We start from the raw sequence: 142,545 nt of genomic DNA on the forward strand, positions 1-142,545 counted from the left end.
TCCTGGTTGATAAAGCAGAGACACCTGACACGGCTGAACCAACAAAACATCCATCTATCACAGTCACTGTCTCAAAGTGCAACCCATGCAAACAACATTAAATCTTAACAAGCCTCAGGGTTTCCAAGGATATAAAGGATGGAACCATTAAAAAAAGATGGAGAGAACATATAAACATGTTACTCTTAAAATGTGAGTGATATAACTTTAATTAATGTCTTAAAAAAACAGAGTACATGGGATTTTTTTCCCAGTAGATTGCATGCTAAGTTCTTTTAACTCCCTTATCATGTAAAAGTATTGTGGATCATGAAAAAAGCAACATTCTGGAAGAAACCCCCCCCCCCACACACACACACACACACACTTCAACCAGTATTACCATTTTCTCCCTTTGCATCAGAAAATGTGCCAGTGAGCTTCCACTCCACTCAACACATTCATCTGAAGTTTTTGGCACGACAAAACCAGAAGAATACACACTCACTGTCCTGTGTTACACGTGTGCTGACAAAAACACGCTCGTCTTAGAAGGCCAGTAGGAGCATTCGTAGACACACACGTCTCCCACGACCTCGCACGGACTGTTAATGCGACCTCACTAGTTAAGATGCCGCCTGCAGCTCAACCTCCTACGGACACTGGGGAGATCTAACCTGTCCCCGTGTCATCGACACTGACATCCCCTGGTGTGGTGAACCGGTCGCACCAGAGCAAACAAACAAGCCCCTCAGAGTCCTTAAATCCGCACAGACCACCGCCAGCACACCTTCGCTGTGGGATTTCATTGCCGACGTCACCTTTTCACTCTGCTGGCCTCTGGGAGGTCTGTTACAACCCACACACTGAGATATCTACGTTTTACCTTTCCGGCCAAACTTGGTGGCTGGGTGTAGCATGATAATTTGGGGTAGATCCCTTTAAGAGAGTGAAAAGGGGCACTTTTTTAACGTGGAGTCTGGCTCGGGTCACTCTGGCTCATGGTGTCTCGTTATGGCTTCTCTGCAAGGCTGCCTGCTGAAATTATTATCATTCTTCTCACATGTAAAGTCTTCACCAATCAAGCACCTTCATATCTGACAGAGCTCCTAGTCCCCTGTTATCCAGCTAGAGGCCTTCGCTCCCAGGATGCAGGGTTACTGGTGGTTCCCCCTCTCTGTCCTCTCTGTTCTCTCCCCCTCTCTGTCCTCTCTGTTCTCTCCTCTCTCTGTCCTCTCTGTTCTCTCCTCCTCTCTGTCCTCTCTGTTCTCTCCTCTCTCTGTCCTCTCTGTTCTCTCCCCCTCTCTGTCCTCTCTGTTCTCTCCTCTCTCTGTCCTCTCTGTTCTCTCCCCCTCTCTGTCCTCTCTGTTCTCTCCTCTCTCTGTCCTCTCTGTTCTCTCCTCCTCTCTGTCCTCCCTGTTCTCTCCTCTCTCTGTCCTCTCTGTTCTCTCCTCCTCTCTGTCCTCTCTGTTCTCTCCTCCTCTCTGTCCTCTCCTCCTCTCTGTCCTCTCTGTTCTCTCCTCCTCTCTGTCCTCTCTGTCCTCTCCTCCTCTCTGTCCTCTCCTCCTCTCTGTCCTCTCTGTTCTCTCCTCCTCTCTGTCCTCTCCTCCTCTCTGTCCTCTCTGTTCTCTCCTCCTCTCTGTCCTCTCTGTTCTCTCCTCCTCTCTGTCCTCGCCTCCTCTCTGTCCTCTCTGTCCTCTCCTCCTCTCTGTCCTCTCTGTTCTCTCCTCCTCTCTGTCCTCTCTGTTCTCTCCTCCTCTCTGTTCTCTCCTCCTCTCTGTCCTCTCTGTTCTCTCCTCCTCTCTGTCCTCTCCTCCTCTCTGTCCTCTCTGTTCTCTCCTCCTCTCTGTCCTCTCTGTCCTCTCCTCCTCTCTGTCCTTCTATGCTCATGTGTTACAAACTTGTCTTCTTCTTTGTGCTTCCTCTCTTCCCAGATCCTTGGCTGATGCTACTGGAGGAGGCTGAAGAGGCTAAACTGCCACCTTCAGGATCAGTATTAGTATTAGTACTAGTAGTATTCATACAGGTATTCTCAGTACTGTACTATCCTAACATTAACATCAGCATTGTGTTTGTATTAGCATCAGTACAGGCACTTTCATGCTCATTTGACACTGAAGTTGATTACTAAAGTATCTGGTAGATGTTCTTATTGGTAGCTAGTTTACTGTTGTTGTTATTGTTTGTTTGTTGTGTGTCTTAACTCTCCCTGTCCTCCGTCCCTCTGTCTTTCTCTCTGCTCCTCTTTCTCCTTCTGTCGCGATCACGTCCCCCGTCTCCCTGTCAGTTCCTCTCTCTCGTCTCTTTGACTTAAGTCACAAACACAAAATATCAGAGACAAAAAAATCATAAGGAGTATGCTGCGTTGTGTGTGTGTGTGTGTGTGTGCGTGTGTGTGTGTGTGTTTGTGCTCGTTGTACAGGCTGTTAATAATAATAATGATAACAATAACCTTCACCTTCCTCTGTCACTACACAGCTATTAAGGTGATGTGTTGTTTGTCTGTGTTGATGTTTTGTTCAAATGTAACAATTGTGCACCGTTTCCAAGGCAGAATTTGTGACCTGTCAGCGTTTCCAATAACATGAATTATTTCCAGTAATGTGGTGGATCCAGGTCTTTTATCTGTGATGACCATCGGCTGACACCTCTGCCCTCATGTGGACTTACAAGCAAACCACACATGCTGGCAATGGAGCAGGACTATTGTTGGCATTCCTGAAGCTCACACGTGCTTCACCTCAATCATGTTGTGACGTCTGCACTGCTGAGGCCCTGCCAGCATTCTGACACACACTTGCGCTTACTATGAATTCATGACTTGTGTGTGTGTGTGTGTGTGTGTGTGTGAGAGAGAGAGGGAGAGAGAGCCTTTTTTCTCAAGTGCTCTTCCCTTTCTTCTCACCGCTTCTACATTGTTGTCTCAAAAACGCGATTCCTCAGCTGCTGACCCGCCTTAGAATATTTGTGATAATTTCTTCTTCATTACATGATCATATACAACGCTTTTAATTCCTGTCTAAATAAAGGTCGAATCACTCTGATAAGATGCCTCATTCACCCATACGCACGCACGCACACACACACACACACACACACACACACACACACACATTCACTGCCACACAAGCACCAACCTGCTCATCAGGCGCAATTGGGGGTTCAATATCTTGCTCAATGGCGCTTGGACATGGTCACTGAGGATCAAACCAGCGGCCCTTTGGTTGCTTGATGGCCACAGCACCTCTGATTCCATCTCAAGTATGAGTCACATGGTTAATATTTTACTGTTGAGTGGACCATTATTTAAAGTTTGCACCACAATTTCAATATTGACACAAGGCATTTTCATTCAGGGGGAACGATTATTCTCATCATTACTGAGTCCATGCACATCCAGCTGTGCTTAAAACAAAATCGACTGTCTGGACAATGATTTTATCTTTCTGCTGCTCTAAGTTTAGGCTGATGCTGTACCTGACGACTGAGGCGAGAAACATTTGTCTCAGAAAAACTAAAAGAGAAAAACCTCTCCCTGAACCCACAGTTAAATGATCAGACCTGATCGATTTTAACATGACGTCTTGAAGGGAATGCTGGACTTAATTTTGCTTTAGTAGAACAGATATTCTCAATATCGAGGAAGGTAGGACTGTCAGGACATTGCAATTCCCCCATAAAACCGCCAGGGGGAGAGCTCGGGCAGATGCTGGTTGTAACGCTGCCTTCCTGTTCCAGATGTAGCCTGCCAAACGTGTCCGACAAACTCAGACAATCAACTCTTTGGATTCCGAAACCAAATTTTGACGGAAACGGAAAATTGAAAAAAAAAAAAGGGTTGTTTGCAAAGCTTTTCTTTTCAAATAGACTTGAATTATATAAGTGTAGGCATCTCATGTGTGTGTGTTGATTGTTGAGAAACTCAGTTCCGGTAACAAGTTGCCTTGTGGCCAAAATATTTTAATACCCTTTTGACCGATTCACAGCGTCTCAGTCCGCCTGGAACAAACACATGATTTTTATTTTATTTGTCATTTGTGTTTAATTTTGCGTCGATTTGCGTGTTTGAGTTCGGGTTTATCAGGACGCTTTCCCACAGCACCTGAAGGCAGCAGCTGAGCTCGTCTGTTGGGTCAAGATAAAGATGGGCGATGTGAACAACAAATACGCCCTCTTTGTTTTCGGGGGAAACGTTCATAAATAAACACGTGATCTGAATGTCTAGTTCACTCAGTCTGCCACTGCGTTAGTCTTTCCTGTTCTTACATTGACCTTTCTAACGAAGTGTGATGCACTTTAATAATGCTCTAAACTCACTATCCGGGTCGCTCAATGGATGAAATGAATCGTTATTTAGTGTTGACAGGCGTTGCGTGTTTGACCGGATCTTATTGACACGGAAGTATTGATTGACGACGTGTCTGGCGCTTCACGCGCAGTGTATCACTCTTCTGTTGACAACGTCACTAAAGGTGAAAAAGTTTAAGTCCTTCGAGTAACTCGCTTTATTTGAGTTATCGAAAACATTTGGAGAAACCAAGAAGAAAAAGTATCATCTTCACATTTTCAGAAAGACTCGCTGCTCTCGAAGCAACAGGTGCGGCTGGGATGGAAATGATACATTCAAGACCGAGTGGGAACGTGGAAAAAATGAATCCTTACGTAAAACTCGTTTCCAGCAGCTTCGATGTGGCTAATTTCGCTGTGAGTTTGCAGCACACGTAAAAACGGGACATTTTAAACCCCCATGAGAAGAGCTCTTTCATTAGAAAAAAAAACTTTTTACATGCATGTAGTCTGGTGAAGTTTGCGGTGACGTGTTTTCTGAACGCCTCACAGACCCCGCCTCTCTCGTTCTCTCCTCTCCTGAGTTTCCCAGCCTCCGCTAAGTTGAACTCCTGGTAATAAGCAGCAGGTCCGGCCCTGCGCGGAGGTCTCTCGGTCGCCCTCCTTGTGTTCAGCTTTCGGTGCTGGTGGACTCCCCGCTTCTGCACTGTCAGGATGTCTCCTTCCTCATCCCCCCGGTTCTTCACGGAGTGGGAGGTGGCCCGCCACTGCACCAAGGACTCCTGCTGGGTGCTGCTGGGGACCAGGGTTTATGATGTGACTGCTTTCTTGAGGATGCACCCCGGAGGTGAGGCACTGATACTTCGCCGGTCGGGTAAGGACGTAAGCCGGGAGATGGAGGGACCCCCGCACCGGCACTCTGAGAACGCCCGGCGGTGGATGGAACAGTACTACATTGGGGAGCTCGACCGAGACAGCGACATAGACGAGGCGCAGGTAAGGCTGACCCCCGCCTGGCTTACTCGGTCGACACCTTTGCCCTCGGTGAGAGTCAAACACAAGCTAAGACTTTAACAGGAAGGAAAAACTTCTACAAAGTCAAACGCTGGAAGTTAAGATTTCCTCTTTTTTTAATTCTTCTCCAATTTGAGGTTTCCTCAATATGTGCAGAGACAGAACTAAAATTTGGCCTTTATGAGATACAAGTTGCATTTTTTTAAATCAATAAAGGCCTTAACCAAATAACAATAAGACAAATAATTTCTGGAATTTTCTGGCATTTTTAACGGATGTTCGGTGCCACGCGCCTGCACGACGCCTCATTAGAAATAGGAAACACTTTGGCCTCGCGCGAATACCGTCAGATATGATACTTCTGGAGTGCTGAGTGTTGCTAAGTGCTCATTAGCTTCATACAAAGTCACCCAGAGCGAGTTTTAGGTGGCAGAAGGCCGATATGTTGGTCTCGGAGCTACAGGTGTACTGGTCTCTCCACCTTGACTCGACTGGGCGTTTCCCCGAGGAGGAGGAGGAAGGCGGGTGGCTTCCTCCTCTTCTTCTCCTCCAGTATTGATTGTAGGGGAGGGGTCTTTTGTAACCTCAGAGAGGAGGAGCAGGGGACATACAGGTGATAAGGTTGACCTGTGAGGTGGGGGGATGGGTGTGTGTGTGTGTGTGTGTGGGGGGGGGCTGTTAATGAATGATTCAGAGGAGTGTGTGAGAGTGTGTGTGGGTGGGGGGGGGGGGGTAGACAGGCAGCAGTGGAGAAAGAAGAACTGGTTAGTCTTGTCCAAGTGAGGAGAGAAAGACGCTGGGTGTCTTTAGTCAGGTGAACCCTGGTCTCTGGCTCTGCGTGTTTTCCTGTGTGTGTGTCGGGAGTGAGAAACAGAGTTTGCATAAATCTCTTGTGACATTTACATGGCTGCCCCACTCACACTCAGATGTGTGTTAACAGTGTGTGTCCTCCCTGTTGTCCAGCGTATGCATCCATGCCACAGGTGACACTAGTACGTTAGTTAACTTCTTTCACTCTCTTCTTTATTGATTGCACGGCTTCACACACATTACGCATACGTTTATCAATACAATGGGACTTTTGGACTGTTGAAGCTGTGTGTGTGTGTGTGTGTGTGTGTGTGTGTGTGTGTGTGTGGCAGGTATTTGAATCACTGAGCAACTCGCATTACTATCCAGATACTTTGCTCTCGATAACCATAGTATCAAGGGCTGGGAATTATCCATCCATTAAATTGCTATACCTCTTATCTGTTAAGGGTCATTGGGGGGGGGGGGGGGGGCTGGAGCCTATCCCAGCTGACATCAGGCGAGAGGCGGGGTTCACCCTGGACGGGTCACCAGTCTGTCGCAGGGCCATCAGGAGCAATTAAGGGCTCAGTATCTTGCTCAAGGATTGGTGGACATTGAAGTGAGGATCCAACCAGTGCTAACCACTGAACCAACTTGCTGCCCTATTATTATTATTATTATTATTATTATTATTATGAAACATTACTCATCAAAATTGAGACTAACAAAGGTACTCGTGATTGTTTTGGGCTGAACAACTGATCAAATTTTTATTTAAATCACAGTAAAGCTTTTGCTAAAAGCAGAATGTGTGTCACAATAAAGAATCATGGTGGTTTCCTCCACAAATCTCACCGTCGTCATCGCCACACAAGGATGACGGCTCTGCCCAAAATTAGGAATTTATTTATTTAAAGTTACAACGTCGCTGCTTGGGCGGGGGTCAGAGCCTCCCACCCACTCTTGTTCAAGTGTTGATTAAAACTTTCTCATTAATAGTTCAGCATATTGAATATACAGAGTTTGCCAGAGAACCATTAGGACAGTGTAGAAAAGTGTTTAATATCTTCATTTATTGCTTTAAATTGAGGTGAAAGTTGAAGTTATCACACTATGGCTCAGCCAGCCCAAGCTAGGATAGTCCCAGTATCTCTGTAACTTAAGAATAAATGCCCCTAAATTAACGGAAGTAATGTGTTTGTACTACGGCTGTGGGTTGATATAAAAAACAATATTATCATAATGAAAGATTTTATTTAAAATAATTAATTTCTGCGACAAGCTTTTACACTATTTAAATTAATAGAAATTTTAGTGGACTTTTGAGTACATAGATTTGTCTTAGTGGTTAAAGAACGTCATCTCTTATTTCTGGCAAAGTAGTATTTCTCCAAAGATGCCTTGTGGCTCTCAAAGCTAAATTCATGAAGGAGGTCATGGGTTAACGGTGTGATTAATTGTGTGATTTTTTTTAAATATTGTTTGTGTTTTTTTTGTGTTTAGCTTTGTTCTGAACGATTAAGATAATAGATAATTGAGATGAATCATCCATCCATCCATTTTCTTCTGCTTATCCTGTTAGGGGGGGGGGGGGGGGCTGGAGTCTATCCCAGCAGCCTTCAGTGAGAGGTGGGGTTCACCCTGGACAGGTCGCCAGTCCATCACAGGACCAACACATAGAGACAGACAACCATTCACACTCACAGTCACACCTACGGTCAATTTAGAGTATCAATCAGCCTCGTCCCCTCTTGATGTCTTTGGACTGTGGGAGGAAGCTGGAGTACCAGAGAGAACCCACACAGGAACAGGGAGAACATGCAGACTCTACACAGAAAGATCCTGTGATGGAGCCGGACCTTCTTGCTGTGAGGCAACAGTGCTGACCACTGCACCACCGTGCCGCCCTCAGATGAATCAGTTTCATAGAATTTACAACTTAGATGAAACTGTCCAAAGTGCGTAGTCTTAAAGTAGAGCCCCTTGATCTCTCTCTCTCTCTCTCACATGTACAACCACACACGGTGCAATACATCACATGTCTAAATGGGAAGCACCAGCACTGGTGATAAAAATATCTATATACTTCACACCGATATGTCAAAACTGTGTCACAAGAAGAAGTATTGTGATGTACTGCGGTATTTAATAGTATTTTGTCCCACCCTGAGCGTACAACAGTCATTTTTACAGAAATTCCACACATGCTCACTCATGCAGCTCCGAGTTTGAGAAGCTTTTAAATTGTTAGGTAGCCGTCGTGAGGAACTCAACGACGAGCAGCTGCTGGTTAAACGGGACAATGAAGGTCATGGGGTGGTTTTCAACCCTCGGTCTCCAGGACATTCCACTGGTTAATGAAATATTGTCCCTGCATTATTTACTCTCCAGGTTGGGCTGAATGTGTTCTTCTTCTCCCTCTCACACTGTGGTCTAATGGCTAAGTCAAAGCTACCCAGTCGTTTGTTCCTCATTGGCCTGAAGGCTTTAATGCCCATTTCACCTGAACAGATCCGCCAGGTCGATCAACAATCAGTCACACATTTCAAGGCCGCCTGATGGTGTTTGTATAACATTCAACATTAGGAGGCCAGTAAGTGAAGGTAGTATCAGAAACTTAAATCATGCCGACTTTTTCTTGTGCTATTTGGTTTGGGAATTAGAGAAATAAATTGCACACATAAAGCGGTCCGATAGTCGGATTTCCATCAAAACTTCTGCACTCAAGGCTTCGTCATCACAAGACTGAATATGAGATAAGTGACCCGGTCCATCTGTAGCATGAATGCACTTCCAAGAGGACTGGCCAACCACTGATCCACACATTAACTCAGAAGAACAAGCAGCAGAGGCTCTCTTTGTTCATCGGCTTTTGATGTAAAACGTTGCCGTCAGCGGACGCCAGTGAGATGGACGCCAGTGACTCCACAAGCCAGTTCACAGACATTTTTATATTAATCACATTGTCCTGCTGCTGGTTATTAATGCAGTACAATTGGTGGCAGCCAGATCCTGGAATGAGGCACAACGTTCTATTATGAGACTGCTCCATTTGATTAGATTAGAGATGAGATGGTAATCTCCCAGTGATCACGCTTGATCACTTACATGATTGGGCGCTTGGCAAGCGCGGCTGCACCCGAGCAGTATTTGGCCGAATATACGACCCACAATGCATCATATTTTTAAGTCACGCGATCGCCTTGAGTTTTATCCTCAAAAATATTAAATGAGATTGAGTTTCCATCCATCCATCCATCCAGGGGTTCAAACTAGTCACGACCTCTGAGCCATGCTGCCCCTTCGAACGAGACATTGTTTTTGCTTTTTTTTGGTAAAAAGGAACAAATGATTTCCATTTAGGCTCTGAAACGATGGAGACAATGAGTTAACAAGGCAACGCTATCAGCTGGGTTAGACTTAGAGCAAGTACGTCTGTTAAAATGTATCTTTGTAGGTTTTAGATGTTTGTAGAGATGGAAGATAGATAGTGTTGGGTAGTGTTGTGTTTTTTTAGTTGTATTGTCTTTTTACTTTTACACTCTTTTCAGTAACAGCCTCAGTGGCATCGGTTCTTTGCAGAACAGCTACTCCTGACCTTGTTGTTGTGCTAATAACAACAGTAGAGACCACAAACTCTTGTGTATTGATTCTTGATTAAAGCATATTTATTCTGATAAGCATGTGCGTGGGCTGATGTGCGATCCGTGCATGAAGAGAACTTAAGAGTGCTTATCTGACATAATAGACTCAATATCACAGTTATCGGAGTTTGTATTGGCCTCTATATGCTTGATCTTATGTGTCAACACTAACGTATCTTTCATCCACTACGGGATGAGGGCCGCTGAGCGCTGTATGGATTAAAAGTACAACTGTGTCATTTACATTGAAGTTAGGGTTGTACTGTGTCCAGCTACAGTTTTCGAATCACAGGAAGGCGTAGTATATGCTTAAGGCGTGTGTGTCGAAATACCAATTTGAATGTTTTATTTTTGTGCTGATAAGCGGTATAGAAAAATGGATGGATCATCAGTGACGGTGCTAACGTGTGCAGCATTAGCTCGCTTACTAAACTGCAGCCACAACCTTGACAGAGGAGTGGAAGCTTATGTGTGAGCATCTGTAAGTATGGAGTTGCACTAATAACACATACGTTTTCGGCCCTTACATGTAGATAAGTTCAGTTTTAGAACTCTGGTTTTGTGGCAGGCATGTTGAAGGTTTCCCCTGAATGTTCATAACACCAGGGCTGTTCAACTCTTTGACTCGGAGCTCATGTTTATGAGCTTTGTTCGTTAATAGAATGTACTTTAACTGGAGTCATGTACCTCAGTCCGGTTTAGAGGTCACATTGTTTTAATTTTCTGCTTTATTGTGTTTGAGGGAAAGATTGTGTATGTGAACACTTTGTTGTGCATTTTCATATGGAATTTAGGCAATTCAGTGTCACGTGTCAAAATAACTCCACCATGGTCAAGAATTAAACGCTGCTCACATGTCAAAAAAAATTGAATGTATATGAAAAACATACGCCTCTCAATTGGGCCACAGCAGGACTGGGACTTAGAGTAGAATTGAACATTTTCCTGGGGGCATTGTTCTACACAGTTTTATTGATTCAAATGTTTTGTTTTTTTTACACCAAATATCAGAATCTGCATTGGCCAATGAAAGTCCAAGGTAGTGTTATATTTGGAGACTTGAGGTGATATTATTTTGGATATGTCAGCTCTGCTCCATTCACCTCTCCTTTTCTGCTGTGTACTTCAGATCCCTGAGGGAAAGAGCAAAGTATTTCTAATTAATTTTCATTTGGAGGCAGCAGTTCAATACACGAGTTCACCTTTCTTAGATAAATTCACCAAGAACGTCTGAATCTGCAGGAGTTGGAATTGGGTAAATTAAAGGGGTGTTTAATTGATCCAGATTACTTCTGTTCATATCCTGAATTTTATAAGAGCTTTTCCATGATGAAGATTTAAGTCAAGTTGTCTTCAGAGTTTGTCATTTACGGCACACTTTTTAATCAAACTCACCAGAACTGTGAGGGTGTGGTCAAGTGAGTGTGTGAGACAGAAATCCTGAAACACCACAGCAATGCAAGGATGTACATTAGTACTGTTGGATAAATCCTGAAACCACTAAAGATGCAAGCCAAGTTCCAGTGGCCTTTTCTTCTTTCCAAATGTTGAATTTGAAGTATTTGTGTATTTTAGTAATTGTTAGAATCATGGTTATTCTGTGGTATTGTACCAAATCCATGGTCGCATGACATTCCTCCTAGTATGTTTTCACTGCGCACTAACAATGAAGTAAATAGTACTTCACTTTTATAAAGCTGAAGCAAGGTAACAAGAGACAGATAACAATCAAAGTGTAAATCCACAAAAGAGGAGAGAGATCTTAACTTGATAGTTGTTGTTTCATCATGAATATTATTACAGGTAAGAAATGCTGAATATTAAAGTATTTTAATATTTTTGACCGTTTTCCCATGCAGCCTCTGAGGAGATGTCACTTATGCAGCACAGTAAGCACAAGCACTAGTATATTGTGTGTGTGTGTGTGTGTGTGTGTGTGTGTGTGTGTGTGTGTGTGTATGTGGATTGGGGAGTTGAGTAAAGTCAGCACCGCTTGTCAAGCTAATCAGTGTGTCGATCATGACTGCACCTTTGTTTGCTCTGTAGTCCTGCAGCTTTGTCTTGAAGGGATCGAGCCGGCACGGCAATTGTACCTCTGGACAGGATGTAGGAATCCGCTGCACAACAGCCCGTCACATTCTTCTGTTGAGTTTCACTTGTTGGTCTGGCTCAATGTCTCTCTCTCCGCTCATGGACTTGGAATGCAAAGCAGAGGCAGTTTTATTCGGGGCCCCAATGTACAGAAGGATGTAACTGCATAGTCATGAAGTCAAGAAGATAGACCACATATTGTTAAATGAGTGGAGTCACAAGTGTGTGTTTGTGTGTGTGCGTATAAATGAACAAAGGACATAGTATGGAAGAGCTCAGCAGACATGAGAAAAATTAGAGAAGAGCAGACAGGAAGAAGAGCAAAGGAAGAGAATGAAATGGAATAGTTACCATCCAGAAATGTAATTAGAAGATGATAGTGACCTGAGTGTTAATGTGGTACTGTAAATGTTGGCAGCAAGCCGTCAGGGCCGGTAGAGTGCTGGAAAGGAGACTTTCATCTGATCTTTCTCTCTTTTCAATGATGTCATTGTCTCTCATCACTCTCTCTCTCACTGGAAGTAGAAGGGCGAGAGACTCAGAGGCAAGTCGAGAGAGGCAGGCCAGGTTTCTTAGAACGATGTTAATAACCAGTTCAATATTAACGCTAGGAGTGCATGATAATATTGGCATGTCCTTGACATGGGCCGATGATATTGGTGATTTTTAAGATATCCGTGTCAGTCTGATGGCCCAGTTCTGCTCTCGTTAGTCTAGTAATGGTTCATGAAGAAAATGTTTAACATCATATAAAAATGATTTTATACGGTTAATATCAACAAAATAAGTCGTAAAATAATAGTAACTTCATATCTGACATCTGCAAAATCTGATACCGTGCTTCCTTGATCGAAACCCACCAAATTCCACATATTGGTACTAGTGTGTGTGTGTGTGTGTGTATGTGTGTGTGTGTGTGTGTTTTTGTATTTCCATTTCCATCATGAAATGCAACAATTTATGTCAGACTTTGCTCCAGTGGGACATTCGCTTCGTGCTCACATCAAACCGTTTACCAGGTTAATGGCGCTCAGGATCCTGTGTCTCCAGCATTCATGTTTCCCAACAAGCTGTTCAAGTAAATGATCTCTTTTACAACTCGGAAGAGCAGCTCCAAGTTTATCACCCTGGTGATACATCACCTGACACATTGTTTATCTTTGCTACCATAGAGACTGCCGACACAGCAATTAGCGCTCAGGTGAAGGCCTCAGGTGGCTCAAGCCATCGCCACGGTAACACCTGATAGAGAGGTAGAGATGAAAGGAGACTGGGTGGGGGGGATGGAGATGAGCACATGCTTGAATGGTACAGCTGAATTGAACTAATGCCTCAGCAGGTCCCACAATGCCAAGGCCTGCTGCGACTCCTCCTCTCTGTCGAGCTCAGCAAATGAACAAATCCACTGGCTGACCTACGATGTGTGTCTGTAGCATCGCGTGCATGATCCTCATGAGTCACTTTCATTCAGATGGTAACAAAGGACTCCGGGAAATCTCTATCATTTTGTTACAACCTGCAATTTATGTCACAATTCCTGCATTAAAAAACAATGTTATTAACATTATTATATATAGTTATATATTATGGAAAACGCAGGTACTGTGTTTTCCTGTTGCTTTGCTTTTGAAAACAATTGGAACCAAAAACCTGCTTGGTTTATATGGCATTTATATGGCGCTCAGCACACGAGTGAATGTCTATTTTGTAACATGACACACTGTGTGCACAAATTGGCTAGCTACACAGGGCCTCTGATTCTTACACACACACGCGCACACACACACACACACACAGAGGAGGGAATCTTGAATCCTGGTCATTCAGGTTTGACTGGTTCTCTTAGTTATGTGGAGACGAGTTATCTTGTTATCATACACACAGACTCCTGACCGCTTGTCACCTGTTATGTTCACCCTGTTCAAGAACTTAGAACCTGAGCTGTGTGTGCTGCCCCTGTGAGGAGTTCTGGGTGTTCGGGAGATTCAAAGCGTGTCTGATACAATCAAGCAGCATGCTTGACTTCATGGATGCATTCATTTTACACCTGACCCTATTTACCTTCTCTCATTCACTAGACGTAAACCCATGACAGGAAGATTTATCCTGGGTTGTAGGATTTGTTTTGCTAGTGAAACTGACATGATAAAACAACTGTGTGGCCTTTTCTATAGACCAGAATCTCAGTTTGTTAAGTGCTTCTGGAAGAGGGAACTTGACTGCCCTTTCTTCCTGGTTTATCTCTGCTTTCTTGTCTAACAATCTCGTCCAGCAGCAGGCACGTTAAGGACACAAACACCAATCACTCCTCTTGAATAGTTGAATGTTTTATTCTACGCTGAAATCATTTCCTCTTGGATAAAAGCAATGCCAGCGGGAGTGCGACTCCCTACCAGAGAACTTGTAACAGTTAGCCAGGGAATGATCAGAATAAACACTGAAAGAATTAAATCTAGCTTTTCCCATCCCGCCTCCTGTCTGTAACCCTAACCTTGCAAACACGGAGAAGCTGGCACACCTGACCAGATGTTGGAGGGATTGGCCGTATTAATCCATATCCTACTTTATGGGCGGCTAATAAGGGAGGGATGCAATTTTTTATCAGAGGATAGATGCTGCTGTGTGCCAAGATGACATGATTCTGGTTGTCTCTTCCTCATCTCCGTGACGTTAACCTCAAGAACATTCAACCACAGTCATGGGACCTTCCTCCTGATGTCATCGTGATCAGTTTCTTAACAGCAGATCAACAAACTGATATGCAACTGACGTTCCTGTGTGGGTTCTCTCTGGTACTCCAGCTTCCTCCCACAGTCCAAAGACATCAAGAGAGGACGAGGCTGATTGATACTCTAAATTAACCGTAGGTGTGACTGTGAGTGTGAATGGTTGTCTGTCTCTATGCGTTGGTCCTGTGATGGACTGGAGACCTGTCCAGGGTGAACCCCGCCTCTCGCCCGAAAGCTGCGGGGATAGGCTCCAGCCCCCTCCCCCCGCGACCCTTAACAGGAATAAGCGGGAAGACAATGGATGGAAATTTAGAGATAAATATAAAATATTTGTGCACTCATTCCCGGAATCTGAGTTATGCTGCAGCACTATAGGTTCAGTGGAATAGATCATGGATGGAAGAACATTTAAGCAAAAAAAAAAAAAAATCAGAATCTTGTTACTTGACCCAAGCATTTCCCCAGGGCATCAAATCACACAAAAAACTAAATCCACATTAAAAATTAATTCAGAGGACATAAAAAAAGATGGAAACATTTTCATGCACTATTTAATTTTTTTTCTTTTAAAAATAGGAAATCATCATCCCTCCTGACTAGCAAAGCAAAGGGCTAAACAGAATAAATGGAAGGACACTAACTTGAGCTGCTACTAGCTGCCTGTTTGCAAAGCACATTGTCCTTTCTGTGGCTAGTCTTTGGTAGCGTAGTAGGTATGAAGAGGTTGCCCTTAGAGCCGCTCCTTTTGATGGTGTGTTGTTGTATTTTGAAATTATAATCCCAGAGGAATCTGCCAGTATGGTGCATCAATGTGTTAAAAGTATTGTTGATTTATTTTTCAATATTTAGCTACTAGGGTGGCTGGTGGTGCAGTGGTCAGCACTGTCGCCTCACAGCAAGAAGGTTCTGGGTTTGAGTCCCGGCTCCAGCACAGGATCTTTCTGTGTGAGTCTCCATGTTCTCCCTGTTCCTGTGTGGGTTCTCTCTGGTACTCCAGCTTCCTCCCACAGTCCAAAGATATCAAGAGGGGACGAGGCTGACTGATACTCTAAACTGACCGTAGGTGTGACTGTGAGTGTGAATGGTTGTCTGTCTGTCTGTGTTTGTCCTGTGATGGACTGGGGACCTGTCCAGGGTGAACCCTGCCTCTCACCCAAAGGCTGCTGGGATAGGCTCCAGCCCCCCGTGAACGTTAACAGGATAAGTGGAAGAAAATGGATGGATGGATGGATTTATTGACTAAAACCCACAAGGAATGCTGCATCAATTTATGTAGAGCAGTGATCATTTGATATTCAAGATTTAACAGTTGCTGGGATGGGTTCACGAGTAACAGAAACGAGAATGCATATTTTCATTTTAGACCATGCAATGACCACAATCTTCATCCTTTCAGTTATGAAGTCTTGACTTCACAACCATGGCCTAGTCTGCCTCGACCTACATACAGTTCTCCCACCTTTCACACCACTAATCTCTGTCACCAGTCATTAAAAGCACCATCATAAAATACGATCAAGGAGATAAACACACCCTGTGGAATAAAACTACTTCCAACAGCTGACCGGCCCGTATATCTACAGTATATGGCAGGGAGTTGACTGATTTACAGTGTGGGCTGTAATTAACTAGTCACATAAACGAGTTCACGGTACTGTCATTTAAAAAATAAAAAAAACAAACAACTTATCATGAACTACTTTTTGGACAATGTACATAAAAAAATTCAGTGTTTAACTTTTTCTTTCCCAATTTCATAAATGATTTTACTGGCTAATTAATTTTTCTTCTTTGGTCCAACCTTTGAGCTTATGTAAGCGCTCGGAATAGAAGTGACTGGCGCTAGCGAGTAAGACTGGGGCTAGCGAGTAAGACTGGGGCTAGCGAGTAAGACTGGCGCTAGCGAGTAAGAGTGGCGCCGAGCAGCAGCAGCAGCAGCAACGGCTAAAGTCACAACATCAGTGCCGAGCGCCTGTCACAAGCAGATACTGACAGTGGGATGACTACTTGCAGCTCTTGTGGCCCACTGTTTCTACCTAGTGAAGTTGTGTCTGTATAATTTTACGATGACATCTTTTAGGTTATTTAGGTGATGTTGTTTTTCTTTAAAGTGTTTTAAATTAATTTTATTGCTAGACAGACATTTAACCATCTTAGAATCCTATTTATTGGTTTGTCCGAGTGGAAATATCGTGCGTTGTAGTCCACAATGGCAGACCTGATGAGTCAGTACCAATAATGTTGGTTGGTACGTGGCTGGCTGTGTCATGAGCCACCTCTAACCTCCGATGACACATGATTCCATTGTACATGCCATGTTAGTGTTGTGCAAGCTTTGAGATTTCATTTTCCGTCCTGCCAATTTCAACTTACACAGACCGAGTGACATTCTTTGCAAACAAAACCCTCAAATCAGCACTCATGTAATTGAATTCATCCACCCACATTCTCGTCCCCCTCTTGCGCTCACAGATGCTCACTTTAGTTTCTGTCTTGTGACGGTACCAGGCCACATCGCCACCCTACTCTAAACATCTCCTTTGTTTTTTGTCTCATTCTTTCAAAATTCGACTCCTCCTCTTGTGGCACAGTAACCCAGTGTGATTTCTCCCTCCCTCCTTGTCCCTTTCTCTTTTATTCAGTCACCTCTGCCCTCTTTTTACCAAACAAGTGTCAATGAGATTTTCAATGTCATGCCTTTTTTTTAATTTCATCTGTGTTACATGTAGGCTTTAGCTGTAATATCTGAAAGTTGCCATAGATACGATCCTGGACTGTATTCATCATAAGGGTTCTGGTTTTACCGTAAAGTAAAATGATGGTGTTTGAGTTCATTTCTGTTGCTCAGGTTATCTTCATGGTGACATCAGGACAATCTGTCTGATGAAAATAATTGGCAGTGGATGTTAAACATGTGAAATCAGGTCTGCTGTTGGGGACCGCGATGTGCAGCATCTCCTCCTGGACAAACCAATTCTTCTCCAGTTAGATTTCTTAGTTTAGCAATAAAATCACAATCTCACTGGTTCTAAAATCACTGATTGGTTCTCATCGCATCGTGTGAGCCAGAACGATGCAATGACAATGTTCCTTTGGTATAACACCGTCCATGTTTGTCACCCTTGAGGTGACGATAGACCACCACGGGGTGAGAGGCTTGTCACGGCACAAACATACCACCCATTGTCACAGGTCACGGCTGAAGAATGTTCACAGGCACTCCTGCATCTATAGAAACTCATTCAAACCCAAACACTTAGTTCCTGAACACCCTTCGCCTGTTTGCCTGTTAATGACTAGCAGTTCCTTTTAATTGTTTTTTTTTTTCCGTTTGTTTAGCTTTCTGGTTTTACATTTATCTGTCATAGACGATCGTGGTGTGAAATATCGATTGATAGACTGGGGACAGTGAGATGGAGAGAGCTGTGAGTAGGCAAGTAGGTGGAGGTTTAGTTCTCCTCGCCTCGATTCTTGTGCAATATCTGCTTATCAAACCTCGAGAGTTCCTGCTCAGTGGTCAGTCCTTTTATCAACAAGAAGCAACTCCCATTCTACTTCTGCCCCTGGTTCTGCACCTTTCACGCCTAGAGTTAAAAAGACAAGTTTCAGTCGTGTCGATACATAAAGGATCAGTTTAGTTTCATCCGCGTCTGGTTGACTCATCATCTACAAAGCTGAGGTTGCGGCTCAGTTTGTTTTGTCTTGTTTTTCTAACAGTGCTGATGTCTTATTCATCAGAGAAATCTTTAACTCAGTGCGCTCAGTAGAGTGACATTCATATAAGTTGTGTAAACTGACCATTGTGCGGATCCAAGGCAGCATTCAGAATATACAGTATCAAAGGCTAGAAACTCAAGATGAACTAAGTTCAAATTTGACGCCCTCCGATGTACAACTATGTTGCACTGAACTGAAGCACAGCTGATGACTCACTGCAAAAGAACTACAAGCTGTTAGTTTCACTTGTCTTCAGTTTGACTGCTTGTACACTCAGACCATGAACACCTGAAACACCCTGGAGACCTGCCTGTGTGGTGCGAGGCAGCTACGCTGTCTCCGGTTGTTCTGTTCAGAGACATCCCTACATTTCAGCCATTTCTGTGGATACTCCATCATTTTAAGTATCTGGAAGACCAAGTCCATCACACAACAAATGGCCGTCACCGGACGACCAACGTGCTCAGTGTCAGCTGATTATGACTGTGATCGATTGCAGCGTCTGTCGCTACCCTCATGTTACGTGTCATGGAGGTTACTCTATGTGTTACGGGCCTTAGAATCCCCTCAAAACTCATGGCAGGTATTCTTTGTAGTAATCTTAGTTGAAATCCAACCGTAAACTTGCTTACTTTCATTCAGTAATCTTGCTTTTGATCTAAGAATAAGAGTCCTAAGAGTAATCCTGCCTAAAAAAACATTATGTTTTGTTTTTTTTTGGCGATTCATCATTTCCAAACTTGGTACGCATGTTACCTATTAAACCTATTGTTCACTTATTCCAAGGTGAACTCATACAACTGTTAATCATAGCTCACAGAAATATTTATGGCATTGCTTTGGTTATTCATTGCCAGTTTTGTTTTGGTGTCCCAGTAGATCAAAAATGCTGAGGAACACTCTGTACCCTCGGTGTGGTGGCTTTGACTTTCCATCTATAATGAGGTGTTTCTTTTCAGTCCTTTTTTTTTTTTTTTCCCCCATGCTCTGCTACACTACTAAAAACTAGTGAGAAGCAATCTTTGTCCAAACGTGTGTCATGCACACCTTAAATAAGATACTAAAAGCCTTGTTTTACTCTGGGAGGTTGTTTTTTTTTCACTTATAATAGAAGAAAGAATCTGAATCTGCTGGCCACATTTTACCTTGAATGCACAATCTGTTATGTTGTTGTTGTTGTTGTTTTGTTCTTTTTTTGACCAAATATGCTCATTGTGAAACCGAATTAAAAGAAAAGAAAAAGACTTAAACTCACTTTTAGTAAAAGCAGCAACAGAGTCTTGCCGATTCTTTCTGTGTGCTTTGCTTTCACACGTGGGTTCCTCTCAGTACCTTTGGGGGTAATGGGACACACAAATCCTGGTTTTGGTACCAGGTTTACATCTGTTATGAATATTTAAAACTGTTCCAAGTCTCACACTGTCACTGCCGCTCATGCAAGGTCTGCAAGGTCTGCTGTGCTGTTTGTGTTATCTCCTTTCCAACAGTGCATCTATGCACACATAGTTCCGTAGAGTTTATCTGTAAGATGATGACAAACGCAGAGCCCGTGTATGTTTTTGTTTGACAGATAGAACATTAGGAACACGGTTTGGAAATACTTTGCGTCTGAGGCAGGTGATTACAGTAATGCTAAGTACGTAAGCAAGACTGTTTGCAAACTACATATTCCATCCATCCATCCATCCATTTTCTTCTACTTATCCTGTTAAGGGTCATGGGGGGCTGGAGTCTATCCCAGCAGCCTTCAGGTGAGAGGCGGGGTTCACCCTGGACAGGTCACCAGTCCATCACAGGGCCAACACATAGAGACAGACAACCATTCACACTCACAGTCACACCTACAGTCAATTTAGAGTATCAATCAGCCTCGTCCTCTCTTGATGTCTTTGGACTGTGGGAGGAAGCTGGAGTACCAGAGAGAACCCACACAGGAACAGGGAGAACATGCAGACTCACACAGAAAGATCCTGTGATGGAGCCAGGACTCAGACCTGGAACCTTCTTGCTGTGAGGTGACAGTGCTGACCACTGCACCACTGTGCCACACCCAAACTACATATTGCATACTATAAATAAATGAAAATGAAAATTGACGGTACAAATGTAACTTTTCAAAGCACCTGGAAGCCGACCTGTGGGAATAATGCCAGCACCACTGCAGCAAAATGGCCCAGAGTTTGGCCCAGACTCTCAAAACTAGCTAATCCCCCTCACAACCTTCAGTGCAGAGGAAGCTACATTTACTGCAATTGCAAGTCACCTTCATCTTTCAGGACTGAATTTTCACAGGTTTGTAAATGATGAAATTATTAACATTGATAGGCTCCCAAGCTCCCAATGATGGGCAAAGATTGGATGAGAGCAAAATAACTTGATGCTGCTTTTTTGTTTTTTTCTGATTGGTTGACGTTGACAGCTTGATTGTATTAACTTGTTAGTTTCCATTACGAGACCCTTGAAGAGTGCTTTTCTACTGTGTATTAATTGGTCCATCACAACACTGCACCATGCATTTTGGGATGTATTTTGTTGATTGTCTTCACTAAAACATTTAGTGTGTGTGTGTGTGTGTGTGTGTGTGTGTGTGTGTGTGTGTGTGTGTGTGTGTGTAGCTTTGCACATATTTATTCAAGCAGAATTGTGAATGTTTCCCAGCACTTTGGCTGTGACTTGAGTCAAAATTTTGTGAGCAGATCTGAAAGCTTGACAGATAGTTTACACTTTTTGGCGAAATCCTGCTACTGTATGTTTGCTTGGTAATGAGTATTTTTGTGTCGTGTATTTTTTTCATTGACACATTTTCCAGACAGGGGGATCAAACCGGTGTTGTAAATTCCTCATGATACTGTGACGCTCACTGTAAGAATTTAAACAGGTTCCATCACTGTTTCGAAACTCTGAAAAAGTTTCCATTCTGATTTCATAGATAAAACAAGCTGTCTTAGCTCCACAGTTGCTTGGAATCATATAAGTGCTGATTCATAGTTGAAACACAGTAAGGCTCAAATAATATACATCCGTCTTGTGCTCACGCACATCTGGAACCAAACAGCTGATGAATTTTCATTGGATGAGAGGAACTGACAGACCCTGGTAACATAAATGACGATCAGAGGGAGATTTTCTTTAAACTCGTGGTTTTGATTGTTAAACGACAGTTGAGAGAGCAGTAAAGGAAGAAATATTCCACTTTTTCCTTGACAAAGAATGAGAAATGTACCTCACCATTGTTTTTGTATGCACGTTATTCATTGCAGAAGGAAGAAGGTAATGAAAGAAACGAAGGAGCGATTCTGTCAGCAACTTGACCCAAACTCTGTCAGAAATATTGATGGTGACATTCTTCTGCGTATCAGTTCAAGCACCAGGCACCCAGCAGCCACATTCACCACTTCCTGTAGTCGCCACAAGCCACGAACATTCAATTCAAATACGCCCGTAAAACCCCTTCAGTTGAGTGAGTCAGGTCAAACCAGGGGAGATGAATGCAATTTAGAGACGCTCCTTTCATACTCAGTTTAATGCATTAACATGGCGATGGTGCTGCGACATGGCACACCACAGTGGAGGGCAAAGTGCAGTTCGTCTGGATGTAATGGACTGTGTGACTCGCACCACAAACAAACAGATCAGTATTTGTCCATCTTGATCATATACCATGACTGGAATGAAAGCAGAAATGGACATGTGCAGTATTTCTACCCAGTCAGTAAAAATATGGTAGCTAAAGACAAAATTAGAACAGCAAGCGGCAGTCTTTCTGTTGTTAATGTGATCTGTTTTTGTCCTTTTTTTCTCTTCAGACTCTGAGAGAGAGAAGGAACCCCAGTGAAGAGACAGAAGGAAAGATGGTAGAAAACACAACAGATGACAAAGAGGAGGGCAGGAACCTCTGCAGCCCTGTGGATCTGGACAAGGTATACTTATTAATTTCTATATATAGTCTGTGTGTGTGTGTGTGTGGTGGGGGGGGGGGTCAGTTCTTTGTCTCTGAGGCAGCAGCTTGAGGGTTGGAACTTGGTTTTAAGGTCAAGGTCAGAGCTGGGCTTGTGTTGTTGAGTGTATATTTTCAGTGGTTGTCGTCTGTCACTCACATTGGTGCACTAGTGTTTGTGTGTGTATTAGCTGCTGTGTGACGACAGGAATTGAATGAATCTTTGCATACACTGTCTCTTTGTGTCTGCATGTTTGTTGAAATTGAACTTGGTTACGTGCTCTGAAGAGGACTGACAGACAGTGACTAGGCAACAGAGGTGTGTGTGTGTGTGTGTGTGTGTGTGTGTGTGTGTGTGTGTGTGTGTGTGTGTTTGGTGGGGGTGAACATACATCAGGTTATTCACCCAGCGTTGTTCCAAAACTCTCCCTGTTTGTTTTGTACGCTTTAACATTCTTACACTGCCAGACCTTCTATTGACAATTTCATCACAACTACCCATTACCCTCAGCTTTATGTTTCCTTGATATTAAACCAAATCTTTCCTCCTCCCAGTGAGCAGAGCTTCTTTATTGACATGGACATTGTTGATATTTAAAAAAAACGCATATAAAAAAGGAGTAGCAGTGTAGCCCATTATCTTTTATGAACCCTCATCGTTTGATTTGCATTTCATAAGGGAACACAACATTATTTTTATGTTTTGAAAACTGTTTCTTCATCAATAATCTGAGATTGAATATTATCAATGTGAAGTTAATCCTTTTGATTAAAAGCAAAATACTCCATTCAGATGCAGTTTTACAGTGAAGTAAACACTGTGGTGTGAGTTACCCGGTCGGTCAAACCAACATGCATGTTGGCATCCATCAAGTCTCGAAAATAGACCACCTTCTCAAAACATGGTTATTGTTTGAAAATCAACCACGTTTTATGGACTTATATCTCCACAGCTATGAGTAATATCAAATCACAGCTGCAGCAAATTTGCAATGAAGGTAACATGTGCCGCAGCGTGACTGTACATGTCACACAAAATCAGGTGCCATGTTCATGGGCACATCAGCAGTAAAGGGCTGATGGCGTTCAAAACTCATTTATAAAAAAGATCAAATTCAAGAGATCCATTTATAAAAAAAAATTCAACAGCTTATCCACAGTTTATGAAAGCTTCTCTTATGATAGCTGGAGTTAAAAGTTCTGGCTGAACCAGAACCGCGACACAATCACAACACGACTGGCTGGCAGCTTAGGTGAGAGCAGCCTCAGCAAGTGTCAGTTATACTGTTTACATAAGACTCTTAGCTGCAGGTTTGACAGGTCGGGTGGCGCCAAGGAGGACGTTGGTTATTCTGAATTGCTTCAACAGTAAAACTCCCTCTCTGAATCCCATTCTCAGTGGCTTGAACCCATTTATTGATTCAATCACTCCGTTGGCAGAACTGTAAATCGTTTCAATCTTGCTACACAAAATTTGCAGATAACTTAACCCTTTTGGCTAAACTCCAAGCCCATTCTCACATATTACAGCACATTTTGCACCGATGTTGTCAAGCAATTTGTTTGATTTTACAAGAACACACAGAGGTTTTGTGAATTGAGTTTGACACTTGGCTTTGTGCTTGCTTGTATTTTGTCATGGGGGTCCGCTTGTCATAGAGACCTGCTAAGAGGAGAACTGAGCATCTGGGCAGGTGTTTGTGTGTGTATGTGTGGGTGTGTGCGTGCAATGGAACGTCCTAAGGTAGCTGCACAAACCCGTGTGTCCGTCTGGAATGTGAGCATGCCTCCCAGCTGGCCATCTCTTTTGTCTCTGTCAATATTTGCTACAGAATGCTGGAGTCTTATCTTTGTTCTTATGTGCAAATGTTGTAATGCACAGCATTTCCTGATATTAAGAAATGAATTTTGACCAGTGGAGGTTGGTGGTTGATGCAGAGAAGGAAACTTACATTTGTGGACCCAAGAAATCAAGGCCGAGACATTTCCCCGGGTGAAAATGCTGATTAAAAAGCCTTTAATTAATGACTTCTGGTGAATTTTGTAGAAGCAAATTGAGAAGTTGATAGTTGGATGAATGAGTAACCACCGCTGTTATTGGCTATGTTTTATTTCTCCTAGTGTTTACCACTAAGACGAGCCAATGCCAGTGGGATGATGGCTACTCATGGAAAGAGCTTGTTACAAACCTTTTCTCTCTCATCTTTTCTAAAGTACTTAGAAGGTGTTTCATTTCCTAGATGCAACACATTGTCATTGTCATGTGGCAATCAGCTGAACAAAGTGTCTTTTTTTTTTGGGGGGGGGGGGGGATCACATGTTTCTGGCAAGTTCCTGCACTGGTCAAAAGATAATTTTCCCCACTGCATTCATCACACTTTCACTTCTTTTTTGGCTTGAAGTCAGTAAGTCAGAGGCAGCAAGCCCTATCACAGCAGTGGTCAGTGAGTTTGTTTGTTTGTTTAAGTGCACCTGCAGTGTCTAGACTGGAGTTGTGTCCTACCTTCACACAGGGCAATACAGCACACGAGAAGAAGAGAGTTGCTCATTCACCTTTGCCCTCACAATAAAATGGCTGCAAGGTGTGAGATATTGTGTATCTTTTTCCGTTGAGGTCTGCTGGATTCTAGGAGCTAAAATGCTGTGTGTGACAAACAGATTCAGGGACTGTAATTTTCTGCTCTGAAGCGAGACTCACCCTGTAGCCTCAAGTGATCACAGCCCTTTCCTATTACTTTGGACGCGTGTTTACATTAATATCGTGATTTATTAAACAAAGACAAATTGATACTTTGGTCCCCGGTGGCGTTTCTCATCTTTCAGTCCCCTGTAGTACCCTGGGGTCAACAGGTTCACTACTACTGGAGAGTTGTGAACTTCTAAGCTCCAACCCAACTTTGATACACAAATCAAACCTCTGAAAATATAAGTGAGAAGTTTTGTTCTTAAAACTGCCCCTAAAACATCTCTAGCTGTACCGTGTTCTGATATTACTGAACCTCCACACCAAATCTGGTTTTTCGTCTCTTGGGCTAGTATGAAACTTAAAATCAGTTTTCCTCCCAGTCAAATAGCAGAAGGAGCCTTAACTTGTAGACAAACATCTGATGTGCATCTTGTTTGACAAATCTGAAAATGAAAACCAGCCTGCTGGATGTCAGGGGACCCAGCTGTGTTTCCCCTCCATGAGTGTTTGGTAACAGCAAGTGCCAGCTGATCTATGGGTTCCTTTTCATGTTTGTTACAGTGAAGATCCCATTGTCTCGACATCCAGCAACCTACTTTAGGGAGGGCAGAAGGATTTACAATCAATTGTATATTCACGATGTTATACCTACAGGATAATTTTTCCACTTGTGGCTTCATTCTCTTTGTCCGATAGTAACAGCAGTCGGCGCTTCACAAGCATTTCCACTAGTCTGACAGCAGGGTGAGCTGCATTCATCAGTTTGTCTTGAGTGAACATCGCGGGTAAAGAGCAGAGATGCCTGTTCCAGCGTAGAGTTGATGACACGCAAATCCTGGACAGATGCGCCTGGCCCTCGACCAGTTAGAGCTGCCAAAAGTGTCAGTGTGAGTGTGTTAGCATGACCTTCGCTGCCTTCACCAAGAAGATAAATACAAAATCTAGACCTGACAGCAGAGAGGCAAGACCATCGTGACTTTGTGACGTAAGGGAGGCTTGTGCTGAATACCTTATCAATTTGTCAACTGTTGTCAGTACAACGCAATATATAGTATATAGTAGTAGAAGTATAGTGTACATTATGGCAGCTAAAAGTGTACAACAGTGCAACCTTACAGATATCGTTCTAATAGATTGAAATGAAAGTCTGAACTGGAAACACATAACACATGATTGACATATGTGTTTTAATGTCACCCGGCCTTCCTTCTATGGTGTATTGATCGCAGTTTTACTGGTATCATCTTGAATGTGAATGTTTCTCCTTGCAAATCCTGACCTGAGATCAGGGGAACTGCACTATCCCTGTGGATATTGAGCACACATCAGCGTGGAGCTGGCCTGCACCATCCTCCCGTGCGACTGACAGCTGCTTGTCTGATGAGTGGCTCTTAGCACAGAGGGCTTGTAAATATGTGCATTCTCTGGCCTTTGAGCTCAATCTGAGAGTCTCCAGTTATTGCTGCCACTCAAGCAATCACTCATCCACACCCCCAACACCTATGAGCAGGCTTCCTGGTTGGGCTTGTCCCTGACAGTCATTAACTCTCTGCTGACCCCTGCTGGAGGCAACAAAGTCATTTCTCTGCCTTCTTCAGAAACTCTCTCCAGCCAGCACTGTCTTTTTCACTTTTGTCATGGCTTGTATCCTGTCAGGACTTGGTGGACTGGCGGAAGCCCCTGGCCTGGCAGGTAGGCCACCTCGGAGAGAAATACGACGCGTGGGTTCACCAGCCGGTGGACAGGCCCATCAGACTGTTTGGAAACCCTTTACTGGAAGCTGGCACCAAGACTTCCTGGTAAGACATCATCCAATGACGAGGAGTTCTTTAGAAAACACAGTTCATATGATATTTGTACAAACAAGAACTGGATGGTACAGGTTTTTTTTTTTGTTTTGTTTGTTGTTTTTTTTACTAAGAACAGGCGTTTTCTTTTGTTTGTACATTCCTGGCATTTTTAATATCGGAATGTGTGCAATTTTCATTTGATTTAAAAAAAATAACTAAAAGTATGTGACAAGTTCATCTGCAGTTTTTCTCAACAGTTCCAGGAGTTGCACTGTATTATGTCGACCCTGTCCTGGAGGACCGTAAGACCTCCAGCCGATTTGAAAAAGTCAAAATGTTTCTTTTTTAAAAGAACAAGATGAAAAAGGATTTGCTCATTCAAATTAATCTGATACACTTGTATCTTTGCCACAGGCCTCAAAAACCAAACGTTTTTACAGACAATTCAATAAGGTCGAACACCAGCGGGAAAATGATGAATTTCTTGGAGATTTAATCATTTGTTTTGATCAGGTAACAGAAGATCTCGACGAAAGCTAATCGATTAAACCTTGAAGTACTTCTTCATTTTTCAGCTGGCGTTTGACCTTCTTGAACCGTCTTTTTGTAAAACAACAGACTTGTGCTGGGATTGAGAGTGAACAGAAAAGAGAAAAGGATTGATGGTCAGCGAAGGTTTTTTTAAAAAAAAAATTCCACTCTATTTTCATTTCCCCGAGTGTCCCCGCTGCATTCCATTGAACATGACGGGAAAAAGTGTGAGAACTGAGAGTGAGCACCTTCCTGTTGATGTCTCCTAACAGGTACTGGGTCCCGGTGGTGTGGCTTCCTGTTGTCTTTTATCTCAGCTGGTACTGCTACACAACGCTTGCAAAGGGCACCACCAAGCTAGAAATCACCTCAGGTAAAACACACACACACAATCAGGGACTCCTGCATTTTCACTTCCACTAACGTGTTGTCATATTTTCTGTGTGTGTGTGTGTTCTCAGACTTCTCCATCACCATCCATAAATACTTTTTCCCCTTGCTCTTCATGATGGGCTGGTTCTTGTGGTCCTTCATCGAATACTGCATCCATCGCTTTGTCTTCCACATGAAACCACCTGCCCATAACTACTACCTCATCATGCTACACTTTCTCCTGCATGGACAGCACCACAAGGTACACACAGACCGTCTCTGAGGACCTGGGTCATAAAACTGCTTTAACCATGAAGCAAAAAGTAATATAGCAACAGTACAGACCTGAGGTAATAATTAATCCTTTCACATTACAGGTTATAAAAAGCTTCCTTGTTGGCCCACATTCTGTGAATGTCAGCGTCTCATCCACCCTTTCAACTGAACTTATACAGACTTTAATTAAGAACACACATTTTGTACTTAAAACACCATCAATTTTTCCCATCTCTTTAATCCCCATCTGCTGTCATCAGCTGCTCTAATCAAACCCTCCCCTCCACAGTCTCCCTTTGACGGCTCTCGGCTGGTCTTCCCCCCCGGCCTGGCCTCCCTGGTGGTGGGGAGTTTCTACTCCATCCTCTGCGGCGTGCTCCCGCGGATCCTAGGGACATCAGTGTTTGTGGGAGGACTGTGTGGCTACGTGGTGTACGATATGATCCACTACTACCTTCACTACGGCTCACCAAAGAAAGGCTCGTACCTGTACAGCTTGAAGGCCTATCACGTCAAACACCACTTTGAGCATCAGAGAGCAGGTGAGTACGCACGTTTGATGGCTTGCACAGATCAGAGTTTGAGGTGTGATCTCATGTCATCTTCATTGGCCTCCAGGTTTTGGAATCACTTCTACTTTCTGGGACCATCCCTTCAACACAGTCATCCCCGATGAGAAGTTCGAACACTGAACCGGCGCTTCTGAAGGGCCACAGAACTCACCTGCCACCCATAGCAACCGGTTATGCTGTAACCTACTCGTTCACCCTCTGCAGTCTCAGCTTTCTCACCCCAGGTGGAAGACATGCTCAGGAGGGCTCCTTGGCCTCTGCAGCTAATCCATCCACAAGCTATGTCACATGTTTGGCTGCTTTGACTGCTGCCAGCATCACATTCCTTCCGTGTGCTCAGTCCTCTGTATGTGTGTGTGTCTGTGTGTGTGTCTGTGTGTGTGTCTGTGTGCAAACCTGTCCACACTGTTTCCTCATTGTTTTAACCATCACCTACCACTGCTGCACTCCTCCTGCACCCCCCCCCCCATTCGCCCATCTAGTCATCACCAGTCAGAGCGTAAGCTGGTGGTGAGCTCAGAGAGAGAGAGAGAGAGAGAGAGGCACACGCACACACACAGGTATCCACACACGTGTGTGCGCCTCTAATTGTCATGCTTCTATATCATTTGAGGGTATTACAGGGATTCCTCTCTAGCTGTTGAACACTGTAGACCTCCTTTAAACCACACAGAACAAAATTGCAAAACTGCTGATGCTCCTGACCAACAGCCTTGCATCTTCACAAACATGCCTCAGAGAGAGAGAGAGAGAGAGAGGAAACAGGAAGTGATGGATTGTGAGCGAATGTGGAAGACAAGCGGAGAAGGAAGGGGAGACGCGAGGAACAGCTAGTATGATGATGTGTGTGTGTGTGCATGTGTGTGTGTCAGAGAGAAAGAGAGAGAGTCATCTAAGAAGTTCAGCCCCCCTCCTCACTCTGTTCTGCTTGAATGTTCTTTGAACTTCCTGCTGCTGCCCGCTACGCTAGGCCGCTACTGCAGGATGGTAACAGTCGACCCTCCACCATCACTGTAGTTTCTGGTACTGCTGAGAATGAAAAAACACGCAAGGTTTGGTTCCAGATGGTGGACGCTGCTTATTCCTTTGCGCTCACACTCGTAGAGCTGCTGATGTCAGCACTGGATTTCTTGAAACCTCTGTGGAGATATATTTTTGCAGGTTTGTTTGTTCATTTTCATTCTCTTTGTCTTTCATAATTCAACATCGATGAAAAAATAAACTCTTTTATAAGATGGTTTGTACAGGAGAGGAGATTCTTTAATGGCATCAACTTCGCGCTGCCATTGCCAGCAGCACTTTTCTACCTATTGGACACGGATGGTTGTCAACATGCCAGAGAGACAGACTCACAAGCATGAGGTCAGCCTGTCATGACCTCCTGCTGTGGGGACCTCGGGGTCAAAGGTCACAGAGACATCCAGTGTGATAGCTGTGTGTTTTCATGTCAAGACCCTGCAGATCCTCATAGTATGACGATGGATGAGGCATCTGACTGGACAGCAGGAGGTGGTGACAGCAGCTGACGGATCCTCAGAATGTCTCCTCTGAACATGGATGACTAAATTACAGACTTGAGTGATTTTAATCCACATTTCTAGTTTGAAGACTCCAAGCTACATAATATATGTACATACAGGCTCACATGTGAAACTTAACATTTACTTTTTTCAGAAAGTTATTCAGGTAATTCACTGATAAATGAGGCTTATAGGATTTGTATTTCTTTTAAGGTATAGACTGCAGCAGTAATCAGGTCAGAACGGTAGGAGGAGGGCTCAGCCACACCGTCTTGACCAGCTTTCCTTGTATCCCTTTGCATGTAAACAGTTAATTCACGCTCACAACCTCGTGAAAGAAGAACAATTTCTTCAGGAGATAATTTTGTAACACAAACTTGCTGCTTCCGAGAATCAAAATTCTATTTTTTGATATCTGTAATAAAGGTGGAAATGGCAGTGACCAGGATGATGATGATGTGTACTAATGAGGACTAATTGTGACAGCTACCAGGCAAAATAAAAGGTATCCGCCTGTTGTCACCCACAGGACTTATTTATGTATATTTATATGCAAAAGATGGAAACACAAGAGCTATGATTCTGACAAGCGAACTTTTAATTGTGCTAAATTATGCGGCGTATGATAGTGATAATATATCCTAAACGTGTTTACTATATCTCGCAATGTCTATTTTGAATTTTAAATGTCTATGCAAATGCAAATGTATTTGTAAATAAATGTCTCTATATTTCTGACACCTGTTCTTCTTGTTTGATCGCTGTGTGTTCAAATTTCTCATCGGCTCGCTGCGAGAAACCTGCAGCTTTCTCAAGACTGACGAGGAACCAAAGTTCATCAACGTCAATGCGTGATCCCTTATCACAAAGTAATTCCTCACAATTGAAGAAATGCTTAATCACTTATTTATATGTTTTATGACTAGGGCTGTAATTAGGGCTGGATGTTTTGAGGAGCATTAGCGCGAGCTGAAGTCACGAGTCTCTAATTAATGTGACACATTTCCCTAACAGGAGTTGGCACGTTAATCGTGTGTCAGCCGGAACAGATTTGGCTCCTGAACCACAGTCAACGAGTGATTTCAAAAAAAGAAAAAGAATAGAAACGCCAAGAATAAGAAAAGGTCGTATTTAAAACGCTCCAGGGGTGTTGAAAGTTCTCTCAAACATCATTTGATCTGATAACTTAATAACCGGGGCGGCCATAACGTGATGCGTTTCCTGCATGACTGAACTTTTTGGTTATTGTTTGACAGCGGGCTGTTACCATGTGGGCTGATACTGTCTGGACCCCCCAACCACCAGTAGCGTAGTAAAGGCTTCTATAACAAATCCACTTCAATCTGTGTTTGATGAAGGACTGGAACATCTGCAAGTGCACTGAGCGCTTGAGCAGGTTCTAAGGTGTCTGGTGGTGTAATGGTTGTCACTGTGGACTCTGAATCCAGTAATCTGCGTTCCAATCTCTGTGAAACCAATTTGGTTTGTTGAACAAGTTAAGTGAGTGTTCCTGAACGCATCACAACCCACACAAGAGTTCAAGCACTTCCACTTGACTGCCTCTTCTATTGTGCATGAATGTCAGAAGTGAGTTTTCTGATAACCTGGTTGTAAGACTCATCCAGCTCTAACGTGGTGGCAGGTGAGCGAAAACACAAACATTCAAAAGGTAAAATTAAAAAAAAAATTGCAGTTCTCAATGTGGTGGCTGATGTGCATTAATGCAACACACATATTTCCAAAGTAACATAAGGAAAATAAATGAGCGCTTATTAAAAGTGCCACCTTTAGAAGCACGGACACCCCAGGGAGTTGAACCCCATTCCAGTTGTATGGAAGTACCTCTACCAGTGTCTTTTGCTTTTTATTAATGGCATGAGGGGAAAGAAAACCTTCATGAGCAGCAGCACTTGATGTGAATATGGGAGTTTACAGTGTGGTATTGCAGTTATGAACGAGTGTGTTCAAAGGTAAGAGTTGTGGGTTTTGTTGTTGATGTGGTGAATGTAAATGTAAACATGCTGCTGCAATGAAGGGAAAAAGAACCCCCGCAGTTTAAATGTGTGTTCTTAAAAACTGTTGGTTTTAAAATTTAAGAAAAGCCAAATTTGACCGGTTGTATTGAACATCTTCTACCTTTCTTTCTCAACTAGCAGTCACTGTTGGATCAAGAGACAGGAACAGATGTTAATGAGACCAACCTGGATTGTTGCGTGATCGTCTAATGTTTGCATCTCTGTCAGAAACGCTCTCGTGGTCACTTCATCTCCTGCGTGACCTTCTGTTTGTCTCATATTTCTTGTCTAGTGAGGTTGTCTCACACACAAGAATCAAGAAAACTACACAAGTCAGAGCCTCACTCATGTTTTTAGTCCATAGTGATCCCAACATCTGTCTACATCTGGGATTATTGAAGAGAGGATAGAATATGGATGAACAAGGTCACATATGAGGTAAGTACAAGTTTGCTCTCTTTTTCTGTCAGAGGAAAAATTAATGTGAGGTTAAGATTGAACAAAATTATGTGCATCTATTTAGCTTGTTGCCATAGTTACCAACTGTGTACTACTTACCTGAAGAGACCTGCGCCACCTTCAGCCTTTTCATCAGTCACATGGACATGATGAGAATGGTGAACAGGGTCGTGAGGAGGGGCCCCCGGTCCCCGACGTTGCCTGACCACACCCCCGGCATGATGTTACTGCCACCTGAGGAGGAGAGAGGGATGAGGCACTGGGGGGCCTCAGACTTGACTGGGAAAAAAAGACAATCCAGAGAGAAACCATCATTCAGCCTCCTCATCTCATTAAAAACATCATTCTGAACACCCATCAATCTGTCCATCAATCACATCTCCACTTTAGTTTGGGGTTTATACCTGGAGGTCTCTGCTAGGACCTCCGTCCCATCCTCCTCTGTCCCCGTCATCAGTCACGCCGATGCCAGTGACCTCTGGGTCTCTGAGGTCATCCGTCTCAGTCCGCCTCCCCCTGTGCTCCTCTCTCCAACCAGAGCCGGGCTGTACCAGGGACCTCTGGGTCTGTGAGGGACTGGATCCTGCTGGGTTGATGTCTACAGCTGCTGGTGAGAAGCAGAGACCAGCAACTTCACCAGAACCTTCATCCCATCACTGTCACTCAGGTGAACCTTCAAAATAACACATTCACCGTTAATGGAGAGGACGAACACTTGACTTTGGTTACATAAACTTCTCCTGGCAACTACAAAAAGATGTAAATCCCACATTTCCTGCAGCATCAGATGTTAAGTTCACTTACGCCATCTCTGCACCACAGCTCACGGCGTTCCAGGGGAAAGTGGTTGGCCACAGGCACGAACCTCACACCTGGAGTGAAGATCAGAATCACTAATTATTAAAATGCCACGGCAGATTTAAGAAACACTTTTTGCTCTGCAAAACCTTGACAACAAAAATACATGTACATACCCAGTCGTGCTGTCACACGCTGAAACTCGTGGCGCAGAGCCTCCTGGTGAGCCACGTCAGTGTTGAGTCGTGGAGGAAAGTCAAGGACAAAGACCTAAGAAAACAACAGATGGAATCAAACTGCTCATAACAGCCATTCAATATTAATTATCTATCAGTAAAAATGTGTACAACCAAACACATTTAACCCTGAAATAAGTCACAACAAGAATACCACACAAAAACATCCACGTACATTCCTCCAGCGACTGCAGACGCTGGTCAGGAGCATGCTGAAGTCTGCTCCTGCCTGGCTGACGGTCCTGCTCCTCGTCAGGTTGTTGCTGGGAGCCAGGAGACAGACCACCTCGGGTGAGCGGGGCACAGCAGCATGGAGGACCTCAGTCCTCAGCTCAGCTGCGCTGGCCCCGGGGGTAGACATCACCCCGAAGCACAGTCTTCCCTCCGGCATCCGAACAAAACCGTCCACGACTCCTCGCAGGTGGGAGTCTCCGACAATAAGTCCAAACTGAAAAGTAAAAAGAACTGGTTAGAAAAACAAATCTACAATCGTGTTCATTCGGAGTCATTTAATCTCAACTCCACAGCACTTCTACCTTCTTGTCTGGAGTCTCAGCTGGAATCACCAGCTTGTGGCTTTTCCCAGTCAATGCAGAGATTGGCCATTTCTGAGCAGCGTGCCGGTACCCAGTACCGTAGCCTGATGATGAACCAAATGCAAAACACAAACTGAACTCTTAGAGATTCATCACAAACTACGACTTGCACTAACAGGAACAATAACACGCACCATTAACAATGGTCATGTAACATCTAAGAACTGGTACATACTTGCATCATGGTGGAAGTGAGGCTTCTGAGGCTCCCAGTCCACAGTTCTCCAGGTTGTAGCCCGAGAACGATGGGAACCCCGACCACGAGGCATCTAGAGAACGAAGCACAAACAGGAAGGAACTCATACAGTCACGAATCCTTGATCATTCAGTTCAATACTTTGTCAAAACCAAGTGGTCATGAAAAGCTGAAATCAAAAACTATCAAACTGCATTTCTACACCATTCTTTTTTACAAACTGCACATGATCACACACATAATGCTGCTTCATGCAATGGGTGCGATCTACACCTCACACTGCTGCATGACTCTGCAAGTGTGAATATGAACATGAAATTAGTACAGATTGTTGTTTTAAACAAATTTGCAACCTTTTTGACGGGAGCCATAATTGAGCTCATCAATGGGAAAAAGGAGACGTAATCAAAAAAGGCCACACTGATAATCTCCTGTGACCAAATATGATGTTTAACAGTTTAAACAGCAACAACCTGCTGGCGAGAAAGACATGCTTCGACATTCAGGTCAATTTAATGTATATCCAATCAATGTTAACACACTGGTGCTCGATGAAGAACAAACAGTCACACAAACTACGAGACTCACAACATTTGCCCCCTCAGGTTCAGTTCACTTGCTGCTATTCGATAACCACAAAAGCTAAAAGACCCAAACAAACTTTTAGTACCATTATGGCCACATTTTTCTCAGGTATCTCATCCACACCAGTGTTGAACCAAGTCGGTCAGCCAGATAATCTCCTCTGTGTGAGCATCAGGGGGCTGGGACCTCCAGGCTAGCTAGTTAGCTTAGCGCAGGTTAGCATAGCGGTGGAGTTAGCATCACGGCTAACGTCACATCTGCGTAGCCGCTCGATCTCAAAACACTTTTTTGTCTATTAGAGTTCGTTTGTCCAGAGGTAATTCCTCCTTTCTCTCTTACCATGTCATAATAACATAATAATACTATTACAATAATAGTTACTGTTATCAGTCCCTCCTCTAGTCAATAAAGTTTACTTTTACTTGGTGCTTTTAGTTTGAAGGCGGGAAGTTAATCTCACAATAAAAGTAGCTCTCACTGGGTCTGATTCCAAAATTATATGACCTCTTAATTTCAATTTTTAGTAAGTAGCAAATGTTGACTCCTAATACCAAGAAGGTTAAAATCATTCATGACACAACTCCAGCATTCATTCATACCACAAGAAATTATTTAAAAAAAACACACACACACTTTACAAGGCAGGAGATACAACATTAGCAGAAGTGTCTCAGTTTGTGCTCCTCTTACCTTTTATCAGAGCGTATTTGCAGTTCAAGTTAGGAACCAGTTGCAAAGCAGCAGTTTCCAACCAAGGTTGAGTTGAAGAATGTAGGTTACTTCCAGACCTTATATACAGCAGCTGAGTTCAAAAACAAACAAGGCATCCTACAGCCAGTAGTAATCAATATTCCCTGGCAACGTTCTGTGAAGTGGGCGGGGCCTGCCTCCAGTGGGCGGGGTATACCACGAGTGGGCGGAGGTACGCAAGTATGGCAGGAAGTATACATTTAAACAAATTCAAACTCTGAACCTTAATTACATTGAAAAAAGGTTTTATTCTCAAATCAAAGGGTCATTGTTACATTCAGTATATTCCAGTATGATTATTATTATTTATTTATTCTTCATTTCATTTCATTTCATACTCAAGTAAAGTTTAAAAGTCATTTGGGGTTCATACACATTTTTATCAAATGTCCATGAGGTTTTCACCTTTGAAGATGACAAAACTTTCTCTGAAACGTCTCTTCAAACATGAAAAATAAAGAGAGAAATCTGTGTCAAGACTTGGACGTTCATACTGAATATAACTTGAAATTCATGTTAAGCTTTGTGATTCAATACAACATAAACATATTAGAGTAAATCAATATTAACCCAAAACAGATTTTTGAGATCTATCCGTCTGTCTGTCTGTCTGTCTGTCTGTCTATCTATCTATCTATCTATCTATCTATCTATCTCTCTCTCTATCCATCTATCTATCTATCTATCTATCTATCTATCTATCTATCTATCTATCTATCTATCTATCTACAGTATCTATCTATCTATCTATCTACAGTATCTATCTATCTATCTGTCTATCTAGCTATCCATCCATCTATCTATCTATCTCTCTGTCTGTCTGTCTGTCTATCTATCTATCTATCTATCTATCTATCTGTCTGTCTGTCTATCTATCTGTCCGTCCGTCCGTCCATCCATCCATCCATCCATCCTTCCATCCATCATCTATCTATCTATTTATCTATCTATCTATCTATCTATCTATCTATCTATCTATCTATCTATCTATCTATCTATCTATCTATCTATCTATCTGTCTATCTTCTCTGTGACTTGTACATTGCGCCTATTAGTCAAACACCACCACACTTCTCAAAGACTTTTCATGAGCCTTACACTCCTTAATAATAACATTCACTTGTAGCAAATTCAGCAGTGATACCGATGAGGATGTCTGGTTGTAATGTATCAATGTCACCTGCAGATGGCGCTCTGAAATCTTCTGACGTGCAACTAGAGCAGAAACATGAAGCAGCAGCTCGCGGCTCACACACGCCCTGTCTTCACAACACAAGACGGCGGCTTTGAAAATGTGTGTGTGTGGCGACTCCTTGAGGATACTGTGGAAACAGCGAGGCACAACCTGCACCCAAACCACAAATCAAACGTGTGAACTTCTTCAAACGATCAGAATGGGATTTTTTTTTGTTCCTGGACTTTTTGACCCCTGACCTCCAAAGACACAAAGCCAGGTCTTCTTGCTGCATGGAAACGAGTTGTGATCAGGAGACTGGTAAACTTGCATTGCCATTATTTTTTTTAGTATTTAAACACTATTTCACATGGAAGGAAACTAAATTAAAGAAACCTTTTCAACAAATGCAGCTGCATAATTATAATTATTTTATTAGCCACACTGGAGATACCACATGTTTTGACCCTTAGATTCATCTCTTGACCCCACATAGGGAACCACTGACATGTGTGGATTTGCTGAAACAAGTCACAGTGGATTCACTATGGTTCTGAGGGGGGTGACAGAAATTTTGATGTGCCATGTTTGAAGCGGCAGTCCTGGAGGAGAGTGTGTATCTGAGACCAACGCTTGACAGACGGAGGCCGGTGGAGCAGTAGGACCCTGAGCTGCAACAGCAGCACTGAGATACTGAGCAGGCAGGAGGGAGGAGCCTGAATAGAGACCAAACAACCCTCCACACCCTGCAGTCTGGGGAAGTTCCTCTGCATTCCTGCAATACACACTCATACAGAGACACACACATACACTGACAGAAAACTGGGAGGAACTACACTCTGAGGCTGGGTACGTGTGTGCAGAGAGTGTTTTTGCTTTCTTTTCAGGAGTAGATGTTGTTTTGTTCATGTTCCGGTGTGTGTGTGTGTGTGTGTGTGTGTGTGTGTGTGTGTGTGTGTGTGTGTGTGTGTGTGTGTGTGTGTGTGTGTGTCATAACAGGAGGGGTGGGCCTGCGGCAGGACTGGAGACCATCACCCTGCCAGGTGTGGTTTTTACTGACTCATCCTCTTTTACTTTTTCCTCGCTGGCGATATTCACACAAGTCAGTGGCAACAGGAAGGACTGCACCACTGTCTCCAGTCGAGTCCATCTCTGTCTGTGTGTATCTTCAGCTGAAACAGAGGAAGTGTGTCTTTGTACACAGCTGCTACCACCCAAATTACTTCCTGCTAAATCCTCTGATCAAACACAATCATTTTGTGAGGATCCTAAAGGTGAAAAATGCAAATTGTTGGAAATTCTGCCTCAAAGAGCTGCACATTCAGCCTCTCATGCAAATACAAGCTCTGCAGATGCGATACGTTAGAAATAATGATGGAAATTCATTCAGACATGAAAACGATTTTCAACTGTCAACATTTGACATGATGCAATAATGCAAATGATGCACTATTAAAGCTCCTCCGTGGCGTCTCAGAGGTTCTCAGCAGTGTAGTAACAGAGTCCTTTGCACGTTTCATTATATTTTAATAACCAAGTTGTGATTAACGAAGGTAACTCTACAAGACTCATCTGCACCTTTGTGTTTTTAACTTCATCCAAACCTGTTGGTGTTGTTGATGATGACGATGATGATGGTGATGATGGTGGTGGGAGCCACAGCGTGGAAGACTAATGTCGCCTTGTGGTTTTCTCTCAAGTCACACCATGAGTAAGGCAGGCGGCGTTGGTGAGGGTGGAGGTGGTGACGGCGATGGCAGCACAGCCCAGCAGATGGAGGATGCATCTGCTGCTGGAAAGGTCCCGAATAAACCCGCCGCCACTATCGGACCAGGATGGACCAAGGTCAGCTGCCCCTGCTGTGTGTCGGAGCGGGTGGAACCGCTGGTCCTGGTGAAGCTCGGCGAGAAGGTTAGGCCCGAGACGAAGAGGTGGCTCATTAGGCTGATTGGAGCTCCCCAGAAAGATGGAGGTGAGGAAGGCAGAGATGAGGTGTTGTGGCTTCGTAGCGATCACCTTCCTGCTAACATTTTGTGAATTTAGTACCAAAACAAACAAACAAGCAAAAAAATAAAATAAAAATCAAACACAATGCTATAACATGAGGAGCATATGCAGGAAATGAATGCAGTACTGAAATTATACCAAGGCAGACAGTAATACAGTCCCTTGGTTGAAAACACCGACTGCTTTGAGACTGAACTTGAGTGAATATCTTGTTTTGTAACAATGATTTTGACTGAATTTGAGGAAACAGATGATTAAATGGGAGGAAGTCCAACTGTGCAGTGTGGTTCACCTGACTGACTGAAGTCAAGTCCATTTTCAGTAACACAACGGCAGATTGCAACAGCAGTGGTCTCACGAAACGTTACAAAATGAGCAGGACAAAACCATTCGACTTAAAGTTGATTTATTGACTTGCACTCAATTGAATTTGATTAAATGCACCCAATATTCTCTCCATGAATACGCTTGGCCACGTAAATAACTGCCTTTGACTGGGCTGCAACAAGGGGAGCAGTCCAAATTTAAACCAGATCAAACATGTATGAGAGCTCTTCTGTCGTAGCGTCACTGCTGCACAATCAGCTGGGTGCACAAACACATGAAAAATTCCTCTTAAGTTTAATAAAATGATGTACGGTCTGTCAGCGACTAAACATCTACTATAGTCCGTCTGACATCATATTTCCCAAACATGGTATGACCCGACACCTCCAACTCACACAGGGGAGAAGTTTGCACTGTGGGATCTCTGGCAGAAAGAGTTTAAGGAAAGGTTCAGGTTAACAACCTCACAACAAGACGTTCTGTCTAAAGACTCTCGGGCAGAACACCCTCAAACTTCTCCCACGCCTCTTTTCATTGGTCTCTTTGCTGATGACGACCAACATTATCCTCCAAACGAGCAGAGAGAGAGAGAGACGCCTCTTTTAACAAGCAACACACTCTGAGTAAAAAGCTCTGCTGCTCCCGGGGAAGTGTGGCCTTATAAAGCAACGCTCACATGGTTGCTTTGATTGCTAAATAGATTACAGATTACAAAACACAAGTTTGAACGTCTCTTCCTCTCCGCTGTCTTCCCCACCCAAGGTACAGCATTACTAGCCCACCCAGGTGAAGACGCCACCGGTGACATCATCATGGTCTCCGCCCCGCGCTGCACGTTGCTACGAGCTGCTGAGGAGCTGGGGTTATGTAGGACTTATGAAAGCGGGGACATGGAGGCCTTCTCCTACGACGACAGAGACAACTTCAAAGACTCAGGTGCAGCACGAGAGGCCACAGCAAATCACATGGAAAATGATGCTTTCATGATATTCCAAGAACAGGAGCGGAGTCAACAAAACAACTAAAGGAACACGAGTAGCTTCAACATGACACAGCAGGGGAGTTCAGTTGGGAAGCCTTCAAACTAAACATTTTTCCATGCATAACCCTTGTGTATAGGTATGGTTGTAAAAGACAGAAACTGTGGACTTTTTTTTTTGTTCTGAAGAGAAAAGCGACAGGACGATTTGTCTGTCGTGTTACGCCTTCATCACAGTGCGGCGACAGCGGAAAGAAACAAGGGGGAAATCAGCTCAGCAATGATTTTACTGTCATCGCAGAGCTGTACAACAAAAAAAATGGTTGTCTCCAGCAGTGCGTTCTTAAGAAACGTCACAGAAAAAAATGGGCTTGTTTTGTTTTGAGAAGTTATCATCCCACAGAATGACAGCATCCTCTTCCTGCATATCAGTAAACTGTAGGTCTAAGTTTTAAACGTAGAGGACAGGGCGGCAGTGGAAGGGTGCTGTGTGTATCACTCCGCTATATCCTTGTGTGTATGTTGCTGTACGACAGACAACATGGAGGTGTTCCTGACGCTGGCGGAGAGGCAGTACATCGTGAAGTACGAGCTGGACGGCCTGCGGGCGCAGAGAGACCTCAGGATACCCGGCCTGCCTGACAGCTGCTCGCTGCAGCAGCGAGACAACATCTGTGAGTGCAACTACGCCGCAACACGAGAACAACACACCTGTAACATGTAAACATGGAGATTAAAGTATAGAGCCATTTATTTTTGGAGCGGGGGGGAGGGGGTCTGATTCGTACATTTGATGTATTGAAACATTCAGGCAAACAATGATCCAACAGCTGTTAATCACAGATTTCAACGTTTGGCAGGGACTCAGATCCTGTTCTGTGTAGAAGAAACTAATCATAAATTATGTTTTGTTTTTTAATCATCTTAACAAATGCGTTGTAAATATTTGTTATTGATTGTTTTCTCCTTGTTCAGCTGGTATCCAGGGATACGTTGTTCGTCTGCATAGCTGACCTCAGCTGTTCTTCTCTCCTAGCATTCAACCCTGAAAATGCTTCTCTCAGCATCAGCTTCTATGTGTGCGTGTGTGTGTGCGTGTGTGTGTGTGTGTTTGTGTGTGCATGTATGTCTGTGTGTCATTGCAGGGCAGAAGATGGGGTCTGCTGGTGTGATTTTGGACACCTTTCCACTTCATCACCGGGACCAATTGAAAGCCCTCAGTGATTCCTGGTACTCCGGGAATCAGCTGGCTCAACCACTGGGTGGGTGGAGAAATACACACACACACACACACACACACACACACACACACTTGCACATACCAACATTTGTTTTTTTAAAACATGCAATACAACCCTTTAGAACACGTGAACAAGTTTACAAGATGCAGTCTTTTTTTTTTTCTGTTTCATCCTTTATTTATTAGAGGCGTTGCACTCCATTGGGCATCAGTATAGAAAACACAATGTAAATGGGATGAGGGCCAAGTTAGCAAGAATGCTAATTTTCGTCCATAGTCCCCCAGCCTGTAAATACTACTGATACACATATTTATGGATATAATTTTAAAGAATGGATAAAGAGACACTCTTCGTTATGCTAATGGCACCAAACGGAAGCCCCTACCCAATACTGTTTTGGCTAACAGTATCTTGATTTGCCACAAGTCCCCAACAACAATGGTATGATCCTGTAGCACCAGGATCATCCAGGTTTTTGTCCACCCTGAACCAGTCCCCGGCCTCTTGCTGCTTGCCCCATCCCTTCTCTACCAGGCATTCATGTCACTGCTTTTTTGTTGGACGACGACCGTTGCGCTGACGTCTGTCGTCACCAACGATGACACCGTGGTCCGATGTCACGTCGCTGATCTTAATAGCAGTCCTCTGTATTGTGTGTGGGCCTCCATCGGGATCCCTCATCTGGTCTCCACCAGGAACTCCTATCTGCTCTCGTTACTTTGTTTCTGTAACCGCCATGGTGGGAAGGCCTCCAGGACTCAGCTCTGGCCTTCTCAGGCATATTCCAACCACCATTTGTCTCAATATTATGCTGATAAGTATTGGACTTCTCCCTAGTAGAACAAGCTTCCCATCTCGGTCCGGGTCTCCACCAATTGCTGTTATCGCACTGTGACTGGCGATGGTTCCTGCCATCGCCATTGCTGCGGGGAGGCCTCCACCTCTCTCCACTGACGGTCCGTTCATGCCAATCAGCACATCTACCGAGTGGTTGCCACCTCTCCTCTGCAGTCCTCAGACAAGGATCATCCTCCCTGCCTTGTCCTCCGCTGGTTTCTTTATGTTTGTGTTTTGTGAAATGTTCACCAGCATGTCGATCCTCTGTCACTTTGTGCGAAGGATCATTGTACCTCTGTACCAGAACCTGACCAGTTGAATTTGTCACAGTGGCCTCTGTGTCCTGGTGTCTGTTGGTGTGACCAGGCAGGTTGGTCTTTGCAGCCTCCACTCTCTTCTTTTGTTCCCTGGTCCTGCCAGTTGAACCCAGGGCAGTGGTTGTGTCCTCCTCTCTCTTCTTTTGTTCCCTGGTCCTGCCAGTTGAACCCAGGGCAGTGGTTGTGTCCTCCTCTCTCTTCTGTTGTTCCCTGGTCCTGCCAGTTGAACCCAGGGCAGTGGTTGTGTCCTCCTCTCTCTTCTTTTGTTCCCTGGTCCTGCCAGTTGAACCCAGGGCAGTGGTTGTGTCCTCCACTCTCTTCTTTTGTTCCCTGGTCCTGCCAGTTGAACCCAGGGCAGTGGTTGTGTCCTCCTCTCTCTTCTGTTGTTCCCTGGTCCTGCCAGTTGAACCCAGGGCAGTGGTTGTGTCCTCCTCTCTCTTCTTTTGTTCCCTGGTCCTGCCAGTTGAACCCAGGGCAGTGGTTGTGTCCTCCTCTCTCTTCTGTTGTTCCCTGGTCCTGCCAGTTGAACCCAGGGCAGTGGTTGTGTCCTCCTCTCTCTTCTGTTGTTCCCTGGTCCTGCCAGTTGAACCCAGGGCAGTGGTTGTGTCCTCCACTCTCTTCTTTTGTTCCCTGGTCCTGCCAGTTGAACCCAGGGCAGTGGTTGTGTCCTCCACTCTCTTCTTTTGTTCCCTGGTCCTGCCAGTTGAACCCAGGGCAGTGGTTGTGTCCTCCTCTCTCTTCTTTTGTTCCCTGGTCCTGCCATTTGAACCCAGGGCAGTGGTTGTGTCCTCCACTCTCTCCTGGTGTTCCCTGGTCCTGCCAGTTGAACCCATGGCAGTGGATGTTCCATCTTGTGTGTCCTTGTTCTGGACATTTTGCTGATCCAGTTTCCCTGAATGAATCAGCAGACTCATAAGCCGTAGAGTCTGGCGTTTTCGCCTCCCTGGCTTATAGTCACTGTCAAATTCAAGTCCGGGTTCTAGAGGATCTTCGTCGTATTGGTCCCCGGAATACCACATAATTCAAGTAGACTTGGTAGAATTGTCAGTCGAACTTGATTTCTGTTTGATTGTTGTTTGATTATTGGATGATGATGAAGCTGAGATTTCTCATATATACCCTGTAGTTTCTGTCATTGTGTAACATGACTGGGATCCCTGATCACAGGATCACAGTTAGAAATGTAAGATCACTGTCAGAAATGTAAGATCACAGTCAGAAATGTAAGATCACAGTCAACATGGTTGTGACGCCTGAGAAGGTTGTGCAGTCATGGAAGTTTAGCTGAAAGGATCCTGTGATCTATACACGATCTCTGCTGCTGGGGAGAAAACTGAGTACTGTTGTCCACACACACACACACACACACACACACACACACACACACACACACACACACACACACACACACACACACACACGCACGCACACACACAGACGAAGAAGGTGTGGTTCTCCTTCACTCTAAATGACACGCATACACACAGCTTTTCAAATGTTGGAAAGGGAAATGATTGATCAGGCTAGGAGGAAAAGACAGACCAGGGTCGGCACGCGCGCTCTGACTGGGCTCTCTCAGCCCTTTGTGGAGAGAATCAGGTGAGACTGACTGACACTTTGGTAGCACTTTATAGCACAAACACACCACAAAATGGGCCAGTCGCTCACATCCTGCTTTCAATTTTGGAGCTGATTGATGTTATGTTCAGTTCCTCTTCGTGAAGTTTGACTCCTGAACCATTCATCTTTTTACACCACGCATCATCTATCTGCTCTACCCAGATTCAGTCAATGCATATTTTGGCAGCACAGTGGGGTTCTACTTCAGCTTCCTGGATTTCTATACCTGGTCCCTGGTGCCACCAGCAGTACTGGGACTGACGATTGCGTACTTCTCAGGTATGTCTTCTCTGGTGAATGAACTCTATTTATATAATGCATTTTTTTGACTTTGGTAGTGCTCAGAGCACCTTACAGGTTCATCTAATTCACTCATTCACACACACACACACACACACACACACACACACACACACACACACACACACACAGGAAAAAACCCTCACCCTAACTCTCATATATGGAGCAGAGAATTGAAAGACCAGTGAAAGGTCAGATACCACCCGAATGACTGACTGTTCTGTTATGCTTGCTTGCATCGCCTACACAAAATTTAACACATATGTGAATGAAAAATTGAGAGAAATATATTATACTGTATTTGAGGGGCTGCACGGTGGTGCAGTGGTCAGCACTGTGGCCTCACAGCAAGACGGTTTCAGGTTCGAGCCCCGGCTCCAGCACAGGATCTTTCTGTGTGGAGTCTGCATGTTCTCCCTGTTCCTGTGTGGGTTCTCTCTTCCTACCTAGTATTCAAAATGTAATCTAATTCACTCATTCACACACAGATGGTGGAGGCTGCCATGCTCGGCATTCTGGCTGTACTGCTGGCTGCTATTTAGCTTTAAGATTGTGTAAGAACTTCATGTTTAAGTTAATCTTTTATAATTAAAAAAAAAAGATAATTCCGATTAACTCAAAAGAAGACATGTTTCCTGATTTAACAAGTTAATTAGCCCCCGATGGCATGATAAAAATCCAATAATAATTAGAAATTCACCTTATAGCTTTATCATCTTTAGCTTGAGTGGCTCACCATGTTAGCACAAAAGGGAAATGTTAGCATAATCATGACAGAGCCAACATTAGCATGCTAACCGGTGTCAAAGGCATGATATTTAATTTAGTGTAGACACTCAAAAGATTGAATTATCAACACAATGGGAAAAATAAATAACAGCTTTGACATGTTGGCAAACACCAACGATCTGTGTTGTGTTACAGAGATAGCTTCCGCAATTAGCATGCTAACCAGCTTGCTGTCGTCCACAGAGCTTTGTGTTGGTGATAGCGATTCCCTGTTCAGTCTGTCCTCACCGAAGGTTGAGCATTTAATGGCGCATCGATCGAAGCAGACGCGTTGAACCACTCAACAACTTTATCTTAAGAAATTTGAATACTTTCCCCAGTTTGTACTTTATTGTATACTTTTCACATGGCATCATTTTAAATCTTTTTTTTTTGTCAGTAAAAAAAAAATGTACAAATTCATGTTTTTTTTTTAGGGAATTTGATTTTCACAAGACATTTTTATTTCAGGTGATGCATTCTTTGAGTTCATGATATTAAATAGTGAGTTGTTCACCATATTTACAGGACAGACGTGTCAGAGTCTGACAAGAGTTCAGTCAGGCCAGAGTGTCCTGCAGCACACAGCTGGGGCTTCAACCGCTTGAATAAAGCACTTGGACACGCCTGACAGTGTGATGGATGGCGAATGACGGGAGGGTGGGATGCTCTTGTATCTTGGAGCTCCACTGTACATTCTGCTTGCTCCTCACAGGTGAGGTTCAGAGGGAGATGGTGGAGTCGGTGTCAGGCTCACAGCTCAAAAACGATGAAGCCGACTCAGGCCTGGCGGTCAGCGGTCACATGATCCAGGCCGTGTTTAGCATGATTTGGTCGACGGTGGTCATGGAGCTGTGGAAGCGTCGGAGCTCCTCCCTGTCCTACCGATGGGGGACCTTGCACCTCACTGACCGCTTCGCAGAGCCCCGGCCCGGTTTCCATGGTGATCTTGGGGTAAACCCAGTTACAGGTCGTGTGGAGCCGCTGTTTCCTGAATGGCAGAGGGATCTCCGTATGGCTCTGGTTTCGGTCCCAGTGGTGGGAATATTTCTGGGTACGTCTTCAAATGAATCCTGATGATTGTGAATTTATCGGTATGAGCACCCCCTCCTCCCCTCATCCCCCCTGTCACATGTCCTGCAGGGCTGGTGGTCTTTGGGATGCTGTGTTTCTATTGGGGGGAGGCCCAGGTGCAACACTTGCACCAGGACTGGGACTCTCTGCTGTCTCAGACGTTGCTCTACATGCCCTCTGTGCTACACATCGTCTACACAAATGTGCTCGCGACTGTTTACAAGACGGTGGCACAGTCTCTTACTGAATTTGGTGAGGAGAACGGTAGCAGAAGACTCAGCTCAGGTTTGGCTTCCTTCCTTCGCTAACATTGATGGAACTCTCGCTGTGTCCCCTTTAGAGAACCACAGAGAAGAATCAGCCTTCCAGAACCATGTAACAGCCAAAGTCCTGGTGGTTGGTGTCCCTCTCTCTTTCTCCTGTCCTCTGGATCTACCACATCACCTCGATCCAGCAGGCTGATTTACTCGATTCTCCTCTGTCCTCCCTCAGTTCACATTCTTCAACTACTTCGCAGTGCTCTTCCACATCGCCTTCTTCAAGCAGGATGTGCATTTGCTTCGGAAGGTAAAAGCTGAACTGCTCTCAGGAGGAGCATTTTATCCTCCAGTTGGCACCATTTTGTAACAACGTAGCACTACGCTTGTGATGAAATAGTGCAAATCGATGCAGCAGAGATCAAAGCACTCAGAGTTTGAGCCGAAAAATGGAGCAACCTTTAATGTATTTCCACGACACCACTGGCGCCTGTGTCTCTCCAACTGCTCTCACCTTGTTTGTAACACAGGCTTGTTATTAGAAGTATAAAGTCCATCGTAGAACCGATTCTAGATTTACCCAGGTTTCTAAATCCAGAACATGATATGAACTGTACATGCGCAATGCTCTGCAAAGCTGATCCTACCCAGGATCTTGGTGTAAACAAAGCCTCACTCATAAATTGTTCCTATGCAACAAATTGTTCATGCTATTATTTAGCCCTCAATTTATTCTGACAGACTGGATGCAAACCCTGATGGCCATTAATAACTCCTTTTATCTGGGAGTGCTCAACGGCACTCTTCATGATGAGTCAGCTGTTTTTCAGCTGTATAATCCGTGGATTGAAATTTTTCAGAATGAGTGGAAATTAGAAACGAGACTAAAACGTGTGCGCCTGAAATAAAAGGGCCGTCTGACTCTATAATCCCACACTCATAATCCCTCTGTCTGTGTGTGAAGCGTCTGGCGTCTTTGCTGATCGTGACCCAGCTGGTAAACCAGGTGACAGAAGTGGTCATACCCTTTCTGGTGGACCGTTTCATCAGCGCCCCCAACAGGACGGAAACAGAAGATGACCCCCAGGAGGACAAGTTCAGGAATCAAGCTACCTTGCCTGTGTTCCCTGTGTGTTTTAAAAGAACCTGAACATCAATAGAAGAACTAAAATGTCACATGGCGGTCTCTGACAGCTTCATGTCTTGTCACAGGGTCTGTTTGCGGAGTATATTGAGCTCCTGGTGCAGTTTGGCTATCTGAGTCTTTTCTCCTGTGTGTTTCCTCTGACGGCCGTGCTGCTGCTCATCAACAACCTAACAGAGATCCGATCGGATGCCTACAAGATCTGCAAGCTTTTCCGCAAGCCGTTTTCCCCTCCTGTGGCTAACATGGGCGTATGGCTGGTCAGCAGAGAAAGCATCAGAAATGAGACACACAATGTATCACACCTCACCAATTAGCAGTGAACAGTGAACCTTGTTGTCTTTCAGATTGCATTCGAGGTCCTGAGTTTTGTCTCCGTTGTGTCTAACTGCTGGCTGCTGACGCTGTCACCTCAATTACAAGGGCTGACTCAGGAGGGCGGCGTGAGCGGCACAGATATTCTGCTGTCAGCTGTTTTGGTGGAGGTACGAAGGAAGGAAGGCCAGTAATAAGAGAAAAAAAAAAGCTGCGCCTGTGTGTGTGTTTCCCTGACATTTTTTAATCGGTGTTTTTGCAGCATGTTCTCATCTTAGTCAAGGTGGTTTTGGCATTCCTGATCCCTGATGAACCAGACTGGATCAAAAAGAAGAGAGAGCATATAGAGTACACATCCATGCAGGCCCTGGGACAGCAGGTCAGCACCCACTGCACGCACACACACACGCACACGCACACATGCAGGCTTTATTATGCAGCATAGTGGCGTTTATCTGCATGACGGCTTTTCTTACTTTCCCTCTAGAAACTGGTTTCTGACGAGGCCTGACTGCATCACAACCAGAAGTTCCAACAGTAACCTCAGTGCTCTGTGGACCTCAAGACAACAGGGTTTGGGTTCCAGTGGCTCTATACTGATGCTCTAATACACTGCACCTGTGCAATTTTAAAGCCGCTACCTGTTACTTTGAAAACAAGCTAGCAGAGATCTCATTATACCAAGTTGCACCACAAGAGGCGATAGTGAGTCACTGAAGGAGCATCAGCTCCACTCCTTGGGTCCTCTGGATCTCTGTGCTGCTGTTTCTAAGGCAAAGCCCAGTCACCCTTGGGAAGAAAACACATTTCAGACACCTGTATGTGTGATGTCATTCTCTGAGTCTCTGCGTTAAGCTTGTGACTATTATTGGGAGTTACAACATAAACTGTGCTGCGGTGGTTGTTTGGTGGTGTTTTGCTACATTTGGACGGTTTCTGTAACTTAAGTTGGGAGCTGTAGTCCCCCCCCCCCCCCTTCCCCAATCCTGAGAGTGGTGATAATATGCACCTTAAACATGTTTAACAATCGCCTTTAAACAACAAACAACAGTAAAAATATAATTCATCCCTGATTTAGCCTCTTGGTACTTCATGCTACACCTTAATACGTCTTCCTGTGGGTGTCTGATCTCTGGCTAATGGGATTGGCTGCTGAAGCATGATGTCAGATTTTCCAAATCTATTCTATTCTAATCTGATAATCTACTTGAATTGGAGTAAAAATATCACTCAAGAGTCGGGCGTGTTGCCTCAAGTTGGAAGGTTTTAGTGCCTTATTTGAGAGCATCAAGCTACACTACATACACTGGGATTCAGGCTCAGTGTCATTACCTTCATTGAAAAAAAACAAGATATGTGTATTCAATATTATTTAATAATCCCTGCTGTATCCACACACAAATGCATGTTTGCTTGTTATAATTGTTCATGTCTAGAACTTTTGTTTTATTTGCTGTTTGAAGATGGATGTTACAAAGCTAATAATTTTTTTTTTGTTGAAGTTTGATAGTTTAAACATAATTTCCATAACATTGTTTATAATGAATACATTTGACTAAAAATAATTTCACCCTGCAAAAAGCAAGCTTCAATTTGAAAGGATCCCCTCACAACCCACAAGAAGGAGCTAGCAGCCCACATTGGTTGAGAAATGTCATCTCTGGTTATATGCTGCCCCCTAATGGCAGGTTGAGGCACTAGCTTGTTTTTCAGAGTTACACAGTGTACCTTTAAATTGTTGCCGTTAAGATTCCTGCTCTTCACACAGTCACATGATGCTTCTGTACACCGTTTGAAATGCACTTTGGTACCGCCTGTACACCGCAAGTGAAATTGCATCAGCAGCTTGTTTTTTGCAATATTAGTTGCAGACTAAATGTGTGTTTAATGTATAAATGCCTTCTAAAGTTTAAGCTATTAAAAAAAAAAAAGAGGTTTAGACAGTTTGATGAATGACGGTGACAAAGTGTTCAGTAAGGACGCAACATAGTATTTGATGTCCTTGGGCAGAACCAAAGGCAGCAACTTGACAAATGATTGTTAATTGCTACCAGAGATACGCTCATTTGTTTTATAATTAGAGAACGGTGCCATGAATAGAATGGTTAATGCTCTAATTACAGTGATTGAAAGCCAACCACCTTTAAAATTGCCATGTTTGAGGTAATTATTTTAACAGGCATCAAGCAACCATGAGAAATATCCCGGAGCCCAGGTCATTCATGCTCCTAAAACTATTAAGCCACTTTTTACTGATTTTTTTTTCATGCACGTTAAAACTTCTCTCAAAACAGATATGAGGAAGGAAATGGATAAGCATGGCTTCGATTGATATCCTTGAATGTAAAAGTACAGGTTGGATTTATAGGAGTGGTTTATAGCACGGTTAAAGTTAAGTGTTTTTGCTAACACGCCAAAAGTTTTATACCTGTCCTAATAACCTCGAATGACATCGGTGGTGAGCTAAGAGGTAGGATTTAACGTTCGTGAAAATGTGACAGGGAGAAACCAAAGGGCCACCAGTGCTTTGTTGTTGTTTTTATGTGCCAGTTTTTATCCTTACACACTCTGCCGTGTGCCTCCAATGACGCCTATTCACCTTATAGTATGATACCTGGTATCACTTATGAATGTTCAAATACTCCTCTGCGGTGGGCCACCATCTTGCTGTACTTGCTGATCGAGTAGATTTTAGAGGTAGTATTTTTCCAGCCACCAGTAGTCGTCGTGCACTTGACATTATCTTCTTCTGCAGCTCTTCAAAGACCCTGGTGGCTGTTTATCAGCAAATATCCAGATGGTGTGACTTCCTCATCCTACTCTTGATATATAATGAACACTGTGTGTGTGTGTGTGTGTGTGTGTGTGCGCGCGCGCGCGCTCTGTTGTGAGGGTGTGACATGTAAATGAAGACGTTTACACTGTTTGCCGTTTATCCACCAATAAAATCACCCCAAAAAAAAAAGTAGTGGTTGCTGTGTTTAGAAAAGAAAATGTGAAACTGTAGGGAAATCAATACATTGCAAACATCTCCACCATTGATTTAAACTCATTTTAATAAATAAATAGAGAAAAATAAGTTCATGGCTCCATAGAGACGTGGTCCCGCAGTTAACAATGTAGGTCAGTAGACAACACATACACACACGAGGGCGAGACAGGCTGCAACTACACAGGAGTAATGGGATTTGATCCCTTTTCTGTACACGTTTTATGCTTCCGTGGCTTATGAAATATGAGTGATAATCAGATTTCATGCTCCTAATATAGTCAGAGGCCATCTGAACACAGGTCAAAAACCCAGTTTACACATGAAGCTGTGGTGATGGTCAGGAGTTAGCTCAGTGGAGTGCAGGAGGAAGATTTAGCTTATTGTACAGCTTTGGCCCTCTGTCACGCTTCAAAACATTCCTCTCATCTCGGCCCCAAATAAGACAAACGTAGTGTAAAAAGAGGAGGATTAGGGCTGTCTGTGTTTTTTTTGCAAAATAAAAAATATATATATTTGAGTTGTTAGGAAAAAGTCTGAATTCTGAGGGAAAACAGTATGAATTCAAATAAAGAGATTTCATTTTTTTTCCTAAATAAACTTTCACATGTGGTTCTAATCCCATATTATACAGAAAAATAAAACCAGTAAGATGTCGCTCAAAACTGCTCTAAAACAACCGACAAATATATCCATTAATCCCTGTAGAACGCTACCAGCTCCAGTAGTTGTACGGTGTGCAATTCATCCTCAAGATACAGCCAGATCCAAGACACGTGGAGGTATATCGTGATAAGTAACAGTGAAACATGCACATGGTCACACATCTCCCCTAGCCATGGGTGAACGATGATATCTTTGCCACGAGTACATATACATATGTACGTATATGTGGATACATGTGTGTATATTTACGTATATATATATACTCATATATATACACACATGTATCCACATATACATATGTACGTATATGTGGATACATGTGTGTATATTTACGTATATATATATATATATATATATATATATATATATATATATATATATATACTCATATATATATACACACACACACACACACACATATATACACATATGTATATATATATGCATGTGTATATATTCATACACATATATACATAAATACATATGTATACACACACACACACACACACACACACACACACACACACACACACACACATTAATCTAGATCTGCACATCCAAAATAAAAGATCAAAAATTATGAAAACGTTGAGTATATTCAAAAAGAATACATTCAAATATGATGGAAGACCTGCATCCTGCTGGAGGGTCAATGATCCTAGCAACCTGACTCTACAGTATGGTAGGACACGTCGTCAAATGAATACACCTTCAGGAATAAGAAGACAGGCAATAATACAGTATATCATATCATAACATGTCATATCATAACAGTCTGTCATTATAAGAGCTTATATTAAGAGCTTTCGAACCACAAAGAAAAGCAGGTTGTGCAAAGGGAAGAGGAAACGTGCTACTTTGTAGCAGAGGCTGGTTCTGATCTATGAGATATCAAATACTGAATCATGGATCTACCGAGCGCTAGAACCGTCTGACTTGTTGAGCTCTTTCAGTTTTCCAGTCTGGATCAAAACGGCATTTTCCACATTGAGTATGAAACCTGTTTGATTGCAGTAGGCACCTTTTAAACAAACAAAACATAGTAGAGCTTATTACAGTGACAGTCCCACGTCTGGCTGTCGTCTTGGTTCTTCATGACTTCTTCATGACTTCCTGTTGCTACCATGCGACAGATCAAACACACTGGTATGGTTCTCCTGGACACAGCAGGCGATGGTTGAGCTTCTACTACTCCTCTGTGCACAAACTCTAGCTTAAGACAATGTTTACTGCATGAGCATGAAGCAAGAACTGAGTGTGTGTACAAGAGGAGCCTCCCGTCCTGTAAAGGTGATGTTTGCATGCAGGAGGCCTCAAGGTCTCTGCAGCAGCTAGACTCAGCAGGGGGCTCAGCGGGGGATGGGAGTGGGTGGGGGCTCATCAGTTTGCCACTTCATAAGGTTTGTGCTGTGTCTCTGGTCACACGCTGACAGCTAAACAGTCTCCGTGTCCCAAGTGAGAACAGCGGCACACCACAGGCAGCAGCCAGGCTACTGTCCTTTATAGCACATGGCAGCAGTTGTACTGAGCCAGCGGGAGGATCTTGGGTTTGTTGTGTGACGGGATGTTGAAGGCCAAAGCTTTCTCACACAGAGGGAACTGAAAGAGTCTCTCACGCAACTTGATGCTGTGGCGTTTCCCCGGTTCCACCCTCAGGGCAGCTTCATCCCGGGTCCCCACTGGATTGTGGAGTTGAGACCTATCTGTTATGTGGTCATCTCGAACACTCGTCTCCGTCCTCTCACCCTTATTTCTGTCCCACCCCTTCTTTTGGTTTTCCCTCCTGTTAAGGCTGAGTCTGTCAGAAGGAGGAGGGATGGCGAGGAGGGAGGAGTGGGATTCATGGAGAGGAGGAGGTTTGTTGGTGTTGTTGTTGGGTTCCGTCTCCTCGTTCTCACCCCCTTCCTGCCCCTGACAGCACGGGACCTTCAAACCTGGCAGAGACGAAGGAGGGACTACAGGAGTTGGAGTGACTGTGTCGTCCCCATGACTGACAGGTTGATTTAGAACCACACACTCCCCGTCATCTTGCTCCATGTCCTCCACTTCCACCTCCAACATCTCTGCTGCTTCCTCTTCCCTGCACTCTTCGCCATCTGCTCCATCAAGCACCTCCTCAGCTATTTCCTCCGGCTCTGATACTAAGACAGACAAACCTTGGCCCTCTTTTGCAAGACTACCCTCCTCTTCATCTTCTTCCTCCTCCTCTTCTTCCTCTTCCTCCTCACAGATCTGCTGTAGTGCTGGGAGGTTCTTGGTGACAGGGGGCTCCTCAGCCAGAGGTGGGCGGAGGGTGTAGCTGAGGGTGGGCTGCCATGGCCCAGGGAAAACCTGCTGCGACTGGGGCTTTGCGGCGAGCAGGTCCCCACACTCAGGCACTCCTGAACGGGGAGAGCTAGGAGAGAGTGCCCCTGCGAGCCAGTGGGGTGGAGCCTCCGGGCTTAGTAAAACATTCTCCAGCCCCTGCAGCCAGTGGTGAGCCTCAATCTCCTCTAGTGATGCTCGGTGAGAAGGATCCCTCTGGAGCATCCTGGCAATCAGACTGACAGGGAAGAGAGAGGGAGAAGATATGAGCATCTCCGTGACCCCAACTAGATCATCACTACACAACCTAACAAGGTCTGTCTGTGCAGCATAAATCAGCTCTGGATACCCAGGGGGCAGAACACATTGTAACAGCGGGTTCAGTCATATGAGGAGTAGAGGATCAGATGTTGCAGGATGCGTTCAGTGCCTCCTAACACTGTTAAGAGCAAGAAGTTCACTGGAAATAACTGTGTGAGGGTGTTCATTCGCTGAGCTTTCAGAGCTACTGCAGTAACTATACTTGTTTTACAGAGGAACACTGTACATTTATGCTCCCGCATGTGCCACAACGACCAAGTACACTTGGATCAAACGTCTACCTCTAAAACTGTGTGTACTACTGAAAAAAACTTTAAAAATGCCTTCCGCTTATTACAGCTATAAATAATCTATCACATGCATATGTATTATAATCTTGAATCCTCTTGCTATATACCTTCAATTGGGAGTAAACATGTTGGGCACTTCTGGGGTAATCAGTAGACATAGGAACACAAGTTTAACAGACTACTACTCAATACCAACAAATATGAGCTGCAGTAGAGGTCGTGGGACATGTAAACCACGGGACTGATGTGTGCTCCAGTTGAGGTGTTTGCAAAAAAAAAAAAAAAAAAAGGTTTTAAATCCCAAAACAAGACATGAATTTTTTTTTTCTCTGATGAAGGGAATCTTTAACTCATGCAACCACCACCATCATCATCTTCATGGTTATTCCCAAAATGTGTCCAGTTCTTTCTGGTACATGAGAAAAAGGTGGTGGAAAGGTAACTGGCAGGATTACTTGGCCTGTTTTAGCGGCGCCAAACCAGTTGGTGGGAAAAAAAAAACAAACAACCCTCGTTTACAGATCACTTGAAATCTACTTGACAATTAAATGGAAACAATTTGTCTGCAATTTGTATGTGTGAAAGTGTATGTGTGTGTGAGAGTGTATGTGTGTGTGTGTGTGTGTGTATGTGTGTGTGTGTGTTTTTCATCGTAATTTGACCCTTCTTGTTGTGGAGAATAACTCGCTAAATACACAACCTAGATTTCTATTTCATGGGCTTTAACTTTGGCGTGTGAATATTATGGAGATGCCATGATGTCAGCCGCTGCTCGCCACCTCTTTGATTATTCATCTGTTGAAAGAGACATCACTGAGGTCATGACATTATCGGCGTGACTGTTTATCAGAGGGTAATCTGGTAAGAAACAGAGCAGAGGACAGAGTGTGTGTGCGTGTGTGTGTGTGTTTGGTTGGAGGTGCGAGGACTGAAGGTTCAGTGAGAAGGAGGTTTGACTTTGTTCTGAGAGTTTGTCTGTGTCTCTGACCAGATTAGAACACAGTTGAAAGCTCAAGGACGCAGATGTTCTTGAGGAGAAAACCAAAAACATTTTGCCTGGAGCAACGAGCAGGCTAAAATTATTCACTGAAGCGCCCACTAATGAGAGGATTTTACAGTCAGCAGCTTCTTCAGAGAGAGAGAGTGACCTCATCTATGCAACAGCAGAACATTTCTGAGGGAGACAAAGCCTTTCAGAGCAGAATCCATTCATAATCAAGAAATGAAATAAAACTAGAAATACCACATCACAGTTATGTGGCACCGTGATCAGGTTGACTCCCTCAAGGTATCAGAGTATTGGGGGTACATGGACAAACTGAAAACAAGAACATCCATCCTTACCCAGAGCCACGGAGAAGCAGGGCAGTCATTCATCGGTACTTACTCTCTGCAGTCGCTGGAAACATGTTCAGGTACGGAGTAGCGGCAGTCCAGAATCATGACCAGAGTCTCGCTGTCGTTAGTCTCCTGGAATGGAGGGACTCCACACACCAACATATACAGGATCACCCCGAGAGACCAGATATCTGGAACACACACACACACACACACACACACACAGGCACAAATCAGCCTTAAATAGCTGATCGTTTCCAGCCTTAAAATAGCCCACAATCCCTTCGCTCACAGATTAGATTTAGAATGCTGTGAGCCTTCATGTGGGATATTTTAAAATATTCCACATGAAACATCCAGAGAGGATTTTTTTCTGAAAAGCTGGGTTTGACCTAAATCTACATAAAAGGATTCATTTTTGAACATAGATGAAATAAGAGCAGCGTTCATTTTTCCCAGGATGGAAATTCTATTTTCTCTGGCTTCCTCCATGGAGAGGTCAAAGGTCAGGGTAGATGGCTACAGCGCCGCCATCCTGCTGACTTCATACGAGCCTGCGTTTGTTTAATGAAATGACAAAAAGGAAAGAGGACATGTAACAGCTGGATATCCGGTTTACGTGTGAGAGTTAGGCTGCAGACGGCTGGGCTTGGTGTTCTTGACCCTGGACTCTCTCCCTCACCCCCCCCCCCCCACCCCGGTCTCCTCCTTTTCCTTCCCCTCCTCATCTCACTTGTCACTCATGAAAAGCCTAAACCAGCCAAGAACACTATGACGGTTCACACAACACACACACACACACACACACACACACACAGTGAGAGCTGAGGGCCATAACAAACAGAGGGCTTGTTGTGCTATTCTGGGAATGATCATGCTTTCTGTACCTCCATGTTTCTTATAAACACTGCAAAACAGACCCCCCCCCCCCCCCACACACACACACACACAAACTCCACCCTGATGTAACTCTAGAAGTACACAGAGATAGCTAATAAAATGCTGCATCTGCTCATATCATTTTGTTTCACGAGTGGCGTCAGGTCAGATCTGTCATAGTAAGTGAACATCTCACCGCAGGACGATGACTAGCAACATGTAATACGTTACGTTTTGAAAGCAGCTTATCCAACACTGTTGTGGTTTTACTTCAGTGCACTCAGACATGATGCGGGTCCACAAAGATGATCATACATAACCAGTCGGTGAATCAAAAGCTGAGTCAGCCACATTCGAAAGGTTAAACACAGATGTTAAACACAGGGCTTCCTTTGTCATGACAGCCTGACAGAGTTTTCATCAGAGGAAACCAAAAGTTGACAAGAGATCGAGAGAGTTTCTGACGTGAGCTCAGGAGCTCCAATATGCAGCCAGGAGCAGAGGAAGACGACTCTTCAACAGAGTTCATGTTGATGATCCACCTTAGTGTCATGTATTTCATTAAAGTAGAATTAGGAGTACACTTAAAAATACAGAAACAGCCATAACGGTCGTGAAATTGTAAAAAACTAACAGAGACTCAAATTAAATAATGTATCTACAGCAACAACGGAACTTTTTTATCTACTTTTCTCACGCTAATAAATGAGCCCGTTGGGATGATAAAATCAGCGTTATTATCTCCAGATAACACAATCATTAATTGATAATCTAAAGGCAACAGCGTGCTTCCACAACGCAATAAATATGAAATACAACTGTGTAATTTTTGCGTATCCATGCGTCGTGCAGCAAATCAGGCCCATGTGTGATGACCATTCAGCCATTGTCCCCGATCTCACTCAGGATGGCCCCAACAACAGCCCTCAGTCCTCCACACAATGCCCACCCTCACACACGCTCGCAGCCACGCTCACTTCTGTCTAGGGAACAGTTATGCAACAGGGAGGGGGGAAGCCAGTGAGTGCAGGGAGTGTACTTTTCTCTGCTCGCTGGGGAATATCACACATTAGTGGCCTGCTGACCGCACATAAACACACAGGCACACACACACATACGTTCAAACACACAGAACAGATGTGGATCGGCTGAATGTGGAGTTTGGAGTCAGTTCCAATAATACAAATCCTGAGATAAAGAGCTTCTGCTGTCAGTCCCAGCGTGGCTGTGTGGCTGATCCTGATTGTGCTCCCGAGGTCAACAGACTGGAAGCCCTGGTCGCTAGAGGGGTAGTTGAGATCACACTGTATCACTTTGGTGGAACGTACCAGGTTGCAGGTACGTACTCTCTGGAGAGGAACTGATTAAAGAAATTCAACCAGGAACATGAGTTACATGCAACCGATCAGACAGAACATGGAAACCGTGCGAGCTAAAACAAGCTAACAAGCTACATGCAGCTAAAAAGAGAAATACCAGCCTTAATCAATTGTTTCTATTGCTTTCTCTGTCTTTACAGAAAACTACAAACACCAGACGTCTACATGTGGAAGTGAGGCGTTAAACAGACCAGTAATGTAAATAATATCTAGGAGTGGAAACTTAATCCTATAAAGAAAAAAGAGCTGCTCTCAAAGTGCACTGAGGTCATTAGTCACGAACACGTATATCATATGAACTGGACTAAATCTCAAACCTGATCGTTATCTTGGGAATCAGTTGATTTCGTTGACAATCAGGGATCTGTTCATAAAATATTTTGCCCAATCAGATAATAATAACTGTGAGAGACTGATTGTCAAAATTTAGTTTCTCACTTTCTAAGCATTTCTATAATTCTCTGCTCTTCAAAAAAGCTGATGTGAAAAACCTCTGTTACACATGTCTAGCTGGTCCTTGAGCACAATCTGGGTTTTTGAGGAGGTATTTCCATGTGCTGCTCCTTGGATCATACCCAGGAGCAAAGAAACAAGTTGTGTAAATGAAGTGGCAGCCATCCAAAGACGAAGCAAAGAAAGTCATTATTCTAAATTAAACTTTTGGCCGTGGTTCAGTTCATCGCACTTTGCTGATAGTGGTGCAACACTGAGTTCTAACTAGACTTGTTTTCAGCCAAACTTCTTGCAAACGCTCTTAAAAAGAGGACAGAGCAGCCATGTACTGCTTCAGAGAGCAGCAGCCCCCTCCCCCAATGTCACATTCAATTCTAGCTGTTCTACAAGGTGAAGTAAAATTATCTGCTTGGCTTAGTTACATCTTCGACCTGCCAAAGAAACTAAAATGTCCAGACTATGATTCTTGGTTTCATCAGCCAAGGACAATCCAGAGCCACTTAGCTGAAAAGACCATGTCACCAAGACAGCAGACAATGCAAAATGTGTCAGCACTCAGCTGCAATATTTACACAGATAATACCTCAAAAACACATCAGAACGAACACACGTGTGTGCACAAAGTAATGTAACAATGTTATGTAACTGTATGCAGTGTTTGTTAAAGGCAACAGGCCCCGTGGACGTCCTTGTGTCTATTCCACATCATATGACTTTCATCACACACACACACACACACACACACACACACACACACACACACACACACACACACACACACACACACAATGTCCTTAAATAGACATGACAAGACTCCAACCATGAAGGAACCACGGTGAATTAAACAGCAGGCCGTTTAATACGAGACAGAAATATCAAAGACACGGAGTGCTCTGTGTGTGTGTGTGTGTGTGTGTGTGTGCGCGCGTGCGTGTATGGGTTTATGAGTCACCTTGCTAAGCTGAGATCACTAAGGGACGTCTCTTCCTCTGTGCACCTCAGGATTATCACACACATGCACACACATTTGTGGAAGTGTACATTTCAATCAAAGTGATGACATAATCACGATCAAGGGGTGAGTCAGGCTGGAGTGATCTTGGAAGGTTTCACGATAAAACGCATAGACGGGTTCAGAAGGACGCCCTTCGTGGGAACAGGAACTACCGTGACAAAAAGGGAACAAATGCAACTCCTAAGATATGCTGAAGCATGTGGGTGTTTCTTCATGGCTCCGGTCATAGCCACAAAAAAAGAAAACACCCTTTGTGTAAAATATTTCGCTGGTATTTCCTAAGACTAGTTTAATCAACACTTCTATATACAGGTACATGTGAGTGCAACTGCCGCTGATACTGTAGCTTTCCTCAAAATTATCTCCTTACTTGGTACTTGTTCCTTTTCAAACTCTGTTGGTTCGTTAGCTGTACGTTTCAAAAACAAATGGACAGATTGTGACAGAACGAATAAGTGTGAGTCTGTGTGAAACAGTTGAGAAGACTTTCAGCTTCCGGAAATCGTCTTGGTTGTGCTCTTCATCCGAGCATCTCAACGTGATGGCGGCTGTCTCTAAGCAACTTGAGCATATTTTGAGGAAGTTCATTGATATTCATGTTGAGCTCCTGCAGGCATGTATCGTGTTCCTGAGCCAACCTATCCTCCCTTCAGATGCAGATGCCTTTGTTGGCACCAGAGTGCTCAAACCGTGCTAAATTCCAGGCTAGTCCAGCTTAGCTGCTAACACCCCTGAACCTCCATGAGCTGACATGCAGTTAGTACCCCCCCCCCCCCCCCAATCAAATCCCACAATCTAACCGCCTGCTTCACCCATGATGTCTACTTTGTTTTTCTCGGCTACACTGCTCTCTCTCTCTGCCCCGATGACTTCAGAGAACTTCACATCGACTTACATTCATTTCTGGCATAATGGCGACCTCTTCTTCACCAACATTGGCTTTACTTCAATGTTACACCAAGTCTTCTTCTAACAATGTAATGATTCATGTCCTGGGGACTGGAGGAACTTTTGTCCCCAGGGGGGTGGAGATTCCCCACAATGTGACTGCGTACACTGATTTATGTCTCCGCAACACAAGGAATAGCCAGTGGACACACACTCGATTCAGCATTACTGCTTGCTGTGCACTGTGGTGAGCTGCAGTATTTGGCTGGGACGTAGAACGGGCCCAGTTGGCTTATGACTGGCTGGCTTGCTTAGACTGACCCAGATACACAGACTAATCCTTTACACACACACACACACACACACACACACACACACACACACACACACACACACACACACACACACACACACACACAAGCACACAGGACCAAAAGATGAGAACAGGAACTCACAATTTATGACACAAATCACTGAACAGGAAATTACTCAAAGGGTCAAGGGGACAAATGTGGCCACACAGACACACACACACACACACACACACACACACACACACACACACACACACGCCCATTTCCCACGGCACAAACCCGCACATGCAGATATTTCAAAACCAGATAAAACCGCTATAATAAGCTGAGTGATCCCGTTCCCATAGTGAGTAGATAAGGAGTTGCCTTTTTCCAAGTGTGTCAGATCTGACGTCACGGAAGCAGTCGCCACGCGGGGAAGAAGAGATGGGTGTCGTCCAAGCAGCCCCAGAGTGTAGCATCTTTTGGGCTCATTTTGGTAACAGTAGTAAAAGCAGGCTATTAACAGTGTTTCTGATATATTTCTTTCTCATTTTCTTTCTCTTGTTGCATGTTTTGGGTCTCTACCAAGTCCTGAGGGAAATTTTGTATCTCTTTCGCTGCTAAACGCTCCTCTATGTTTACCAGAACTTCCCTTTACTTGAGCTTTTCCTTAAAACACGGTTGCCATCTTTGAGGTAAGACTATGAGACACTATCAACTGAAATTTACTATAAGCTCCATTAAAGAGTGGAACTGCAGTGTCTGATAATCATTGAATTGGGTTTATATTGGAAAAAATGCACTGGAGGCAGCGCTATCAAAATGAAACCTCAGCAACAAATACAAAGACACAGAAAGTTCAGTTTCTCACCCACAGCCGGAGCATCGTACTCTTCTCCCAGCAGAATCTCAGGAGCCGAGTAGGCCAGTGACCCACAGCTGGTGGCCAACATCATCCCAGGTTGGAACAGGTTACTAAAGCCAAAGTCTGTGAGCTTCACCGCCCCCTGCTGGGGAAAGAACACCACATTCTCTGGTTTCAGGTCACGGTGCACCACATGGAGCCGGTGGCAGTACGCCACCGCGCGCACAATCTGGGCAAAATGACGCTTGGCGGTGCTCTCAGCCACGCCTTTCTCATGGCGCAGGATATAGTCGTATAGGTCGCCGCCTTCCGCCAGCTCCATGACCAGATAAAGAGTGGAAGGTGTGTCGATGACGTCGTAGAGGCGCACGACGTTGGGATGCTGCACCAGCCTCATGCACCTGAAAACAATTACCAGAAAGTTGTTAATTTTTTTTTTCTCATGCAACAAAGGCGAATGTGGAAGTCTGCTGCTGTGTTTAAATCGTTGCTAACTTCTCAAGCTCCAGAGTCACGACCGTTATTTACCTGACCTCCTGTAACAGGTGACTTGTCGCCATCACATCGAGTTTCGTCTTGTCAATCATCTTGACTGCAACCAACTGTCCAGTGTTTACGTGACGAGCAAGTTTGACCACTGCAAAATGGCCCTTGCCCAACGTCCGTCCCAGATGGTACAGTCCACTGAGATCAGAGCGGCCGGGGATGCACCTGAGGCTTTCAGGTCCATCCTGCACACCAGAAGAGTCCATGTTTGAAAGAAAAAAATTGGATCAGGGAGGTTGATGACAAGGCCGGGCCTCAGGAAACAGATTAAAAATAGTTGTGTCACGTTGTTGGGGACAGAGGAAGGAGCGGGGTCAGAATCCTCCTGAGTGCTGGGGAGGTGCCTGGCAGCACGAAGAGAAGACAACAAATAACAGATCAGTTTGGCTGAATGGGAAACAGTACGATCTCTGTCCTCATCCCATACTTTACATCTCTTAACAAGCACGGAAAAGTTAAGTAGTCTGAACTCAGTAGGACCGTGAGAGAGAGTCTGATTTTATTGTCTGTGCCGTGGTGGTAGTTGTGTTTGGCTCTATCTCAAATAACACTCATCCAGCACAAATGGCACGCCAAATCAATACTGTAACAGGAAACCTTAATGTATGTTAGAGTGTGTGTGTGTGTGTGTGTGTGTGTGTGAGTGTTTGCATGTCATTAGTTTTCCTAAGAGGGTCAGAAGGTAGCATTAGATCTTCCCGAGGGTAACAAGTTCAGATCTCCCAGCATCACCACCATCAACTTCTTTTCTTTATCATGCTATCTGCCACAACATCATCACTAATTCATCACTACATTATTCCACCATTAGCAGCTCCAAACATGCTGAAAGCCCGGGACACTAGCAGGCCTCACTCTGGTGTATACTGGCTGTTCAGTTTCGTCCAGAACAAAAACGCTGCGCAGTCTCGTCTTCGGGCTGTCCAGGCCAGCTGTTCGCCACTTGGCCTCAACTGCGGTCCGGAGTTGCGCCATCAGGCTGGCTGCACCTCCGCCGCTACTCCTGCCGCTCACAGACAAGCCAGGCAGCGGTGGAACACACCAACGCGCGAGCTGCTAACTTACCATTGTTGCGGTAAATACACCGTTGCCGCGAGCCGTCCGTTCAACCGACGGTTCTTTCCGTCGCTTCGCACTCGCTGTCACCGCTGAAGTCCGACGTAGAGAATAACGGCGTCGCTTTCTCCTCCGTGCCTCCCATCCTGCTCCGCGTGTCAATGGTGCGCACACACACTTTTCTCAGCATTCAACCCAGAGAGTCTCGAGCTGTGCGGTGACGCGCTCGCTCCGCAGAGAGAGAGAGAGAGAGAGAGAGAGAGAGAGAGAGAGAGAGAGAGATGGGAACATCGCGTGCGCGCTTCCTTCTTCTGACGTCAATACATTCCAACCAGAGAGAGAGGCGACTGAACGGATGAAGTCCAAGGAATTATATAACTTGTTAATGCATTTTTCTCAGCGCACAAAGAACTACTGCATTACACAATAACCTAGATTCATCAGGCGTCTGCGGTAGTCGGTGGTGGTGGTGGTGGTGGTGGGGGGGGGGGGCATGTTTTCCTTCACACTTCAACTACAATGCCGGGGGGCGCATAGCTTCGTGGTCATTTCTGTATGAGGGAACAGACATGCATGGAATTATGGAATTATTATATTATCCACAACTGAATCTGGCGGCACGGCGGTGCAGTGGTGAGCACTGCCGCCTCGCAGCAAGAACTGAATCTTTTCTGGCTCCGCACGCACGACACTAAACGCAGCAGTACTCAAAAAAGCGACGTGCGTCAGTGGAAAAAAAAAAAGGTGGCGTGAAATTTAGTTAGAAAACAATCTCCACACATAAACGCATTGTCAGGGATATTACACCCAATCGTTACTATTTACTACGAAAATAGTGAACAAGAAATATTCTGTCGACTTTAGTAAGGTGGCCTGGGAGAGGGGGCCTCTGACAAGAAAAGTTCACCAGCAAACCGTAAAATAAACAAGAAAAGGACACTTGTCAATTGTTGAATGTTACAAGTTGAAGTTGTTACACAATTAAAACAATACCAGCCTGTTAAACTATTAGAAAAAAACAAATGTTTGCAAATTGTAAATGCAGTGGTAGTCTGAATGAAATCAGGGAGAAGGAACCAGTCCGAGGAAAGTGGGTGCGGAGGCTGTCACCAAGCATTTTGAAGGTAAATCTCACCCCACGTCTTGTGTTTCTGCTGTTAGAAATGAACAGACTTACATTTCTATTGTTCCTGGGGGTTATGAAGTACAACCCCAAAAGAAAAAATCTAATTTCTAAAACATTAATTTTGATTTCTTTATATATTTTTTAAGTTGAGTCATGAGCATGTACTTCCGCGAATGGACGAGATCTCAGTATGAACTTGCAGTACTGCAGTACAGTGCTATTAAACATACATGTGTTTTTATATTAGATAAAGACCTAGAATATTTATGCATTAATACTCTGGCAAAGTATTAGATCCATATAAGGCTTTTGTAAGATACCAAATTTTATTGTTGCTCAAAATAATTCAATTGCTCACTATAAATCTTTAAGGAAACTAAAATATGTGCTTAGACTTTGTTAAAAAAAAATACAAAAGGAAGGTTTGCAAAGCTTCAGTACTAAACACCACTGAGGTTCGTCCATTTTTTATTATCAACATGATTCAGAGCCATCAGTGCGTGGTGAGAAGTAGCTACAAATCAAATGTACAATTCAGTTATGATAAAACAACCTGAGAGGAATGAAGTACAACAATAAAGCAGAGATTAACAAAGACCAAATGAAAGAAGTTTAACTGCCTGTTACGATACATTTGGTCCCATCCTGTTTTCTCTCCACAGTAGACTCATATAAGACTATAACACAAACTGAAAACTTAAATCAACACAAATATGACAGATGTAAACATTTTTAATTTTGAAAGATAATTATATAAGAGAAAATAGTCGAGTTCCTACAATAATCTGGCGTAAATATCCATTTAATTTTAACTTTCTGAGTTAAATGTTAAGCAAACTCAATAGACGTCATCATCTCTGAGAGAAAAAACCCCTGATATGCATACATAACATATTTCTAATACTCGAAGACAATATTGACTTGCTCCGTCAATTATGCTGATGAACACTAGTGCTGTTTAAGATTAGCAGCTTTTTAATGCAACATCCGGCCATTGTAAGACATTAAGTTTAATTTTGTGAGATATGAGACTCGCTCCTGACCAGCAGCTCACGTTGAGAATCCTCTCTCTGGGATAATGGCCTCTGTCAGCCGGTCTCGCATGATCTCCTTGCTGGAGTACAGAGGCAACTCCAGAATACTGTGACATGTCAGTGACTTGGGGAAATGCTGATCGTAGGGGAGATGTGATTGAAGTGCCACTCGAACTTTCATCTGAATCTTGGACATTCCAAGAATGGGAACTCTCCGAAAACCGGTCAGGAACCCTGAGGAACACCAGGGGGCGTAAGGTAATTTGTGCAGTAGCATCATCTGCTATCACAACACCTTACACACATGGAAGGTCATTTACAATAATAATCCTAATAATAGTGGTGCAGTGGTTAGAACTGTTGCCTCACCGCAAGAAGGTTAGTGTATTCCAGTGGTTGGGAGAGTTCAATTCTCAAACCATCTCGAGCTCCAGAGGTCATGATAAGTGTATGTGTTCCAGTGGGCTTTAGACGTTGTTTCACATTTGAAAGTACATCAGTCTATATCAGTTTTTGTCGTGTTCTCTATGTTAAGTCTTTGTCTCTAAAGTAATTGATGTGGTCAGATAAATGAAGTTGAGTAAAGTATTTGAGTGCAAACCAATGTTTTTTTTGGACTGTTAATGCAACTGAATACAACTTCAATTTCACTCATGGCAAAAAGATACCTGGACTTAAAGTAGAAGCATGTTAAAGTTCTTGTATGACAGCCGAAATGATTATATTCTGTCATCATGGCATTATGTGTGTGTGTGTGTGTCTCTTGTGCTGATATTGAATTTATATGCATACATATAAATAAAAGAATACTTTTTTTGCAGAACCCTTTATAAATGTATATCACTACTTACAAAGGAAATCTTTCCTCTGGTCTTCAGTCAGTTCACCAAAAACCTCCCAGAACATCAGTATGGTGGGGTGGCTGACGTGGTATTCCAACTTATAGACTGTGTTCTAGGGAAATTTAAAACAGATGATTCCACAAAACAAATCAAGTGCAGTTAGACGCGTTAAATCAAGATGTCTATTGCAGTGTAAACCTGCTACCTGCTTCAGCGTCGCCCAGTCAAAGACTTTGCCGCCCACCAGCACCCGCTGCAGCTCCTCTGGCTGAAACAACCCGACCAAATCCTTGTCACACAAGGTGAAAAAGCCTCGTCGGAACTCCTGAAACACACCTTCCACTGATGCGTTGAAGACATGGTTGACGTAGGCTTCCACAAACTCCTTCCTGTTTAGGCAGATTAAAGTTTACATGAAGAAACAGACGCCCCACATCCAGTTCACATATACAGCGTAGCTTGCGAGTATGCCGTGAAATGTTTTTACAGTCTTACTTGTTTAGATTTGTCACTGGTTTTGCGGGATTTTGAGGATCGAGCTCAACTTCAGTCCCATTCCATGATATCTGATATTCACAAGAAGAGACATGCGTCATACTGTTGCCAAAACATTTGCAACTTTTTGAAATATAAAGAGATTATTGGGGTGAAACACTAACCATAAAAATAAAGTCCTGCTTTTCTAAGTCATCGTCCTCATAGTCCAAGATGTACTGGAGACTCCTTTAACAGTGCAAACCACAAAGCTCACGTTTGTTATGAAACACTGAACAATACGCTGCGATCAAATGTATCTCTTTTCTGTCAAAAAGATGGATTTCCACATACTTGGCAACGCTTGGGCTGTACTCTAACATATCCTCCAGCGAAGGCTCTACATCCAGCAGCTTCTTAAACAAAGCTAGGGGGAAGGGCAAGTGTATGATACTCTGGTTGCACAGGGCCAATCCACACAGAACCCCAAAGAGGAAGAAGCGCCTCCTGTCCTCCTCTGCTGTCTGTCATTGAAGACACCCGAGTAGTAAATAGCCATGTTGATGGAACGTTTCCTTAACAGCGTAAATGAGGTCGCTCACTGTTCAATTGTTGCTTATCATCACTGCCTACACAGTCCAGTTATAATTCATCTGTGTGAGGTTCTTACTGTCGAGGGGAACCATGCCAGTCTTCCAGAGTCACTGAAGACAAACATCTCAGATTCACTGGAAAACATGTAAGGGAACAAGTGGTGAAAAAAGTCCCTTTTGTAGACATCAGTCATTTTTGGGTCCCCATCAAAATAGACCTAAGAGATAAAAAATTCCTTCCGTTAGACAAAAGCAGCACAGAAAGATAGTTTGGTTATATTTTCCCCATCAGAGTAATCTAAATATTTACCAAAAGTGTCTTCTTTAAGTCACTGTGATTAGCAACGTGCAGTTGTTGGAAGGCATCCTCCAAAAATGATTGTCGATTCAGCCTCAGCTCAAAACAAGGATTTGGCATGAATCCAAAAGGCGTCCAAGACCCTTGTTCCATCTGTAATGCAATTCATTAGATTTGCTGTGGTCCATGAATTTTATGACATATTCTGCTGGATTGTCATCCTTTTCTTACAAGAATGTAGACATATTTTGCTGATGCCACTGCTTTAAACATTGCTAACAGTTTACATGTTCTGCAGGTGTGGAGTGAGATTCATGACATGGATCATCAGACAAACCCAATATTCAAGTCTGCTGGTGCGTGACGCCTGTCCTACACACATACACGCACATAAAAATAACTACGCACATTGTGATGTCAATGTTTGCTTCTAATGTTCTGGCTGAAGTGAAGTGTTTATTTTTAATACAGTGTCACAGCAGTAAGAGTCCCGTCAACCATCAACGGGGAACTAAAACGGATCCTAACCAGCTCTTTGTCCACCACACAACAGTGTACACGTCCAAACCAGTAATGTCTTGCAATGTTCTTGTCACTTGTTACCCTTGTCAAGCTGATGTTGATGTCAAAAACCATTTTCTTCGATTTCAGATCCATCAAGAAGGGGAAGCCACAGAGGATGAGTGGCTCATGGCCATTCAGACACTGGAAAGGGTTGAAATAGCATATCAGTACTTGACCTTTGCCTGAACTCTATACGTTTTTCACAGAAGCTGAGAGAGAGAGAGAGAGAGAGAGAGAGAGAGAGAGAGAGAGAGAGAGAGAGAGAGAGAGAGAGAGAGAGAGAGAGAGAGAGAGAGAGATTTACATCATCATATTAAATCACCTTAGGTTTTTTTTTGGACACCGAACGCCAACATTTCAGATCCTCCACTAGAAAATTCCTGTTGATCTCCAGATAAAAAGTTTCATTTGGGATCTTCTGAGATCCTGCAGTCCTGTTGTTAGCCTGTAAAACATGTGCAGCATATTAAAGACGCATTCTTTAGATCAAACAAAACAAAGACTGCTTTATGGATAATTCTTACATTGTACATTTGCTGGAGGATTAGCAGCAGGCTCGTGACTCTGGAGTTGCGAGGAACCGGATTTTGGGACAAGATGGCTGCCAGGGTCTGTTTCCACACTTTAACATGTTTTATCATGGTGGAAGGCGACCGAGAGGCCCACCAGTCCACTGAGGAACGCAAACATAAAAAGTCACAGCAGAGCAAGTACATGTTTAGTGAGTTTGCCACTGGAATAATAATAATAATGAGTCTCAAAGTATTGTGTTTTAGTATGTAATGTATTCATTATTACGAATGACCTTCTGAGCCTTCAGATTTACCTTGTGATATTTTAGAAGTGACTGAACGGATAGATTCAGCTCATGATGGAAGTTACAGAGTTACTTGTTCTACAGTAGGATTTATTAATGAGTGCTAATTTTGAGGTTTAATGTGTAGCTAGAAATATAAAAAGCATGGTTGTACGCCTCTGTGATGCGTGCATGTCGCAGGCAGCTTTTCACGTCATTAGCTTTCTAGAGATCATCGGTTAAGAGAACGTCAACATACGGATGGAAAAAACTGAAATCATAACGCAGGTTTCACCGGAGCAAAGGCACAGAAATCAAAACAAGGTCACACTTTATTCTCCAAACCAACAGGGGGCAGCACGTTATGCTGATGTCCAGTTTTCTCCACATGAAGTCTAATTATTGACTCTTGTGGTACAAAGTGATACTACAAGAAGGGACAGCTAGTTTTTATAGATTGTAACTTTACGTATTAAGTGCTGAAAGCATGTCTACACATCCACTTTGGATGGATTTTGAATGACAAATGATGACGACACCAAATTTGAACACATTTCGGTCTTTAAGTCAGGAAAGAATACACCAAGTTAGAGCAACCACCAAAAATGTTGGTTTTAAAATTGGTAATTAGGGCTGGAAAATGGAGAAGATTTAATGTGAAGCTTCCGTTGTTGGTCACACAAAACAAAACGGTGATCAAGAAGCTTTCAAACAACAAGACAGGCAATGAAAATAAAATGAATAAAAGTGACTGTACCAAGGACCTGGAGGTTGTCAGCGCTCAGACTTTGCAAAGAGAGAGCGATGGCTTCAGCGAGTTTAGTGGGGTGTTGTTTTTTGTGTTTATGGATCGTGTAGAGCAGCTCATTGAGAAGCAGGTAGATCCTCAACCCCTCCAGTCCCACCGGTGCTTTATCCAGGGAGGGAAGCAGCTGTATGACAGCCGTCTCAACCTGTTGAGATGTTGTCGTTGTTATGAACCTCCACCTCTTCCTTGTTAATGACTGATCAAAGTCTGACGTCATACCTCGGCCAAAACGTCAACCCTCGTCATCAGTGTCTTGAAATTACGCCGTGCAAGAGCCAAGTTCAAGCCAGAATACTTTGGTGAGGTCCGGCAGTGTTTATCACCACTAAGAAGACGAAAAAGAAGGACATTCTAAACAAAGAACAACAGAAAGAAAGAAGTGATCTTACAGACGGTTTTTACCTTCGATCGAGGAAGCTCCGATTCATACAGGACGCGAAGGAGAAAGCCCTTTTGATTTCCCTGTAATTGTTCAATGTGGTTCATCAATGACACTGATAAAATCAGGGTTTAACTTACTCAGACCCGTCACAGCAGCAGAAAAAAAATCCTGCAGCATTTTACTTACTTTTTGGTGTTTCTCCAAGATGCTGAGTCACACCTAGATGTCCATTTCTCAATCATGTCTTCAAGACAGGGCAGCATTACGTCATCCGTAGATTCAAATTCCTGCTGTTGTTGAGTTCACGTTTCATTTGCAAAGACAGATTTCACATGTGTAAAGTTCCACGTCATGCTGTGCTTTTGTTTTTGTGTTTCTACCTCATTAGATGTAGCAAAGGAGCAGTTCCCTCCAGCGTGGATGTGTCTAATTTTGGCACCGCCTAGAATAACGAGCATTCACTCCGGTGAGTTAATTGCATAATTATAATTTCAGTGATTTATCACAAAAATAGAACTACCTCGTTGCAGCTGAACAGGTAGTGGCACAGACTGATGACTCCCCTCCTCACGCCCCAGCTGACCTTGCTCTCCACACCCAAAGGAATAGACGCTCCCGGAGTCCGTCAACACCCATGTGTGATCTCTGCATAGAGAATAAATAACAAGCAGGATTTAAATGTCATGTAACATCATCAAAGACCCATAAAGAGGTGGTTTTTTTTTACAGTTTTCATCGGAGCAGCCTCCAGGGCTCTCACCGGACAGAGACATCGCTGGTCGGTCTACATATTAGAAGGTACTGCCACTTAAAGAATACCGTAAATATTGACTGGGAGGAGACTGACACAAGGAGAAGTACTGTATACATGTGAGGGAAAAGCTTGCTGGCAGCAAGAGATGAAGAATTAGGATGATGAATTGCTCTACCTTCCGCAGGCAATCTTAGTGACCTTTGCCCTCCACAGTTCTGCTACGCGCCGAGGACGAAGCTCATCGCCAAATGAGTTGTGGCCAAGCTGCCCGTATTCACCGGAGCCGAACGTAAACACAGCACCATCCTGAGAAAGAAACCAGGCGACAACATTTTATAGTCCACACAGGAAATGTTGCACGGACCAAACAGACCACAGAATCAGTGACAATTGGGTTCGGGGGAGACCAGAGTGAAAATTAGAGAGTGAAATTATATTAAACAACAATGCCATGATCACCAAGCAAAACTGAAAGTGTGTTTTATGTCTGACTTCAAAACTGAGGCTCAGGTTTATGTGTCGCTTCAGTTAAAGCAGAACCCTTTTCTCCCTGCCCTTCACTGTCGAGGACAAAGGAACTTTGTCTCTCCTTTCTTGACTCACTTTGGTCAGGATGGCGGTGTGGTCTTCCCCACAGGAAACCTGGACAGTGTTCTTCATGATCAGGTAATGGTTAGCTGTGGGTGTATGTCTGTCTGTCAAAGGACATTACATCGGTTTATTATATTAGAATTTATGATGACTGGAATACTTTTGCTGGTAATGCAATCGTAGATAAAAGGCTCCGATGCAGGTGAACCTGTTGTGTCTCCGAGTCCAAGCTGTCCACGGGTGTTCCTGCCCCAGCTGAACACGCCTCTAGAGTCAGAGAGGGCGAAGCTCTGCTCCCCCCCTGCAGCGATCCGGACCACAGGGATGGATGACAAATATCGGAGGTGCTGGGGGGAACTGGCTCCTAACTTGTACTTTCCAAGACCCAGCTGACCTCTGGAGTCCTCGCCCCACGTGTACACCTGCCCATCTGCGGGGAAACGAAGTTCATTACAATTTTGTTACAACAATATTATCATATTGTCTCTCACTCTATCATATCGTTTTCTCACACACACACACACACACACACACACACACACACACACACACACACACACACACACACACACACACACACACACACGCACACTGCCCCTAGTGGAAGTAGTAGAATCAGCATGTATTTGCTGCAAAAGAAAAAAAGCAGTCAATGACGTCATCTGGTGGCTAACAGTAAACACTACGGAGAAGAAAGACAATACAATAATGCTCTGATGTCTGTGGGATCAAAATGGAATACAAATACAATAATTTTGTGCAGACAGTATATTGGACTATTTGTAGAAGCTGAGGTTAAACCCAGTCTTGTCAAGCAATGACAACATTGTTAACACTGCAAAACCAACGAGGACATATAAAAAAGTGAGCGTCTCAGAGTGAATACCAACAGAACAACTGAGTCAAAAAGATACACAAAAGTATATAGAAACGATATCTGGGGAACAGTGAATGTCCAACTATTTAAAGGAATTTATTTAGTAATATTCAGCAACCCGGAAGAAAAAAACCCTCCACAAATCAACTGAACAGCTGTGAGCCACAATAATGACAGGCAATGAGCGTCATTTAGATTTCTACCACACCTCCCAGCCACTGGGTGGTCGTTCTAAGGGCACCGTTTGAAAAGATGTGGGTCAGCAAATTACAAAATAAAATAAACTGGAAATATTACTGTACATTTGGAGAGAGCGAGGCAGTGCTGGCGGCCACAAGCGACCTGGACGACCGGAATGTCCGTTAATTCTTTCAGTGGCCTGAGAGACAGAAGCAAACGTGATTTCAGATGTAACCAAATACACGCAGTCCAACAATTCCTGATGGTGTGTGTGTGTGTGTGTGTATGTGTGTGTGTGGTCACCTGAGGGAGAGGGGGCTCTGAGATGAGTCCACCAACAGGACCGAGCCTGTCTCACACAGCACTGTGACCACATCATCTCCACAACTCACAGCCTGGATCTTCTTCGGACACTGCACACTCTCTGAGGACACGGGCAGCCAGCGGGCAGTTATGACGTCACCACCATTAAAAGTTGGTGCGCAATTAGCTTTTAGTGGAATATAATTAAAAACTCACTCGGATTCCCTCGGACTCTTCCTCCATCTCTGTTCAGGTTTGTGCGACAGATGACCGCGTACCTGTCACCTTTGACGCAAACCAGCACATTCCGACCCGCGGACACTTTAGTGACGTTCCCGGCGGTGGCGTCCCTCCGTCGGCCGACGTCTCCCCAGGACTCCATCTCCTCTGAGCCGCGGGCTGCATGGAGCAGCTGATTTATTAAGCCAGAAACGAAACCTAAAAAAAACAAAACTACAGCGCTGAGAGGAAAACGAAACCAGCAGGGCCGTCTTAATGATGCTCATTAACTTTTTTTTCTCCTCATTTAATCACTGAATTAGATTGTATTTTAAAAAGAATATTTTCTTAAGGAGATGTTAAATTAAATTGCTCGATTTAGTTGAATGTGAAATTGCTACCGCTTCTTTTGGTTTTGTTTCGTATCCAGGAGTTCAGTCTGACGCATCTTCATCAGGGGCGGAACTTCTCTGCTCACGTTCCAACACTTCCAGCGTCACCGAGCGAGAGGTGGGGTTCACCCTGGACAGGGTCATCACAGGGCCAACGTATAGAGACAAACAACCATTCACACCTACGGTCAATTTAGAGTATCAATCAGCCTCGTCCCCAATTGCATGTCTTTGGACGGTGGGAAGAAGCCGGAGTAGCCGGAGAGGACATGCAAATTCCACACAGAAAGATCCCGTGCCCGAGCCGGGATTCGAATCCGAAACTTTCTTGCTGTGAGGCGACAATGCGAACCACTGCACCATCCAACTCTTCTATTATATCAATTTATTAGGTCTAATAACAGGATGCTGAAACCGAAACAGCTAATTCTTTATATTTCAAAGTACTGTCGGCAAATTGAACTGTAAGACCCAAGTAAAAGTACACATAATACACAATGTTGGATGTATCTGTGCCACCGACGGCATTTGTCCTTGTACTAAGAAATCTTTGAAAGCGTAAAAAAACTCTGACTGATGGTAAAGAAATGTAAAAGAACAAAGTGAAACAATCAAATCAAAATCCTTTTGTTAAACTCTGATAAAGTCATTATGCTGAGAACACTCTTAGGAACACCCTATCTGATGAGATAGGCACCCTGGGTGGCATCACCCTGGCCCCCAGCACTACCGTAAGGAACCTAGGAGTTCTCTTTGCTCAGGCTGTCCTTTAACGCCCACATTGAGCAAATCTCCAGGTCTTTCATTTACATAACATCACTAAGATCAGGCACATCCTGTCTCAAAAAGATGCAGAAATGCTTTTGTCCCTTCCAGACAGGATTACTGCTACTCCATCCTGTCAGGCTGCACCAGAAGGTCCCTAAAGACTCTCCAGCTGGTCCAGAGCACTGCTGCCCGCGTGTTGACCAGAACTGGAAGAAGAGACCATGTCTCTCCTGTACTGGTTTCTCTGCTTTGCTCCCTGAGAGATTCAGAATAGAATTCAAAATTCTCCTTCTAACATACAAAGTCCTCAACAGTCAGGCTCCTTCATACCTGACAGAGCTCATAGTCCCCTATTATCCAGCTAGAACCCTTCGCTCCCAGGATGCAGGGTTACTGGAGGTTCCTAGAGTTTCTAAAAGTAGAATGGGAGCCAGAGCCTTCAGCTATCAGGCTCCCCTCCTGTGGAACCGTCTCCCAGTTTCAGTCTGGGATGCAGACACCCAGTGCTTAATTTGTAAATCACAAGGTACCGGAACGCAAAGTACACATGACACCCCAGGGTGACGAGATGCACTCAGGTCCCGGAACGCACAGAAAAACAACCTGTAAAACCATTGCTTACTTTGTAAATCATAAGGTGCCAGAACGCTGAGTACATATGACGGCTCAGGGGTGAGGGAGGGGCACAGGTCCCGGAACGTACACAGAAAACAACAAACAAATGCCCACTTGCCATGATGGGGGACTTACAAGACTCCGTTTCAAATAATATCCATGGTATCAATGTTATGACGACAATTCACAGTTATTTAGCCTCCTCTGCGCAGCACAGGTGAATGCCCACATCACCACAGGTGGGACGTAAGAGTCTACAGTCAGCAATTCGATTCTCAACAGGTCCAACTTGTAAAACAAACAATAAAGAGCTCACAATAAATCACACAAATCTTCCATTATTATTATTACGGTATTTAAAGATTGGCACGGCGGCCTATTATTAGACGGTGCTCACCATTTAGTTGTCCAAGACACTCCACATCACGTTAGACCCGGCTTGGCTAGCTGGAGGTGAACCTGGCTAGCTGGAGGTGAACCAGGCTAGCTGGAGGTGAGCCTGGCTAGCTGGAGGTGAACCAGGCTAGCTGGAGGTGAACCTGCCTAGCTGGAGGTGAACCTGGCTAGCTGGAGGTGAACCAGGCTAGCTGGAGGTGAGCCTGGCTAGCTGGAGGTGAACCAGGCTAGCTGGAGGTGAACCTGGCTAGCTGTGGCGGCGCTAGCCTCCAGCCCCGGCTTGGCTAGCTGGAGGTGAACCAGGCTAGCTGGAGGTGAGCCTGGCTAGCTGTGGCGGCGCTAGCCTCCTGCTGCAGCCGATTTTGATCGTCAACATGACCGCTGCAGCTGCCCTCGTCGCCGCTTGTGGAGGCTTTTCTGACTCCTTTTAAGCGTCATGCGACTCTTCCTTCTTTTTGAAAAAACAGCAAATTCAACTGTCTTTTCGACATGTTGGCGTTGCAATAGGAGCTGTTTATTTCCTCTCTGCTTGCTCCTCAGAGGCGGCGAATTTCGAAAGGTGATTTGTTTGTGTCGGGGGCGTGGTTTGTTGGCGTCAGCGCATCAACAGATCTCCGACTCTTTCAAATGACGTTGAATCTTAATAAACAACTTGAAATTCTAAGGATTTGGTCTGTAAATGTATCTATGCACATTATTGTTGCATTTTAAACATTTTTAAAACGTTTTCATATTTTCTTTTAATACAAGAGGTACCGGATCTGCCCAAATAAGTACCGAGGTACCGGATCTGCCCAAATAAGTACCGGAACACAGAGAGGCCAAAATTCAGAGATGCCGGATCTTGTTCCTCTTTACTTCTGTCCCTCTCTTTCCTCTTGTATATCTGTCTTCCTCCATTATCTGTCTTTGTCTCTGCCCTGCTCTCCTGCTCTCTTTCCCCCCAACTGGTCAAAGCAGAAGGCCATCTCCATTGATCCTGGATCTGCTCCACGTTCCTGCCCGTTAAAAGGAAGGCTTTCGTCGCCGCAGTAGCAGGATGTGTTTGCTGATGGAGGATTGTTGGGTGTAGATTCATTGAAGGAGTGTGGTGCTGTAACCAACAAGTAGATAAGTCAAGACTCCTGACAGCAATGTACCATCAAGTCCAGTTTATTCACACTGAACCGGAGCGCACTTTCTCAAAACAAAAACCCTTCAGTGTCTGAGAAGGATCAACCAAAAAAAAAAAAAAATAATGGCAAAGTTCCATGTCCTCTCACTGTAATATCCTCGTATTTTCAGTCTTTCAAGAATCAAACAAACAAAAGAAACCCCCCCCCTCCTCCCTCAAAAAAAATATGGGGCTGTTCCAGAATCTTTTGGAACAAAAACAACAACAAAAAAATCCCTGCTGGCCAGCAAAACAATACACAAAAGGAATGGTTCAGGAAAAACTGTCCACGTGCGTGTGCGTGTGCGTGTGCGTGACAGACATTTAGACGCGCTCGCGCTCTCTTGTCCTCTGGACCGACGAAGGGGGGCACCAGGGCAGCCGAGGAATCTCCTCCTCCAAGCAGCGTGGTCCTCACAGGCTTATGAAAGAAGAAAACAAACTGTTCATGGCCAAGTGCTGCGCAGACACTTGTGGCGGCCTCCGCATGGCGCTGCATACTTAGCCCGCGATATTTGAACATGCCGCAAATCACCATGGTGTCGCAAAAAACCCCACCATCAGGCCGTTTAAAGGGCATTGAAACAAACAATCGCAAAAATACTCAAAAGAAATAATCTACAGTCCAACAACATGAAATTCTAAGACAAAATAAAGTACTCAGAATAAACAGAATATAACAAAACATTTAGAATAAATAAAATACAGTACCACAATAAAAATGTGTCACAATGAAATACCCAAACAACATTAAATGAAGTGAAACAATAAAATACTTTGAATACAAAAAAAAAATACATCAAAATAAAATACTTGGACAACATAGAATGAAATACAGCTGGGTTACAGTACCTGTTCTACCTGTAAAGTGTCATGAGAGAACTTTTGTTGTGATTTGGCGCTACACAAATGAAACTGACTTGACTTGAACGTGTTCAGTGGTTGTGTTTCTGTCCATGGAACATTTGTGATCTTATTACAACCGTAGTGGGGCACAGCTGACACAGGAGGCTAACCTGGAGCAACCGAACTGACTCAAAACTTGTTTGATATATAATTATACATACATTTTCAAGTTATGGATACTGGAATAACAGTACCATGAAACTTTATTTTACCCATATTAGCAATGACACAGATCTACCACAAGGTGGCGGTGGAGACTAAATCTTAACTTCATTGAGGCTCCACGGACCTTTCATTCTTAAATTACCCAAATGAATTAATTTGAAGGACAATTACGTCTCCTGGTTAGATAAGAATGAAGCTGCGTTCAAAGTGGTGAGTTCATGTATAATTATCTTATTTATTCATCTTACTTGGAACCAAATGATAAATTACCTTCATATTTAAATATAAATAGTATGTATCGGAGTTCAGAACTTGTAAATTAAAACTGTTATACTCACATTGTAATAATTTAAGAAATAAAGTCGTCATTCATTTCCAGTAACACAATTATTTTTGATTAAAAACAGACCAGATAAATCTATCATACATATTTAAAAAATACTTGCAGCAAATTAATAGAATCTTTTTTCCCTTCTTTAACGGAAATGTGCTAATTCCTCTTGACAGACGACTACAAACGTGTCCCTCTCAAGAGCATCCAGGTCATGTGACCCGCTGACTCTAATTCAATATAACACACACCTCTTTGAACACATCCTAGTAACCTTTTCCATTTTATATGAATGTTCTGAAGCCAAAATCCATGGTTTTCCTTCAGCAGCCTCCATGTCATGTGACCCAGTGCCTGGAGCTCAGTATCAGATATTCTTACTGGATCAATCCAAAATCAAATTAATTGTTAATCAATCTAATGTATCCATCATCCTACCGAATTTGATCCACATCCAGCCCCGATATTGTCAGTTATCCTAGAACAGACAGAGGAATGGGAGGCCTCGTGTGGACGTGCTGGAGAACAGCAACATGGAAACAACAGCTGATCATTTCATTGAGAGAATTATCGGTCTAATTTATGGGTTACACATGTGAAGTTGGGCGGCCCTGTCACCTCATAGCAAGAAGGTTGAACCCCGCCTCTCACCTGCAGGCTGCTGGGATAGGCTCCACCCCCCCCCCCCCCCCACCCCGCCGACCCTTAACAGGATAAGCGGTTTAGAAAGTGGATGGACATGTTAAGCTGGTATGTGGCTCCATGTTAGTCACGTACACGTTGAGCTTACGAGGTGAAACAAAACTTGCTGGAGCTTCCCTCCAGTTCTTCAAAAGAGAGAAATGTCCTACAGCTTGTTGTTCCTGAATTTGTCAGGATTCAGCTTTAATCTCAAAATGAATCCAAGACCTCACAGGTGGAGCTGGAGTCACAGTCAGCGTCTGAAAACCGGAGATTTATCTGATCGTTTCTGAACATTTGCCCCTCAAAACAGCTTTGTAGTCTCACAAAAAGAATGTCCCCACTTCCCCTCAGCGCCCATCTTGTTGTCTCGGATCTTCTGAAGAAGACATTCATGTTTGAAATTATTCTTTCTTTGATTCGCTTCATCCCTCTATTGCCGTCTTAATGTTGTACTATAAAACAAATGTAATCTGACTGAGAGGGAATAATAAATGCAGAGGAAGTGAGGGCTGATCCTGCAGTGATGATGATGACATCAGCCAGCACACGAGGTCATTTGTTGTTTGTTTAATTTGAGGCACTTTCACATCACGTTTCATCCTTTGACAGCAATTCTGAGTATTTGAAAGAATAGCAGAGGAATGCAGCCTCTTTAGAAGCACCCAGCACTGGCAGTGTGTGTGTGTGTGTGTGTGTGTGTGTGTGTGTGTGTGTGTGTGTGTGTGTGTGTGTGTGTGTGTGTGATACCAGGAGTGAAACATATACAGCATTATCTCCTTCATGTTTTTTCCGCAGTTCACAGAAGAAACATGACCAAAGAGGGTGTCTTTTCTTCTTCTTCTTCTTCTTTTTCATCTTCTTCAGAGTTTATTTTATTTGATGTCATGATCTCTATTAAATTAGTTCATAGAGGGTAAGACATACCAGTACCTTCACAGTCAACAGACTAATCCACCCACGGAGGGACGTTATTTCAAGTGTTTCTCTATCGCAGTGTTATTGGAACCAATCGACTCCCCGTTGCATGAGCTCACCATCGTGTGTGAAGTGACTCCAGTGACTCTGGCAAACATATTTGGGGGAGGAAGAAACAGAACAAACTTGATAACCGAATACTTCATCTCGACCCAACATGCTTGCTCCATTGCAGACGTGGTGGCTGGAAGAGCACAGGCCTCATTCAGAAAACCCGAGAGAAGCTTCAATGATGAAAAGTGGTGTTGAAGAGAATCGTCCCCCACCTGGGCAAACCGGTGAGTTCAGATGTCAAAAGCTTCGATGTGGTCCTGTGTACATGGCTGTCAGTAATTCCTTATGATGCCTAAATGAAAGGAGCTTTAATATACTCAGACACCTGCAGCTTACGCCAAAACATCTGCCTTCCTTTTTGTTACTTGAGGCTGAGAATGGATGGATAGCCCAGAACTCTTGACTCCAGGTTGATATCCTGGATATTCAGGGGAGTGTGAAAATGGATGGTGCGTCATCGACTGTGGTGGGCTGATTTTTGTCCCTGTTCAGCCCTGATCTGGTGCCATGTTAGCTATGCTGGTTCTGATGGAATTATATCTATGGTAAAGGCTAAAAGGCTTTTTTTTTGCCATTTAGCTGCTTTGATGCTTTATCTTACAAGTCAGATAAATGAAATGAGAGCCTTTTAGTTGGAAACATCCTGCTGATAAAAGCAGGACAGATAGTTATGCTCTGTAAAACCAAAATGAGTTAAAACAAAGCAAAAAGCAAAATGATGATAAGCTAAAGAGTGAAGAGCCCATGAACTACTATCCCAGGTGATGCTGTATTAATGGAAGCAATAATTCCACTTTGGATTTTATGACAGCAAACCTCCATCCATCCACCCATCCATCCATTTACCATACTGCTTATCTGTTGAGGGTCATGGGGGGGGGGCTGGAGCCTATCCCAGCTGACATTGGGTGAGAGGCGGGGTTCACCCTGGACGGGTCACCAGTCAATCACAGGGCCATCAGGAGCAATAAGGGTTTCAGTATCTTGCTCAAGGGTACCTGGACATGGTCACCAGGGGAAGAGAGGATTGAACCAGCGACCCTGTGATTGCTAGACGGCCACTCTCCCTCTGAGCCAGGCTGCTGCCTGCAAACCTCTGTATGCAAGTTATCCATGATAACATTTCCAAAAGGCATTTTCATAACAGGGTGGCAGACGGTGCAGTGGTCAGCACTGTTGCCTCACAGCAAGAAGGTTCAGGGTTCGAGTCCCGGCTCCAGCACAGGATCTTTCTGTGTGAGTCTCCATGTTCTCCCTGTTCCTGTGTGGGTTCTCTCTGGTACTCCAGCTTCCTCCCACAGTCCAAAGACATCAAGAGGGGACGAGGCTGATTGATACTCTAAATTGACTGTAGGTGTGACTGTGAGAGTGAATGGTTGTCTGTCTCTATGTGTTGGCCCTGTGATGGACTGGTGACCTGTCCAGGGTGAACCCCACCTCTCACCCGTAGCTGCAGGGATAGGCTCCAGCAACCCCCCCCCCCCCCCCCCCCCCGCGACCCTTAACAGGATAAGCAGTAGAAAATGGATTTTCATAACAAGGTAAACATGTTGAAATAAAGAAAGAAAAGTAACTGTTTATTTTTTCCTTCAGCTAAGGTAGCCTAGCATGACGCGCTAGCAGATGATAAACATTTCCAGTCCACAACAAATAAAAATGACAGCAAAATCATTTTCTCTTGAGGATATAAACTTAGTTGTTGGTTTTTTTTGCCATAATTTGGTGAATAGGTTTTGGACTCCACAGTTGTAGGGTCTGTGTGGGCCCATCTGCTTTCATCCCGACTCGCTAACCTTCACTAGAGTTCCTCGCCATGTTTCTCTCTATCTGCCCTAAGTGGAGAATTTAGATGTGATTACTGAAAGTGGACAAAACCACAGTTACACTGACCAGCTACCTCGCTTCAAAGACCCTCAGCAGCATGAGACTGGGACGGAGATGAAACACTGACACACACACACACACACACACACACACACACACACACACACACACACACACACACACACACACACACACACACACACACGGGAGAGGGAGATGAGAGATATAGGCCTCGTGTCCGACAGCTGAGATATAGCACGAGAGCCCTGGGGAGTTTCAGGGGATTTCCACCCAGGGAATCGGACATGTCTGATTTACACTAACACTTTGGCTAAACTTGTGATAAAAGTTCACAAAAGAAACATGGCTCTATCTGTCTTTATCCATCTTTGCTTCCATCCGTCTCCGTCTCGCCGCTTTCTCTTTCCATAAAATCTGTAGTGGCGTTTTTAAAAGTTGTGAAAATACTCTCCTGCTATTTAGAAGCCCAAAATTAGCTCTAACGTGGATGTGGAAGGATGAGACGGAGCGGGGTTAGGAGAGGAAGCAACGCGAGGGGAGTGAAAGAACGGAGAGAGAGAGACTGAAAGAAAACATGTTCATTTTTATCAGACTTTTTTCTTTTTCTTTTTTTCTTTCTTTCTTTTTTTTTTTTTTTTTACCGAGGGGGCCAAGGAATGCAATGAAGAATCTGGTGAGAGATAAAGAGAGGAAAGTGGATGGTACTGTACTGTACTAGGTGCTGTTAACATGCGCACAGGAGGATCTGGAGCAAGTCTGTTCCTCTCTCTGGAATGATTTTTTAAAGCTCTTCTTGGCCAGGGTTTGCAAAATTTCATTATTTCATATTGATTAATAATAAAGCATGACTTTAAAAAAGAAACCACAGACTTGGCCTTCAAATGAATAAATAAAGACCACAAAGACAAAAATGTTACTGTATCAAAACAGCCACAATACATTTACACAGAGAGAAAACATCATTTTCAATAATAACACTTCTGAGTACAAAATGTTTCACTGACATTTGCTGTTTTATGACTCAAATATTAAAACACATCAAAGAAAAAATAAAGTTCAAAATATATCAGTTAAGTTATATATTTTCCCCATTGGAAAGAAATATTAATTACATCTTGACCATAATGTGCTGGACACAGAGCCAGTGTGACCCAGCAGGCATATTTTAGAGCTTGCAATGTCTACAACAACGCCAAGTCCAGCAATATTTACACGCCGCAAAGACAAGTGAGCTCTAAGAGCGCCAAGTGGAGGAAAAGAAAAAAAAACAACAACTCACATTACTCAAAAACAAACTGCATCAGCTTTCGTAAATCTTCAAACATAAAGGCGAATCTATGTTTGCAACAGATATGCTGAGCACGGTGAACGCCGAAAACCTAACACTGTGGACGCGGCCGACGAGGTCAAGATGAAAAAGGTTCACTTGAGCTGATGGCTGAACTATCGAAGCCTCCTCTAACAGTGAGAACTAGCACGCTGCAAAAAAAGAAGTCTGGCCAAGTCGAGTTTTACTCTGAAGAAACATCTCATAAAACACTTAGCAGGCGTGATCTCAGTAAGATGAAGAGCGTTTTCTTCACTACGGAGGCAGATTACTTCACGGATTAGACTACAACCACAACACCCATGATAACTTGATTTTTAAAAAAATGTTGTCATTGCTGGAAATAAGTACAACACCATGACACTAGTAAGCCAATGGCAATTTTTGAGAGAGTTTGTCTTTAAAATGCACCTCTCATCTTACTGAGATGATACCATTATGTCTTACAGAAAGTGTAGTAAGTTTATTTGTTGTTTTTTAACTAGAAAGTGGACAGTTACATTTGGCCAGACTGCTTTTTGCAGTGTGGAAAAACAGTGAGGGCTGTGTATCACCCCTCTCCCTTTACATCCTTCCAGTGAAGCAAATTCTGTCCATGAAAAGACAATAAATAAGCAGTTCAAGATATTTACAACAGGAGCACGTGTGGAGCCAATCATGGGCTTTGATCTCCCTGTACACATGGTGGCGAGACAACAACTGGGGAGTGAAATATCACTTTTCTGCTGTGCCGTGGAAACATTTTTCGGTGAGATGGCGCAGGATTACGCTGCAGGTCAAACATTTTTGGGGTTTATGTACATTTTTATATTCACATCTGCATATTCACACTGTTGCACTGGGTGGCATGCTCCGTCATTACCATGAACACACACTCACTCTAGCACCATTACGGTGGCATAAACACTCACCTACGAATTCAATATTTACAGGTTTCTGTCATTTTAGGAGCTAAAACCCGCGGTGCCAAACTGGGCCTTGGATTGTGGATGAGTATGGTGAGAAATGAGGACTGAGAACAGCCTGCGCTGGTGGAAGAGAAGGGGATAGTTGTGTCAGCTACGACAGGCGGGACGACCACAGTGCAGGAGGTCCAGTTTTAACCGTCCGTCTGGTCATCAGAAGCCAAACCTTGAGCCAGGTTTTAGCTTCTATGTCAATGCAGTGGTTCGAAACATTGAGCTTTTTGTGTGGGATTTGCAGGCATTTCAAATTTATCTGTATTCTCGTATGACCTAACCAGGGGGTCACCATACAGATTGGAGACGTCTGAGGTTTAAACCTCCGTTGTTTTGCACAGTGAAGTACAATTTTTCCCAGATTTGTGATGTGACTGAGAAGATCTGGAGCCAAAGAGAGTATTTAGAGGAGGTGAGCTCAGTCCACTGACCACTGAAGGCAAATATTTGGCCTGGAAGGTTCCGTCAGCCCATTGGCATCTGTCTTTTGATTGATCGCGATGTAAGAGATAAAGTGAATTAGTCCGCTGATGAATGAAACGGCTCAACACTCTGTGAGTCGCTGTCTATAATTCTGGCTGAATGTCGTCTTCAGCATGAACAGCTAGTAAGGCCTGGACCTGACCACAGCCCATAAGTATTTAGCTCTCATTTTTTTTCTCCTCCAATAATCATTCAGTTTGTTGACTCTTAAACATGGGAAATCACCCCACGTGTCCTAAAATTCCAGAAAGTACCAACTCCAAGAGTGAGGCTTTTTTAGGGTTCAAATAATGTCTCGAATCTAAATCTAGATCCCAGATACTGCGCTTGAAACAAAGGTAGGTTCTCCAAAGGTTCCTGTTTCTTGGAGAAAGTGCCTGTGGTTCTGTCAAATGTGTCCTAAAGCCTTATGTTGCACCACTCACTTAAGCCGACATCATGATCAGGCCCCCTGGATGACGCTGGTTCTAGGGTACAGTAAGACTAAAAGGAGCCGGTGATGTGGAGGCTACTGGTGAGTACCGGCCCACTTTGAGCCCCGGATCCTGGGTTGTGCTACAGCTCATGTGAATAAAAGGTTTCATGAAGTGTTCTAAGGTTCCATCGGGAGAAAAGCGTGCATTAAAACCCGATGTACAGCCACATGGTGATGTCACCTGAGTCTCTGTCATATGGGACAAAACAACAACTGAGCCCCGTTTAGATTAGCGGCTACAATATTAGCCACTGTTAGCATAACACTCCTGCATCTCTGACTCGACTACTGGCTAAAGGAGTTGCATTGTGGGTAACGTAAGTGTAGAATAAAAAGTTTTGATGGACAAAGGACACAACAGAATCTGTCTCTTGATTTAAGAGTGCAAGGCTAAATGGGTTTAGTATTCATAGAACGTCTAGCTTGTTTTCAGCGACAGCAACATTTGGATTAACCCCAAACAGAACATGTGACCAGATGGAACCCCAATCTTGAGGACTCAAATGGCCAGCTGGAGCTTGGTGAGGTTCCTCTGGTGCATGTTGTGGTGTCGCACCAACTCATCGCTCCGAGCAAACTTCTTCTGACAGTTCGGCCAACGGCAGTTAAACGGCTTCTCACCTGAAGGGAGGCGGGATACGATGGACAGGATGGGAGGAAAGAGAATGACAGAATAGGAGAAATTATTATAGGCTGGATTGTAAAACTTTACAGGACTGTTTTCAATCTCACATAATTATAGGAATTAATTAAATACTGATATTCAAATGGAATACTTTTAGCAACATGTGTTAACATCAAATGAATGAAGAAGAAATGAAAAAATAAAAGTTTACGCACTTGTTTTACCTGTATGAGTCCGGATGTGTGTCTTAAGGTGGTCAGACCGAGCGAACTTTCTCTGACACGTCTCGCATTCGAAGGGTTTAACTCCTAAACACATGTACGGTGTGCATGCACACACACACACACACACACACACACACACACACACACACACACACACACAGGGAGATAGAGAAACACAGTAGAGCAGAGGCTTGCAGGGAAGCCATTCCAAAGTCTGGGCAGCCTTTAGCAACTTTGTCTGTACACACAACTTTACGCACAGCTATGCACACCACTGTACGAACAACTTTACACACAACAGTACACACCACTGTAAACACCAGTGTACATACAACTGTGCACGCAACGGTGCACGACTCCATTTTCATGCAAACAGCTGAGGAAAGCAAGTAGGGAGAGAAACCAAGGGAGGGAAGAGAGACAAAACAGAGGCGGTTGATAAAGGGAGTCAAACCTGTGTGCCTCCTCTGGTGTCTTTTGAGCTGGTCGGAGCGAGAGAACCCGCGGCCACAGTCAGTGAACTCGCACTGGTAGGGTTTCTCCCCTGGACAGACACAGTTACTTTGATTTATTCGATTATCAGAGATATGACTCTCAGGTACAAACAGAGAAACTGAGCGTTGGTGTTTCCTTCACAGACACTTTAGTTTGGTGCTGCACAACTACACAACAGGTAAAGTGTAACAGCAAAAATGGGACTTCTGTGTTACTCTGAGATATTCTTAGATTATTGTTAGTTGTCACAGTAATAAAACTACCCAGTCAGTTGTCTTTTCTTTGCTATTCAACCCTTTTATTCTACTTTCCCCTCTAATAATAATCATAATAGTTTCAATATGAGCAAAGATTCTAGATATATTATGCAAATTCAGAAACAACAAAAACAATCGGTGCACAGCGTCAAAGATGTAAACCACAAATGTATTAAACTCTGTCTGTGTGTGTGTGTGTGTGTGTGTTACTAAAAAATTCTGTTGTTTTTTACTGCCTCTATGACTGGGATTGTTTGTGTAATACGACAGAAGAGATGATAAACTTGTGCCTCACCTGTGTGTTTGCGACCGTGCGTCTGCAGGTGAGACTGTTTAAAGTAGCGTTTGTTGCATCCTGGGTAGGCACACATGAACGGACGCTTCTCGCTGCCCTCTGATCGCACGATGGCTGGAGCGATGCTGGGCACCCGCCGTACATCCTGCACGCGCGCGCACACACACACACACACACACACACACACACACACACACACACACACACACTTCAATTCAAACACAAAGCACTCAAGACAAAAAATATCCTGGATGTCAGTAATTAAAACCGTCAAATCTAATTTAGACGACAGACTGTTAAATCTGTCCAGTTTGTTAATAAAGTGTGTGTAATCAGTCTAGCTCATTTGGATCATTATAATAAAATGGTCATATTCATTATTTATTTTCATGAGATGATAATTAGCTGTACAATGACCCCCGGGTGACTGCAGCCTTGAGGGAGCTGTTAGTCACGCCTTTCAGACAGACCCCCCTTCCAGAGCGCCCCATTAAGTCCTGCTGCTCCCTGCAGATGCTCGAGGAGAGCAGTCACAGGAAATAACGCTGCTCAACTAAAAGTCTTGTGTTCTAGATCAGGAACAGCAAAAAAAAAGAAGCATTTTTTTTAAAAATGTGTTTTGCAAACCTCTGCGTTTTTATCACTGACCTTGAGAAGGCTTCATCTCCAAACATGATTCTCACTTCTTGATCTCCTGTTCTTGATCTGATGCCTCTTTTAAACCTTTACCTCAAACCTTACTGCTCTCTCCTTCTCCACTTCCAGCCACTGTCTTTCTCCCAGCTCCTGCAGCCATCTGCTCCTCATTTTCCCTGTTTAGCCTCATGGAGCAACAGTCAGTTGAGTTGCAGTTATCAAAGTAATGATCAGAAACCCGAATGAAACATAGGGCTACTAAACTCGTGTGTTTAATGTAACTTGTGTAACTTTAGTGTAACTTTAGTGTAACTTTAGTTACCGGGCTCCTTTACTGTGGAACCAGCTCTCTCCATGGGTCAGAGAGGCAGACACTTTAACTACGTTTAAGTCCAGGCTTAAGACCTTCCTCTATGACAGAGCCTTCAGTTAGGACTGGTTCAGGTAGCTCTGAACCATTGATAGCTATGCTGCTACAGGCTTAGACTGCTGGGGGACACATCAGGTTACATGGAGCCCTTCCCTCATCTCCTCTCCTCTCCTCTCCTCTCCTCTCCCCCTCTCTCCTCCTCTCCTCCCTGCACATTTTTGGAACTGTCACTACCACTACTTGTTCCACTTTGTAGTTTGGCCTTGGTGTCTCGCAGTCTCTCTGTGTTTCCACAGATCCACCAGAGCCCCAACCGCCGCCTGCATCGCCCCCCCCCCTCTTATTCCCTACTGTTACACTGGCCTGCGCTCTCCTTCCATGAACCAGTCTGCCATCCAGTCCCCCATCAAGCTGGCTTGCTCTCCCTGCCTCCCCTACCAGAAGCTTCCTTCTTCAGCTGTTATTAACATTTCCATGTTTCCCACATTTTGTATTGTGAACTGTTTTCTTGTCTGTAACAACATCTACTGCACGTCTGTCCGTCCTGGGTGAGGGATCCCTCCTCTGTTGCTCACCCTGAGGTTTCTCAGATTTTTCCCTGTTAAAAGGGTTTTCTATGGAGTTTTTCCTCAGTCGATGTGAGGGTCAAAGGGCAGAGGACGTTGTTATGATGCCATGTGAAGCCCTTTGAGACAAACTGGTGGTGAAAACGGGCTCTACAAATAAAATTGCCTTGCCTTGCCTTGCCTTGTTTTCCCAATAGGGAGCGCAAATACAGGTTTTAACAGAAGAAGGAGAGAGCAAGTGGGGTCCTCATGTCATGTCCAGAAAAGTTCCACAAAAAGTTCCATAAAAGAAATTTCAAAGTCTGTATTTTTACTGAAGATCATGTTAAAATGATGTTCTTTTGTCAGGAGTCCAACTGTGAGCATGAGGGAGATTATTACTGATTAAAAAAAAGGTTGAGACCTGGACCCAAATTCCTCAAGACATAAAAATCAGTGGAGTCGGACCTTGTTAAAACTTATAACAGCAATGCACGGGCAAAGATGAAGGGAACGAAAAGAAAAAAAAGAGTAGGGGGGCCGTAGTGTCCCATAGGTAGGGGTCCAGTACAGAGGAAGTGATGTTAGCTGACCGCGCTTGCTGTGCCCTTCTCCACTACTGCTCTCTGTCCACGGACCTCTAACACTCGGGACACGGCAGGTCTCCTGTTGTCTGCCTGCCATATTTCTGTCAGCTAGAGAGACGCACACCTCCTGGTTAGTGACTAATGGTCACTACTTCTCCTGGGTGACTCGCGTCAACTACAGGGTATAATAATAATTCCCATTATACAGTCTGACAGCGCTCCATAATGGCACACTCACTATATGGTGGAGTGAGGGGTTCCAGTAAGAATGAGATTCTCAAATCCAGCTTGACATAGTAATAATAATAATAATAATAATAATAATAATAATAATAATGCATTACTGTTTTCATTCTGAAAGCAAAATTTCTTCACTGGAAGTGATTTTGTCGGCAGAAAAGCTAACTGATCAGCAAAAATCTGCTGACGACTCTAATAAACTGAACTTTACAATTTGACTGTTTTAACTTTTTACGGAAAGTCTTTTATTTGCTGCTTTTGTTTTGTTTGTTCTATTTTTCAGAATTCTGTTAGAGTTGGTGCTCCGGCTAATAGGAGCTAGCTGTTTGTGAGCAAGCAACATTATGAAAGGTGAGGTTCAAAATAAGTACAGTTGGGACAGTTTTATAATGAACTGCAATAAAGGTGTGATGATCTTAAACAAAAGTACATTTTTCTTTTATTTCAATGATTGGAAGAAGCTTATTTTGGAGGTAATTTAGTTTATGACTGTGTATATGTGAAACGTTTGTGTGCTTCAGCTACTTGTGAGACTAGCGGGGGTCGCAAGTGTCAGGCTCCTTTAGTTTAGGGGGTAGGAAGAAGTAATCGCATGTATAAATGTAGTTCTTATAAGTTTAGTTACAGATCAACTATGACCAAGTGACCTTGATACAATTAGCTGTCATTTAGTAATTTGTGTATCTGAGTTTCCAAGAAGCTGCGTGATGAGTTTCACTCATCATCAGCCAACATGAATGAAATTCTCTGGCTGTCCTCTGTGTTTCCTTTGGCAGTCCCTGGGAATTATTGTAATCCTTACACCAAAAAGGACTCAAAATCTGTTCCCTTTCATTTGAGCTCGGCTCTTCAATTGTGCTTTAAAAGGCGCATGAGTGAGAGTTTGTTTATTCTTTTACACTGAGCCAGATCACTTATGTGTGTTTTGTGCAATCCATTTCAAGCAGGGAACAAAAGAAGCCAAGACTAAAAATGAGCAGGAGCGATGATGAGGCAGGCCCTGAAAAGAAGGAAAAAGTCCCAAAAAGTGCTGCCGTGGACTAAGAGCAGGCCTGGAGAATCTCTCCCTCTCTGTCCTTTAGAGTTGCTGACAGACAATAATTAAGACGTAATGATTTATTAACATACCGGCCCTCGTATGGAAACTGTATCTTTACCCAGTGCAGTTGTGTGTTTCTCCACTGCTAATGGATTTGTGGAAAAAAGATTCTTTTTGGCCTTCAGAGGTACTCTTTAAAAATGTGTGTGTGTGTGTGTGTGTGTGTGTGTGTGTGTGTGTGTGTGTGTGTGTGTGTGTGTGTGTGTGTGGGCGCGCGCGTGCATGTGTGTGTGTTCTGTAGGTATGTGTGTGTTTTGTGCTCTGCTACATATCAGTATTTCCTCTTCGCATAGCCTGGTCGTTGCATCAGGCTACTCTCCTCCTCATCCTCCGCAGTCCAAAAACTGTGTTTTGCTCTCCGAAGTGTTCGCTTGTGTATTTTATGTGTAACATATGGAAGTCTATTAAGTATTAAAAGGTGTATGGACAGAGGGGCTGTTTCCTACCTGTATGCCCCTGAAGACTCCGTGTGTGTGGATGCGGTACTGCGTGCTGCAGCTGTACACCATGGGGGTGCTGGGGTCACTGTCGTAGCCTGCTGCATGGCTGCCAACACAGAAAGAGCAAAGAGAGGGAAGGTAGGGACTTTCAAATGATTTCATCAGTTGATTCACTTCAGAGGAGCTCAGCAGTTGTGGAACAGCCGTCATCATTTCTCTGTTGTAAACAATCAATCAAGTCTGTGTGGTTGTTTATACTCTAAGTTTTACATAAATGAAAGCCAACACCTTACAAGTTCACACAATGCTAATTAAAGCAATAAGTAACACAAAAAGTGCAGTTTTTCTTTTTTGGTACATACAAATAAATGCTTTGAGCTCACAAAGACATGTTTTCACCACTGCATCACGTTTTTGTGACTGCAGAATGTAGAAGTGCCAGCCACTTCTATTTAGCTTGAAGCTAACGGCACCCAACAGCCACAACCTGCTAACAACAGCAAAACTTTACAAAATTGTCCATTCAAAAGGTCTCAAGCAAGGTTTTCTTTATCCAGCCATATGCTACGTAATCCACTATCACGTTGATTTGAACTACAGACTAACTACACCACTTCCTGTTTGGTGCAACTTTGAACCAGCGTGAGCTCGTTGGTTCAAAGTTGCACCAGCTGGTTGGTGCAACCATGAACGAGTGATATTTAAAGACAAAATATACTTTTTGGGTGAAGTATCACCACAAAGCCTATCTAATTTAAAATATGTGAAGTTATGATCATGGCGCTATTCTCTTGCTAGTGCTCCAGTTGCAATGTATTTCAGGTTACCCAGAATGGGGGGGGGGGGGGGGGGGGGGGGTTGGAAAATGAGAAAATGTCAGCGCAGCACGAGAGGACGCATCAAATAAACATTTCAGGAGGACAAACTTAGATAATTTTTCTATAGCTTTTCATTTTGGTAAGTATTACAAGAAAAGGGAAACAGACACGAGTATGGCGTTGCGTAACGTCAGGTTGGTATTTGTAAAGTATTTGAAGTAGCCTTTGTAGGTATTACATTAACCCCACCTAAATAATGGAACTGCTTCTACTAACAGTGGAAATGCTCTTTTTTTGCTACCGATTATGAACACAAGCAAGAAACATTTCATAGGTTGTGAGTGTGTAACAAACAATATAGCAGGCTAGTTACCAAGCTTGTTAACAAGCTAACAGTTGTGCTAAACTGTTTTGCAGGAAAAAGATAACCATCATTTGTCTGTTTATCACAAAAAAAACAACAACAGAAACTCTATGCCAGTTAAAAATATCAGAATATACCACACAGCGCCTGTCCAGTTACACATAGCTTTAAAGGAGGGTTTTCTGTGTGAACTGTTACAGCCTACGCTCAAATAAATGTACAGCAGACAGAAATGCTTCAGAGCGGTAAAGAAATATAGAGCATGAGCTGTTCGACTTTGTGTGTTGTGTGCAGGCTTGGTCATGAGGGCATCGTTACTCAAACATGTTCATCTAGTCACACACGTCCCAAAACACAGACCAGTCTTTTTTAGTTCTCTTGATTTATGGGGATGAAGCTGAGCCCTGCAGGATGAAGAATGCTACATTGGTGTGTAAGTGTATTAGTAGAACTTTGAGTATTGCAACAATAAGGCCTGAAGCTAAATGTATAGGCTTGTGACGTATGTACAGGTGGAGGAGGTTTGGACATAGCTGCTTGTGTGTCAGGTAGATTTATTTCATGTTATAAATATTTCTGGGAAGTTTCAGTATGTTATGTGACATAGAGTAGAACAGTCGGCACTTGGTCTTTGTCAAAAAGGACATTTCAAGGAAAAGCACAGGTGTGAATAATATTGTTGGCTGCTTCACTTTAGGTCCTGGCAATGTGCTTGCATTGATAAGGCAAGCCAAAATGTCGACTGCCTCAGCTGTATTTTTAAACCAGTTCCTGAACCGAGCACAGACACCTATAAGGTCATATAATAGTATCACAGCAAAAGTAAAGTAAGCCGCATACCTCGAAAACACTGAAAACTGCAGGAAAAACCTGACTATTAATGTAGAAAGAAAAATAATTCTAACGTTACCATACACAACATGGAATCCAACGGCCTTCAAAGTCATAAGACTGACATGATCAAAGCACCAAATCTAAGAACGTCTTTTGTTTCTGTGGAGCTACGGGTGCTTGTAGAAGCTAAGCTAAGAAGCACTGAAGCCGGTTTGTTACCTTAAAGAGGCTCCTAAGCTTAAACCAGCCTCTTTCACTTACCAGAAAACATGCTTACACAGGGTAACAGCTTTAACCAGCATCCATCCATCCATCCATCCATCCATCCATCCACTTTCTACTGCTTATCCTGTTAAGGGTCACGGGGGGGTGGAGCCTATCCCAGCAGCTTTCAGGTGAGAGGCGAGGTTCACCCTGGACAGGTCACCAGTCCATCACAGGGCCAACACATAGAGACAGACAACCATTCACACTCACAGTCACACCTACAGTCAATTTAGAGTATCAATCAGCCTCGTCCCCTCTTGATGTCTTTGGACTGTGGGAGGAAGCTTGAGTACCAGAGAGAACCCACACAGGAACAGGGAGAACATGCAGACTCACACAGAAAGATCCCGTGTTCAAGCCAGGGCTCCAACCCAGAAGCTTCTTGCTGTGAGGCGACAGTGCTGACCACTGTACCACCGTGCCGCCCAACCAGCATTCAATCCCAGTTTAAATGATCCTGCATTAGCAACTGTTGTCAGTTGGTGGTGTTGGTGGAGCAGAACCGAAATGCAAAAAGGATGGCAAAGTAGAAGAAAGGAAGATATTTCTAAGGTAAATTGTGTCCTGGAGGTGAGCAGTCTTGGCAAACTTAGACTGACTGCCTGTTGCACACACCAGAGGGCAGTAGGCAGAAGACCAGCTGACTGGCGAGACAGGCGGCTCTGGAGGATGCCCCCCACATTTGAGACTGATGTGGAGCCATTCTGGTGGCCCATGGCAAGGTAGAATAGGATCAGGTAGTGGACCAGGAGGCAGTGACAACCCGGCCAGCACAAGATCAGGAGGTGGCGGGAATAATGATCTCCCAGCCAGCACAGGATCAAGCAGCAATTGCCCAGGATCTGTCACAGATGGCCCTGGATGTCGCAACATTTGTGTCCCACCTGCAGCAAGAACAGGATTGGGTGGCTGCAGCACAGACTTCCCAGTCAAAAGTCTCTGGATTTGTTGACAGCCCAGACGGAACATGCGAAGGCTGCTGTCCAGCCTAAACAGTCACTGGAATTGGCTGCGACTGCTTTGTCCAATTGGCTGGAACCGGAACAGATGCAGGCGGCGGCAGCTTTGTACGCTCAGCTGGAACAGAAATAGACTCGGGAGTGTTTTGGAAATTTGCGGAACTTCTTGACGGTGATGAAACGAAAACAAGTAGGCTCAGTCTTAAGGAGTCTTTTAATGGAGCTTGATCCAGGGAACAGCAACCACAGTACATCTGGCACAAGGCACACGCGAAATCAATTCTGATGAACCCTTTCCTGCAAGAGGCTTTAAACCAACCTCATCCCTATCAATAACCTCGCTATAATGAGCTGAAACAAGATTTCACAGCCTCTCAGCCCAGAAATATGTTTCTCTCCGTGCAGACAGCAGTATTTTATTATGGAGGACTGAGGAGTTGACCATACTAGGAGAGCAGCGATGACCTTCGCTAACTTATTATCAGCAGCTGTTTGGGGAGGCAGAGTTATAGCTTAACTGACCCTGGGCCGATGACCCGGGCTTGACCTGACCGTCTTGGGCACATCATTACACCTGAAAAAGAGGAAGTGTATATGTTCCTCCATGTGGAAGAAGGCTAGGGCAACTTCAGCAATGCATGCAGAAGAAGAAGAGCATTCAGAGGAGGAGCACGGAAGAAAAGGAGCACACAGGAGAGTAAGAGGAGCACGCGGAGTGCTTCTTCAAAAATGGACCGTTGAGCCCAGGACGGGAACACTGGTGGTTCCAGAGAAGCGCACTCGGGTACACTCCCGAAATATCCAAAAAGTGTAATAATCTGTCCTCGTTGGCCCGCAGGGTTCATTACTGGTGAAACTGTTTCCTCTGTTGGCACTGCTGGTGGAGCAGGACCCAAATGCAGACCAAAGACGCAGGCAAAGTAGAAGAACTAAAGATATGTCTTCGTGATGAAAAGAAAACTAAACTTACAAAAACACATTAACAGGCAGGCAATCTAAACAGGCAGTCTCAGTCGGACTGTCAAAAAGGACCAAACTAAAATACCAACTCAACTAATGACAAAACAAAAAACAGGCGGGGGAACGCGAGGGCAGGGTGGGCGCTGATTGGGTAAGAGAAACAAGGAATAGGGCTTTAAACGGCAGTGACTTCGGTACTGACAAGACACAGGTGAGACGCTCGAAGAAGGCGGGAAGCAAACAAAGACAGGAAGTGTAAAGGTCACTAAGACACAGGAGGGACGTGGTTACAAGTAAAACAGGAAGTGACTAGAAAACAAGGAACAATATCAAACATCACAAAAACCAGAACACAAGAGTACAATAACAGTCCATGACTGAAAGTCTACAGCTCAAGTTTATAATGAGACAACTGATCAGTTTTGGTGTCAACCTGCATGAACAAGTTGCAATGCTATGACGCTGTTCTGTTGCCGACTGTGTTGAGTTCCAAAAAAGACTGAAGCAAAAGATTTAAACCAGCAGAACACCGTCGCCGCCTTACATGCTGTTGTCCTCCATGCTGTTTATTTACACATTTTCTGGTTTATTCATGACATCAGATTTAACACCAAAACAAACAAACAGAGGCGACTTATCTCCTCACCACGGGAAATGGGCCTATCTGCCTTTTTTCGTGGGTTCACCCAGATTATCTTTCTGCTGACCAACCAATGACGCTCTGATTCATCACAAAGCAGTATTTCACACACGTCTGGGAGTGAGTGACACAGCTGGCAGTGTTGCCTCTCATATCATCTCATGATAACACACGGAGGAACAGATAATCTATGAATGTGTTATATTTCTGTCTGTCTATGCGAGCGCGGAGGATGGGAGTTCGCATCCTGAACCCTGACAGTCCAGCAGGAGGCCAGGTGGCTACAAGGTGCTCTTTGTCTGCCTCACTCTTCCCCGCGAGCTTCAATTATTGGTTTCTTTACCTTTGTTCATTCTTTTTTTCAAATCGTGAGCAAGGGATTGTCACAATTCAGTCAGGAACTCTGACACTTTCCCACTATTCAATAAACCTTGCTGTGGTTTCGGGGGATGATAGCTTAACTAAGGAGGTTTGGTTAACCCCCTCAAATGATCAAAAAGAATTATTCACTCTCAGTAAATGTATAAACTATTATGTCAGTCCATAATTTAACATAATCAACACAACACACACAGCTGAGAAAAGCTCAAACTAACTGAGCAGCTAACAAAAACAGCCTGATAATGACAGTGACTGCAAGAACGTCCACGTGAGGGTGAAGGTTCAGGTGGTGCCTCCAACAAATACTGGACCTTTCAGTCCCTTTTGTTGCATCAGTGCTGTTAACTAAACCACATTTTCCGATACATAGTACATTATTTTCAACAGTTGGTTTTATTCCGGCTGCACAGTGGTGCAGTGGTCAGCACTGTCACCTCACAGCAAGAAGGTTCCAGGTCTGAGTCCCGGCTCCATCACAGGATCTTTCTGTGTGAGTCTGCATGTTCTCCCTGTTCCTGTGTGGGTTCTCTCTGGTACTCCAGCTTCCTCCCACAGTCCAAAGACATCAAGAGAGGACGAGGCTGATTGATACTCTAAACTGACTGTAGGTGTGACTGTGAGTGTGAATGGTTGTCTGTCTCTATGTGTTGGTCCTGTGATGGACTGGTGACCTGTCCAGGGTGAACCCCGCCTCTCGCCTGAAGGCTGCTGAGATAGACTCCAGCCCCCCCCATGCCTCAAAAGGATAAGCGGTAGAAAACTGATGGATGGTTGGTTTTATTCCAAGAAGCCGTTGCTAGTCAATAATGATCAAACAAAGCTTCACCTCTCAAACAACATTAAGTAACATTTGACAGTTAAATTTGACATCTTTACACAGACCAATAAATAAAAGCAGCACAGGCATGACAGATAATTACAGTTGAAATTCCTGTTTGTTGAAAGTCCTCTTAAGATGAAGGGGCAAGAAAAAAAGAAAAGGAGAGAAATTTGAATCCAAATTTTTGCAGTGAGTATTGGTTGTGCGGCAGGAGCCGGTCGAGGTGGATGTGAGACTTGTTCAGCGCTGCATGTGGTTCATCTTCAGCTACAAAAGCACTTTGTTTAAAATAGCTGTTTAGACTGAATCACACCTCGACTTTTTCAGTTGTTAACAGTCCGCGACGAGCGCCTGGTAACCTTGGCCTAGCTGAGCGCCAAAAACATGACCTTGAAATGCATCAAGTTAGAAAAAGACAATACAAAAATGTGGGTCAATAAAGCTTTTGCTTAGAGATTTTGGCAAAAAAAAAACATTTCTGAAGCGGCACCAAGTGATGTCATGGAGCTCTCTGCTCCTCCCTGCTCCTCTCTGCTCCTCCCTGCTCCTCTCTGCTCCTCCCTGCTCCTCCCTGCTCCTCCCTGCTCCTCTCTGCTCCTCCCTGCTCCTCTCTGCTCCTCTCTGCTCCTCCCTGCACCGACCTCACTCACAGGTGATGTGGTTCTGTGTTTAGTGTGAACACTGCAACTGCATTCTTCCTCTTCAAGCTCAACTCCCTTACACTTCCTCTTCCTCATCTCCCTCTCCTCACCCCATTCCTCTTTATCTCCCGCGGACTCCCTACCCCTCCCCCTCATTCTTCCTACTCCCTCACACCTCCTCATCTTTCTCCTGCGTGCTCCCCCTCACTGACAGAAAAGTGAGGAAAGACTAAGAGCCGCAGATAAACTTTAATTAAGACAACAACAGAACTCTGTGTATCTAAAATAACTTCAAAGAGAATCTCCAACCATTAAATAATAACGTGTTCACCAAATGCAACAACGCCGTGATTTGATGAGCCTCAGTCGCTCATTCTGAACACTCGACGCAGCAACGCCTCTGAAAAAAACAAAAATGCACACATTCTTTCTTACTATGACTCCTTTATGCACCCCCCCCCCCCACACACACACACACACATTCATCTGCTAACTATGATGGATGGATGTTGGCTCGGAAGGTATTTGTGAGCCGACACAGACGCCGACCAGCGTGCAGCTTTGCAGGTCATGATGACACGCAGCACAGTACGTCCTGTAGCGCTGAGAGGGTTGAAGAGGGCACGCTGTTTCTTCACTCAGCCTCTCTCCCAAGCGTCTGAGATATTTCTGTTTTAATTTGATAGAGATGGTGGACACAGCTGCCAGTTTTTAAGGAACCAAAAGAGCCTGTGGTATGTTTTTTTCATCATTAGCTGTGTTTCTGCAGCACGATCACGAAGCACCCACAAGTGCTATCCACGCTAGCTTGGATCCAACAATCTGTCATTTATCTATTTGCACTCATTTGTCCAGAAAGAACACAACAGGATAAAATAAGATTTATTTGTACAAGATTTCTCGTCGTCAAATGTCAGTCCCCAGTGGATGATTACTAATTAGTGACCTCCACAATTAGACTGGCTGATATTTACACCTCGCCACCAACTTCCTAAAGGGTTTCTACTAGAATGACCTTTGTCCAGGGAAACCTCATCAGCTACAAGTTTAGAATTTTACTTAAAGTCATCAGCATGCTCAACACTAGGTTTTCTACCAGGAAAAGTGAGGCTATTTTCCATTTGTTTAAGCTGTAGTGCTTCATATTTTCATATTAAAGATTATCCAGATGGACAAATGTCTTCTCGCGCTGCTCATCGAGATCATCACCACCAGCTAAATCCCCACTTGTCACAATGTATGGAGTTTCAATCTGTGGCGAGATTCCAACTCTGCTGCAAAGATACAGGCTACACTGGCCAGAGGCTTCGCCAAATTAGCCGTCTGCTAATGTGGATGCGGAAGGATGAGATTTTAAGATTTTTGAGAGTCAGGAGATGCTCGAAGTGATTTATTCACCATCTTACTGATGAAAGAGGTGGTGATGCAGCGGTTCCTGAACGTTCCACAGTGTCGTGAAGTTCATCTACTTACCGATGAAAAAGTCATCAAACACCAAGCTGAAAAGCATAAAAATGCCACTCTTTGATTGACAGCTTCAACACAACCAGCCTTCACCTCAGTGACCCTGGCTCACGCTCTGATTGGTCTTTCTCCACATCAACTTGACTGGCCGAAGCTATTTCAAGAGAGCGATGATAGTTCCTACCTCTTTCTGGTGGATGCCAGTGTATTGACAGGGTTCCATGCCACACACTCCAACTGAGAGGTCATTTGATATAAATTGTCACCACTGTGGAGGAAAGACAAAACGCAGAGGAAAAAACAACAACTCATGAGCTGCATTATGGATTGTCATTTACCAGGACAGCGTTGAGTGTGTGTTTGCATCACTATGGCCCTGTTTTGTCCTCAAAAGAAGGGTACACACACACACACACACACGCACATACGAACACAAATTGCACTGAATCACAGGTTAAAGAATGTGCTATTGATGCTACATTCTCCAGTAACAGCCATCTAACACAGCAGCAGAACCCACCATCATTATTCAGACCTGCCATGTGATTAAATACCTCACCACAAACCAATGCATGATCACACACACACACACACACACACACACACACACACACTCACGCTGGATTTATAGTCCACACCCCTTTAACACACCACCTGCAGACCGATGCGGTGCCTGGTACCCTGCTCATTACACAGCTACTATTTTACAGCAGCAACGGCGGCGGCGGCAGCACCGGGCCAGCACAGCATACATCTTTTATACTGAAATACCGTTGGAACGGAGGCCAAGCTAGAGATTTAAAGTAATGACCCGTGACATTTTCAAATAAACATGATACTACACTTCAACTCTGTTGCTGACTCATACGACCCATCATCGATCTAGCCGGAAACCAACGGATGGAAGCGAGCTCGCAACCCTGTCATAGGTCCCTCTAGCGGCGCAGATGAAGAGCAATAAAGATGAGGGGATAGTTTCAATCACGTCTCTGACAGCAACATTCACCATAACACAAGCAGGGAAGGAAAAGCACTCTGGAGGGTTCGAAGCATATTTTTTTCCTCTCTTTCAACTTGCCATGTAGCCCTGCAGATAGTTTAGGTTTGACTTGCCAAGAGATTTGTACCTTGGAGATATCTTCCTCCACACCAATAACAAATCAGAAAATGGAAAATGTTGGCTTAAAAAAAAACAAAAACTGAAAAATTAAAGGAGAGTGCAAAGCTTCTCCAAGTTCTATCTTCTTCTTCTTCTTCTTTTTTTTTCAAAAAGGCAGTTTTTTTTTGCATTGTCAAATGGATCTGCCTCAAAGATGAAAAGTGTTTCTTCCTGGGTCCCTGCTACAACGCTGCCGGGTAAAAAAGAGAGACAAGAGAACTTAAGTCTGGACTTCAAACTAGACTAAATCTGACACCAATCAACAAGCATTTGTGAAAAAAATCTCCACCGTCAAATTTGATACATTCATCTTTCCGCACAGCAACGCTCAGAACAATACTGTGGTTGGTTACTCCAGGAGTGACATCATCAGGTCAAAGTCACATTTTACAATGTTGCCTAAATGAGCCATGAATTGTAAAATATATAAATATACATTATATGTACTTTATGGTCACAAAATATAACTTGTTCTCTCCATTTACTTATTATCAAGCTGCAACTTCCCACAAATTAATCAAAGCATTGAAACAAGGGATTTTTCCGTGGCCTCTCCTGATGTTGGGTTCTCAAAATTTTCCAAGATTTCGAATCCGTGGATTGGTATTTGGGGTTTTTTTTTTTTTTGGTTTTTTTGGTCACGCTTACAGAAACGAACGAGAACAGAGTGATGAAAGACAGTTGCTGAATTATTATTTTCCCCGTGAAAGAGCCACCGCAGCGCTGAAGGAGCTGCAGGAGTGAGTGTGTGGAGATAAAACTGCTGCATGTAAACGCCATCACATCTAGAAAAGTCAAGCGGATCAACAGAGTGACTGGGAAGCTTCCCAGGAATGTTCGGTTCCGATCGATCGTGTTCGGTAACGAACAGCAGAAGTGACCTCGTGGCTGCGGGAGTGATCTGAATCCATCCAGAGGAAAGTGGCCCACTGTACACGAGCTGTGATGAGTGAGGGACCTCAGCATGTCCGTCGTCAGGTTCCCAGCAGCGCGCCCTTAAACTGATCTGACGTATTTCTCTTCAGATTAGATCTCAATGAGTGAGATGAGTCACCAGGCCTGAGTTGTTTTTCTGTCTCTGCTGCGTGAATCTTATGATCACCACGGTTTGCAGAAATGTTACACCAGTTCCACTGATCAATTACACGTGGGAGGGAAGAGTACTACACATCAGCAGGGTCCACATCTGTCCCAGATGTCTCTGATAGAGCTCTCTCTGATCCTCAGTGGGATGATGCTCATGATATGATGATTTTAACTTGACTCCGTATGTGTGGGTTAGCCTACCCCCAACACAAACACACACACACACACACACACACACACACACACACACACACACACACACACACACACACTCTTGCTCTCTCTCTCTCTCTCTCTGTATGGAGTCAGACGTCAGCAGCATTTCTCGTCATTCAAGTGTTACAAGCTGATGGCAAGCAAAGTAAATACAGTCTTGTTAGTACCAAGGCTGCAAGATTACATTGTGTGTGTGTGTGTGTGTGTGTGTGTGTGTGTGTGTCCATCCGTGTATGTCTGCTGAACATTTATCAGTTATGTTGACAACAAAAAAGTCTCACAGACTTCTATGTCCATCTCTCTCTCTCTCTCTCTCTCTCTCTCTCTCTCTCTCTCTCACACACACACACACACACACACACACACACACACACACACACACACTTGTGTCCATCCCTGCATTGGTATTTACAGAGGATTCCTTCTCATCCAACATCGATGGAAAGCAGTGTGTCAGGGTCATGTGAGGAATGTTTCATTTAGAAACAGAACAACAAGCAAACAGGGGAGTGAGGAGGAGTCCCTCCCTACAACGCTCCCTTTAATAAGTTGACAGCACACTTATTCAAAAGTTCTCCCGCTGCTCTGTTAATTATATTCATACAGGTTTTGATCATTAGGGGTGAGCAGGCTCAAAAATACAAAAATAAACAGTTTTTAACGTTTAATTAGCTGGACTGGCAAAGCAAGGTAACAAGTCACTTTCCTGGACTCTTTTTACAGCCATGAGCCTCATCAACGTGTCTTTCAGTGTCGGTTAAGACTGTTGGCAAGGGCTTAATGTGTTGTTCGAGTAAAAGACTGACAGACTGAGAAGCCCATCGACAAAAGTTCATTATTTCTCCCCTGGAGCAAACGTGCTTCATTTCATCATCTGTTTTACCTTCTCTCTGTTTAAATACAATGTTTTCGCTCTTCTTTCTTATTATGGAACTGCGATTAACATTTAGATTTCAACGTAGCAGGTGGATTTATCGCATCGTCTATGATTTGATGAAAGAAGCTTCACACACCAAGCACAAGAACACGTTTCCACAGTGCCTCCATAGTAAAGTGGCTGTAATCGAATTACTCGCCTGCTGAATATTCTGTCCTTCAGGTGATAAAACCACTGAGCATCTTGTCGGAAAGAGGAACTGAGTGGATTAGCCTGCTTTGTAGAAGTGGAATGAGTCAGAAAATCAAGAGCTTCCCGCTTGCTGGTGGCACGGTGACTTTGTAAAACCCGTCAAACCAAGCTCCTAAGTTTTTAACACACATCAGAAATGACTCGCTTCAGGGAGATATCTCTTTTTGTCCTGGGTGAGTTAACATGAATACCACTGACCCAGCACCCGAAAAGGAAGGAGAGGAAGCTGCAATGGCAGACAGACCTACGGTGAAGGTGAACATCCTGTTCAAACCTGCATCCTGCTGCTACCTTTCACTAAACTACAATCAACAATAGATTCAGAGGCATTTCCGGTCGAATTAGCGCTCTTTGTGTATCATATAAATAGATGCTTTCTTATTGTATGTGCACAAAGTCTGTGTTTTTACGTGTGTGTGTGTGTGTGTGTGTGTGTGTTACCTGTTGTACGGATTCCTCAGCAGTAGCGCCTGACTCCCGGTGCAGCTGTCTGAAGGTGTGTGACACCCGTAGACTGGAGGGGGTACAGGATACTGCTGCTCACCTACAGCATGCGGACACACACATACACACTCCAGTGAGGGCTCATCCAACTCACTGGATGCTGCTTTTCAACTTCCACCTGTCACAAACCTCTTGCACTCTGCCTTTTCTATTGTCCTTTTGTTCTCACATTTGTTTGGCTACTTTTCTTCCACAAATTATATATATAAAAAAAACCCTTCGCTCTTTTCTCCGCCTCTGCTTCCCCGCCAGAGTAGTGAATGACTCCCTCGACATTTCTCGTGCATTCCAAAATCTCTCTCAACCCCAAGGTAACATTTGCTGTGAAAAAGAAAGCAAAAAATGTCCAGCAACTCCCTCATAAAATGCACAGTTTTAAATATTTACCAATAACACAGGGAGGGGAGGGCTTAAAGGGAGGTGGGTGGAAGAAAGAGGGGATGAGAGGAGAAGACGAGGGAGTTTGTGAGTCAGGATGTGGGTGATTTATACCTCTGACAGGCGAGGTCACCGTGGAGACGACGCTCCCTATGTGAGGGCCACGGAGCTGCCATACACACACAGCTGCACACGCACACTGGCTTTAAATACTGTGCCTTCCCAGTTCTGCTTTTGTTTGTACTGGAAAATGCATTTTAAAAAACAAAACAAAATTGACCGGTGGAAAAATTCCATTTGATGTCCAAATTAGTCTTAGTTAAATATGACAAATGTTTCTCCAGATTTCTTCCGGCAGTTAGTTTTCTGGACACGGCTGTAAATCACACACCATCTTTGCCCAATTTTCAGTTTGTTATGACTGTGATGTGTGCGTGTTTGTGTGTGTGTGCGTGTTTGCGTGCGTGCGTGCATGTATGTGTGGTTCACGTACCCATGCTGTTCTGCTGGGTTAAAGTGTCCTCATGTTTGAAGGAGTGGTTGGAGAACTGTGAGCTGTGGTGTGTAGGAGTGTGACCGTAATTACCGGCTCCATCGAACGCGACCGCAATGTAATCTGCAACACACAAATAAGAAAAACTTAGCTTGCATACACACACTTCCCAAACACGAGAACATACAATTACATTCTGAACGGCCTTATTTCCTGCTATGACATGCAGCTGATGCTTTAACATCAAAACACTGATGGATTGGATTGTACGACAGCAGTAATTTACATACAGAAGAATAAAACAAAGTACCATGTTTTCCTAAAAATCACTAAAAGATATTTTTGCAGCTGTTGAGCAGAATAACAAAAAATATCTGCTTGTAAACATTCGGATCAGATAATCTAATAAACCCAATATGAATGATTGGTTACAGGTGGTTCAATTTCATCGACTGTTTTTATAAGACTCGTAAAAATCGGTTTGGTTGAGTCGTTTTCAAAGATAAATCTGCTATCAAACAAGAATTTAAAAAATGCATTCAATCAAATTTTGCAACAAATGTACAAAGAAATCTACTTTCTTTGCTTTACTTTAAAGATTTTATATATCTTTTTGCATGTATTTGCATTTATGTTCCATAAATATAAAAGCAATATGACCGTTGTTGTAGAGAAGAGATTGAACTGTGTTATACTTGTTTAATTTTATGAAACAACATGGCACCAAAATTCACAAATAGGTTCACTAATTATTACTTCTTGCACACACACACACACACACACACACACACACACTCACACACATTCACACACACACACACACTCTCATACACACACACACACAAACACACACGAAGGCACGCACGCACGCACGCACACACGCACACACGCACACACACACACACACACACTTTGGAGGAGACTGTGCCTGACACTCCCAACTAGACCTGACTCATGATGTGACTGACTAAATGGCAGAACACACACCCATAAGTCACCCACATACTGAAACACACACACACACACACACACACACACACACACACACACACACACACACACACACAATCGCTCACATACATGCTTCATTAATTATAATGCAACTCAACTTGACTTGACATGATGTGTGTGTGTGTGTGTGTGTGTGTGTGTGTGTGTGTCTGTATGTGTGTGGGGGGAGCAAAAAAACCCTCATTAAACATCTCCATTTATCTTCCACTCACCCCTGTTGTCTGACTTCTCGTGTTGTGTGTGTGTGTGTGTGTGTGTGTGTGTGTGTGTGTGTGAGAGAGAGAGAGAGAGAGAGCGAGAGAGTGTATGTGTGTTCATGTGTATGCACTGAGGTGACAAGTGATGAGGTCACTTTTAATTCAACTGGAAAACCCAAAGTTTGGAAATCCCCCAATACTTCTTGCTTTTCATTTCAAGCTCCTCATCTCAATTTTGTGCAGAACTCAGAACTACTTAATAAATTCATTTTAATTTTGACAGATGTGCAAAAATTTCATTTTCATTTTTATCAAATATTTTAATTACATGTTCTCCAAGATGGTAAATTCATTGTGAAAATATTAACACTTGAGCTCCATCCAAAGCATCTTTTGACAGCCAGCAACAGTTACGCTAAAACCTAACAAACCCCAAGGAAGCAATTTCGATTCTCAAAAGAAAAATGTGGGGAAAAAAAGTCCTACAAACACACATTTCTGATTTTTTTTTTTTTTTTAAAAAGGACAAAAATAAACAAAACAAAGCGGTTGCATCTGTTCAACCCGCCAACACTGAGAGGAGACTAGGAGGGGAGTGTGGTGGTCCGCCATGGTCCCGGGGTGACCCTGCTCTGCTATCAGCTCTACTGTGTGACCCGGGTCCTGCTGTGAGTCTGTTTGTCCGTGCTCGTCCAGCCGCAGAGGCCGGCAGATAAAACAGGTTAGAGGTCGGCTCAGCCCTTTGATTAGAATGTTTTTACTAAATTATCTGCTTGATAACTTTGTTATTACTAATTAATCTGTTCGCCAAACTATAAACGGATTCACGATCCTGCGTGGAAGCAGGAGAAGGTGAGCTTGGACGCTGAGGTGTTCCTGTGACGCTCGCTTTCAAGGTGCAACTTCAAATTAAGATTAAAAACAGAATAAAGGCTCCAGTTATGAGAGCGAGGACGGAGATTTTTGATTATTTTTCACGGGAAAAATGCGTGCCTTTCTTTTTCGACAAAAACGCATGTTTTAGACATATTTCAGACCGTGATGGCAAAAATAGATTTAATTTTTTTTTTTTTTATCGACTACTGTTGAAGATAATTATTGTCTTTACAGCATCGCACATCTTTTTGTCTGTATTTCGTTTTGTTTGAGGCTTTTCTCCAAACCCCTCGGGATGGGGATCCGTCTCCTGTCTAAGGGTGAAATCAACATCCTGACCTGAGAATAAGAACTTTTACAAAGTTACTGAACGTTACACCAGATCCATGGAAAGATTGAAATACCGAATCCCTCTAAAAAAAATAAATTTTTTTATCAAAAAATAAACTGTGTGAGAATTCAGATGAATCATTGATGACTAGCTCAGAGACTCTTAACTCAGAGCAGCATCAGGAAGTTTCGGGTCAAAATAAGTTCATGAACTGGTCTGATGTACAGTCGAGGTACTTTCTTTCCTTCGAGTAGGTCATTTATTAAAAATACTGTTTCTATACAAACACTGATATCTTTGGCTTGAGCATGAATTCCTTCATGACACGAGTCTCAGGAGAGGCATTAGGCGTCAGCATCCAGACCTTTCCGGAGAGAGACATCTTTCCTTCTGCTCTGTGAAAATCAGGCTTATTGGGCAGCTCATCTCGACCAGAGAGGATTTACCAAAAAAACCTCCCAGACGTCCGCCGAACAGGTCGTCACGTGACCTCTATGGGGCTATAGGTCAGAGGAATGGAGCCGGTTTTGAACAAAATCCACTACACTCTCTGCATCCTTCCATGAAACAAGGAAGCGGAATGATTCTGTGAGCGTATTCTTTGGATTCTTTTCTGTTTTGGCAGAATATTTATGAGGGCTCTGGGTCCTCTTGTTGGAGCAGAGGGATTTTGAGGTGAACTTAGAACTTCGGACCCTGAGGCCATCTTCACTTCATGAGATTATTATTATTATTATTATTATTATTATTATTTTTAAATTATTGTTTTTATTATCGTCATTATTTTCTCAAGTCCTCTTTTCCCCTTCATGTGTTGCGACAGGCGGTTGAAGATGTTTGCGGCAGTGAATCGACATGTTTTTCTTTGCTGAGGTGAGGAGACCAGCACCAGTGGCTCCTGAGCCCTGGACTCAGCCTACCTGTCTGGTTGCGGGATGCAGGTTGTGTGTCCATGCAGTTGGTCAGGTACGGAGGGTTGCTGAACATCCTGCTGGGGGGCTGGTGGTGGTGCGGGGCTCCAACTGAAGGTGGCTGGCTGGTGGAAGGCGGTGGAGGAGGGGGCGCCCCGAATGCAGCCCCGTACCTGCATGCCCCCGTCCCAGTGAACTGCCCCGAGAAGTGGACCGTGAAGGCGCTGAGGCCGCAGTGGGGATCGGTGTCGAGGTGATGGGGGTCGCCCGTTGACCCCCAGGTGGGCTCCTGCTTGATATAGGAGTGTGGTCCCAAGGAGGTGTGAGGGGCTCCCAGGGAGGAGTAAGGGGAGGCGGCGGTGTGGAAGTCCAAGACTGGAGCCCACTGAGGAGCCGTGCTGACAGGTAGGGCCGGACAGCTGGGGTTGGGGCCTGCTGGGACTGGGGGCAGCAGGGAGTTCAGATCACGAACATCTGAACCCATGGTGGTCCAAGGAACAAAACAAGGAAGAAAGGAGGCTATTTTTAATCTCTACCTGTCCACCAGTGCAGAGGCGAACCCACAACAGCCACCAGCCTCCACAATCCTGAGCTCTCACAGGTCTTCTCTGGCTCAGATGCTGCCCGTCAGTTATTTACGACACCACACAGCCACTCTGGAAACTCCTTTGGTTCATGGCGAAGCAGAAGAGTTGCAGCAGTCAACGTTTCTTAGAAAAACACGGGGAAGAAATCAAAGCGGAACAATTTTCTGTGAGCTTCAGTTCCCGTCCACAGGAGCGCTCGGTGAGGAGAGACAGAGTCCATCCGAGGAGGAGAGCGCTTCTGCTTACAGCTCTCTCTGTGAATGGAGACAGAGGAGTGAGGAGGAGTGAGGAGGAGTGACCCTCTCCTCCCTCCATGCTCTCAGCATGTGTGTGTGTGTGTGTGTGTGTGTGTGTGTGTGTGTGTGTGTGTGTGTGTGTGTGTTTGTGTTGGGTGTGAGCACGGATGTGTGACAGAAGAAGGCAGGGGGTGGAGTCAGGGGTTGAGGAGGGACAGGAGCACCCTGCTCTAATTCATTTACAGCGTTCTCACACACACACACACACATTCACACGCTCACACACGCACTCACACACGTCAGGGAATAAATAATTCAAGAACTATTTTTGGCTCAAATACAAATTGAATTAATTGAATTTCTTCTTCTACCAAGAAGCTTCAGGAAGTTGCTGGAGTTACAAACGCATTTGTCTGCTGGAGTTTGATTTATTAGATGACCTTTCGGGGTCAGATGTTTTCTAAGTTGTTCTTTCATTTTTTTAACAGTTTTTATGAAATTTAAGGTGCGTTTTTAAAAAAAAAAAGAAAAAGAAAAAGAAAAAAGCAACCCGGGGGGACAGAAAAAGAAGGCCTCTCATAGGAATCCGTTATAAAGCTTGTATATATCTCGAATTTTGGATTTTATAATTATTTTTGATTATTCGTGATGTTAAACAAACCGCGGGGAAATTATAAATTGATGGCAGATTAATTGCGGGTCGTTGGCGTCGGTAAATCTTCCGAGTTGGTTCTATACTGCCTCGTTTCATATCTTATGGCCACGCAGTGAAGAAAATGCCGCCTAGAATTTATTTCACATTATTGTGACCCCTGATATTAAAAAGATGAAGTCCATCTACGGCGTGAAAAACGACCAAACTAAATACAACCGATCGTTTCAGAGACACGTGCTTATTAAATATGTTGATTGGTTGGACTCCGTATTTCCATTGTTTTTAAAAAGCGCAATAATTGTTTAGTTAATAATAATAATAATAATAATATTAATAATAATAATAATAATAATAATAATAATAATAATAATAATAATAATAATAATAATAATGTTTCCATACCGGACAGGTTTTCCGTTACCTCCGCACAGACACGACCAGTAAATAAAAGCTTACCGGGGCCCTGCTCACGCTCATCACCAATATAATAAATAATAACACAATCATAATTACAAGCTAACAATTTAAAGCCCTTCAATGCTCGTTGGTGTCTTCCTCTCTGAGCCTCCAGTCCTCACCAGGCCTGCTGAGTGTTTCACTTTCATTATCGCTGCTGCTGCAGAAACTGATTTTTTTTTTTTAATTTTTGGGTGACGAGTTTGTGCTTTTTTTCCTTTTTTTAATGCAACATCATAACTTTGAGACGCTCAAAGCAGCGGAGAGGAAATACAACCCTTTTCCTGAGAAAAGCCTGAGAAAAGGCTGCAGGCGGACGGGATGGAGGCGACAAATGTACTCGGGACGCTTTGACTCGTGAGGGACTTTTAGTTTCCTGCCTTTCGAATCATTTATATATTTATAATTTGCTTTGTTTCGGTAGATTTAGGGCGCGTGGTCTATTTCTTACTTCCGCCATCTTTATATCCTTTGAAATCTAAATGGGGAGCGAGAATCACGTGACTGCGTCTCTCTTCATTAGATAAGAATTAAGAGTGACGACACTCACGTACAGATAGACTGCGGGGTATTGGCTGCTTCTGCCGTAGCTCTAAAAAACAATAATAATAAAACAAAAACAACAACAACGACATCTGAAGGTGAGAGAACGAGACACGCACATCACCCCCTAAAATAAATCAAGACAAACGAACGGATCTTGCTCAGTGGAACCCAAATCACTGTTTAGTAGATTTGCTTGTGTGAAGGCTCACATCCTTTCTTGGAGGTGAAGACAAGGTTGCTCCGGTCAAAAAGGTCTTAAAGAACGATGGCAGCAGGTGGGTCATCTTCCTCTAACGCTCAGAAGTTCCATCACTAGGATGTTTTTGCATCACAAACACATAAGAGTTTCGTATTTAGCTGCTATGGGAGCACGTCACACTGCTTCTTATCCCCCGATGAAGACCGACGACCTGATTCGACAATAAATTCCCCTTCTGACGCCCCATCGCAACACCAGGGCCTCCGCCGACAGGGAGGAGGAACGTCTGCGTTATCGATAAAAAGTTACAACAACCTTCAAAACAGAGATGTAATGGCTCCAAATTTATGGGTGCAAAAGCTACACTGGACGCGAAACGGGATCTTCAAACAAGCCGACTAACACTGGTTTGTGTGTGTGTGTGTGTGTGTGTGTGTGCGCGCGCGCGCGTGCGTGCGTGCGTGTGTGTCCTTGAGTACTGCCACTGCTTCCGATCAAAGACTGCAGGCCTATGTAAGGTTTTCTATCTCTGACCAGTGCTCCTGGTTTTGCTTGTTGTCTTGTGGACATGGCAACAAGACATGCATACTGTACACACACACACACACACACACACACACACACACACACACACACACACACACACACACCACTGGCAGTGGCAGTATCTGGAGTGACATGGAAACCCAGAACTCATTTAGTCCGCTATTCACTAAAGGAGAGTTGAACGAGTCCTCCTGTCTTTATTTTAGGACACTTAAGTCCAGTTCTTCTTCCCATTGAAGACAAATAGATGTTTTTCAGGCCAAAGATGCTGGCAAACTGCCACATCTCCCTCACACACACACACACACATATACACACACACACATATACACATGTATACACACACACACATATACACACACACGCACACACACACACTGTCTGAAGCATTAAAGCATTGAGGTAAAGAGGGTTTTCCCCGCTCTCAACGGAAGTGTCTACTCAGCACTCTTCTTCTTCTTCTTCTTCTCTGGACTAATTACGGCACTGACGTGTCTCAGTCAGTTTCCCTTTCAGACTCAGTGTGTCAGAAGAAACCAGGCAGGCAGGACACGGAGCACTAGTTTCAGTACTAGGACTATAGTACTAATACTGATGGTTACTGTGTGTGTCATTCAGATCCTCATGTCCTGTGTATGTGTGTGTGTGTGTGTGTGTGTGTGTGTGTCTGTGTGTGTGTGTGTGTGTGTGCGTGTGTGTGTGTGTGCAAGTATGAGTTTGGGTGTATCTTTGTTAAACAGATGAGCAGAGATAGATGGTTACTTCACCATCTGGAAATCCAGTCTGGTCCTCTCTCCCTCTCTCTCTCTCTCTCGCTCTCTCTCTCTCTCTCCCTCTCTCTCTCCTCTAAAAACTGCTGACCCGTGGTTCAACTCCTAAACTCCGGGAGGAACAGAGAGACAGAGAGAGATGGGGTAAGGAGGAGGAGGAGGAGGAGGACGAGGAGGACAGTGTTAAAAGTGCTTGTCATGAGGAAAAGAATCAGTGTGTTGGAGCACTTTGTTCAGACGTCAACGAGAGTCCCGGACACACACACACACACACACACACACACACACACACACACACACACACACACACACACACACATTTCTACCCTTTTTAAAAAAAATGTTGAAAAAATGTAATACTAGCGCCACTTGTCATTTGGGGGCGGGGCTATGAGGGGGTGTCACAAAACATCAAAGCCATAATGTGTCACAATCCAATGTCAAAACTAACATTTGCCCCGCCCTCTTAACTCATAACTTATTATGAAAAAAATGAACAAATCAAAAGAAAGAACAAAGACTTTTTCATTTATTATTTTTTTAACCAATGCTTAAACAAAGGTCCTTTTGTCATTTTACAAAAAACGAAGGGATTTATAAATTACAATCAAAGAAGTCATTTTTAGCCAGATTTTTTTTTAAATGTGTTATTATTTGTTGGACTTTTCCCTCATTCCCATATTCTGTAGTTACAGCACTGTGATTTATACCACATGCAGTGTGTATCAGACATAAACAGTAGTAATGAGCCTGGTGGGGTTTCAAACCCTTGTGGACTACCAGCACATCTATCTGCTGCTTCTGTCCAACTGAAGTGCTCCTGGGTCGGCCTGGTGCAGCTACACAGGCCCCCTGGAGAGCCACAACATCCACTCATCTGCTTCGTGTTCTGGGCCGTGGAGTTCCCTCTTGGAAGTGTGCAACTGTAGCACCTTCTACCGTATAAGAGTGAAAACATGGCTCATGACCCGCAGCCGCTCAGCGAGGCGTGTGGAGGTGAAGATTCTCTTCCCAAATGTGATGTTTACATTTCTAAGGAACCAGGACTGGTTCATCCAGAAATCTACCGAGAAATAATCTGTTCCACTTTTTTTGGGGGTATTTTAGTCACAGCGCCACCTGGTGGAAACAGAAAAAACAATGTGTTTATTTTGACATATGTCTGATATGTGACACTGTTCGAGCAGATGCACGTATGGCGGTTTTACGGTATTTTCTAATGTAGCATTAGTTAGTTAGCACACTAGCACAGAAGCTCCTGCAAGACCCCTTGACTTATTGTTCATCCAGAGCAAGTTGTTGGTTCCACAGGCTGGCCTTTTTTAAAAAAAAAATTATTAATTCACTTAAAAAAACAAAACAAGTTTGGAATATTCTCACTCAGTTTGAGATTATTCATTCCTTGTAAATCATTACAATTGGAGTGTTGGCAGAATGTCAACAATATAAACCCAAATAATTATCTTCCCACAAAAACCCTGACACGTTTTCATCATTCTAACAAGTCGTTTGCGTTCCTACCCCTGCAGCAGTGGTTATAAACAGCATGTGGGATCCCAAAGGTGCCTTTTTTTTCCTTTTCCTTTTTTCCTCCCCGACTACTTTCATCGCATATCGTCTCCACGGGTGCATCCAGATATGTAAAGCACTTAATTACAAGTTCAGATTGAGTTCAGATCTGGTTCAAACAAACCGTATCAGAGGCTGCTAATGTGTTGCTCTGCTGAGCAAACATAATAGGGTCTTCGCCTGAAGTACCTTCAGGCTCAGGCCCTAACAAGCAAAGCCATGTTAATGGGCTGCTGTACACGGTAGTCATGGTGATGTTTTCGGAGACTTTTTTTTCACAGCAGATATTTGTCACGTGCAGGAAAAGCACAGGTGGAATTAATAACAGTCATGATGGCTGCATTCCATGAAGCTGCCCCAGTTCTATAGAGGTTTGCTAATGTGCAGATGAGGACACGAACGTGACTTATTAGGACAGTTAATGGAATGTGGCCGTCATTAATGTCATTATTCACACCTGTGGTTTCCCTGCTGTGATGGCTCAAACGCTGTGATGGGCCAATTTCTCTTGAATTACTGGTTGGAAGAAACAGAAACATGAACTTGTCACTTAAATCCAAGGACATGCTAGCTATTAGCAGAAATACCTAGACAGCATAGCAAAAGGCTCCATTCAAAATTCCACTGAGGTGAAAGTAGAGAAGTTCTTGATACTGAGTCTACTAAAACACCAGAAGTAGAAATACCCATTCTGGATGATAGTGACACACACTATAATAGTGATAATGATACACACATAACTTTACAGTGCACTAAAATTTTGATCAAAAATATTCCTTTCCACTATTGAGCATGACTAAAAATGAACAAGTGTTTGACTGATTCCACTTAGGTTATTAATGGCAAATGTGGTTTTTGTTGTTGTTGTTGCTATGACAACCCTACGAGATATCCGATAAAGTTATACAACAGACAGAATTTTCAACTTGGAAATAATTGTCAGGTATCTGTGACTTGTTGACTTTCTGCTGCTTCACATTCACACACTTTCTTTGGTCGGATCCAGAGACGAGTTTGTCTCTTTCGCTCTGTGTTTGGCTGATAAATGCACTCTGATCCATCATGATAAGCCTTCTGATCTGTGATAGGGCGGAGAAATGAACCAGCAGCACCGAGACGGACACTTTGAACTCCATCTGCTCCTCTTCTTTTTGTGTGTTTGTGTGTGTGTGTGTGTCTTTTCTTATTTCTTCCAGTGACATATAAACTCAGACGTGAATACAAAGAAAGACATTCACACACACCCTTCCATCCTCAATATTAACATCGCTGCCTCTCCCGGAGGAGCACTCATGCATCTGACTAGTCAACCAATCCGGCTCCAAGATGGATGGCTTCCACAGCCAATAGAACACATTCCTGCTCTACCAACAACAAATTATCCTCAAATGACAGCTGGAGTATCTTACCCCCGGTGCTTTTGTCTAGAAACACAGAAATCCCAGTGACCCAACCAATGTTTAGTTAGTCAATATGCAGGAGGCTTCGGTAAATTAACCACTTCACCCTCCTTTGTACTCCTTGATATCCACGGAGAAACAAACATGTCGTAGTAGGGTTCACACTCTCCAAACAGGTGCTTCGGTTTGCTTTTGAAACTTTTTTATGTTGAACACACTGCAGCACACAGATTCAGATCAGAGTTGCAACACAGGCTAACTAATAATCCAATTAATCCACAGGCTCATAATATTTATGTGTGTGAAGCTCTACTTTGTTTCAGTAGGTCATGTCTGGATGAGTTAGGGCCCAGATGGTTCCCCCTCTTCTCTCCCCCCTCCTCCCACAGTACGTGCGTTTGTGTGTGTGTTACTGATATGAAGGAGGAAGGATGAGCTCTTCTCCATACAGCGAGCCAATAATATGGCAACAAAGAGTATTTTTTATTTTAATTTTGTGTTCTACCTTTGTACGATGAAAAACCTGTTTTCTGAAAAATCTGCCATTTCTTTCTCTGCAACAAAAGATGCTACGAGACATGCCCCCATAAGTAAAACCATCCACTACAACGGCTCTGCCATTCGTACTTTTCTCGAACTTGAAATTTTTAAAAATGTTTTCGTGTGTTTATTATTGAAGTCGTGGTATGTGATACTGTTGCACTGCCGGTGTGGCCCTACTATTAGAAACCCCTCTGTGTGTTTGTATGTCAAGTACTGTATCAAACAAGTAATTAAAGCAATACATTTACTGACTAGCTTTCAAAATTGTGATTTATGGCCGAGCCGTTGTAGCCCAAAATGGAGCCCATGGATAAAATTGGCCCACCAAATGTAAAATGAACAAATCCTAAAAATGCGCCTTACAATAGAAATGATAAAACGATTTTTAAAATGTAAACCACTGTGCAGTTTTCCTTTTTGCAACTGCTTTATATTAGATAATTTCACAAAAATTGGTTGTGAATGCAAAGGTACACTTTTGACGAACAAAATGCTCGTTACACAGGGTCCCTGATAATTACATCTTTTATCATTTGATCAGCCAGCACAGTAACAGCACACACTCTGTCCTTCCTCAACGACCAAGCAGACCAATCCAATGACCTATAATCAGGTATAAGAGACAGTTGCCATTGGCTGTGGTTATTATAACAACAGACAGGGAAGTCACAAGATGTCATGAGAATATGGAGAAAAAAACCTGTATGCGGAGGTGGAGGGAGCGGTTTCAGTCGGCAGAAGGGAGCGCTAGATTCCATCATGTGAATGTACAACTTATATCAAGGTGTTCTCCCTCTGTCACCTCCACCCCTCCCCACCACCCCATGAAGAGTCCCCCGTCCTTCCCCTGTCACCTCCTCAGACTCACCTCTCTCTGGAAGCCGGCTGAGCTGCATCATGTTCATCCATCCCACCACCATCAGTGTCTAGACTCCAGGGGAGTTGCACTCCCTTATCAGCTTATTATTCATGGCATTTTGTTCTTGGCTGGGGTCGATGCTCTGAAGTTTATGTTCTTTTTCATGAATAAATTCAGTTTACTTTATCTTCATCTCATTATTCCAACAGTTTCTCCATGATTTAATTCAAGTTGGCTCAACGTGCGCAGTTGGTTTGACGACTCACAGACGTCATATACAGATGGCGCTAAGACAACAGGCGAACACGACGGATGCACCATTCCAGGTGACAGGCAAGAAAAGAAGGGTGATGACACTGAACAAAAATTCAAATTCAACCTTTGTGAAGATGTATGTCAATAAACAGTGATTATTAATAGTTGTGAATGAATGGCGTTGGGCTTCCACGACCTTTGACCTCAAAATAATGTTTTCTTTGGTTGACGCTGGTCTCACATTTACTACCCAGCGAGGAAAAACTCACTCCCTGCAGGTGGTGAACTGGAGTGACCTTGCATCTATCGCACTCTGGAGCTGTTAGAATAAACACCAGCCACCTTGAAAATGATATAAAAGGGAACATTTAGGGTTTGGTCTTAACCAGTGAATATAGGCTCCCATCCAGCAAAGACAGAGTGGTGCTGTCAGCTGCACGCTCACTGATAGATGAACACCCTGGTATTCAGGCAACTTACAATTAATTATGCTTTAACTCCAATCAGGTGAATTTTAGATAAGACTGCAACTTTTTTACTTGACAACAGCTGAGGTACGTTAGGATACTGAACCAGAATATTACGTTTGTGGGTGATTAAAAACTAAAAGGGCTGAAAAACCATCTACAGATGTATGGAAGTACTACAAGTACTAAAGTTTTATATACTGGATGACTTGGAGGTGGACAACACTTGTGGAGAGCCCCAGGCTTCTTATGGTGGCAGCTCAGGCTGATTTCCAAGTCTGCAACATTCAAATGTCCCCTATATGTCCAGAAAAGCATTTAATAAATGATAAGGCCATCATGCAAATTAAGACCTAAATGAATTATAAAGAATGAAATGCTAAGTAAGAGGTGGCACGGTGGTGCAGTGGTCAGCACTGTCGCCTCACAGCAAGAAGGTTCCGGGTTCGAGTCCTGGCTCCATCACAGGATCTTTCTGTGTGGAGTCTCCATGTTCTCCCTGTTCCTGTGTGGGTTCTCTCTGGTACTCCAGCTTCCTCCCACAGTCCAAAGACATCAAGAGGGGACGAGGCTGATTGATACTCTAAATTGACCGTAGGTGTGACTGTGAGTGTGAATGGTTGTCTGTCTCTATGTGTTGGTCCTGTGATGGACTGGTGACCTGTCCAGGGTGAACCCTGCCTCTCACCTGAAGGCTGCTGGGATAGGTTCCAGCCCCCCCCCCCAACCCTTTACAGGATAAGCAGAAGAAAATGGATGGATGGATGGATGGATGGATGGATGGATGGATGGATGGATGGATAAAACAGTTCCTCCAGGTTTCTGCAGGGGATTTTGTGATTGTGTGGTTTGCAGGAACAGGTTGAAAAGGGATTGACAGATGCATTTGTAGAATCCAAAAGTAAGTGCCACCCTGGCCACCCCTCTGTCTGTGCCCCCCGTTCATATTAAACATCAAGACACACACACGGCTATCAACTATTGATGAACACAACCTCAAATTTTATTCCAGTCTAGAAGTTTTAAAATGATATCTATTTTTTACATACACAAGAAGAAATCGTGTTGATTTCCAGGGACAAACAATCGGCAGCTTTACAGATGTTGTATTAGAGCAGATGTGTCAGAGAACCAGGGGAGGGAGGGAGGGAGAAACTCACAGACGTGGTCAAACATCAAACCGGCTATTAACTGCAACAGGCTGTGTAAAGCGAAATATGTTCTGGCTGTCGCAGACAATTCTTCAAAGATGCTATCGCTGAGTCTGAGAGGACAAGAGAAGAAGTGCTTCTAAATGAGTGCGTACATATATACTCTGAGTAACAAATCACGGCGCTCCCCTGAATATCCGGACACATCAGATTCAATCTAAAGCTACACACGAGTTCATATACATCTGAAAATAGATCCCAACATATGACCCACTATGGATGTCTTTGAGTTAACTCGCCAGACACTCAAGATGTCTGATAGTAGGCAATAAGAGTTGAGCCTACAGAGCCTTTGTCTTTGTGAAACTCACTTTGGTGTGATGTGGTCTTTTAGGGTAAATATCGTTAGGGAAAAAAATGAGAGATCATCCTCTCTCTGGCTTCAGTCATCAACCAGTTTCAGGTGGTATTTTTCGACACTTTTTTCATTCATTTATTTACACTTTACAGCGCAGAGCAGAACAATAACTGATAGGTAAAAAAAAAAACTGCTTTAAGGCTCTTATAAAATTTGAGGTATCAGAATTAGATATAAAAGAGTGAAATGACACATTCAAGGCCACAGCAGGGTCTGGAACACACACACACACACACACACACCCACACACAGGCCGAGCCAAAAATGTGCCACTTGTGGATACAGCTTTTGAATAGCGCACAAGTTGTCACTTTAAACCTCCCGTCAGTCCCTCTGTGGACCACTTGACTCTCAGGCTCCAGTGATCCAACGTCACCCTCCGTCTTCATCTCGTCTCTTGTCACCTGCTCATAATGAACCAGCGTCCATCAGCCAACCAGCACAAGGCAGAAGTGAGGAAGTGGGCAGGACTGATGAAACGGACACTGAACCAGATATCAGACGGAGGAGAGACTGCATATGTGCAGAGTTCAGCCGCTGGTCAACTGAGAGAAAAAAGTGGAGAAAGGAAAGATACTTGGCTTCTCCTCACATACAACATTTCTTCTGCTTTCTCGGTCTTCCCCTTGTTTTCTCAACTGTATATGTGCTACTTCTGTTGTTCTCAAATAAAATAAACACGTGATTCACCTCGTTTTCATCAAGCTAAGTGACCACCTGTGTTATGGGGGTGACGTCAACCTGCTACTCATTCAGATTTTCCTTTAAATTTGTCATTTGACTCAATCGTTTTTTTTTTTCCCGTATCACATCACATATCACAAGAACAAGTCAAATCATGCAAAATATGGAGTCAGCTCAACAAGTCCTTTTAAGTGACGTCAGTGCAAGATTTTCAGTTGAAGTCATTTCCCTCCTCATCTTGAAAATACTCCACATTTTTCAAAAGATGACCTATCCTGAAGTGAAACTCCTGCCTCAGCACACATGTGGAGAAGGCATACGGACAGTGGGTCTGTTGGTCTCGTTGTATTTATAGTGCAGTGTGTGTGTGTGTGTGTGTGTGTACGTATTCATTGAACATCTTGCTGGATGGAAATATGTGTGTACCTGTGTTTTTGTTATAAGATGTGTGTGTGTTTGGGGGGAGCCCTCACGCTGTAGACTGACCGCTCAGCACTGCTCGCCATGATGAAGTACCAGACACATTCCAGCACTTTAATAACAAATGAGCTGACAGGGAATGATGATGGCGGGGTATGGGTTCAGTCGTCAAGTGTAATAATAGATTATTTTGATGTTGGGCTTCATAGGGTGAGAGCATCTCGACAAAGCTTTGACGAAGGAGAGCATGAATACGTTCGGTGAGTGTAATAATTCCACTTTAATGAGTTCCGACCAAATGGAGCGGAGAAGGCTCGTTCTTCTATCTTCTGTTTTCGTTCCACCAGAACTCCCCTGCAAACTTCTATTTCCAGTTCCACATGTTGCTCTTGGAGGACGGCCCGACTTCACTTCCGACATGACGAACCACATGAAAAAACAAACAGCGAGACAGAGAGATGACCACAGTGGCAATGGCCAGTGGTGGGGTAAGACCTCTGTTGATCTGAATCTGATGACCTTTGACCCCATTTTTCCTGCCATCTGACAGGTCATTAAAGGCTGGACTGAACGCCATCAATCAGTAATTAACAGATTACCATCGACTCACATTATTACCTCCCTCTGAATAGCTATTTGACAGTAAAAACCCTTTATCCATCATGTTATCATTCAGCCATGTGTCTTTAACCCCCGCTTAAAAAATGTGAAAGAAAATGCGATGTCCTCAAAATGTTAGAGAGTTGTAGTTGATTTAATGACTGTTGTCAATTAGATAAAAGAATTATTTATGACAAAAGTTTACGAGTGATAACCATTAAAAGAGGAAAAAAACATGAGGTTAAAAAAAATACAGGAAGTCAGTAAATCAAACCGCTGCGTATCAGTAAATCAGACGTTTCCAAATATAGCACTCAGAAGATAAGCCATAACATTAAAAAAAAGGTTTTTCTCAAATTAAAAATCTTGTTAGGCACCAAAAAACTCCGCAGCTTCCGTTGACTGCATCTTCAAAGCTGTTTTGCTAATGTAGCATCATTAGTGGTTAAGAATCATTCATTCCATCTCGTGTCTCGGCTCCCCTTTGCTAAATACGCAGGGTTGTGGTGGGTAACATGCAACCATAACAACTCACAGTTTGAGTCTGTGGGCAAGCAATTAAAAAAAAAAAAAAAAAAAACACGAAATGATGAAAAATGCATTCAGGCACAATAGGAGAGTAGGTCACTGAGCAGGTCGCGCACTTCCACTGAGGTTGTGAGGGTAAAAGGGAAGAACACGGACTTGAAACTACAAATATTCCCCCATGCATGTTAAACCCCAGCAGTATGGATGGTGACACTCTCATGTTGCACACGTCAACAGAAAAATGAACGACTGAAGACTTTAATACCTGTCAGTCGACAGCCGAGCTCGGGGCTGCGCATTAGAATTATACTGCTACATTGAGCTAAATGTTAATGGCAGATGTTATAGTGGCAATGCTACGATGCTAATGGTATGCTGGGAGGCTAACGTTCACAGTTGTTGGCTATCACATTTTTGTCAGCTTGTCAGTCTCATGGTGACACGAGAGGGTTTGAAGGAGAGTTTGAGATCTTCATATTGACCGAGCTTTTCAGATTTTAAACTAAAACGCTAAGCTAACTGTTTAAGCAACTTGTTGTTTTTAGAGTTTTGTGAACTTCACTTACTCCTGGTGTTTGGTGCAGTCTGCACCTCCATGTATTATCTCCCTTGTTTCAACCAGAAATAAACTGAAGCAAGAACAAATACTAGAACTTAGTTCTTGACTGCTGTGTACGAAACGGAACTTAGCTATCGTAGGCTAACCATAAAGCCTGTAGTATTTTACTCCACGAAGCCTCTGTGACCTCACTTTGATAAGTGAGATTGTAAAATGTCTCTTATCTTGTGGGTCTTGACCTTTCAACATACCAAATGTGTCCCCAAAGTTAGGAATGCCCTTTTCGGGTAGGGGGCAATGCTCTGTGGGCATGTAAAGAATGAAAAAATGACACTGGCTCTGGAAATGAAATCACAATATAGAAAGACATTTATCTGTGTCGTCGCCGCTTCACTATCTAAACAAACAGGCCTGAAATGTATTTTAGTGGTTAATGGGCCAGTCAGTTGGATTACTAGTCCATTTTTTATCACCCCCCCCCCCCCATTCTCTTGTCTTTTTTCCCTGCAGTTCAAACACTGAAACATTTGAACCTGTCCAGTATTTTCTGTTGGTGTACCACATATGACCTCATGCATACTTAGCATTAGCACGACAAGAGTGAGCCGATGGTTATCAGAGTAAAAACATCGGTTAACAGAAATAAACGATGGGGATATCTGTTTATGGATACGTAAGCAACACAACCCAAACAAGCCTTTGCCGACTGATTAGAACTTTCTATTCAAAATGTATCATCAAGATACCAATGCAAAGGACAACAACAACGTCTGTGAGTTCACGGTGAAGTTAAACGATGGAGGTATGTTGTTATGTTGAATATATTATCTGGGGTTTAATCTATTATAACCTGTGACATGTAATCGGCCCAGTATGAAAGCAAATGTCCCAGATCTTCTGTCAGCCTGGAGTTACTGTTATTCTCCACAGGGAGAGAGTTGGAGATCCTCCAGTCACCTTCAGGAAAATTCACGTATGGTCCCACATTTGACAAAATTTAGCCTCTAAAATTTTCCCAACGTAAAATTATGAACCAGCACCCACATAAGAACTTTTTTGATCCCAGCAGGGAGACTTTGTTGGCCAACATCTGCTAAAAACCCATTCCCTATTTCTCTCATGTGGACGATTCCCTCTGAAGGAGCACAGCAGCTCTCTGAGAAATGAGTTTATTGTCCATCATTTTTGGAACAAACAAACAGATAGCCACACTTCTCTTTAGCTGCAGTGAATGCTAGCGGTGAGGCAGTCGAGAAACGTCTAAAAGTAATCCATATCTTTTTCTCCAAACTTTTTTCCTTAATTAATAGAACTAGGGTTGTGTTGAGAAGGCGGGCTGAGGCAGTCCAAGCAGTCCCGGGTATATCTGACAAAATAGTACCTCATTAGTTCTTTTCAACAGCGAAAGTTAAGTGTAATTAATGACTTTTGAGAAGTTTGCCCCGGCCCCCAGTACACATGTTTAGTGCAGCTAAGCTAACTAGCAGTCAGCCGTCTGCTGGAGGTCTGGAGCTCTGTAATGCACGGAGAGAAGAGAGAAAGGTATTCATCTGCTCAAGTGGTTTCACCATTCTCATAAAGTTGGCATGTTCCTTTAATGTTTCAAAGTTATTAATCCATGGTTTCCTCCGCACTTCACTGTGCTCGTTCCTCAGTGATAAGTCAGAGCAGTGCACCGATCATGAATCGCATGACACTCTCACTTAATTATTTCAGCTTCGCTGATTCCATCTATTTGAAACAAGATCAAAGAAAACAAGGTCAGTCTCAGCAGCTCTTATCTCTCATGGTTCCCCCACCAAAGAAGAAGAACACCAGCATGTTGTTGCAGAATAAAAGGCCTCCGGTCTTCAAGCTGGTAACTAAATACATTTGTAGCGTGGTGAGGCCTGGCGGGTCGTTTTGGCCTGTGACTTAGAAAGTGGTGCACATGTGCAGGAGAAGAACTTCTGATGTCTGTCAGCATTCAAACGTTAGACGGGTCAAATTTAGCAACAAATGCTGAACTGGCAACTGAGGACGAGGCGAGGAAAAGTTGTCGAGATCATGGACGTGACAGGTTTATAGGGACCCTCGGAGTGAGGCAGAGTTCTTTATCATACTGACCGCAAGCAACCCACTGAGGGAGGGTGTGTGTGTGTGTGTGTGTGTGTGTGTGTGTGTCTGCACATGCACTTTACTCCTGAAGATGAAGCCATTTCGTTATTGATGGATTGGAGGCCCGAAACTCAGGTCTGGGTCACACAGACGCATAGACACACACACACACACACACACACACACACACACACACACACACACACACACACACACGCAAGCTTGCTGGAATATACACACATTCCTGCAGATATATAGGTATCAGTGACAGTGTTAGCCTGTGGGAGGACCATGTACCAATAAGAAGTTAAAGCCTTCCCAGGAAATCAGAAACGTATGTGTGCCGCCACGGTGGTCCTCCATGGGGGAAGATTCAGAAGGCCGACACGATCCCTCCTCAGACATTTACCTCTGTGCAGCTCCTTATACTGTATCTGTTATATTTAAGGATTTTTAATGGCACAACTCCCTCTTAGGTGAAGTTAAGTGTCACGTGTGTAACATCAACATCAGGGCCCTGCGATGGGAAACACGATGGCAGGTATTTAGCTGCCTCTTGCCTCAGAATGATTATGTAATACAGAACCGCATCTTGCTGGGATATTTTGACCTTTTTGTTTGTCTTTATCCTCACTTTTCTCTCCAATGGCGCACCTCAAATTCACCAACCTGCCAGCCCCGGCGGATGCTGTTGTTTGTAACATTCACACAGAATCGTGTTTGTTTTTTTTCACGGTCGGTCTTTGAATTTAACCTGATGAATATTTCTGGGATGTGTAAGTGATTAAAAACACCAGCATTGATGATCATGCGTTTTTATTTTTTTGCAGTGTTAGAATGATAGGGACAATTACATTTGCATCCCAAGAGGAAAACAGATGTACCTCTCCTTAAAACTGCCTGGAAAATATTAAAGATCCAAAATATTTCGCTTTCACTTCACCAATCCGTAGCCGTTTGACCTCAACTTGTACTTTCACCGATTACTTTACTCCGGTCAGTTTGCTTTTACTGTGGTCTTGTTGAATTTATATCAGTTCTGTATTTTAGCGTGTCTTCTGCGTTGGTGAGCTGAAGACAAACCCGTCTCAGCAGACAACAAAGATTTATTCTATTCTACTCTATTCTATTGTATTCAACTGCAGCCCCGATCATAGCCACAAAATGGTTTTCCATACTCGGAATTTTAACCCTTTAAAAGTACGCTTGAACGAGGACCCCTGTGTATCAAATAAAAGAGCCTAAGTGGCCTGGGGAGGTGCAATAGTTGCTGCTCTGCCCCCAGTTTAGTTTAGGGAATCAAGCTGAAATTTGAGAGCAACAACAACACACAACTTCCCCTTCTATGTGGACTCCTACTTTTACACTGCAGATTAGACATTTCTGCCATAATGACTCTGACGCGTCTACATATTTTTTGTACTGATTTATAATCTGATCCTTTATTTTTCATTTACACGAATGAGAAGTTTAAAGAATAAAAAAAAACGACTTCAGTAGTGGACATGGAAAAGTTGGCATTCATGCTAAAATAGGAGAAGATAGAATAGAGGACAGCAGCATCTCAGTTCTGTCCAGCCACATTTGTCTCACTCTGCTGCTCCTTCATCGCCGTCATGTCTCTGGGCTCGTAGTAACGGGATGTGTGAGGAAGATGAAGGTAAAGCAGAACTTGGAGAGTCTGATGATTGCTCTAAAAGGGAGAGTTGGCCGGGCCATGACGCCTGGGCATTTAGGGAGCCTATAAATGATGCAGAGGGCGAACTTTCACCTCTGCTGACCTTTGACAGAAGGGCAACATTTCAGAGATTATCTTCTCTGCTTTACTCTCTCCGCTGGGGTGAAAGATGAGAGGAGTGTGTGCGCGCATGTGATTGTAGGTGTGTGTTGAACTCGAGTGATTCACAGCTGAGGACACACTCTCTGAGAGACCTGCGGTGCAGTCAGTCATGCTAAGCCCGGCTCCGGAAAGGTGAAGCCTGTTATTTATCAGAGTTTCGAAGGTTCACCGCAGTCCAAAAAAATATGTAGCGACACAAACCGCAAAAGACGAACAGCTAAACTGTAACTCAGACGTGAGAAATGACAAAAACAGGAACACACACAGGTTTAAGGTGAGATTATTTAATTCTGCTCGTGTTAAAAACAGCCGATTTACTTTGTTTATAAACTCACACACACACACCCACGTAGCTGAAAGGAGGTGTGACAGGGATGAGATGAGGAACAATATTTTTACATATTCATATGTTTGTTTCTAGGTCGCGAATGATGGATGACGCCGATAAATGAGAAGCTGTGAGCGCCAGCAGGAGGTGAAACTGAAGCACATCTCTGTAACGTCCTTGGTGTCGGCGCTGGCCGTTCTACAGATACAGCTGTGCTACTTTAAAGGAATTCACCTTAAAAATACAAATAGTGTTTTTAGCAATTCAAGACAAAAAGAGAAACATATTAGTTCAGATGTATTGTTTCTTGTTTTATGTGAGTCAAAACATGGAGCTACGTGTGTGGTGGGTTTGTTTTTCTAAGAGAAGCCATGTCCAACCAGCAAAAACTGAAGTTTCATTGAAAACGAATAATTATTTGATTTCAAATAAATAAATAAATTGCTTGCTGTGCCTTTTCAAGCTTCAAACATAATGGAAAATGAATGACGAATGGACCCTGCCAAATAAAAGCGGTCAGTTTAGAATTTCGACTGAAATAGCGACAGTTGTAATGTGGGAATGCATCATTTTGGCTCAAATCAAGAGTGTCTGATTCCACCTTGTGTCCTAAAATGAAGGTTATACTGTCTATCACTGATGTGCACCACCATATAAACAATGCAGGGAAATAATGTGATTAACATGGCAAAATGTATTAATATAATGGAACAATAGCAGGCCAGTGTAGTGGACGACACCCTCTGACTGCATGAATACTGATTTGCCACAGTGAGCACTAATGACTGTAAATTAGCAGCTGTTGGGACTCCAGTCAAATATATGTTGAAAAAAAGTTAAAGCATAAAATGCATTAAAGCACATAATTAGTCACCCTGATGAAGGCCTACTTGATGCAGTGGGCAGGTTTTTTCTTCTATGCACCAGCCACACCCATTCTCAATAGAAACTCTCCTCCAAACAGGAAGAGTCGGCTCTTGTAATTAATTAACAACGTCAAAAGGATATTAAAAGCAGTTCAGTTGAAACAGTATAAGGTGGGTGAGGGGGGGGAGTCCACCCCCCCACCCCCCCGTTATAATCTCTTCATGTAAGTGTTTTTACAGGGCCAAAGGAGCAGCTGCACTTCTTCACGTTAAGACTGCCGAGTACACTCTGAGTGCCAGGATTGCACTCAGCCTCCGTCTCAGTCGACATCTACTGCTCCCTTTAATACGACTTCCCGGCCAGATTTACTGTGATGGCTTTTGAGGCAAAGAGGTATAATATGACAAAACATGACCCCGTGACCCCGGGATATTCAACAATGTTTAGTGGTGAGACCCATTTAGCCGGAGGATTGGCAAATATATGGCTTGACTCCCTTCTCATGTGCAGGAGTTCAATAAAACGGAGCCGTAAATCAAGGTTGAATTCAAACTTGTGACTGTGGCTCTTTTACAGTACAGGCCGCTGTATTTAAGGTACGCGGGTAGGGATGGTGTGTGTGTGTGTGTGTGTGTGTGTGTGTGTGTGTGTGTGTGTGTGTGTGCTGCCTATTGTCGTGAGCTCTCTAACTGCTCAGGTTAAAGCACAAAGCTTGATCTCCTCCAAATATGCATATCCCTAAAACACATGCCAGCTCATTTTCCCATGGTGCCCGGCTCCAAGGGGGTATTTCAATATCAAATAAGTCCATGTGCATGCGCGCGCACACACGCACATGCACGCACGCACACACACACACACACACGCACACTCCAGAGTGTGCTGGGGGACACGTTGATGGAATGTGAATGTCAGCGGTCTCTTTATTTACTCTCCATATAAAACACTGAGCAGTAATTAACAGCAGGTATCCTCCCCAGCTGGAAGGTAATTGACTGTTTCAAAGCGCCAACGCTTCATAACCCAGCGTGTGTGTGTGTGTGTGTGTGAGAGAGAGAGAGAGAGAGAGAGCGAGAGAGAGGAATAGGCAAATATTAGATGTGTGAGAGAAACCAAAACGTATGGATGTGTTTGTATGTGCCAGAAAATCAACTCCTTTACCCCCTCGCCTCCCGTCCCGTCCCTCCCTCCCAATAAGGATAGGGGTCAACGGTGGTGGGCACAGCCACTCAAATGCTCCAGATTTCTTTATGAGTGCATTAACATTCAGGCGGATTCATTATCTGTAAGTGTAGTAAGATGGACCAAGCGGAGACCTTGTGCTACCATCTAAATATGCGCCATTAATTTTAGTGTGTGAGCAGTGTGGCGGTGGAAGCTGGATGGGGCAGAGGCCTCTTCCTTCCAACATCAACGGGGACAGTTTTGGTTCCTTATTACGAGAAAGTGACAGAAACCTCCAGAAACTGTCAGACAGAGCTGGCTACACTATCAGAGGTAGGCCGTTAACTGTAGAGCTCCAAAAAGTTCAGCTTCTGGGTATAAAGGAAACGCTGGGCTTCTACGGAGAACAACACCTGCTAACGTCATCTGGAATGAGCATGAAACGATGCAAACTTGCAGCTTTTCTAGACACTCAGTGTTTTTTGTTTTTTTTGGATCAAGCTGATCAAATTATGGTAGTTAAATGAATCATTTCATTGTCTTTTGGGTCCACAGTGCATGGACACCATCTTGTGATTGCACAGTTTGGCCAACATAGAAGCGACTACAACATCAGACGAACTTCCTGTATCCAAGTCTGCATCAATGAGGCAGACAGATTTGAGCCCATCAGTTGCAATAATTATTCTAAATCCTCCCCATTTTCAGGTGTGCTGCTAAAATTAGCCGCTGCTAAGACACGTTCAGTGTCTCACCAGGTGTTTACTCAGGTAAGATACGTTTCCATGCCAACGGCTAATAAATGCCAACTTCCGCCGTACTGTTGCCTCAGTGCCTGTCAGGCTGGAACAGGACAGCACTGCAGGCGGGCGTCACATGGCCTCACTCTTTCTTTCAGGCACCAGGGTTTGGCTCCAATCTTGTGACTCAGTAGACAGTAGCAGTGACATATCCTCTTTTGGTTTGAAGCTTCAGAAACCAATGCTTGTTACGCTAACAGCTAACAGCTAACAGCTATGCTCATGTTGACAGATTATCCTTTTTTATGCTGAGGATCATTGGACACGCTGTATTACCCAGCTACACCAAGGATTGTTTGCAAGCTGGTAAAATAAGTAAAATCTCTGCTGTGAAGGAATAAAAATAATTTGATTTTGTGTTTAATTTGCCAAAAGTTCCTCAGTTTTTGGTGGCTTTTGTCTTCTCTCCTACTGAGAGTTCATCAGACGTTTACTGAAGCACACAGGAAAGTATTCCCTGTGGTTACAGGCTCACATGGGACCATACGCTCTTCCCTCCATCATCCTCACAGGGAACATAAAGTTAACGAGAGGCTCATTAGAATGTCTTAATTGAACTTCATGAGTGCTAATTGATTTGTGTTAATCAGCAGAGTGCTTGTGCTAATTGGCATCTCTTAATTGATGTTAATCGGCATTCTGTTCAAAGTTGTAATTGTAAAAACAACACGGTGTCGACCAAAGGTGCCGCCAGAGTTAGAGCTCCTCAGAGACTTGCGACAACAATTAGCCAGAATGTTAATTAGCCATTACCAGTTACAGGCCTCTGAAAGGGACAACGGAGCCTGGCCTTTGCTGTTTATTGGCTTCAACAACAACACGCTGGGGTTTGTTGCTTCACTGAATCTGTAATAAAAACAATACTCAGCTGTGTGAAGGCTTTGCTTTGCTGCGTTGCCATGGTAACAGAATCATGGCTGAGCTGTCTTGTCTTTGTTGTTGGTTCTGTGTTTTCCAGCTCATGTGTCTCTGTCACTCATATGCACGTTTCACTCAATCCTCTTTCAGACTTTAAACGATCGATACGTTCCAATAGGATCCTCATTGTTTCAGGTGCTGTTGCCAACACCTGTGGCAGCACTATTGGATTATTGATTTTTACACAAAATATACATCTCTTAGAAGTCTTGATCAATTTGTTTTATATAGAAATGATTCAACAAGATAGAGAGCTTTATTCAAGAAACGTACAAGCTGAAACTTCCACTTTTCACAAAATCTTTAATATGTCGGATGTGTCTTAATGGATTCGCTGTAACCTGTTATTGTTTCGGTGGTGAGCTGGGAAGAAGGAATGGATGAATGACTAGAATATTTTGTCCATGCCGTGTATATGAATTAGAGCTGAAACACCTCTCAGTACCACCTGGAGAACTCTCACCAGGTGACACACTCGCGCTCGGTGGCGTTTCATATATTTCTCCTCACCGCTGACATAAATCAGAGGTGAAAAATATTAAAAAAGACCTCAATATAATAAAATCCACTGTGACCTTTCTCGCTGTCTCTGCTCTACAAACGTGGAACTGTGTGTTGAATTCATGGAATGTAGGAACGGTAACTAAGCATCCAGTGGAATAATCTCATCTTCCCCTGTTTGTCTACAAACGCACAATCGCGATGCAACAGGAAAAACAGCAGAACAATGTTAAACTCAGACAGATGAGGAGCTTCTTCTACATCAGTAATGCTATAAACTGGATAGCCTAGAACATATTTTCACTGATTGAACATTAGATTTGTGCAAGTAAAACACATTGAGATGCTATAAGAAGGCATCAACTGCATCTAGTCCATTAAAACAAAATACATGGTACAACTTAACTGGCACTAGTAACCAATGATGTAATTAGACTTCCCCAACACAACCATCCTGCTTTTTAACAAGTTTTGGTGGTTTAGTCGTCTGTGCGTCGTCTTTTGGGCAGGCGGAGCCTCTCTGCTCTGAGGAACTGTTCAATTTTGGATATCTGGGCTCTGAATGATGACTGCTGCTCCTCCCTCTCCTGAGAGCAGGACAGTTCATCAGAGTCTGAACGCAGAGCTCCACCAGGAGTAGGAAGGCTGCCACACCTGAGAAAAAACAAAATCGCCTTCAATGAGAAAATACAGATGATTGACAAGATGCCATATGAAATTACTTTGTCTTTTTTTTTTTAAGATGTTTTGGTTTTAAATGTCTAAAAAGAATGTATGTAGTTTACAGAAGTTTAAAGCATGTTTGTTCTACAGTAAACGATAAATCAGTACATGAGTTTTGCAGCATGTGTTCGAATCGGCGGTTGCTAAGAAAGAGCAAAACAACTCTATGGAGGTTTTGGTGGACAATTATCAGGTTCTCACCAAAAACAGAGGGAGCGTAACGTTGTGGTGAGGAACTGGTGCATCTGTGGTGTCGTTCTCTCACAGTGGGACAGGGCCTGTATTGTTAACTGCATTTATGCTTCAAAAAGCTTTTGTCCGTTTGAGAAGAGTATCTCGCTGAACAAAACACGCAACGGTCTCCAAAACCTGCCTACAAAACATCCCTGGTGTAGTTCAGATGGCAAGTGAGTGGACGCACCCTGAGGTCGTCGGCCACGACGAGCTGGATGCCGGACAAGACGGGATGGATGGGGAATCTCTGCTCTTCTACACGAAAATTACACACAAAAAAACCCTCAAGAATGACTCATACAGTGTCAAACAGTAGTCTCATATTGAGCCTGAAAAGAAAAGATTTCCCTCTCTTGAGCCTCTGTGCCTCGTGAGGAATTACTGGTGAGAGGAACACTAACTGATAAACAAAGACAGGGCAGACAATAACCAGCAGCAATTAATGTGTAACAGTATCCAGCTCGGAGAAAGTAGCCAGGCCCAGATTGAACTCTGGGTGACGTTCCCAGTGTTCAGAATCCACAGAAACCCTCGGCACAATTTGTCAAACGGAGCATTTTTTTTCCTCGTACTCCAAACACGTTGCACTCCATCTCCCTCAATTGCCAGCACCTGGATCTTATAAAACACACAGTGACATTTGCAGTGATGGTGACAAAAGAAAGAATGAGAGAGTGCGAGAGTGAAATAGCGCATGAGAGAATGAAAAATACAGAAGACGCAGAGGATAAAGAAAGTGGGTGAGGGAGAGACAGATGATGAAGTGAGAAAAAGGAGAGAGAGAGAGAGAGAGAGAGAGGGAAGCAGGCATAATTAGGTCGATTTTCCTCCACAGGTCATTCATTCTCTGTCTGTCTGGACGTCTCTGGGATGTTGTTACATCAGCCACGTCCTTTCACTCAACACATGCTTGAACGTTCCATCAAGCTTGATCTCTCTCAGATACACTGCTCGTCCTGTTGCATGTGTAAGCCGGGGTTAATATGTGCTTGATCTCACATTCTGAGGTTTCTGAACCACAAACATGTTGAAAGATCATGATAATGTCTAGTTCTTACCAGGGCACGTCAGCTTGATATTAAAGACACATTTGTTAAGCTGCAGCACAAATTTCCCCAGGGTCTACTCGCACACATTTTGTAAAATGATGAAGGGTTGAATCCGTGGAAAAGATTTCCCAATTTACCAAAAAACAATTTATTTGATAGAGAAAATATTCAAGGGTCGTTCGAACGTCCTCCGAGGGAGCTCGTGTTGTTTCAAAAATTAACATCACACTGCAGCCATTTCCTGCTGTTCAACGTCATGTCATCTTACAGAACAATGTTGTGGTTGTATATACTTGAACTATGAACTCTGTGTGTGCGTGCGTGCGTGTGTGTTAGTGTTGATGTTTGCCTATTTCTCATTAGCAACTGACGTCTGCTGCTGCGCTGTCTTTGCAGGTCTCTCCGACAGCTTTCCACTCTCCCTGCTGGTGTCTCCTGGTGGAAGCGGCGGTCCCAGAGACGCCGGACGCATTCAGCAGATCCGACGCCCTGGTGATCACCAAGGGGACTGAGAGGAATGAGGTGAGATAGCCAGAGGAGCAGGAAGGTGAGAATGAATGATTATCAATAATGAGATCCCAAAGACAGATGTACACAGCGGTCACTGTGAGAGTGGAGCGGCACTGCAGTGGTTTACAATGAAGCTGAATCAATTCATCAAATGCAGCGTTCACCTTTGTTGTGCTTGCTGAGGAGGAACGTTGCGTGGTAAGGATGCCCGAGGAACCCAGCAGACCCACTTGGTCTGGGCTCGTACTCAGGGGAGCTCTGGACAAGCAGCACAGAAAAATACAAGCAGTCGGTCCTGTCTGAGTGATCTATGGCACCAGGAGGTTTGCTGATGCGCCATGTGTGGAATGCAAAGAGGAAGTTATTAGACAACTAGTTATTCAGACGTGTGTTGCGTGACGTCACTCAAGTCAATCAGAGGGCCGCGTCATTCCCTTGAGTCAGGACTTTGTGTGTTGCTATTTCAGTGGCCTTGGTCTATGGTGAAAATATTTTCTGGTGTCGCAAAAGAGCAATAGGCTATTGTTGCACCAGACCACGCCTCATTCGCATACTTCAGCCCGTGCCAGTGCAGACCGAGCGCATGTTTATGTGCTAGTTAAAGGGCGAGGGCGCTTGATATGAAAACGCCATCCCCGCCAGCAGGAAACTTGCAAAGATGCTGGCATTTGACCAAGCGCCAGCTTGCGTCATGCTTAAGATGGACCCATTTCCTTTGTTTTTTGCTCATATTATCAGTTCTAATAGCCTTTCGATATTTTATCCCATATTTATGTTAGAAAAATACCTACAAGTTCATTAACTCCTGGCTCTAACAATGCATTCACATATAAGTAATTATAATAAAGTAATTCCAGTACCTGAGCAATGGGATGGTGGATGGAGACTGACGTAGTTGTGGATCTGGCGGTCTTAGCACGGCTCCAGTCAAACGATGACCTGTACATCTTATTCTTGGGCAGAGCAGAATCGTCAATCTCATCAAGTGACTGGTCTTTGTGGAGGTTTGAGTCGCTAGTCTCAGGCGGCAGCTTCAAACCAGCGTCATTTTCAGAGGTCTTTGAATCACCTGCTTCCTCTTGAGTTTTGTTTTTCAAGCCCCCATCACAACCTTTGGGTTTAGTTCCAAGGCCTCCTTCATCCATCGCAACATCAGCACAAACGCCTTTCAAAACAGAATCTTCCATGTGTTGCGGAACATTCTCACAGATGACATTTGTGTGACCTTGGCTCTCTTCCTGCGTGTCAGACTCAGCCAGGAGGGGATTTGCCTGATCAGCTGATGCTCTTGATTCCACCGTCACTCCAGTATCAGTACCACAAATGTCAGCCGTGCGATTCGTCCCGCAGGCACCGTCAGAAGGGTAATTAGGTTCCACCCGTAAATCTTGGATGTTGCCATTAGTGTTGATCTGTGAGCTGGTCAGTTGACTCAGAGCTTCAGCTGACTCATCACACAGCTTCTCCTCTCTGGTTTCCTCAAAAACCTCTAGTGACTCTGGAAAGGTTTGGACTTCTTTTAAACTCAGGTGTTGCCGCTCTTGTGGGCACTCATCACAGCTAAGAGCACGAAACAACTTTCTTCCTTTGCTAACGTGACTGGAGTTAGCATCCTCACAAGCAACCAGTGGTGTCTCACCGTTGTCCATGAGGTCAATGATCTGCGGTGTGTCGCTCTTGTTATCAACAGACGCCTGGATATCTGTTTCTGTCTTTCCTCTCTCCTCGGCTCCATCACTATCCTCTCCCTCCTGTCTATCATTTTCTGTTTTGGTGCACTCTTGACTGTCCACTCTATCTGTTGTTTGGGAAACGAGTGTCCCTCCCTCCCCTCCAGCACACCCTCCCTGCTTCACATCTTTTCCTTGAACCACTTCACAAGTCCCCTGCAGTGTTATACTTCTTCCCTCTTCTTCTCTGATGTTACTTCTCTGTTTCGCATCGTCCCTCCCACTTTCATCTGTCCAATTTATTCTTTCATCCCCCCTTATGTATGTGGTCTCCAAGTCTACCACTCCATTGGTAGACCTGTCACTCACACAGCTACCTGTGCTAGCCAGCTCATCAGCAAACACGGATGAAGCAGCAGAGGTCAAATCTAAAACCACACCGGAGCAGTTTTCAATTTTGTTAAAGTTGTTCACACTGCTGTTCAATATGTTTTTGTCTGCTGATCCAGAAACACACAGAAGACTGTTGTTGCTCAGATGTGAAGAGGGCTCTTCACACTGATGGTGGCTTGAAGCTTCTTGTCCTGAGAGACAACACAGTGAAAAAGTTCACGTTTTTAAAGAGCCAACGTAATATAAAATAATACAAAACTGCTGCTGTACTTTCATCAGTGCACTGTTTGTGTGTTAGATGCTACATGAAAGCTAAGGATAGAGTCAAGTATGTTTATGTTACGCTGGCTGACCTCCTGTTGCTCTGGTGGCAATTATCTTGGTCATAGCTCTCGTGTCCTCCAGACAGTCTGGGTCTTTGGTGTGAGAGAAGGCTGAGTTCTGCAGGCTGACTGTACTGGGCAGCATGGACCTGGAGTCTGGCTCATTAAGCGGTCTCACTCCTCCAGTTCCCTCCAGTGATTTGGCGATGAGTTGCGTAGAAACACTGATGCTCTGACTGCAATCTCTCTTCTGTGTGGAGAAAAAAAAGTGCTTTTAGATGCAACCATTGCTTCTTCTTCACTTTTGTGTCTGCAGCAGCTGGGATGTGTTCAGTCTGATTCTGATACAGTGGTGGATATCACTTTGATTAGCAAGTGCTGTTTGAATGTCTTTCTCTGCTGTAACTGACATCACAAATAAAGGGACAGACTTTCCAGGAGCTTCAACCGACTGTACAGCAAAAATACTGCATTTACTTTTCAACTTTTGGACACGGTGTAAGACTACCAACGAGGGGAGAGGTAAAAGGTCCCTCTACACCTGTGCAGGACTGCTAGCAACAATCATTTTCATCATCAATTCATCTGCATATTATTCTCACATTAAATGAGTAAATCTAGTTCAGTCTAAATAATGTCAAGAAAATGGAACCACTGTGCAAATTCTGTTACTCTTTCCATTTCTGCCCCAGATTTAATTTCATTTTCACACAAACACTTGTGAAAGAAACACTCAACAGCATTAATGATTATGAAATAATTAACAATTACAAAATAGTTGGCAAATAATTTGGTTTTGATGAACTAATCTATTACTGGGACCAGGACATTAACCTTCCTATTTGAAAAGAAAATAGTAATACATTTTGGATCAGTGGGTGATTCTGACTCACCTCTTCTTCACATGGGTCTATTTGTGGTAGCACCACTAACTTCTGTGTGTTTTGGGAAACGCAGTCCAGTAGTGTGACTATTCTGTTTTGGTTTCTCACTACCCAGCACCTGATATGTGATTGGAGATTGTTGATAGTGTTTTCTCCCACATGTGTGATTTTTGTATGTACTTGTACATGTACCTGCACACACAGTTCCATGTGCTTCCGTCGCAGCTGGCTGTACGCCTCTTTCACTGCTTCAAGATCTCGCTGCTCACTTCTGATGCAATCCAGAAACATTGTCTTCTGTTTTAACATGAATGTGAACAATGAATAACGTATCGAAATGTTTTCCTCTCACATCATATTTTAAATAAAAATGCCATACTTCTGTGTTCCTCTTACCTCTTTGTCCCAGACAGCCTTGGAAGCAGCGTGGCTCGCCACCAGCTGGGCCACCTTGTCTTCCATTGCCTTGCTTTTCTCTCGCAGCACCACATGTTCCTGCTTAAGGGCCTGCAGTAAAATTAATCACCCATATGATTTTTAATGCAAAACAAAATTTTTATGTGTTTATATAACATGAACAGAAGGTCTTAAACAGGGCAATGAAAGAGAAAGGACTTCTTGCTAATACAAATCAGTTGGCTTGTGTCACTTTAATAATGGTTTTAATACATTAATGAATAGTTGAGTTGAAAATAAGCAGGAGGTACTGAGAAAAGAGAAGAGGACATAAAGTGTAGAGTCATAAATGGAGAATAAACAAACCAACTATCATTCAGTTGCGGAATGAACCCCATTCAGTAGTGTAAATGTTGTGATATAAAACACATCATTCATCACATTTATGGACAGGAATGATGGTCGTCATTTATTTCTGCCCTCGTGTAAATTCACACCATAATCATTTAAATACGCTGAATTTTCTGCTCTGGATGGAATGAAAAGGTGGCACAGGATTTTACCTTTAGACATAGACCACACTGTCCATCCATCAGAGCCTTTTGGACATGCAGCACATGTTCTCAATAACCAGTTAGAGCATAAGTATGATCGAAGGAGTACCGTCTCATAAGCCTGAAATCAGAATCCATCAAATTCAAACTGGATAATAACAGGGAAGGTGCGGAGCTGAGTATGATTCTCCCTCGCTTCAGCACTTGCAGCAACACCCTTGACTTTGCTCTGGTAATTTCACCAAAATTCTCTGACGTTCCACCTTGCAAAATTCATATATTCATTGACTCACTGCTTAACTACCGGTTGCCATTCAAATTCCTGTGTTTAATTCTGGATTTCACAACTGGTTAAAGTCACATTTTGTAACACGAATCTGATTTGAATGTCAATACATGATGACATACAAGAATCAGGAATACTTTTACACGAAACACAGTTATTACTGTACGGAGAAATGGCAATATCTTTTCAAGAGGGAGGTACATTTTTCAGCGCCTGTCCAGTGTGAGTAAAGGCCACGCGCAATCTCTTTGCGTGCATCCCGCAGACCTGTTGATGTTTTCAGTTCTTCAACCCCTTTACAACATGATGAAGGACCTCTAACATCAGCAGAAAGACCAACAACATCTCTGGAGCTGACATGGTAGACCAGGCATCACCAAATGGCGGACCATCGTCCGGACCCAGTGACGGTTCTGTCCGGACCAGTTAAAATTCTAATATTAATAAAAAGATACATCATTCGTGCATTTGCAGCTAATCTAGTTATTACGACAGCAGCGTCATCAAAAGCCAAGCCAATCATATTGATTGTTCACCTTTCAGCACCAGGGAATAGCGAGAGAGAGGAGATGAGAGAAAATGGCTGGCTCAAAAATGAGAAAAGTTGATGGTGAAAACCGAACTTTTAAAGAAGAATGGACAGGAAAATATACGTTTGTTTGGCCTGCAGCCAGTTCGAAAACTTTGTGTCTCATATGCTGTTCAACTGTAGCGTTAATAAAACGTGGCAACATTAAGTGTCACTGTGAGACCAAACACAGGTCGTTTGAGTTAAAGGTACCCGCAGATGTCCACAGTGAAGGCAAGTAAAATTATTGAACTGACAGCGCAGTACGACAGGTCTACCCTGACAACAATACTGTAGTCTATCGTTTTCCATTCAAGTGCCATACAAATTCAGATTTATCAGTATGTAAAAATTATATTACTTTGAAAACACTTGAAATTTGACAATAAATGATATAGAAGCGTACGTACCTTGTTGATTTTATTTTCATCAGGGTACACTATTTTGAGTGATGATATAAGATTCAGACCTTTGCTGGGAGGAAATTTTAGCGACTGGACCTCTTTGTGGTAGAGCTTCAGCTCTGCTATGAGGCAGCAAAATGGGATGGAGCCAGAAATCTCCTCTTTTTTTTGAATGAAAATAAAAGCTCATCATATCTGAGTGATGTTGCATCATTTTTTCTAAAGAATTACCAAACACCAATCTACTGAAACAAGAGTTGAAACTGTATGAACAGCTGGATTTCATTTAAATGCTTTGTCAGGTTTACGCCTTGAAACGTTGCAGGAAGAGGAACCTTGACCTGGTACTGCTCTCCTTGTGTCTGCAACTCCAGCTCAATTCTGCTCACAGTCTGCGTCTGACTTAACAGCAACTGCTGAGAACGCTGCAGAGACCTCATCACTTCCTGCGCAAACACACTCTTGTTAACATGCATGTCACAGAACAAATTTGCCCATTAAAATACTCAGAAAACTAAAATGTAACCGCATGTATTCCAGCAGTCCGTGAAATTCACCTGTTTCTCCGCTCGTACAGTTGCAATCTCCTCCGTCAGCCTCTTGTTCATTCCACTTTCCTAAACAGGTGAGGCTGAATTAATCACCAGTCAAGGAACATTCCAGCGCACTTGCTTCACGCAGCCTGCATGATGTGTGTCTACTTGCTGATCTACCAAGTCAAGTAGTTGAACTTTAAACTGAATCTGAATGTCATGACCTTAATGAGGATCATCAACATTAGAATTGTCATCTACCACGTTCAGCTTGTGCTGCAGCTGCTGTCTGTGCTGCTCTTGCTGTGGAGAACTTCGGCACCTGTCATGTCGGACTGATGACATCTTTTCCTTAATCAGCTTGTGACTGACCTCCTCCAACTCCTGAGAAAACAGCAAACATTTCTAAGCTGATTCCCCTCAAATGAATACACTGAATACTTTTCTTGAAACTGTGGCTTTACTTTATATATTGACTACTGAGACATCAGGAGCGAAACAAATCGCTTCACCGACGTTAAGATATTTTTCTAAATACCTTTGTTAGTGACAGAATGGCTGTTTCCTGTTTCTCATTGGTGGATGTCAGTTTCTTATTAATTCTTATGGCCTCGTCAACTGCACGAATGAAGAAAAAGTCAAACATTATTAATATACATTACATTCTACATTACTGCAAAAACTGGAAATAAGCACCAAATTTAACAGTCAAACTTCTTAATGACACAATGCAGTTCCCTATGTACAATCTGTTTTTTTAGTTGTGGGTGAAATAGTTTCCACACTGGTACTTAAAGCAAAATATTCATTATCTTTTCTTAAATAGCTTTAGACATGTTGGCATGAGACCGTTCAATCAAAGTTATTTTTTTTTTTGGATGTTAGTGTTAATGAGCTATCCTTTGTAACTGTATATTTGTTTGTTTGTTTTTTTTCTAAGTACTTAGGACTATGGATGACATTTACGATAGCAACTGTTCTAATTTCTAGTGAAGCATCATGCTGAAATGTTAATTCATGTGTCAATAAATTCATTGAAAGGACAAAATAAATACAGAAATACTCTGGTTTTGTAATATCAATTTATGATAAACACCTTTAAAAATGTTACCATGGCAATGTAATCAGTTGCTGTTGGATTGCCTCATTCATTTGCATCAACAGGCAGGAATGTCAGCTGTCAAGTTGAGAGAGCTGCAGCAGACATGTGATCAGCAGGCGTGGACGAGCAGCATATTTAACAGCGGCACTGAACCATGAATCAACCCTGACTGGTGTTAGCAGGACAGTCTGCTGCTGCTGCTGCTGCTGCTGCTACGACTGCTGCTGGTATCAACTTTGTGGAAATGTTTCCCCATAAAACGTCACAGTAGCAACTCAACATTTTCTGACACTAACGTCCTGACCTGGAAGAGCTCATGTCCACAGTCCACTTTGTCAACATGTCCTGAAGGAGTATTCAAAGTAATGCCAAAGGGACCTTTTTCATTACCCACATATTGACCCCAAAATGATATCTCTGGATGAAGTGAAACTGGATTTTTTCAGCAATTAATGTGCTGTTAAAACGTCTCCAGTGCTGAGTCATCCCACTGTATGAAGCCAGTAGAGACCAAGATCCCTGTGAATTGTTTCCAGCACCTTGTTACACTCGTAATCTAAAGAATTCAGGCTTCTCTGGGGCAAAACAGGGCCCCTTCTCTTGGATCTAATAAACTGACCACATTTTAAATATATCACCTGACATTCAGTGCCTGATGTGTGTTTTTTGGTCATTTACTTCTCACTTTGTCTGCTTTTGTTAAGAATCAAGTCTGTTCTACACCGAGTCTATTTATGATGCATTTCCCCATACTGTATAAATCCATCCATCCATGTCCATGAGTTACCGTTCTGCTCTAGTTTCTCATGGGCTTGCTTGACCATCACACACTGCCTGGACAGGGCACTGAAACGTTTCTCCACCTCCCCCATCTGGTTCAGGTGACTGTCCTTCCACCGACTCTGCAAAGCTAGTTTCTGCTCCTGTGGAAGGGGCAAGATTAAAACAAAGAATGAGCACGCTCGACAGAGAGAAGAGTCCAAGAATAACACTGCTTGAACGCAATAGATGAAAAGATGAATGGATGCACAGAGGAATGTGGATGAACTGTGAAAAACGTTTCAACTGGAAAATGTGTCTCTTCCTTAAAGCAATAGTTCAACATTTTGGAGAGTTAGAAGATTGATACTACTCTCATATCTGTCAGGTAAATCGGAAGGTACAGCCAGCAGCTGGTTAGATTTACTCAGCAATAAGGCGAGCCTGCTCCGTCTGACGCCAGGTCACAAAGTATACCTGCCAACGAAGATTCCTGCAAGTCAAGAATAGTCCCACATTTCAACTTGTCAGTTTCACTTTTTGTTTTTTTTTTCAAAGTAACCAGATAAAAAGCTTATAGAAGTAAGTTTTAGATGTGAAGGTAGAGATTCACTTGGCGGCACGGTGGTGCAGTGGTCAGCACTGTCACCTCACAGCAAGAAGGTTCTGGGTTTGAGTCCCAGCTCAAGCACAGGATCTTTCTGTGTGGAGTCTGCATGTTCTCCCTGTTCCTGTGTGGGTTCTCTCTGGTACTCCAGCTTCCTCCCACAGTCCAAAGACATCAAGAGGGGACGAGGCTGATTGATACTCTAAATTGACTGTAGGTGTGGCTGTGAGTGTGAATGGTTGTCTGTCTCTATGTGTTGGTCCTGTGATGGACTGGTGACCTGTCCAGGGTGAACCCTGCCTCTCACCTGTAGGCTGTTTGGATAGGCTCCACCCCCCCACGACCCTTAACAGGGATAAGCGGAAGAAAATGGATGGATGGATAGATGGATGGTATGGATTCGCTCTGATAATTTGTTCCATTTTGATTCTGGTTCCCAGGTGGTAAAACAGCCAGTTTTACACTTTAATAAAACACAATCCTGGTATATCCTAAATTATGTGCAATAATTGTTTCAACATTTATTATAAATAAACTACACTACAGGAAATGTATTGTTCTCTGCATTCTCAGCCACCAAGATGTGGTCTGAAATGAGTTGTAGTTATTTCAACCTTTTTGATGATTCCATATGGATTTTGGTTTCGATGAGTGGATTGAGGAGCTCGTACGAGAGCGGTTGCTCCTTCACATCGAGAGGAGTCAGATGAGGTGGCTCGGGCATCTGATCAGCATGCCTCCCAGACGCCTCCCTGGGGAGGTGTTCAGGGTACGTCCAAATGGTAAGAGGTCTCGGGGAAGACCCAGGACATGCTGGAGAGACTATGTCTCTCAGCTGGCCTGGGAACGCCTCAGGATTAAACCCTGGGAAGAGTTGGACGAAGCAGCCGGGGAGAGGAAAGTCTGGGTTTCTTTGCTTAGGCTGCTGCACCTGTGACCCAACCCCGGATAAGCGGAAGAAGATGGATGGATGGATGGATGGATGGATGGATGGATGGATGGATGAGTGGATTGATATTGCTGAGAGTTCAATAAAGCGGCTGGTGAACCTCTTCCATAGCTGCTGGAGGGTAGATTTGCTTGGTTTATGAAAGTAGACAACAAAAGGTGTCAGATGGAGGATACTGCAGTGGGACCAGCTGTGGAGTGATTGAGAGGGTCCCGGTGTCCGTTTCTTTCAGTGCAATGAAGAAATCAACTCAGAGCATGCCTCAGAGCGCTTTATCGCTCTTCACACTGCCATTACACTTTGATTGTGTGTATCAAGCTGAGCAGATTCTTTCATTCGCTCTCTTCACTAAGTCACTCCCTTCACTCTCATTCTCACTCCCTTATATCCCTCTCTCCAATACACCAGCTCTCCTCAACTCCCTGGCCGTGCCACTGGTATGTGAAGAGGGGTCAACCAAGCGAGGACCAGCTATAAAATATTTTAATAGAGATATTGTGCGGGCAGTTCAAAGTGTCACTCTTCTTATCCGTTCCTCCTGATGAGCTCTTCCGACTAAAACCCATTCCTCCTCCTCCTCCTCATTTCTCATCCTCCTCTTTTAATTTTTCTCACTCCCACCCATCCTCTCTCAGCCACTTCCACAAGTTGAAAATCTCCTTACCAGCTCACTTGATTTCTTCTCCAAGTTGTACTTCAGCAACTGCAAACAGCAGTAAAGCAAATTAACAAGATGAGATGAAGATTTCTACCCTGACGAGCAGAGCAAGCCCACACTTGAGAGATGCTTTTAGAGTGCAAAATTTCAAATTATTTATGAAATGTTAGTCACGTATGACAGGATTTTTTCATGTGTGTGTATGCATTAAACGAAGAGAGAACCTGAGGTGAGACTTAGTCAAGCCAACGTGAAAAAGCGGACCTTAAAGCACCACGAACATGAAATTTAAATATAATTCTATGATAAATGGGTGAAATCCAAATCAGAAAAAGCTCATAAAGTGAGACTTGTTTAACTGTATTTCAGCTCGGTATTTTCATAAACATGAACATCATATCTATTAGTAAACAAGTCTCTGCTGCCTTCAAACTGCTGTGGGACTCCTAATTAAATGAACTATCATAACAAAATCTTTTGTTTCCATATATAAAATGATGGCCTCGACAAACGTTATCACATCAGATTTGCCTATTTTTAAATAAATTGGTAAATTATTGAAATTTTTTTTAATCTATACTTAGAAAGGTTAAACATAATAAACCGCACTGCTATGGAAATTCATCTGCCAAACTATTTATTAGATATAAAGTGCATTTACTTCATATAGCAGATCATCAGTTAAATCACGTCAACCTCAGCTGCTACGGATGAGAACACGTGTTCAATTAAAGGAATCCACCAGACCGTGTCACAGGAATTAACACAACGGGGCCTCACGTTAGCCAAACACCACAGACAGTGTCTCCCAGATAGAATATCAAAAACCGTCTCAATTCTCGCTATAAAACACGGCCGGGCTGTTAAAGTGCAGCGGAGCGTGGGGGCGCCCGTTTGTCACCTCGCTGGTGTCAAGCCTGAGGACAAACACTTGGAGCCAGATTGGGTCGGCCTGCAGACTAAAACCATCTGACCTTGACTCTGGTCAGCAAGGGATTCCTTATTTAGTTCTCTGTTATAACCATTTACGGTAAATGGTGAAATGATTCCTTTATGATTTGAAAGATGAAATGAGTCATAAAAGTGAATTTGAGGGCTGGTGTTTAAGATATAGACGAGCCTGTGGGTGTTGTACCTGTAAC

At 43.7% G+C, this 142,545-nt stretch overlaps 7 protein-coding genes and 3 long non-coding RNA genes across 20 annotated transcripts in view; 5 read left to right on the forward strand and 5 right to left on the reverse strand.

Annotated features, from left to right (window-relative positions):
* Positions 1–4,323: 4,323 nt before the first annotated feature.
* fa2h (fatty acid 2-hydroxylase) lies at positions 4,324–30,670 on the forward strand. The gene is made up of 7 exons (XM_086208531.1): positions 4,324–5,262; positions 22,060–22,173; positions 26,533–26,675; positions 27,470–27,570; positions 27,659–27,831; positions 28,135–28,387; positions 28,464–30,670. The coding sequence occupies exons 1-7, from the start codon at positions 4,981–4,983 to the stop codon at positions 28,535–28,537; spliced, it is 1,140 nt and encodes a 379-aa protein (XP_086064657.1). The 5' UTR covers positions 4,324–4,980; the 3' UTR covers positions 28,538–30,670.
* A 2,339-nt stretch (positions 30,671–33,009) lies between these two features.
* On the reverse strand, positions 33,010–35,570 carry LOC147258597 (uncharacterized). The gene is made up of 7 exons (XM_086207944.1): positions 35,513–35,570; positions 34,217–34,310; positions 33,982–34,085; positions 33,621–33,893; positions 33,386–33,479; positions 33,216–33,283; positions 33,010–33,084 (listed from the first exon to the last, which is right to left on the reverse strand). Exons 2-7 carry the CDS (start codon positions 34,308–34,310, stop codon positions 33,010–33,012), a joined length of 708 nt encoding a protein of 235 aa, XP_086064070.1. The 5' UTR covers positions 35,513–35,570.
* Positions 35,571–35,727: 157 nt separating this feature from the next.
* On the forward strand, positions 35,728–37,390 carry LOC147258598 (uncharacterized). The gene is made up of 3 exons (XR_015116790.1): positions 35,728–35,744; positions 36,759–37,067; positions 37,341–37,390. It is a non-coding gene; the product is annotated as an uncharacterized LOC147258598 (long non-coding RNA).
* Positions 37,391–37,461: 71 nt separating this feature from the next.
* Positions 37,462–50,949, forward strand: ano10b (anoctamin 10b). The gene is made up of 16 exons (XM_086208532.1): positions 37,462–37,595; positions 37,746–37,789; positions 38,447–38,718; positions 39,843–40,016; positions 40,596–40,733; positions 41,205–41,321; positions 44,237–44,353; positions 45,858–46,196; positions 46,286–46,468; positions 46,557–46,612; positions 46,709–46,783; positions 47,438–47,602; positions 47,686–47,877; positions 47,965–48,102; positions 48,195–48,311; positions 48,420–50,949. The coding sequence occupies exons 3-16, from the start codon at positions 38,454–38,456 to the stop codon at positions 48,441–48,443; spliced, it is 2,100 nt and encodes a 699-aa protein (XP_086064658.1). The 5' UTR covers positions 37,462–37,595; positions 37,746–37,789; positions 38,447–38,453; the 3' UTR covers positions 48,444–50,949.
* A 1,041-nt stretch (positions 50,950–51,990) lies between these two features.
* snrkb (SNF related kinase b) lies at positions 51,991–63,456 on the reverse strand. Its single transcript, XM_086208533.1, has 5 exons — positions 63,227–63,456; positions 62,144–62,505; positions 61,622–62,016; positions 55,890–56,031; positions 51,991–54,129 (listed from the first exon to the last, which is right to left on the reverse strand). The coding sequence occupies exons 2-5, from the start codon at positions 62,365–62,367 to the stop codon at positions 53,088–53,090; spliced, it is 1,803 nt and encodes a 600-aa protein (XP_086064659.1). The 5' UTR covers positions 62,368–62,505; positions 63,227–63,456; the 3' UTR covers positions 51,991–53,087.
* Positions 63,457–65,057: 1,601 nt separating this feature from the next.
* LOC147258601 (putative E3 ubiquitin-protein ligase HERC3) lies at positions 65,058–73,730 on the reverse strand. 3 transcript variants are annotated; one of them, XM_086208536.1, is made up of 24 exons: positions 73,460–73,730; positions 73,056–73,277; positions 72,840–72,960; positions 72,659–72,735; positions 71,688–71,909; positions 71,492–71,583; positions 71,064–71,194; positions 70,655–70,779; positions 70,515–70,576; positions 70,321–70,421; positions 70,155–70,214; positions 69,972–70,077; positions 69,702–69,897; positions 68,673–68,821; positions 68,471–68,593; positions 68,188–68,289; positions 67,597–67,737; positions 67,364–67,504; positions 67,048–67,217; positions 66,879–66,942; positions 66,715–66,785; positions 66,425–66,608; positions 66,229–66,331; positions 65,058–65,611 (listed from the first exon to the last, which is right to left on the reverse strand). In XM_086208536.1, exons 2-24 carry the CDS (start codon positions 73,219–73,221, stop codon positions 65,394–65,396), a joined length of 2,925 nt encoding a protein of 974 aa, XP_086064662.1. In that variant the 5' UTR covers positions 73,222–73,277; positions 73,460–73,730; the 3' UTR covers positions 65,058–65,393. The 3 variants fall into 3 exon arrangements, with proteins under 3 accessions (XP_086064662.1, XP_086064661.1, XP_086064660.1); XM_086208535.1 differs by having other exon boundaries at positions 70,321–70,424; positions 73,056–73,238; positions 73,460–73,728; XM_086208534.1 differs by having other exon boundaries at positions 70,321–70,424; positions 73,460–73,728.
* LOC147258602 (uncharacterized) lies at positions 65,513–68,178 on the forward strand. The gene is made up of 3 exons (XR_015116998.1): positions 65,513–65,635; positions 67,883–67,940; positions 68,056–68,178. It is a non-coding gene; the product is annotated as an uncharacterized LOC147258602 (long non-coding RNA).
* Positions 73,731–81,155: 7,425 nt separating the features above from the next.
* On the reverse strand, positions 81,156–107,681 carry wt1a (WT1 transcription factor a). 7 transcript variants are annotated; one of them, XM_086208538.1, is made up of 9 exons: positions 106,848–107,681; positions 103,513–103,635; positions 102,579–102,681; positions 98,732–98,815; positions 90,406–90,505; positions 86,483–86,627; positions 85,890–85,979; positions 85,436–85,519; positions 81,156–85,207 (listed from the first exon to the last, which is right to left on the reverse strand). In XM_086208538.1, the coding sequence occupies exons 1-9, from the start codon at positions 107,320–107,322 to the stop codon at positions 85,086–85,088; spliced, it is 1,326 nt and encodes a 441-aa protein (XP_086064664.1). In that variant the 5' UTR covers positions 107,323–107,681; the 3' UTR covers positions 81,156–85,085. The 7 variants fall into 7 exon arrangements, with proteins under 7 accessions (XP_086064664.1, XP_086064663.1, XP_086064666.1 ...); XM_086208537.1 differs by having other exon boundaries at positions 85,427–85,519; XM_086208540.1 differs by lacking the exon at positions 98,732–98,815.
* A 10,846-nt stretch (positions 107,682–118,527) lies between these two features.
* LOC147258604 (uncharacterized) lies at positions 118,528–124,915 on the forward strand. The gene is made up of 3 exons (XR_015116791.1): positions 118,528–118,859; positions 118,947–119,087; positions 124,645–124,915. It is a non-coding gene; the product is annotated as an uncharacterized LOC147258604 (long non-coding RNA).
* Positions 124,916–128,559: 3,644 nt separating this feature from the next.
* The window catches only part of ccdc73 (coiled-coil domain containing 73), a 21,214-nt gene continuing 7,228 nt past the window's right edge, over positions 128,560–142,545 (reverse strand). The window contains exons 8-22 of one of the 3 annotated variants that reach the window (XM_086208544.1): positions 142,539–142,545; positions 141,410–141,448; positions 139,218–139,353; positions 137,867–137,946; positions 137,590–137,712; positions 137,353–137,412; positions 137,137–137,241; positions 134,984–135,094; positions 134,780–134,884; positions 133,734–133,953; positions 132,178–133,571; positions 131,482–131,575; positions 131,179–131,315; positions 129,946–130,013; positions 128,560–129,455 (exon numbers count right to left, since the gene is read on the reverse strand). The exon at positions 142,539–142,545 is cut by the window's right edge and continues 68 nt beyond it. In XM_086208544.1, the coding sequence (XP_086064670.1) occupies positions 129,281–129,455; positions 129,946–130,013; positions 131,179–131,315; positions 131,482–131,575; positions 132,178–133,571; positions 133,734–133,953; positions 134,780–134,884; positions 134,984–135,094; positions 137,137–137,241; positions 137,353–137,412; positions 137,590–137,712; positions 137,867–137,946; positions 139,218–139,353; positions 141,410–141,448; positions 142,539–142,545 (2,854 nt within the window). In that variant the 3' untranslated portion in view covers positions 128,560–129,280. The remainder of the gene's footprint in view (positions 129,456–129,945; positions 130,014–131,178; positions 131,316–131,481; positions 131,576–132,177; positions 133,572–133,733; positions 133,954–134,779; positions 134,885–134,983; positions 135,095–137,136; positions 137,242–137,352; positions 137,413–137,589; positions 137,713–137,866; positions 137,947–139,217; positions 139,354–141,409; positions 141,449–142,538) is intronic. The other 2 variants (XM_086208545.1, XM_086208546.1) reach the window with 2 other exon arrangements.

This window comes from Aulostomus chinensis, chromosome 7 (genome assembly GCF_037954235.1).
Source record: "Aulostomus chinensis isolate RoL2024-O1b breed Wild chromosome 7, RoL_Achi_v1.0, whole genome shotgun sequence".
NCBI classification, from domain to species: domain Eukaryota; kingdom Metazoa; phylum Chordata; class Actinopteri; order Syngnathiformes; family Aulostomidae; genus Aulostomus; species Aulostomus chinensis.

Coding starts and splice junctions, on each gene's coding strand:
- fa2h (XM_086208531.1), top strand. CDS start 4,981: ATGTCTCCTTCCTCATCCCCCCGGTTCTTCACGGAGTGGGAGGTGGCC. Junction 27,571..27,658: donor CAAGCTAGAAATCACCTCAG/GTAAAACACACA, acceptor GTGTGTTCTCAG/ACTTCTCCATCACCATCCAT. Junction 27,832..28,134: donor TGCATGGACAGCACCACAAG/GTACACACAGAC, acceptor TCCCCTCCACAG/TCTCCCTTTGACGGCTCTCG.
- ano10b (XM_086208532.1), top strand. CDS start 38,454: ATGAGTAAGGCAGGCGGCGTTGGTGAGGGTGGAGGTGGTGACGGCGAT. Junction 44,354..45,857: donor GACGATTGCGTACTTCTCAG/GTATGTCTTCTC, acceptor TGCTCCTCACAG/GTGAGGTTCAGAGGGAGATG. Junction 46,784..47,437: donor ATGTGCATTTGCTTCGGAAG/GTAAAAGCTGAA, acceptor CTGTGTGTGAAG/CGTCTGGCGTCTTTGCTGAT.
- snrkb (XM_086208533.1), bottom strand. CDS start 62,367: ATGGACTCTTCTGGTGTGCAGGATGGACCTGAAAGCCTCAGGTGCATC. Junction 62,017..62,143: donor CACCTGTTACAGGAGGTCAG/GTAAATAACGGT, acceptor AATTGTTTTCAG/GTGCATGAGGCTGGTGCAGC. Junction 54,130..55,889: donor GTTTCCAGCGACTGCAGAGA/GTAAGTACCGAT, acceptor CTTCCCTGTCAG/TCTGATTGCCAGGATGCTCC.
- wt1a (XM_086208537.1), bottom strand. CDS start 107,322: ATGGGTTCAGATGTTCGTGATCTGAACTCCCTGCTGCCCCCAGTCCCA. Junction 103,636..106,847: donor TGCATCCCGCAACCAGACAG/GTAGGCTGAGTC, acceptor TGTGTGTTGCAG/ATTACATTGCGGTCGCGTTC. Junction 98,816..102,578: donor CTGAGGAATCCGTACAACAG/GTAACACACACA, acceptor TTTCCTCCACAG/TGGTGACAATTTATATCAAA.
- LOC147258601 (XM_086208535.1), bottom strand. CDS start 73,221: ATGGAGTCCTGGGGAGACGTCGGCCGACGGAGGGACGCCACCGCCGGG. Junction 72,736..72,839: donor CAGAGCCCCCTCTCCCTCAG/GTGACCACACAC, acceptor TCTGTCTCTCAG/GCCACTGAAAGAATTAACGG. Junction 70,078..70,154: donor CGGAGCTTCCTCGATCGAAG/GTAAAAACCGTC, acceptor TCGTCTTCTTAG/TGGTGATAAACACTGCCGGA.
- LOC147258597 (XM_086207944.1), bottom strand. CDS start 34,310: ATGCCTCGTGGTCGGGGTTCCCATCGTTCTCGGGCTACAACCTGGAGA. Junction 33,480..33,620: donor TCTGCAGTCGCTGGAGGAAT/GTACGTGGATGT, acceptor TTGTTTTCTTAG/GTCTTTGTCCTTGACTTTCC. Junction 33,284..33,385: donor GCGTGTGACAGCACGACTGG/GTATGTACATGT, acceptor TCTTCACTCCAG/GTGTGAGGTTCGTGCCTGTG.